The sequence below is a fragment of the Diadema antillarum genome, unplaced genomic scaffold (genome assembly GCF_040938485.1).
Source record: "Diadema antillarum isolate AM-2024a unplaced genomic scaffold, OU_Dant_1.0 seq00000891_RagTag, whole genome shotgun sequence".
In the NCBI taxonomy this organism is placed as follows: Eukaryota; Metazoa; Echinodermata; class Echinoidea; order Diadematoida; family Diadematidae; genus Diadema; species Diadema antillarum.
Genome location: NW_027271755.1, coordinates 594,831 through 708,070, shown reverse-complemented (window position 1 = coordinate 708,070; position 113,240 = coordinate 594,831). Strand labels below are relative to the sequence as shown.

The 113,240-nt window shown below is 38.8% G+C and overlaps 4 protein-coding genes across 4 annotated transcripts; 3 read left to right on the top strand and 1 right to left on the bottom strand.

The window, feature by feature from the left end:
* Positions 1-5,237: 5,237 nt before the first annotated feature.
* LOC139740948 (uncharacterized) lies at positions 5,238-26,632 on the top strand. The gene is made up of 26 exons (XM_071651534.1): positions 5,238-5,996; positions 6,357-6,603; positions 7,558-7,736; positions 8,414-8,525; positions 9,161-9,265; positions 10,055-10,152; positions 10,772-10,944; positions 11,626-11,789; positions 12,573-12,736; positions 13,751-13,833; positions 14,236-14,397; positions 14,898-15,009; positions 15,673-15,842; positions 16,266-16,413; positions 17,301-17,384; positions 18,978-19,048; positions 19,613-19,814; positions 20,604-20,711; positions 21,251-21,417; positions 22,048-22,108; positions 22,693-22,758; positions 23,405-23,587; positions 24,245-24,313; positions 25,034-25,150; positions 25,840-25,943; positions 26,452-26,632. Exons 1-26 carry the CDS (start codon positions 5,238-5,240, stop codon positions 26,630-26,632), a joined length of 4,089 nt encoding a protein of 1,362 aa, XP_071507635.1.
* A 14,431-nt stretch (positions 26,633-41,063) lies between these two features.
* LOC139740947 (uncharacterized) lies at positions 41,064-73,931 on the top strand. The gene is made up of 26 exons (XM_071651533.1): positions 41,064-41,807; positions 44,253-44,412; positions 44,853-45,031; positions 45,935-46,042; positions 47,696-47,804; positions 48,659-48,756; positions 49,030-49,202; positions 49,899-50,062; positions 50,981-51,144; positions 51,788-51,870; positions 52,633-52,794; positions 54,477-54,588; positions 55,045-55,214; positions 56,141-56,285; positions 56,834-56,917; positions 57,600-57,670; positions 59,005-59,215; positions 60,950-61,057; positions 67,466-67,632; positions 68,415-68,475; positions 69,605-69,673; positions 70,242-70,418; positions 71,330-71,398; positions 71,811-71,930; positions 73,016-73,116; positions 73,760-73,931. The coding sequence occupies exons 1-26, from the start codon at positions 41,064-41,066 to the stop codon at positions 73,929-73,931; spliced, it is 3,981 nt and encodes a 1,326-aa protein (XP_071507634.1).
* Positions 73,932-83,368: 9,437 nt separating this feature from the next.
* On the top strand, positions 83,369-89,561 carry LOC139740946 (5-hydroxytryptamine receptor 1A-beta-like). Its single transcript, XM_071651532.1, has 3 exons — positions 83,369-83,653; positions 86,305-86,959; positions 89,335-89,561. The coding sequence occupies exons 1-3, from the start codon at positions 83,369-83,371 to the stop codon at positions 89,559-89,561; spliced, it is 1,167 nt and encodes a 388-aa protein (XP_071507633.1).
* An 8,193-nt stretch (positions 89,562-97,754) lies between these two features.
* Positions 97,755-98,972, bottom strand: LOC139740945 (uncharacterized). The gene has a single exon (XM_071651530.1). The coding sequence runs from the start codon at positions 98,970-98,972 to the stop codon at positions 97,755-97,757; it is 1,218 nt and encodes a 405-aa protein (XP_071507631.1).
* Between the last annotated feature and the right edge of the window lie 14,268 nt (positions 98,973-113,240).

Here is a 113,240-nt window from a genome sequence, read left to right as displayed (position 1 = left end):
ACGCTACGAAAGCTCACCGGGTATATTTGTTCGTTTTTGTCCCTTTTATTCCTCTGTTTCCCTTTTCAGCTACATTTCACTGTCCTTTACCTGAGAGTTCGTACAAAAGGATAAGAGCTAATTGTGATTTGTGTGATGAAATCAAAATCCTTAATACTCTCATGACTAGGGTATACCTATAGAGAAGACTGACCCCAAGCACTATGAATGAAGTCGGTGTGTATATTTCTTTGTGTGAACTGCATTGATGACTAGTTCGTCTCGAGAGGGCGTTGTACTGTACAGTTTGAATCAGAGCAACTACATTAAAGGTAGAAAAATTACGTAACAGTTTCGAGTTTCTGTACAAGATCTTGATTTTCTGTGACTTAGCTCTTAAGGAGGAGATTTGTGTGTGTGTGTGTGTGTGTGTGTGTGTGTGTGTGTATGTTTGTTTGTGTGTGTAGCAAAACCTTGAACTTCATTATTTAAGTATAAAGGGCAAAGCACTTCCACCTGGGAATGACGACTGTAACGTGTAAGGGGTCATTTTAACAAGAAGCTGTAATATACTGGTTTTGAAAATTTCTATAGGTTTTCGTAATTATTTCTGCTCGATTTTAATTTTGCTCACTGATTTTTAACTTTATTAGATTATTATTTACAATAAAACGACGTTTCCCTCGAGAGCAAAATCACCTTTAACTCTAGGGGCGCTGCAGCTTCCCCCACCCCGACCCTCATTAAAAAAAAAAAAAGAAGAAGAAGAAGAAGAAGAAGAAGAAGAAGAATAAGACTCCGCATCCGGAGAGTATTCCCTCCAAATAAAGAGAAAAATCAGAAAAAAAATTAAGAAAAAAAAATATGAATGAGAATGGAGTTCAAAATATTGGACTGAATCTAGCATTCAAGATGCCCTCCCCTCCCCCTTCCTTCCGATACAGCTGTTTCTCGGAATGCTTCTACTTGTTGTCAAAAAAAAAAAAAAATTATTCATTATGGTCCAACGGCTTACGCAAATATTTGAGACGGCACATCCTCATAGCAATAATCAACATAAAATTCATACAGGAATGATGATAATACACAACATACAGGATTCAGCGGAGTATTTAGGCCTATCAATGTGCTCATTGCATTACAGTGCGATTCAAAACCAGTATTTAAAATTAAGGAAACGTTGGAATACAAGAAGCGTAATTTTCTCATCCCCTTCATTCATATTGTGTGCGGGCCCTATCTTTGATACTTTGATTCAATATAGTGAAATATAGCAAGCTAACTGCAGATTATGTTTCCGAATTTGAAATTACAGGGGCCAAAGCTTAAGATGAAAATTATGCACAGACCCAACCTCACTCCTCCCCCACCCCATCACAAAATCACAACGCAGCAACACTACAGAGTGATAATTCTAAGTTTTCTGCAAATTTCCTGCATACTCGTACACAAGAATAGTCAACTATCTGCATAATCATCAATTGCACTGGAAGAGATAAAAACGCACACACAAACAAACAATCGAAAAAAAAAATGAAGTAACGTTGTTACTCGCTCCACTGAACAAGCAAGAACGTCATAGCATAGTTTAACATAAAAAAATAGCATCTTTGTGAATATGAACAACCCTCAGAACTCCGAAGATAGGTGGGCTCTGACACCAAACTCCATGCTAATACCCGTCACTCTCTCTGCACAATAATAATAGGCCATTGTGGTCCTCGTGCCTCAACAAATATCCACGAGTAAAGCCCTATAGAGAAAGAACGACCTTTGCATTACTTTTTTTTTTTAAGGTGCCAAGTCCTTAGAAGTGGTCGGCGTTTCAATTTGTGTCTGTTTGGGTGTAGGTCTCCGGACTAGACGTGTATGCCTGGAATCCACTGCTTAGATTTAGAAGGAACCTCGCTGAATGCTGATGCCATACACATGCAAAAAGCTTGTGTGGGACAAGGACTAGGTCTGCCTCCTGTGCTGCAGCTCTGAGGACGAACTGGTTACTGTGTAGCAGCAGTGCGTGACTGAAATCACAGATAGCAGTTCCGATGGGGGATCATTATAGTAGTACTGGACATTGGCATTCGATTGTGTCTTTCTTACTCTGCTGAACAAGTGCAATAATTGAATTTTTCGTTGAACTCGCTTTACAGTATTAAAGGAATGGCCTAATTACAGCTGGACAGATCCACTCCCTGACGTCATAATCGGTGAGAGCTCTGCATATATATTTCCTTTTTTTTTTTGACAATCCTCTCAATATAAGCGCACATTTGGGAGAAACATCACCACCACAACGAGGGTATTTATAGAGACGAATGTAGTTTGGTTAATACCCATATTTTTCTTTGGGTGTTTTACCATGAATTTCCAACTTTAATACATGTACCTCATTCGTTGGAATCCGTTATTCGGCAAGGGAAGAGTTGTGTTGTTGGACATTAGAGCCAGCTTGAGTATGTGAATGCAATCTTTATCTAAAGGGACATACCTAAGCACATACCACCAATATTGTGTAACCATTACGCTTTCTGAATGCACCAGCGCTGCTGGACAATTGATAACTCACCTTACCCCATGAATGCAACATTTGAGGCAGTTAATGCACTGTTTATCACAGCCGTGTGAAACAAATGGAAAGTAGGATATGGGAGCATTTCATTTTTATTTTTTCGGCTGGAACGATTTATGGAAACAACTGCATCGTAACAACGTTGTCTCTAAAGAGGTGTATTTTGATGTTTAAAAAATCACACAAAGGAATGGGAAGACATGAGAATGAGAGTAGCTACAAGTATCTTTATGTTCCTCGTTTGACTTGATTTTTTACTTGGGTTAGGCATGATAATGTTTTGCATGGTAAATATCATTGAAATACTGTAAATTCAGCCCTTCAAAAATGTCATACATTTTACGATTTAATTTTTAAGGGTCTTTTAAGAGTATTAGAATTCTCAGTGTTACATAATGTACGGAGGGTATAGAGTGTCTGTTTAATTTAAGCTAACTCGCTTCTGTTTAGATTTTTGTGTGTGTGCATACATTCCATTCCTTCAAGCAACACACACATTCCATACTTCTACTATTTAATCTTAGTCAGACAAGTTGCATACTCGTAGATATGTGGAAAATGTGCTGTCAAAGTTAACAGCCATAGCTACGACGGCAGTTGTTGGACTCTAGAATGTCAAAATTTTCAAGCTCGCTCGCTTCGCTCGCTCGCATTGAATCTTTATGCCATTCTCCTAATGTTGCTGACAGTAATTGCCAGTAGTTGCGCCCGATGCCCCCACCCCTTAATTTCCATAGCGAAAGATAAATATTAGCTATAAATAAACGGGAGTTTGGGGACTGTAAAATGTCAAAATTTTCAAGCTCGCTCGCTTCGCTCGCTCGCATTGAATCGTTATGCCACTCTCCTAATGTTGCTGCCAGTAATTGCCAGCAGTTGCGCCCGATGCCCCCCCCCCCTTAATTTCCAAAGCGAAAGGTATAGTTACAAACGGGAGTTTTGGGACTGTAACATGTCAAAATTTTTCAAGCTCGCTCGCTTCGCTCGCTCGCATTGAATCGTTATGCCACTCTCCTAACGTTGCTGCCAGTAATTGCCAGAAGTTGCGCCCGATGCCCCCCCCCCCTTGATTTCCAAAGCGAAAGGTATAGCTACAAGCGGGAGTTTTTTAACTGTAACATGTCAAAATTTTCAAGCTCGCTCACTTTGCTCGCTCGCATTGAATCGTTATGCCATTCTCCTAATGTTGCTGCCAGTAATTGCCAGCAGTTGCGCCCGATGCGTCGCCCCATTAATTTCCAAAGTGAAAGATATAGCTGCAAACCCCAGTTTTGGGACTGTAGAATGTCAAAATTTTCAAGCTTGCTCGCTTCGCTCGCTCGCATTCAATCGTTATGCCGTTCTCCTTATGTTGCTGCCAGTAATTGCCAGCTGTTGCGCCCGATGCGCCCCCATTTATTTCCAAAGCGAAATATATAGCTATACAATTAAAACTCCAGTTTTGGAACTGTAGAATATCAAAATTTTCAAGCTCGCTCGCTTCGCTCGCTCGCATTTTTATTGTTATGCCATTCACCTTATGTTGCTGACAGTATATAATTTGTCGATCGTTTCACACCGTCATTTCATAATCCATGTAAGGAAAACTTACAATGTTCCTCAATGACTGCGTTGTTGAATGTATATCACATTCCGTAATGTATTGTAGTCCCATTATTGCTCACGCACACACGCACAAGCATATAAACAGACCGTCAAAATTACTTTGTGGTTCCCCCCATGTTTCGACCCACCGTACGCCACTTTCTATATATATATATATATATATATATATATATATATAATAGATGTGTGTGCGTGTGTGTGTGTGTGTGTGTATGTGTATATTGTGTAACATATGTATGGTCTAATCTTGAGCCCCCTCCAATGTTTGCCCCCCCCCCCAATCCAAAACTGCTTCCGGCGCGCCTGACAGCCATAGACTAAAACTTCCCGTTTCCCAACGTTTTTAGTCGACATCTTTCGGCGACAAGTAAAGTTTGTCAATCAGTTGCAGAGTAAAGTTGTTTTTTTTTTCCGTCAAAGATGTAAGGCCTCATATATAGATAGCCATTGCTTCTCTTGCTCAGTCCATACCATCATTTGCTGATCGATGGTGAAGAAATGAGCGCTAGAAATATTTACTGAGTTAAGGAGGTAGATATGAGTAGATAAAATATAACTGGAATTTAAAGGTGACCTCAAAAAGCAAAAACAAAAACAAACAAAATATTGGCAGCTAAGGGAGCAATGGATGCTTGTAAGTAAGCTATCACGTGACCAAATGCTCGAGGTTCCCTCAGACATCTAGGACCAGACATTGAGGATTGGTGTCTTGTCCAGGGACAAAAAAAAAACAAAAACTGTTACTACCATGAGACTCGAACCATGCAGGAATAATTCGTGTTCTTATCCACCCAGCCACATAGTGTAGTGGGATGAAAAAGCCCTGGTAACGTAGAAAAGACGAGAATACATGTGTATCACGTTTACAACGATATCATGTTAGATGTGTAGTTACTCTAAATTACTACTATCCTATGTTTTGTACAATTCTCATGTCACGGAATTCGAACACTCCTTGAATTTCTGCTGTTCACTCCCTCCCATCTCGTCTCTCCCTCCCCTTCCCCCTCTCTTTAGGCCTAACTTAATGTCATGGTGGAACTTAATCGCGTCGTCATAGAAAAAGTTTAGTTTGACTCCTGCAATGTGGAATCAAGACTCCTCATCCCGAGATCTCTTGGACAGCGACTCGATCAGCATGGCAAGTATCACGAGTGGTACTCTCGTGTCGTACGCGGACGACGGGGAGAGTTTGGCCGGAGAAGGTCTCCACGTCGATCCGCCGGTCATCGTCGAATTGTCAACGCTGTGGCCGTCGCGCGTGCTGCCAGCGATTTCCGAATCGGCAGGGGAGAGCTTCGGGGTGGAAGACGATGCGAGCATCTCCACGAGGGATACGGGAAAGACAGACAAGGTGATGAAGAAGCGGTTCAGCAAGGCGGGCCTCGTACTGCGCGGAGTGGAGGACAGGCCAAGCAATCCAGCGTGCAACGGGTACGTCCCATCCAACCTCGGCCTCGACAACCGGGGTTACAGTCCCGAGCAGAGCGAATCGGGTCGGCCTATGTCAGAATGCTCCGTCGAGACCCCTACCTCTGCTCGAAGCGCCACCCCAAGACGCTCCGATAGATCCCGGAAGTTGATCACCAACTCCAGATACGACTTCCGGAAGCACAACACACAAGGACATACCATAGACAGTAACAAGAATCCTAGCAACGGGGTGACTAGTGGTCAAGAACCTGGTACTCCACCGGCAGCGAGTCCTAGGAGCAAAGAGGCGAAGAGCAAGGCCTACTTGGGACACTCCAGGGACAAACTGTTCAAGGGCATGACGACTAAATTTAAGCAGACAAAACTAAGGAGGAAACGCTCGCCTCATCTCTTCGACAACTTGGTCGACGTAAGTAGAACCCCAGCTAAGTAATCATGTCTCCCTTCTTATGCAAATGGCATGGTTTATGTTTTTTGTTTTTGTTTTCGTTTTCGTTTTTGTTTTTGTTTTTGTTTTGTTTTATTCATTTGTTTGTTTGTTTGTTTGTTTTTTAAGAAATGTCATCTTCCCTTGCGCTGGTAGTAAATGCATTCAAAGTCATAGGGCCATTACGACAGATGCTTAAATGTCACTTTCGAATTCTTTTGATGATTATTAATAGCTAACAGATTAACAGGAATGAAAGCGGAATGAATACGGAAACTCTGCCATCTAGTTGGTACGTAGGCATCGAAATGCTTTTGTCTACTTGTATGCTGTCTCCTGTAGGATCGCAACCAATATAAATATGCGTATCGTAAATATTCAGTGGACTCGAGTAGTAAATGCCAAGTCTCTCTGCATGTCTTTGAAAAGGCCGTCCGGAGTGCTGACCTGGACGTCCTCAAGAATCTCCTGGAAGAGAATAGTTCGTTCAACCTGAACAAAAGAGACAGAGACCACCTGACACTTCTGCATCACGCAGCCATCAACAATCGGGACGCCATTGCTGGAGAACTCTTGCAGAGGGGAGCCGGTAAGAAGGGCCTACTTTTTTTTCCGTCCGTTTCTTTGTCTGCTTGTATGTTTGTTGGCCTAAGATGTCAAAATTCAAACATGAGACAAATGGAAATTTACAGATCACCATTGATAGCTTGTTTGCCAAGTCCGCAAATAAAAGATTCCAAAGTTGAAAATGATAATCATTATGTTTCCGAAATTTGAACAACTAACGGGTCGAAATCTTTGAAGGCTCCCGTTGTGGTAGAACGTTGGGTGGTAGAAGGCTTCACGGTGCACCACGTATTCTTTCTAGTGTGAGTGGCCCTGAAAAGGGCCTACCCAATCCCGACGTTTCGGCAAGCATGTTCTCGCCGTTCTCAAGGGAATGAGCAAGTGAGAGGAAAATCCGGCTTAAATACCCTCAGGAAGGATCAAAGGGACTTTGGGTTCCTGGAGGGAAAGTCTTTATGTAACTAACGAGTCGATAACAGCAACCAATATAGGCATCATCAATACATAATGAGCTGATAAGATGCACCAGTCATGCGATCACAAACGATAACATTCTTGATGCAATCGACAGTGTTAAATTTCGTATTCTTTGTATGTATCTTTGAAGAGATTTATGACGAGTTGAATTTATTTGCGCGAGTATAGCTTCGGCCAACTCATATCGTATAACAGCTTACAAGTTTTGTTGTCTGGAGTATGTAAAATTTTCAAACCTTATCCAGGGTTTGAACTGGTATATCACGAAAACTACAACCTGTTAAACTCAAAAGCATTTCAAACCCTTTGCCCACCATCTGTCGTCTTGAGTCTCGACGACGTAATCCCTATGGCAACAGTTGCAATGCTAGAGTGGGATGCGATAGCACCTACATCATGCTATTTATGGCTGATGAACAGCACTGAATGGAAATGGAAACCCATCACAGCAATAGGTAGCATAGTGAAATGATACCTTTTGCGTCTCTGATTCACCTAGACACACGTGTGCAGACGTTGGACACGAGGGCGACTCCTCTCCATGTAGCAGCCCGCCTGAACGGCGCCGAAGTTGCCCGCGTCCTGCTGCTGTGGGGAGCAAGCGTCGAGAGCACCACCTCCAAGGGCCTCACGCCACTCCACATCAGCGCTAGGCGGGGCCACGCAGCCGTCACCATGGTAATGGCAGTGATGTCCGCAGTATCGTATCACTATGATCATGATGATATTCTAGTATTTATCATAGAAGTCACTGGAGGTATTTGTGTCCTTAAACTATGGTGACCATGGTACTGTTCAAGGACACAGGGGTTCGTCGGATTGTCGGTGGTGAAGGGATCACATGGGCATACGCTCAACAGAACGATAGTATAATCATACAGAACTGCAGGATAACGAAAGTCACAAAGCGATTGAAATTTGTAAAGATTATTCAAATGTTCAGAAGAACTTTGCATTTCAAAAAGCAATCTTTTGAAAACAGAAATTGTGTACCTCCTGTGCAAAGCCTATTCGAGTGTGCGCATTGTTTGTGGATTACTTGTATTCCCATCGCTTTGGTTAACATGAAGTGCAAATCTTGTTTCCTCTATACCGGAAGTCGCACCAAGTAGCTTGCAGTAGGTTCTTCATCGGTCAGATAACAGTTATTACTAATGAATTATCTTTATGAAATCCACTATGATCATCAGTGATCATGGAAATATGGTATCAACATAATGTCACGAAGTGAAATTAATGTAAAAAAGCAACAACAACGGAAAAGGAAGTCCATCTCACTAAGAACAGAAATGTCATTACATGATAACAAAACTATATTATAGTTGATCACCACCTCCGTACCTTTCTACTTGCAGGAGCTGATATCATTGAGGAGAACAAACGTGAATGTAACTGACTATGAGGGCGCTACACCACTACATTATGGCGCCATGAGTGGAAACCTGAACGTCTGCAGACTTTTGGTAGGTAACGTGAAAGCTGAAATACTGGAATTCGTGGTGAAAAGACCCAAAAACAAAAACAAACAAAAAAGAAGACGACAAACATCTGTCGTAGCAACGAACGATACTGCATACTCTGTATCAGTTTGTATTGATTTGTCATTATACTGGGAGAAAGAACATGCAGAAATAAAGCCAAACCAAACCAACATAAAACCAAGAGTAAAGGTCCACTTACTACGAAAATAACTCCGATCTGCAAATCCGTAGAATTGCACAATTGATCAATAACGAAAAGGTTTACAAGAATACACCTGATCATGGTCTGGAACGAAATCCAAACAGATGAAAGCTTTCATTCCGTTTCTCCTTTTAAAGGGTGTTGGAGGTACTAAAAATAACAGGTCATGTATTAGACTAATGCTTTTACCTACATTGCACACGTTATACATGTTATATACCAACATTACACGCTAAAGGTATTACAGTTTGGTTTTAAAAAAGAAAACAAACAACGAAGCACACATAATATAATGATTATAGTTATATAAGAACCTGGTGTACCTGAACGCATGGGACATCAGACTTACGCTCATGTCAAACTCGTCGATTTCTTCTTTGCGATTTTGTTTTCCTTATCAATGTCATCAACGCAGATAGAAAACGGAGCAGATATTCGAGCGAAAGACGAAAACAACATGACCCCACTGATGAAGGCAATAATCAGTGGACACGATGATCTGGTGGATATCTTCTTGGAGAAAGGTGGTGACTTTCATGAATGCAATGTCATTAATTACTTTAACTACGATAAACAACATCAGGATCAATCGGAATCCGCGTGATATTACATTAGTAATACATTCCTGTCTTATTTTCATTTCCAAACAATATACATGGGTAACACAAACGTCAAACTTATGGTATTCTTGTAACATGATATCACATAATCAGTAAAGGAATTCATATTGTTTTGTTAAGGACTTGATGGAAATGAAAATTATTGCTTATAAATTAGTACACTTTCGCCACAAGTTTGCTGTAGACGGGAATAGTAGTGAAATGTTTCGCCCAATGTCGGGGGGAGGATATTGTATTTGATATTACATTGGTGCTGCATAATGTGTTTTGATCGCTTTTTTTTTTTTTTTGCTTCTTGAATAATTTCTCAAATTATCAGCTGAATCATCAATTGAATCATTTATTGAATAAGTTATTGAATATCTTATTTAATATCTTACTTCATCGTCTCTTGAATTGGTTATAGAATCAATAGCTGAATCATTTATTGAATCATTTATTGAATCATAATGATTATATAGAATTATTTCACCTAATCACATATTTTATCATTTATTGAATAATTGATTCAATCATGTTTTTGAATGGTCTATTAAATCATTTTCTCCATCATCTATTGATGATGAATCATAAATCATGCATTGAGTAATCTTTCTATCTTTATAATCGTATGTTTGTTTGTAGTTGTTTTTTTCAAACATATTTTTAAATTTCGATATAATCTAGAATCGTGTACCCTTGATATTCAAACAGCATCCAGGATCGGATTGAATTTCGCTGATTATCTGGCGGATACAGACAATGAGAGCAACACGTGTTTACACCTTGCTGTGTCCAAACGGCGGACAAGGGTATATGACCTCAGAATTTTTTTTTTTAATATCCTGTTAGGAAGCGTCTAGTTTCTGTAGTCAAAGAAGCATCTAGTTTCTGTAGTCACGTCATCCAATAACCGATTGAAGATGCAAGACATACATGTATACTCCAAGTTTATTTCTGCAATGAAATTCTGTGGTGGGTATAGGCCTACGTGCCACATTTGAGGCAGAAGACACTGCCAGGAATTATCTAGCCGATACCTATAAGGTTTCAGTCATAACATGAATGAAAACAACAACAAAGATCTTAGAGGCGGGTGAGATTCCGATTAACTTCCGAATAACTTTGAACTCAGCAGCAGGGAACAGTACTGCTAAATGAGTCGGAAATTTTAGCATTATTTCTCACGGTATTTGCATTATCATTGTTAAAATGATAGTCTAATGGTAGTATGGTGATATTGACTGACATGTGTTATTATGTTATCATCATCATAACAATAAAGAATTGATATTGAGAGTGTAGATGAATTGTGCAAAAATAGAAGTATATGACTGTGTGTGTCGTTCTCTTATATTACAATGCATTACTTTCCTGATGAAGAGGTGGAAATATCAAATCAGTCGATTTTTCTTTTTCTGTCGTTTGCAGGTGATTCAGACTCTGCTCGACAACGGCGTGAATGTCAATGACCAGAAGCAAAACGGGATGGCACCCCTTCACATCGCCGCCATCAACGGGTCCACCGACACAGTGAGTCAGCTGCTCGATAACAGTGCCGACATCGAGCTCATGGACGACGAAGGCATGACGCCACTTCACAGGTAGATAACACTGGCGAGTTTTCTCTAGAGTTTGGATTCTAACTTTCTAGAAACTCTCAGGTGGAGTTCGCTTGCACACAAAACACTCCGAGAGTCAAATTGTCAACACTGAACTTTACTGCGTATCCTCATTGAAGAAAGACTAAATGGGATTGAGCAGATTCGTTACATTTGCTCAGTACCAAAACACACACGCGCGCACACACACATACACACACACACACACACACACACACACACACACACACACACACACACACACACACATACACCAATGTCGACTTGTCGGATAAATAATCATGTTATCTTCTTTAAATGTGCTCACAATTATAGGGTCTGGTATGAATGTATCTATACACAGCCCTGTCGTTGTACACAAGTGCCGTGCTGACGCACGGGGACGCTGTGCTTCGCAGGCGTCTGGTCGGGCTAGCATGGATGTAGCTATACTTAGAGAATTATGGCAGCGCTGCAAAATGAACAATGTAGTATATGGCTCAAACAAAAAATAGTACACTGTATATTCAAAGTTGCTTCACGGATTACCAACAATGAACTATGAATATTATGATAGAATTATTTCGTAGTACCGAACCACAACGACGTGTAGTTTATGTATGTGTATTTTATATTTATATATGTGTGTGCACTTATTTATTTTTTTTTTCTTGGAACGAAAAGAGCGACTCTGTACAACAGGGTGGAAACCATGGCCCTGCTCATCCACGAGGGAGCCGTGATCGATGAAGTCGACAATAACGGCTTCACGCCCCTCCTCTGCGCCGCCTGGAAGGGGCACGTCCCGGCTGGAGATCTGCTGCTGACTCGAGGAGCCGACATAAACGGTAAAGATACCTCCCACCTGCCTCATCCAGTGATTTTCACGTGGACGAAATGATACTAGATGTTTTGAGATTGAAATGAAATAGAAAAAATGACTGAAACGCAAGAATTGGATTAGTGTTGACGAATATGATGATTCGCTTTGAACCAACTTTAAATTTCTAACTAGTGAACATCAACATTAAATCGGCAAGAAATCAAAGACGTACAAATATAGTATACTCTGCAAGGTACAAGACTAACAAAGAGTACGCAACAAAACGGACAATGATTGGTATCCCAGCTAGTTGACCTCCGTATATCTAATTTCGATATACTACTTTCCAAGTTATATTCGAACCTATGAATGTAAAAGAGTACAATTTCATCAGTAGATTTCCTAGTGTTGAGCAGTTACAAAACTACTATATATAACTCATCATAATCAGGTTATAGTCATTATTAGAACAAAACAATATCGTGTAATAACCCATGGAGACGCGAACAACTAATTTAAGCGTTTTTTGCGTTATCACCTTACTTTGTTAGCATTATTCAATTGCATGACTTATTTGACTATGTACAAAGATTTATTGATGATCCGTGCTTGAAGAATCATTGAATGAAATACCACATCTGAAAAACAAAACAAAACAAGACTTATCTCTCAGAACTGCATGCCTTCGTGATGTATAGTAAGTCTTCATCATAAATGGAAATCAAAGCTGAATGAAGTTAAATGAATTCGTTTAAACTATTTCAAAATGTGTTTAAACATGCTTGAACAATTTTCTTGGATCATTTAGTCTCCGATCAGCACAACAAGACCCCACTTCACTGGGCGGCTGAAATGGATCATGTAGACATTATGAAGTTCTTTCTTCAGAGTGGAGGAAATGAACACGTCAACAACCCCGACACATTCGAGCGAACGGCCCTGCACTACGCCGCTGAAAGAGGCAACAATACGGTACGGCCTGGTTCGGACATGGCTGTCTGATTTTCACATTATGGTGTTTTTCTAGAACTGACAACAAAATTGTACGTCCTTTCTTGGTTCTAATTTGACATGAAATGCAAAACGACGGAGTTGAATTGAACATTTAGAAGTAACCTGTTGTTAACAAGGCCGCACATTTTCAACCGTGAGCACTTTTGCCTCAAAACCATCTCAGTTTTGCGGCTATTACAAACACGGCACGGCTATAAGTGAGGGTTCTGAGGCAATACCACAAAGTTGAAAAAAAAAATTGCTGCTCCCTCTTGTGGTCATATATCACTAGCCGATAAAATAAATTTTGAATTGTCTCGAGGGGGGGGGGGCAATAAATTTGGTGTCAATTTTTTTGGTCTCTGGGGTATGGTTGCTGCGCTTCTTGAGGGATTCCACTAGAATTATTCTATGGCTTTAATAATGTTTGTATATATATTAGTGAGTTGTTATATTACATGTCTTAACTTGCCTTTTCAGGGGTCTTATTATACAAGCTTGCTTTTCTAAGACCCCTCCACTTTACATCTATACGCATCTACATGCATTGTCAATTCATATTCAAATATTCTGCAAATTGTTTTAATCGCATATATTCAACAATGTATTCCTTGTTACATATTATTGTTCTTATGTAATTTTTGTATTGTTTTGTGGAAACTTTGAATAAACTTGAAACTTGAAACTTGAAACTTGAAACAGCATGTCATCGAATGTCTTACCATTAGTCACTGCTTGCTCATGCATTTCAACAGAGAACCTTCATTGCTTGTTTCTCCAGTAAACCGGTAACAAACTAGCCAAGTCAGTTCGCAGAAAAATATGGAATGACTTGGTACATTAATGTTATAGTTCCCTTTATTCTGTCTTAGATAAAAATCCTTAGACCAAAACTACGGCCAAATACCGACGGACACATCACGATACACTGCTCCACATTACAATGTATGTTGATATTTTTTTTTTTCTCCGTCAATAACATTTGGCTTTTAGATGATCAGGTTGCTGCTGGAGCACAGCGCCGAGTGTGACGCCAAAGACGGGATGGAGAAAACGCCGGTTCACGTGGCTGCCCAGTAAGTCGGAGTTTTTACACTGCCGTCAATGTTGTCTGACCGTAGCTATAGTGTTGTCATATGGGAGTCCAACGCATCAGTAGTATAAAGAATGAAGTATCTCGCAATCTTGTTTTTTTTTTTACACTACAACCACCACCACCACCAACAACAACATCATCAATAGCAACGACAAAGCAAGACATAGAAGTAGTGGCTACTGACTCGCTGATAATGATTCTAATGTCACAATGGTTATATTACTTAGTATTGTCCCGAAGAGGAGACTGATAAGTTGCACATTGCAAATTCTATGAGCCTGGAAATACCAGTATGTATTGCATTCATTTCGTTCTCTCATTATCTCTGTGTTTCCATGTTTAATATCTCAAAATATTCCGGCTTCTAATACCCCACCTCCAGGGCTGGCTACGTCCACTGCGTGGAGGAACTCCTCAGGGACACACCCGATCTCCTCAACGAAGATGACCGGGACGGAATGACGCCCTTGCTAACAGCCTGTTACTATGGTAGCCATGTGGTTGTCATGGCACTGCTCAAGATGGGGGCTGATATTTCCAAAGTGTAAGTCCCAATATTGGACACGATCTCTAAAGATAACGTAAGTTTCCTGACCTCATTTGTATTGTAAAAAAAACAAAAAAAACAAGCTTTATATTTTTTCTCGTTCGTGTTATCTGTCTCTCTGTCGTATTAATTTCTTTGTTTATGTCTTCTTTTATTCAACTATCTGTTGTTTATTCTTAGCTCCACTTGACAAATTCTGTGTGAATCTGTCACTTAATAATTGATCAAATTATCTCTTTTCCAATTAATGTAATTTATTCAAATTTTCTCGAAGCATAACATAATACAAAAATAGATGAATCAATATGCATGACATAAAAATAATAAGAAGAATATATCAGCCAATTTATTACTGCGCACTCGAGCACGTATGTGCGTGTACCATAATGTTTCCAATTTTGCATTTTGTGATCATCTATTGTCAGTGCGTGAGGGGGAGGTAGGGAATTTATGCAACAAATACAGAGTTTGTTATAGAATTGTCCACCTCACAACAGGAATGACGAACATCGCACGGCACTGATCCTGGCTGCTGCCAACAATCACGTGATGACCATGAGTCTTCTGATTGAACACAACTGTGATATCAACGCTATCGACAAAACTAAGGTAAACAAACTAATCATGTATTGTAGTACATGTATTTAAATAAATTGATGAAATTCTCGAGTTGTTTTTGTTGCACCAGATTGACAAATTGCCTTATACATCGACGTAAATAAGCCTTGAGAATTGATCAATGTTTTGGTAGTAGCCCTGCCAAAAGGAATCAACCAGCACTGGCAGTGACGGGCTGCCGGCATGGTCATAGTCTGACAGAAGTTCGGTGGTCTAGTAGAAAGACCCCTGTTCGGTCATCAGGAGGTTGTAGGTTCGAATCCTGCTAGAGTATTATGATTTCTTTGTCATGGCTACTACTAAAACACTAATCAGTTCAGTGCTTATTTACGTTGATGAAGGACAATTTGTCAATCAGTTGAAAACCCTGTTGTCTTGAAAGGCTAACCTGGAAAAAATGAAATGACAATGGATCCTTCTTTCATAAATTTGATTTTTATGCTCAGTAACTTTAAAGTGGTCAGCAACTCGTGGAGTTCGTGGAGCCGTTGATCTCAGCAGCGATTAAAATATCTATTTGTGATAATTTAACATCTTGAGACGTTTTGAAAAAAAAAAGTGTTCATGAAAGTTCATGAAATTACCGTATATGCCACCAGCTGATTAAGAATTGAAGTGACATTTTGTTCCTCCCATGATGTCACCTGCCGTCAGAACACGGCCCTCCATCTGTGCTGCGACGCGGGTCACATCGCGGCGGCCAATCTCCTCATCCGAGCCGGAGCCGACCAGTCGTGCTCCAACGACCAGGGTTTCACACCGCTCGAGTTGGCCATCAAAAGGGAACAGGGCGAGATCGCAGCCGCTATCATCAAATCCAAAGAGTGAGAACGATGCCAAATACTTCTGTCTCTTTTGATAGCTCTGCTTTTGGTTGTGTTTATAGGCCTACTTACTGTACATGTGAGGTCCAAGAACTTGTGACTGGTTAACAGATGAGGTATTTAGTAGTTTAAGTATAGTGGTGACAAACCAGTCATCAAGATTTCTGAGTACTATTCCGCCAGCGACTGAATTGCTGCGTATGCTCAATTGTGTGAAATTAGTTGCAAAATTTGGAAAACCTTAAATATCTTTGAATAATTTGAAAGTTTCTCACTCTTATGCTAAATCTTTTACTCTTAATGATTGAATGTCAAGAGGTGATAAAACATCGGATAACGCAAAAGAGATAAGGAACCAGTCAACATTTTTGTCAAATTATAGGTAATCATATGGCTTATCATTTTTTCTTACTTCTTAAACAGCTGGCAGGTGGCCATGCAGAGCAGGGACGAACAGATGACCTCGCCCATGAAGGCTCTCATCGAGAAGCTGCCAGACGTCGCGCTCCTCGTCATGGATCGGTGCGTTCACCGGACGTCGACCACCGAATCTCACAACACTCCTTATAAAGTTAGTGACCTAGTTTCCGGTACAGATGAAAAAAAAATGAGCAAAGAGAAATGGGATTTCACCGGGATTTGAACCCGAGACCTTGGGTTTGCTACACCGGTGCTGACCTATTGATGAAAGCCCTAGTACAATGTTCATCGCAGAAGCCCCTTATTTCTCAATGCTCGTTTCCTGTAAGCAGTTCACTGTTTTTCCTCACTTAAACTGCTTTCTTGGGGATGAAATTGAGGCTTACACTGTTTCATCGACGAAAGCGTTATTACATCTCCCTGAATTCCCTGAATTTATTTTTCTTGTGGATCGAACACACACACACACACACACACACACATACACAATCCTTAGTGAATGCAAACTTAATCTTTGGAACATTTTATGAAAGCGTTGAATAAATACAAATTTAAACCAACTTTGAAAAGTAGATATTGCATGATACGTCAAAGTCTTTTAAAACATCAGGAAAACGTTTCGTAGGTTGTGAAGATTGAATGAGATTTTACATATAGAAATTACCGTCGGCAGTGATTCATACGAACAGGAAACTGTGATGGGCCAATTAAGAAAGCACAGGAGGAGATTGCATTCATCACTGAAAAGAATGCTGAGAAACTCTGAATTTTACAATGCATTTGTATTTCATAAAACTGAGGAATGTTGCAACAGAGATTGGCATCAAGAGCTGATCTCGACCACATTGAAGTGGTTGTGAGAGATCGGTCCGCTGTCATGGCTGCCAACCACTTCTGACAGTTTCGTATTTTTAATATCTATTTATCCAGAATAGACCTGCAATAAAACAAACATGAATTATTGTAGTGATATTTCATTCGTTCTCAATATATGAATATGTTTACAATGGCACGCGTTGTCTGTTTAATGCCTTTCAGGTAAAATTTGATTACCGATACATCGATCCGGGCCCTGACGATATATCGACAACTCACAACCACAGACGATACTTCGCGATACGGGTGAGTGTAGCATCATGTAATAACCCTAAACTTAATTTATGATGTAAGGAAATTGATAATCAAAAAACGAAATCTTAGACATTGTGTCTTTTCTGAAAAAAAAAGTGTAAAATAACATTCTGACATTTTTTAATAATGTTTCTCACTTTAAAGGTTGTAAGAGAGTGTGTCTTAGGTTTCACTTAACTTTCATATTTAGAGTACTATTATTTCAACAGTATAAGCAGGACAGTTGAAGTTTCCATTGGACAAATATGATAAAAATTTTGTTGTATCCTTCACCTCAGAGCAAGGTTAAAGTTTTATTAACACAATTACAGCTACCATGACTGTAAAGGGAAATCATGGTAAATTGCTGAAATTTTGTCGAATTGTGGACAGTTTTAATATTGAGGAAGAAAGATTTGCGGTGACACCATGTGTATGTAGTCCTTAATCGGATCGCTGTTTGGCAGAAGAGCCTAGAAAGAGGAGAAACGAAGAGGGAAGCGACATATGGGGGTTGTGAGGAGGGCAGAAAGTGAAGAGTGGGAGACAGTAATGGGCTAGAGGTTGAAGTTGCACTAGTGGAGACGGTAGAGAAAGGAACACAGAGAGTGGTAAGGAAGAATAGTGTGAGAATCAAGTAGGATGTTCGGACATCGTTAGAAGGGGAAAGATGAAATAGAAGGGAAGAGGAAGAGGAAGGAGTTGAATGTTGGAGAATCATGGAGATAGGAGAGAGCAGTAAAGATTCATCAAACCAAGAGAAGAAAAACGAAGTCGGCGAACAGTGTGACTATGGAATGCGGAATCAATGGAGAAAGGACGAATAATCCCTCGAAGGAAGGGTAAGTAGAGGAGAGATGAGAATATGTTGATAGAAGGGAGATAGAGAGAGAGAGAGAGAGAGAGAGAGGCGGGGGGGGGGGGACAAAGAAAAGAAGTAGAAAAGAACAAATTGAAATTCAATACGTAAATCAGAGGGAGCTAGTATGGATCCTAGAATGAAATGCTGCTGAGAGGGAGAAAAAAAAAATGGAAAGGAAAATTGATGACAGTTAAGTCCTGAAAAGGTTCCTGTGGGAGAAAAGCAAAAATAAGAAATCAAAATGAGGTTAAAGTGTAGACCTGAGGAGAGAAGACAAGAGAAATAACCTGTGGAGAAATGTGTAAATTAAGTAGTGGTCCTGAAAAGGACCGTTGGGTTGTATGGAAGGAAGAAATAAAACAAAAAGAAGAAAGAAGAGAAGAGAACAGAAAAGAAAAGAAAAGATAAGTAGTGTAGAAACAGACAAAAGTGTAAGAGAGAGAAAGAGAGGAAAGAGAAATGAAACACTGAGTAAAGGTGCTAGTGAAAGTAGCGCAAGAAATCTAGTTATAAGAATAACTAGGAGTTATCACCTAATCTAATCATACATAAAGATTGCTAGTATCTTATCAACTTTTGATATTCATAACTGTCTTTACTGTCTTTCTTTTCATCTGATTCTGATGAAACCTGTTTGGTCTGTGTGACTTTACTCTTCTGAGTCAACGCGATCAGTGGACTTTACTTCAAGATGTTGCATATTCACTTGAAGCTTATTTTTCTTTGCGTAATTACTTTGGCAGACGATGTGTCGGTCTGGGCGGGAAAAGCTGCTAGCTCATGAGTTGACACAGAGTATCCTGCACAGAAAATGGTGAGTTATCACTCGTTTGATTTGCGCATGACATGCCATCAAATTTCACGTGTAATGTGAAATGACGTACATGCATACTCGTGCCTTTTCCGTCATTTCTGTTTATATCTATACTTGGAGAAATATAACAAATCTTTGCATTGAAGATGGGAGGAACATGAAGAACTTCGCAGAGCCACGGAGCAAGTACCGGTAGTTACGATCATCAGAGCGACAAATTTATTTGAATGGGTTGCCTACGGAAAGCCAGGCAGTACGCCGACGTTTAACTTGTCACACTTCTTATTGTACACGCATAATTTCCTGTAAAAACTCGTCCGGTATGTGTGGGTAATCATTTTGTATAGCCTTCTTCTTCTTGGCATTGATTGTAAAACCCCAAACAAAAACAAACACAACAACAACAACAACAACAACAACAACAACAACAACAACAACACAACATCAACACCTCCAGGACCAATTATCTTTGTTGCAAATTCTAACAAGTTACTGTATATATGTCTATTAAAGCCTCTAAAAAAAGACTTATAACATTGTGTGTCTGTTCGTTTTTCCATGCAGGCGCCGTTTCGGACGAGTCTGGTACTATTCAGACCTCCTCACTTATGTGGCGTTCATATGTGCAATCACAGCGCTCAGCCTCCTGACCACTACTTTTCCCGATTTCCACTTTAATCCCGAAGCGGGAACTTGGGGCGCGTGTCCCTACTACAATTTCACCGTTCACCCAGGGTTAGCCAATTACGTTCGTCATGATGAAACGGTGAGTGGATGGTTGACATCAACTGGTCTCCGTAATCATTATAGACACTTTTTACTTACTTTCTGCTTCTCTGTCTTGCCCAACATAGCAACAACTGCTTCACTGCAAACTCTACCTTTTGGGTGCTTTTATTGCCGATTGGCACAGAAAACTATGCATAGCGGTACGTACTGTCTAAAGTCTCTGACACTGAATGGGTTAAGTTGAAGCATCGAAAAGCACGGAGTTTGCAAAGATGCCTGAAATAGCTTGATGATGTCTTCAGTCTTCATAGTTACAAGAATAAAAAAGTCCATGCTTTGAAAGAGATGGGGCTTCAGGTTTCCAACTTTTTTGTGAGATAATGAGATACCTCTCATGAAATAATATGAAAGAGCATACAATTCTAAGACGTATTCAAAGTTTAATTTTTGATGAAAATCGGTTTTGAAATGGTTAAAATATCCAAAACAAGGGATTTCTTATAACAGGTGGAACCCACCGTTGATTAGATTCGTTTTACTTTAATTTGTGTTTGGATATGTCAGCCGTGTCACAACAGATTTTCATCAAATAAACTTTGAATTCCTCTTAGACAATGTTAGAATTGTATGTTCTGTAACATTTGTCATTTTATTTCTTAGTATCTCGCAAAAAGTTAAAAGATCAATCCTCACCTCAACCAGTACTATAACATTCCTGTAATCAATGTTGACAGATAGATTAAAAAGAAACTTGATCTTCTATCTGCACATCTTTGCACTTGCTTCCCGCCTTTTTCTGATAAACTGATCTTTTTATCAACTTCAGAAAGGCGGGTACTTCCTCATCGATCCGACAATAGCGTACCTTGGTTACTTTGTCCTGATATACTGCCTGATGACTGCCGTTGGGGAACTAGTCGAGATTTGCAGCATGGTGAGTGATTAGATCGTATAGCGTTATTCTCATTTTAATCTTTTCCTCGAATGAGATTTTTATAACCTTTTAAAATCTTTTTACTTCTGTATGTCCATGAGTCTACATTGAAGAAGGAGCTATCTGATTATTAAACAGAAACTCAATCAGGCCCAAATCAAGGAAAGGATGGTTTGTTTGTTTTTTTTGGTAGTGTTATAACAACGTTTATTTTGAAAACACATGCGGATTATGCAACGATGGCTTCTCATATTCGTGGCATAAGATGTTTCTGTGAGGTGGTACATATAATCCATGATCAAAGTAGTATTGCTATTTTTGAAGTTTTTAAGTTTGACGGTACTGTACAAATCTTTATGAATTAATTAGATAGATGATACAAGATACAATACTATATATCTAATAATTGACAATTATCCCGTCAGATCATATAATGAGGGATATTTCTTGACAATATGATTCGATTTTATGATCAAAGGGAAACAAAACTGTAGAAGACATATTTCTTCTATCCAAACTTTAATGTCAATACCTCACAGGGTACGAGGTACTTCACTGAAGTAGGGAACATAGTGGACTGGCTGACGATTGTCACCGCCTCGGTCTTCGTCTCCCCACCCGGAAGTCCCCCGTGCTCCTACAACTGGAACGCCGGTATCATCGCTATCGGCTGTGCCTGGATACGATTCATTATTTACTTCCGGGAGTGAGTTTATCCATGTTAAAGTCCATTGTTTTCGCACGACATATAGCCCAAGGACATATAGCCCAAGGCCAATATGAACCTGGAGACGTAGAAATGTATCGTCTATTGATAATGACAAACATAGTATTACAGGGACACCGATCTTAATCAAGAATTTATATTAAATGAAAGAGGTCATACATTGCTTGATGTGTATATCCAAAAGAGAAATAGCGTAACTTTGCGAAATATGAAAATAGAAATGTTATTTGAAAATGAGAAAAGTTGAATGTGGAAGTAAAAAAGTTAATGTTATTACTCTGAAAAAGACATTTATACAAGATCTTTTACAGCATATAGGAAATGTACTTTAAATAGCAGACTAAAGACATTTCATCTTTTTCGTTGAGATACCGTCGAATTAAATCCACATATAAATTTCAACTCACTTCAAAGTGATTCAAAGTGTTTTGTAAACCCTGCAGATTTTGTAGTAGTAGTTGTTGTTGTTTTTGTTTTTGCTGAAAAGGAAAAGGGAAAAAGAAGGGAAAATTACAATGCAACAAATATTGCATATTATGATAAGACAGGATGTTGATGCATTGTACGTGCAATTTTGAACGAAGTGGCTCTGTTTAATTACTTCCCCAGATTCAAGTTAACTGGTCTCTATGTACAGATGTTCACGAAAACACTGGTCTCGATACTGAAGGTAAATCCAAAGTGTTTTGTATACTGTTGGAACACGGTTTTCAATGATAATGTCTATACATAGACTATCGAGCAAGTATAGATTCACAGAAGTTTTGTAGCACGGAGAGGTGCTGTGGTACAAGGAACTCTGAATCCACAAGTTATCATGGTTATCGTATCAGAGTTGTGGATTCCAGGCCTCGTCAAACCATACAGCGTTTTTGGTTTGTGTGAGTGCGTTTTTTTTTAAAGTGTGTACCTTCCGGGGTATTTCCCAAAATGCTGCTCACTTTAATATGATCAAATAATGATAATATTAGAAACGCTTATTTTATTAGTACGATAAATGGTAATACTCGGTTATATAGCAGTATTTGTATTAGTTCAACACTCCATGGATAGGAAGACTGGAAATTCCATTCTAAAGTATTGTCGTTCAGCCTCCTACTTTTCGTTCTAAAAAAAAGGATATTAAGAAAGTAAATCTGTATAACTTAGACCAATGTACAAATCCATGTATTCATCACAGCACATGTGTGCCTATCGGTTGATGTCTTGTGTGTGTGGTTTTTTTTATTCTCTTGTTTATTTTTCTACAAATAGGCAATTGCAGTGTTTGTAATCATCATCTTGGCATTCAGCTTCACTTTCAACATGTGGCTTGGGAACGTGGTAAGAATATCATCAGAAATTGCATCGTTCGTCTTTCGTCTCCGTCTATGCATTCATCTGTGATCCGCCTCACGAGCTCAAGTTATTCGCAATCTAAAGTAGATTAGAGGGTTCACTCTAAAAAAACAATCCGGGTCAGAACTGACTCGGAACCGGGTCCGCTGGGGTCACATCCCGTTCCGGGTCAAAAATGACTTGGAATTTGGTCATGAAGACCCGGAATGGGGTCACCCTGACCCAATTCATGACTCTGAATGGGGTCATATCTGACCCCATTCCTTATCATTTCTGACCCGGAACGGGGTGTGACCCCAACGGACCCTTTCCGGGTCAGTTCTGACCCGGATGTTTTAAGATTGTTGAATGGATATATCCCAACTTTCTTCTAAAAAGCATTTCATACGATTTGTTGGGTAGGCCCATAATTTGCACTTATGTCTCCGTCTAAGCTATACTGAGTATATCATAATACAATTGTGTGTGTATGTGTGTTTATGTGTGTTTGTATATATGTGTGCGTGAGTATGTGTACAGTAGAAGCGTTTTTCGTCTTTTTTATACTATTAATCGTACATATTATATTTCATTGCTCTATCGCTTTATAACAAATTTTGTTCCTCTGCACCTCTTTTCGCCATTATAGATGTACAGTTTCAGAGACGTTCCCACTTCCGCCCTCACTGTGTTCATTATGATGTTGGGGGAGATTGGTAAAGATGTTATCTTTACCCCGGAAGTAAATTTAAAGCCCTTCGCGTCAGCCGTCATCTACATCCTCTTTGTCGCCTTCTTATTCTTCGTGCCAGTCGTTCTCAATAATCTCGCGGTAATCACTTTTGTTTATTTAGTGATCATGTGCTAATTTGGTTCCATAGATTGGACCCCCACCAGCCTTTAAATGATTCATGAAAATCGAATATAAAAAAGCGTTTTTAAGAAAGTTTTTTGATTTTCTTTATTTTTCAAATATGTCATCTCTTATTTGACAAACACATCTCTATAATTCTGCAGACAGAATTGGGTATCAGGTTCATAAAAGATTCGGAAATGACTATCGATCAGTTTGAATATTAGCCGAGATGTTGAAAAGCAAAATTTTATCTTTTGTCCTTTTCTTATCACGGATTGTCATAATTTAGCCTGCGGAAGTTGATCTTTCGTGAGGCAAAATAAACAGTTAATAAAACATAATTTCAATCTTGCCACAGTCATGATTAAAGAATTGATATAACTGAAGGGAACTTGAAGTCAGTTCAGATGCATGCATGTTAACAGTGTTCAGAAAATACCCAGTATCATTACCATGAATATGAGTGTACGTGTACTCCTTGTTTGTTTCATTTTCATGTGATTTTGAAGAAAAAAACAACAACAACAAAATCATTAAACTAAATAATAACTGTTTTGATTTGAAATAGCGTGCAAATTGTTAAACGTTTTGCTTTGTGATTGTGATTTAACAAAGTGCAATTTCTTTCACTAGATCGGTATAGCTGTAAGTGACGTCGAAGAAATAAAGAGGAGAGCGTTCATCAAAAGGAACACAGTGCTTGTAAGTTACACGTGATGTAGACGTAGTAGTCACATTGTAATCTTAAATCTTCCTTGATGTCTTGTTTGAATTATTATAATGATTTATATGAAATAGGTGGCTTTTTTTTATCAGACACTAGAAACGAAAAAAGGGTTGGCAAGGGATGACAGCTTTGTTTTGTTGAGATTGGCTTTGGAAGAAACTATGATTTCATATTCATTAGATATATAAAAATTATGCATTTTCAATTGTTGTTTTTGTTGGGATGTGGATAAATACATATTTTGTTCATTCACTTTAAGTGTCGTAATTAATGTGCGCTGAGAAAAAAAAAAGAGGAAAAAAATCTGCATATTTGTAACAAGAGCATGAAATCATTTCATTGCAACACTGGAATAAAAACTAAAAGCTGTCAGTATTCTGGGGGGGGGGGTTCGTGAAGCATTTTGTCAGCCGATATTTACTCTCAGCCAATCAGATGCAAATATTTCAGCAGCTTATAACAGTTTGTCAGAATAATGAAATATTGGACCAAATGCTTCATGAAATATGCCCCCTGCAGCCGCTAGTAAGATCCCACAAACTTACTGTGGAAGCCCTGAAGGGACATTGGAAAACACACACACACACACACACACACACACACACACACACACACACAACCGCGTTCTCGTCGAGAAATATTTAGGGCTTCAATAGCAATCGCCCCCTATGTTCCCTTCACCCTTTGATACGCAGGCGGACTATGTGTATCGCGTGGAAAGCAAGTGTCCTCGGTGGCTGCAGAGATTGCTGCACCAATCCGAGCATGTCGTCACGGTGAAGCCCCGGGGACGGCGGAAGCTCCGGACGTGGGTAGGCCGCTTGCTTGATTCTTTTCGCGTGAACAAACACTTAAACAAAACCAAAGAATTCATGTGTCAGAGCTCAGCGTCAGAGTTAAGTGGTTGTTGGAGACAGTTTTACTCACACACATTATTAGAATTTATAGGTCGATATGCATTACTATGATAGGTGGGAGACGGTGATATAGCAATACCATGAAAATACACTGTATATACGTACCAGATGAATGATGAATGAAGAAAGAAAATACACATGTATTTAATACAATAATGGTTTTTAAAATCCTGGCAATTAAAGAAACATTAATTATATTAAAAGAAATTACATAAGCCAGCAAATATCCCACCTAATCATTGTGACATGGGACTTGATTATGCTGGCATTCTTGTATATATTGGCTGCTATATCTCAACTCAAGAACAACAGTTATCAGAGAAAGGGAGAGACAATTAAAGGAAGACAGAGAGATAGACATATAGACAGATAGATTGATTGATTGACAAAGAAAGGGAATAAGGAGAAATTGATAAGGATACCTTGGCAGATAGAAAATGACATCATAAAACAGGATTGACTTGGTTGTGATGTAAAATCATACCTTTGTATAGCCCTTTTGGTTTATTTTGGCAAGACATCAACAGTTCATTGTTTTTCCACTCACAAAGCGTAATTTTGCATCATGCTTTTGTGCCCTGCAGTTATTCCCCAGAGAAGGGGAAGCTTTAGTTGAGATGATGGATGAGAAGTCCGAAACAGGAACGGCCGAACACGTTATGGACGAATTAATGCGTCAGAGAAACACGTAAGAGCATCTGTATCTTCATTGTGCTTTTGCAGTCTAGCATGTCTGCGTCTGCACACTAACCAACGAACCGTGACCGTAGAAGCATTTTAGTTTGTGTTACGATCACTCTAGTAGTCATTAATGTGGTGACTGCAAATCGATTTATCCAACGGTGCGTGGGAAGACTCGGGCATCGTTCATAACAGGGAGGTGAGACCTCCCTGTTCATAACGAGTCAATACAGACCAGCACCCTGAAATATTTCTTTTCAACGACAAATCACAGATTGTTTCTTACTTACATTATTGTATTATGGGTAGTACCTAAAACATAGCATACATTCAAAGTAATTTGTCAAGTAAGGTATAACTGTGACAAAGACCTCTGAGCTATTATTGGCACTAGGGTAATTTGGATCAATTTTGTACTCCAAAATACTTGTGTGTTATTCAGTTTGAGGTGTGTTTTGATCGATTTGTTTCATATTGTCTTGTATTTGACTTGTTGTTCCTTTTGTTCTCACCAGACTGAACACAATGATGCTATTACTCAAGCAACAGGGCGAAGTTCTGCGAACGCTGGCGGACAAAGAGGGCGTGATAGCCCCCTCGCTGCAGCAGGGCGTGGCGACCTTGAGTGGACTGCACCACGACCTGCCTTACGTGGAGGTCGACGTCGATAACGACCCAACATCGTCGGTGGCTTAAGATGATGACTATTAACTGGCATATAATAGTCACAAAGTCTGTCAAATATCTTCAATACCAACCGATAAATACCGTACAGGCCTACTACGAATATGGCAATACTTTCCACATAATTTGCAAGGCAATTTTTTATGCATACATTTAGAACATTAGAGTATTTAGATATACGTGATCCCGAATCCCGAATTTGCATGTTCTGTTAGGTAGTTGATTATACTGACAGAATAATATGCGAAACGACGAAATCTGAAACATTCAGATTTTAGCCTGATCTTTATGAAACCATCACTGATTTTAACTAACAGTTTGTTTCAACACGACTTACACAATTTATCTTGGACCCCTTGAAAAATCGTGCGACGTAATAATGCGCAGTGCAGTGCCTGATGTAGAACACGCCATACGTATTAAACCCTCCCACTGTGATGCGTATTTTATGCTAATGCAATCGTGCAAAGTAGGTTGCATTTCCATTCCCCCACTGTGTATTGGTGAAGATTATTATATCCATTTTGCAGAGCTCGATAACAAATTCATACAGTACCACTTAAAGTCAGTGATATAAAGATCAATTCATTATCCATTGGTCTATTTTCCCTAACGCCATTGGCCGCTCCATGAATTGAACATATTAAATTGTATTATGTTCACGTGGAAGCGCATTAAGTTTTGAAACCTGATTCAGGGTGAAAAAAGGCGGAAACCTATCAACCCCCCCCCCCCCAATATTGTTCTAAATTCCTGTGTTAGGTTACATTTGCCAGAGTTTGAATATCGCCCACTCTATAATGCATTATTCACAGGCTTTTCCTCCAACAAATGTGCATTATTCTCATCAAAAATTACAATTCTATCCCAATCGGTTGAAAGCTTCAAAAGTACACACTAAATAATCATAATAGAAGGGAATAAAGCACAAAAGAAAACTCTTGTTGCGGGTTGATCGGTACGATTATCATGATTTTTTAACTAGATTGAATAACGGACTTGCAATATTTATATCTATTTGGCTTTAGCAAACACTACATATGTCTGCTGGTTTTATGTACACTGTACATCCAAGCATGACATGCAATCAAATTGAAAAGAAACCACAGACGTATATTCAAGCGTTGTCTCTTGCTCTTTCTGTACACACACGCGCGCCCACGCACTACATGTAATATAATACGTATATACACACAGATATATACATTTTATAAACGTATGTATACATACCTAAAACTTTTATATTTATACATGAATACACAATGGTATAGGCATGTAGTAAGTGGCACCACATGTTGCTGTTTTGGTACAATAATTATACATTAAGACTAGTGAGTGTATTACATGCTTTAAGCATGCGCTAGTATTTATAGTATACAAATGATGCACAGGATAGAGTGCGTTAGTGGAGATGTAGCGCACTCGAGGGTATTTACAATTGTGAAACATGCACGAGGCGAAGCCGACATTGTAAATACCCGAGAGTGAGCTGCATCTCCACTAACGCCACGAAATAATCCTGTGCATCATTTGTTTTATAAAATGGGTCGAAAACTAACAGCATTTTTCACGTACCTTTGTGGGTCAATACCAGTCAGCTACATGTAGCACTCGCTCAAGAATCGATGTCCGAAGATGTTCGTCCCAAACATTTACGCACGTCGCACTCGGAAATCCCGCACATATAAGTACTGTACGTATAAGGGTATACGTACGCCACACATGTTATGCACACAAGAAAGGCTGGCCGGCAGCCCGAACTAGAAGTTGTTTACAGGATTGACAGCGCGTATAGTAGCGCGCGACTCACTTGTAACAACTGATTGAGTGCGCTCTGCTAGTGTAAACATTGTGACGTCAGGCCGTGCATGTTAGTGAGAAATTAATACACACACACGTGACTCATTTCAGCGCTTCCAATTGGCTACATTCTTGAACCCATTTTATAATATTTAGATAATATAACATTGGCATTTTGTTTTTGCATTTCGCAGTAGATTTTGTAGATACTAGATCTGTATCTTGAATAACATCAATGATAAGCGACGAATTGTGAGACAGATTAACTTTATATACCATGTATATTACAGTAATGGCTAGAGTGTTTTGCTGTTGTTGTTTTTTAATATTGACGTTTAAGCGTTGACGTTTAAGCGTCGATCGTCCTTGTTCATAGCCAATCAAGGGATATCTTGTAGACATTATGATATTGAATAGAGAGGTGAGGATGTTGTTAATGACAATCATCACTGACATAAATAAGTATTATGCTCGGAGAGGATGGCGACTAATAGCTTTGCGACGGGTAAAGCTGGTGGGTATTGGAGGCGTGTATGGCAACACTCACACAAACCAAACTTCAGGAATGCAAATGTCCAAAGTTTTTACAATCAAGTGTAAGAGTGCAATAGGGTGATACATAAAAATAATGAGTATGTAGACGGGATAAGTGTGTGTATCATATAAATGTGTGTATTTGTGTGTGTGTGTGTGTGTGTGTGTGTGTGCGTGCATGTGTGTGTATGTGTGTGTGTGCGTGTGTGCGTTCATGTGGTTGTCGGCCATAGTTACAACTTATGTGAATCGGCGTCTGTAATAAAGTGAATCAAGGTGTCACGTTAAGAATTTGTTCTGTTGTAATAATATGTATGTTTGCGTGTTTTACATGTAGGCCTATGTATTTGTGGGTTGTGTGCGCGCGCATGCGTGTGTGTGTGTATGTGAATGTGCATGTTATTCAATGAAATTTCTTAATAACAATGAAGGAAAAAATAAAGATTGAAGTGTCAAATCTATTCTTTCGTTGATTTATCCAAACCGGGAGTAAACTCGGAACTACAGACCAAAGATCTGTGGCCTGTTTTATCAAAAGATATAATCGATTTTGAATTTCCTTAACACACAGGCTGCTATAGACTTATGATAGAAATCAAAATCAATTTTAACTCATCAAAAAATAGGACCCTGATATTCTAACCGTTATAGCCTATTCGTGAGCACAGTAATGCTCCAGCATACATGCGTACAACTGCATGCGTATCTACTGTCACTGCAAACTGTAATTAACTCTTTATATGCCATGGTGCAAACCCCTGAGTGTCACATTATTCTGAGACAGCAACGTAGTCATGGTTTAGGAATTCAAACGATTCTGTATTCAAATCTATGTAACTTTTCATAGATTTTCGTTACCCTGGACATTACAACTGGCAAAGTTGTTATAGAGAAAATGCCAAGCTTTGCTTTGATGTAAAAGCTTTGATGTAAATTGTACGACAAATCTATGATTGCTCCTCTTTGTTATGTTGAGTCGACGGTACGTACACTACACTTCTTGAAAGTGCAACACATTATCTGGTACAAAACAAGAGCAAAAGATTTATGGAGATGTAAGCGCACTTATCTGCATCATAGCTTGTCGCACAGCACGTTTCGCTGGTCATTGTTTTGCGTCGCAGTAAACAGAATACATGTATATCTAATTTCATTTCCTTGAGATTGTCTTGATGGCAACTGAAGAAAACGGGGATATATACTACGAGCTCGAAACCCACGAGTCATACGGCCCACGAGCTACTGAAAAAAAAAGTCCACGAGTCATACAGCCCCACGAGCTAGACACCAAGTAAAACAGGCCTTCGGCACTAGTAGCGTCTAGTGGGCTGTAAATTAATTATAGGCTGTATACACATGGGCTGTATGACTCGTAGGCTGTATGACTCGCAGGCTGTATAATTCGTGAGTTGTATGACTCGTAGGCTGTGTAACTCGTATAGGCTGTATGAATCGTGGGTGTCGAGCTCGTAACGCGCAACAGAGGAAACGGCCACCAAGCACACTGACATGGCATCGCAAAGAACTTTAAAATTGGTTCATGCGATTCATGCAAACGCTGCTTGATCATCATGATCTAGAAAACTAAACCCTCGGCTTTCTTTATCATATCTGACTTTTTTGTTATGAAGGTCAAAGTGTACAGAATGAGGATCAGGGGGTTTTAATGCGTGTCACCGAAGAACAATTCGTCCGCAAGGATGAAAACATTAATTCCATTGTGGTTACAATCGGATATTTTTGTATCATTGACACTGATTGCATATAAAATAAATAAGCGTCAGATAACTAACTACCTCTGTCTTCTTGTCATAATTTCTTGTCCTGCTACCCTACCCATCACTTAAGAGTATTCAAAACAATCAAGATTCATGAATTTTGCATAAAATGATAAATTTGTGGGTTTTTTGTTTATTCCTTACTGCTGACCGATCATCTTTGAGCAACGCAAACATTAAAACAATAGGTTTTTCGTGTGATACTCTAATTTTATCAAGCCAAACTTGCAGCCAGGTCTTTTGTTTTCAGATGAAATACTGGTTTCTGATGAAGTAGTGGTAAAATAGAATTCCAGTTAGCTTTTGTGAATAGAATCAAGTCAAAAAATCAGAATGGTAGAAGAAAATGTAAGAAAGTTACATTGCTGTTGCGTGTGTTTGTTTGTTTTATTTTGTTTTTGCTTGGGTTTACTGCATTAGTTTCTAGCATACAAACCACATAAGTATATAATATGCCATGAAGATGAGATGATGACGTAACAAGTGTCCCAAATGACCCACACACATTAATATCCATTAAATATCCCCTCTTGTGACACGAATTCAACACGAAAACCTCTCCTTATTCGCAATAAACGTACTCTCTAAAAAAAAATCGAGTGAAAATTTTCACTCTAAAAAGAGTGAATACAAAAAAGAGTGAATTTCGAGTGAAATTGGAGTGAATTTTGAGTGAAAATGCTCATTTTCACTCATTTTGGAGTGACGTCAGGGATCACTCGAAGATTTTGGAGTGATCCCTGACGTCACTCCAAAATGAGTGAAAATGAGCATTTTCACTCAAAATTCACTCCAATTTCACTCGAAATTCACTTTTTTGTATTCACTCTTTTTAGAGTGAAAATTTTCACTCGATTTTTTTTAGAGAGTATATGATATACTGCATCAATATAGCAATTGTGCCTCATAAGGGAAGAGAGTTGTATACAATTATGGAAAATAAAAGACGAAATGTTTAGAAAGGTCACTTTTTATGAGCACAAACCGATGGGAGTTGTGCGTTGGTGACATGATAATATGTGTCTCAATGATGTTGCAACCAAATTAATATTACAATTGAATGAAAATGTGTGAACAATAAATATTCCATTACCCTCTTAGTTTAAGTCTCTTTTGCTGAAACCTTTACCACTTTACTCGTCTGACATTGTTCGTTTTATTCTGCAACCAACTTAGACATTGTCTGAATTTGCACTTTAATCTGTTAGGCACACTTTGTTTTTTCTAGTTTATACGTATGGGGATGTCACTCTCTCACTGCTGGGTCTGCCAAGGAAAGCTTATACAAGTGTGCTACATAGGAAAGCGATGTTGCCCTGGCCTATTTAAAGTTTCCCTCGGTTTTGTTTGCTCAGACTTACAGCAAATATCTTTTTTTTTGGGGGGGGGATGCCTTCCTCTCATCTGGGCTTTTGGGAACTAGATCTTTTGGCGTTCACAAAGGCACCTGGTAACCTAGACAAAAGATTCACCCTCCTCCCATGTAAATAGTGCCAAATGTGGGCTTTAGCTGCTCTAATAAATATGCTGATTGGGCATGGGAACGAATAAGGTTTCGAGGTTACTGTATAATAGAGAGACAACATTACAGAAACGATGTAGAGTCACTTATAGGAGAGAAACATTCTTTTTATACACAAAGTACTTGGGTGGAAAGATCTGACTGATTACAATAGCGTCATCGCCTTGTTTTCTAGAAGGTTTCAAACACTAGTCTTCATCTATTCACCACATTTTCCATTTAAATGTTATAACCTGATGGCCATCTTTGACGAGTGTATGGACTCACGTAAGATGATTCATATGTTGACCTATGTATTCTCGCTCCCTAATTTCCCTTATACAACGTATAGTAATACCCCACAACAGCATAACATAGAGAAGAAGCCATATTGCAACTGCCTGGTCCTAATCCGTTCTTTGTCACTTCGAGACAGGACCACTTTTCAACAGCGTCTATTGACACATCTCCTATATTTAGGTGGACGAGAAACAGAAAATGAGAACTGGTGCAAATTGTTACCATTATAATGTGTGTTTGAAAGCCTCCTACAGCCTCGGTAATTGAATCAGCCATCATCATTCCTGAAACCTGTTTTGTAAATTGATATTCTGTTAGTGGAGACAGCGAAAGAATATTATGTTTGCACACCCACTAACATATACAATTTATCTTACACGCAATTAAGACCAATCAGCTTTCAGATTAATTGCTCGTTTACGATCCATTATCGACATATTTCACGAGCCCATTTCCGCCCCAATATGCTTTTAGATCCTTGTTTTAAAATCTTACTGTCATGGTCTCCGATATATCCCCCCCCCCCAAAAAAAAAGAAAGAAAAAAGAAACGAGAAAAAGAATGCTTAAGAATTTCAAAGTGTGCCGTCAAAATCAATATCTACCAACTACTGCTTGGATCGATTTTTATCGCTAAAATCGTATTGCGGCATTCAATGAAAATGTAAAGCTCTCGGTTTCGTTCGTAGTAATCGTAATATCATGATTATAGGAGGGCTCCACACTAACTTTTATTTTTGAAGGCCCAAAGGCAAACATCCGACCTTTTTTGGTGGCCCTATCTGGCCACCAAATTCTTCATTTTTGAAATTTTGGTGGCCCGACGTGCTTCTTTGTGGCCCCGGGCCACCGGGCCACCGTTAGTGTCGAGCCCTGATTATAGGCATGATAAAAAATGTCTGGCTTGATAAAAAAGGAAGATTACGTAAAGTTTCGATTGAATTAACAAAAGTAAAAATTCAGCTTGAAGAAAACTCACACTTAAGCTGTAAGTGAATAGAGACTGATTTTTTTTTTTGAGGGGGGGGGGGGGGCTATTGGGGAGTAATCGGGTGCTATAATCCCAAGATTGCAAAATAACATTTGAACTATGAACCAAACCGAAATGAATTTGGACCATAAATTATTATGTACCAACGTTTAGATACCGGTATGAAACAAAATATAGACTTTCTTATTCTGTCGGTCTTGTTTACAATTTCTCTACTTCAGATATTAGCCTTTGGACCTTTTCACACGTACCGCATTGCTTAATTACAAACTTAATTAGAAACTTGTTTGTAATCAAGTTTCAAATCACCCTTGTTATACGCGATTCCAGTCTCCATTCACACGGCTAATTTGTTTAATTAGAAAATTGATTTGCATTTGCTTAATTGAAAATTTATTTGAATTAAGTAAACTCGGTACGTGTCAAGACAACGTAGTAACTCTCCTAATAACACGAACTAGAAAAACAAAACAAAACAAAAACAAAACAATATTACAGCGTAGACACCATTTTTAAGGAAAGAATAGTACATCTCAAATTGAATTTGAAAAACAGCAACAAATATACAGCAAACAGGGCGACCTATGTGCAATATTTGTTGCAATATTGATCAGGTTATACATTTCCCCCTTAATTATGGTGATCATTGATTATTCTCTTGCTCGTTAAGGACGGGCTGATATTGCTACAACACACATTTCCCATTTATACTTTGCCCGAGTATACTCGGAACTCGACCTCAACGGGCTAAAATTATAATAGTTGTATCCCGATACATCTATTTATATCTGATAATATTGCCAAACATTTCATTCTGTGAAATTAGTGTAAGCATGGGTTTTTCAAATATTTTCATCTTTCAATTTTTGTCCGGAACTTAAAGAGGGAGTGCGCTCACGACACAATTCACTTGGAGATAAAAACAATTGGACACCTTGTATTTCCTCTGGGCAGTCAGGGAAAGTTCTACCACTGGACGCCATACTATGGAAGGCCATGTGTTGCAAAAGTCGGGGAAACCACTGATCAGAGGTTTTTCTTTGCGCGTGCAGAGTTAAAACTACTGATCAGCGGTTTTGAGCTGTGCGTGCAGAATTAAAACTACTGATCAGAGGTTTTTCTTTGCTCGTGCAGAGTTAGAAACCTCTGATCAGTAGTTTTTACCTTGCACGAGCAAAGAAAAACCACTGATCAGTGGTTTCCCTGACTTTTGCAGCACATGGCGTTCCATAGACGTCTCTACAGGGTGTTTCGAAAAACACTATACACTTTTGAAATGGCTGCCAAATAAGACATATATGATTCTGGGGGAAAAGGTTTATATGTATGGATAGCATATGGACTCAACTTTTATGTGACACCAAAAAGTCTTAAAATAATTCATGCTTGAAGGAGTACTGCTCACTTTTGTAAAGGGTATGAAAATTAGGCTGCGCAGGAATTAGCCTTTTAAATTTGCGACATGTGAGTCGGTTGGAGTTTACAAAGCTGAAGTTGATATGATAAATTTATGACCAATTGCGATCAAATTGGGTTTGCTGAGTGAATTTTATGGTTCATTAAACCAAACTTTTATGCATGAGTAAACCCCAGATGCATTTATTTTATTGTAGCATTGCAAATTTCCCTGGTAGACTCAATGGTGTGTTCATATGAGTCAGGATGAGGTGATAGTACATGATGCAATTTTCACGTTACACAGTCTTATTTTTTACATCTGTGACTTGAATGAAAACTTTCGCCCCACTGTGCAGTTATTTTCAGCTACTGGCCACTTATTATTCAGGTTACCCATTGACCTTAAGAATAAATAGCTGACATCTTTGACATTCTTTTTTTTTTTTGACAATTCAGAATTGAATATTCAATGTTACATAATCCCTACCTGGGTATTAAGTAAATCAATGAGATGTTCAATGTGGGGTGGAAGTTTTTATTCAAAGTCAGTGATGTTAAAACATCTAATAGTGCGTAAGAGTGTGTCACTTGATCATGATACATTAAGAATGAATTAAGAGCTGTAAGTTGTTACTCTGCCCTCATTCATCTTGGAGTCTTGGACTGACAACCAAAGATGGAGAGGCCTCAGTTCACACCGCAGCAGTGTTCTTTTATGGTAACAGTGTTGGTGTCATATGAAAGATGAAACCATATTGTAACTATCCTTGCAAATAAATCTTTTCCCACAGATTGCAATCGATCATGAATTTATCATATCATGGACCTACGTAGGCAGGTATAGGTCCATGATCATATCAACTTCAGTTTTGTAAGCTCCAACGTACTCACCTCTCCCAAAATTGGAAGGCTAATTCCTGCGCAGCCTAATTTTCATACCCTTTACAAAAGTGAGCAGTGCTCATCTAAGCATAATATTTTCAGACTTTTTGGTGTAGGGTTGAGTCCTTAAAGGGGAAGGCTAGTAACTGATCAGTGGGAATCAGTGGAAATGCTGGGAGATGATTGTTCCAATCCTTATGGGATTCATTCAAGAGTTCATTGTATATCTATTGTTGTGTGAAAATGATTTGCTTCAGAACGGTCTCATATTCAAGTAATGTGCAGATTAATGCTCCGTCACTGACCAGGGACGCTAACCTGGAAGCATTAAACTGCACATTACTTGGATATGAGACCATTCTGAAGCAAATCATTTTCACACAACAATAGATATACAATGAACTCTTGAATGAATCCCATAAGGATTGGAACAATCATCTCCCAGCATTTCCACTGATTCCCACTGATCAGTTACTAGCCTTCCCCTATCCATATACATATAAACCTTTCCGTCAGAATTGTATATTTTGTTATTCGGCGGGCATTTCAGAAGTGTATAGTTTTTTTTTTTTTTTTAGACACACGGTATAGCGCACATGAGAAAATAGGTAAACAATAGCTTTTGGCATGGTTGACGGGTTACAAAAAGAACACCAGCAACTGCGTCATTTGTACACCAGGGAGACTCGCTTACCCCACCTATTGTACACACAGATTACTCGACTGACCGTCAGAAATCGAGCGAGTGCGCGCTGATGTGCGTTCACTCTCTGCAGCTACAATAATGCATTATTGTAGTTCCATCTCTGCGTTTCGTAACAATGGGAACAGGAAGAGCGAGGGAGAGAGATTACGGGCGTGAGTGTGTTTGTGGGAATGACTGGGAAGTACATTGTAACAACGCACTGAGAAAGGTGCAGAACAGAAGCTAAAAGAGCTGAACGGCTCCTGTAGCCAGAACTCATCATCGGTAGAGTTCTTCCTCCATTTCACGTTCACTCTGGACAAAAAATGGTCGACCAGCTTTGAGCTAATCTGGATGTTTGTGGATTTACAACGGAACTGACATTGTCTCTACGTTTGAGATGAACACCATTCAACGGAATATCGCAACTGGTGGGTAAGAGTGAGGAAGTTAACTTTGTTTTGAAAAGCAGGCAAAACTGAGTGCAGATGACTGAGATTTGCTTCTTCATTTTGGTGTCCAGGAAGGTTAAGGGGGTAATGAAGGTATTTTTTGTTTTTCATCACGCACATATGACATCTTGTAACAAACATACAGTTTAAGAAATACGAAAATAACAAATAGCGATGATATACTATTTGATGAGAAGTGGAGTATTTCGCTGCGATAAAAGAACAGAACTTTGACGAAGTATAATGTCACCTGTTCCTCGGCTGTCACGGCTGTGTCACGGCTAGGATAGAATATTTCGTAAGACGAATAACTATGCGACTCACAGCCATGCACTATGCGGATTATAATCATGTGGCTCTAATATGATTTCAATTTGCAGTTCACAGGGGTCAAAGAGGTCTACACGTCGTAGATTTTTTTTCTGTTTTTATTAAAAACTTAAACATTTACCATGAAACAAAATACATATCATACATATGAAAGTACATGTATAATGCTCAACAGAGCATAAATGAACACACAACAAGACAACACAATACAATACAATACAACACAACACAACACAACACAACGAAAATGTCTCCCTGCATAATACATGCAGTGGAGTCCCACCATAACAAGAGCCAAGGAAATATATATTACGTTCTATAAATAACCATAAGCATGTGTTGAAATCACACAATAACAGGGAAGAGCATTCACAATAATTTGAGACATACTGGCTGGGTGCCACTTTTGAAAGAGAAAAGAATCAATACAGATTTGTCGACTGAAGTACAATGTAAGCTCCCTACCAATCTCTCTAACATAATAACAAGGGCAAGTGCCCCATCGTTCACTCCAAAAACACTAAACAACCTTGATTAGGTGGGGCTCCACATGCATATTACCCATGGCTACACAAAATTTGAATAAAATATCATTCCTTTACTGATTCATCACTGTGGTACATGTATTATTGAAAGGTATTTATTGAAAGGTATTTATTAAATAACATCTCTTGCAGCCTGGAGGCTGAATTGCGGACATTTTACAAGGATCATCATAGATACATTCAAATATACAAACATACATTAGAAATATTAACTATTGCACAATAAAATTGACCTTTACCATCAACAAAACAAAACAAAACAAAACAAAACAAAAATATATATACGTAGGGGGAAGAGGAATCAAACTATTATATAAATGAAAGCGTCCATTTCTTAAAGTGAGAGCCCAATTTACCCCTTTTCTCAGCTATTTTATATTCAATTTTTTGTTTCATTCGAACAAAAGACATAAAGGATTGAATATTTAAATCTACCTGCTGAAATTTGCAACGAATTATACTGTAATGACTTTCTTGTTAATCGTGTTGTCAATACAATCAGACAGCTTTTTCCAAATGTGAGCAACTACTGTACAATCCCAAAATATATGTTTCAAGGTTTCAGGAAGCTTCTTACAAAAATAACACAATGGAGAATCACTTCACCCAATTTTATACAAAAATGAGTTGAGGGCTATTGCGTTATGAAATATTTTAGAATAAAAAGACCCTAACTTGGTATCTAATGTACAATCAAAATTGTTTCTATGTATTGCGAGCCAATCAGTATCATTTCCATCCAAACCAAGACATTCTTCCCATTTGTTTTTAACCTTGTTCTGAGACAAATAGTCTGTATTTCGTAACAAAGAATATGTATGTTTAAGTACTTTGGATTTTCTAACCAACTCAGAAACAATTTTATCAAAGATGTTTTCATTGACGTCATGCTGATCTGTATACCAATCCAAAAACAAACCATTCATCAGGGAATTGTACTTGCGACGGTCCGTTATATGGATGTCATAATCTCATACTAAATCTTCAAAAGTCTTCATAAAATTGGCTCCCCTATACAAGTGAGAAACATACAAAATACCTCTTTCATACCAAGCATGATAGTAAAGATATGGTCTATGTCTTAAACTCACATGCTTATTATACTAAATGGAATCTTGCATATGAAACTTGGTTAAATTCATTTCTTTTTATATTAATGTCTATATTCATACCAAATCTTCAGAGTTTCAATCATTTGACAATTCTTTAATTTATTTAATACACATTGAGGAGCTTCTGTTTTCCATAACATGAAATAATCATTGTGAAACAATTTGAGCATTTCGATTTCTGATCCTTGTACTTATGCAAAATCACAGAAAATGGTCTGGGTGAAACACTTTTTGAATAATGATTATATGAGTACACGTCGTAGAAATTATTACTGTTAATCCACATTTGGTCAAGAATATAGAGTTATTAAGATATGTATGAAGTGGGACGTTCTATACACAACTTATTACAAAAATACTTGATCGTTTACTATACATTCGTCGATTTCTGTTTCTTACAAAAAGTTGAAGGCATTTTATAATTCCTGTGGTTGTGAAGTCAAAGTCAATTTTTGTCAGTTTTATCAGACTGCTGGTACAGTTACTGTACTCGTATGGAATTTGATGTCTGTACTAAAATTAGATGTCAAAAAACAAGCTCGAAGTTTACAGGTTTCCTTTGATAGTTATATGCGTTGTAGCTTACATGAGATACAGGTACGTATATCATCCAGCCATTCATCCGCCAATGAAGAAATGCCTACATACATGTAGCTCAACGTTCATTTATTTTTATCTGATTGTTTAGGGGGGGGGGGGGCGAAAGAGTCCGAAGATGACCCGTACGTTTGTGTCTATTTCTAAGGTCAAAGGTCAAAGCTTGCCAGCTGGGAAGTTCGTGATTTTGACTAACTCAGTACGTAGGACCCACTATAAAGGCATGTGGGGTAGAAAGTGATTCTACACATGGCAGTATAAGGTCCAGGAGTTAATTGCCTGACATACATTTGACCCATAATTCAGTTGACAGTGTACTCAATGCACTTGGTAAACACATACATGACATGCCGCATTTAAATGCTGTTTGTGTGACATCTCATGTACAAACTCAACGGATGGGTTTCTCTAGCAAGGTTTGGAAACTCATATTTAAATGAATATCAGAGTAGTACATGTAAGTCAATCAGAAAATGAGAGAGAGAGATCGGAGTTTCCGCGTCGCCGTTTGCGTAGAAATAATAATCGCTGCTATGTAGAGAGACTGTTGGATCGTTGTATTCATACAAAAGATCAAGTTCCATGTATTAAGGGAAGGTTCATGACATAACGTGGTTGGCAGGGTTGAGCAAAATCGTGAAGAAAATAGTATGGTACGTCTCTGATATACACTGCGAGAGCCTGGCAATAGATGTTATAAAACAAATAAAGTGTATTACGTAAGCGAGAAGCTTCTGACGTCACAGCCAAGTGGTCAAAATGAATCTGTCACGGTCTCCAATGAGCGCAATTAGATGACTTACCTACGTCCACATTACGGAGACATTCTAGCTCTACTTTTGATTTGCCTGCGACTTCTGTCAATATGTCTCCAAAATTTTTGATTCGTTAGCAAGATATAAATCTCTGCAGTTATATCATCTTCTAAACTCAGAACGAGATCATTGCGTACTTTCCATCACCCTATTCAAACCTTCTTTTTAAAAATGAGAATAGGTGGTTTTGTCTCAAATTGTGTTGCCCCTTATTTTCTATCAAGTGGATAATGCTGATTGTATCAAAATTCATTATGCAAAAGTCGATAATGATGAAAATTATTGTATAAAAAGACGATGATATCTATTATAACTTAGTGCAAAAACATTTTCCCCATCGTCATTGTCACAAAGACTAGTGCTGATGGTGGTGAGCAGTAGCTTTGTAACAGTGATTGAACTCCTTTCGGTATAATGACTCTTTTTCCTTGGTTACTTACTTGGCGTCCATCAGAACGAATCCTAACTATGATTTTAATGACAATTAATAGATATCGACTTTGTCATACTGCAATGACTTGATACTTTTGAAATTAACTGAACCAAGTTCTCTTATACTTGAGTCCGTCATTTGAATCTTCCATCATTTTCGTCAGTCCAGCACATGCTTTGAGACGATCCTAAACCAATGTAAACACTTTATTTTTTTAACAACGTATCCTTCTGTTTCGCTTCCACGATTAGGAAAAGCAAGTCATCGTAGCTGTTCAACGTGATAAACAAAATGTGGAACTCCGACAAATCGCAAATACTGCCAAAGGATATCGACATCAGACAGTCGAGCAGCTTCAGTGACAACAGCATCTCGAATTACGAGGAGGAACACGATGTCGCCGTCACGGATGTCGAACCTTCGGCTATCAATCTGTCTGTACTCTCCGCGTCACGGCGGGTGAGTTCGACAACGGAATCGTCTGGCGAGAGAAAGACGTCATATGCACACAGCACTGAAAGTCGAGAGATGGCGATGAAGCGACGCTTCAGCAAGAGAGGTCTGAAGATGAGGGAGGTCGAAGATTCTGAGAACGACCTCGGGCGGCAGAACCAAACGGACGACGAGGAAGACGACGAAGACCAGAGTCAGATCGGCACACAGACAGCGGGTGACCTCCGCCACACAGCACGATCAGAGTCGAAGACGACCACAACGGCCCCCTATCGACGACATCACGAGCGATCTCGCAGAGTCCTGACCAACTCCAAGTTCGACTTCCGACAGAAGTCCGTGGCCGATGTCCACCGCAATGTCCGGACGGAGGACCAGAAAAAGCCCGACTCCAAGTCCGCACATCCGTCGATATTCAGCAACATCCTCGAAGAAGTGGACGGTGACAAGGTGAAAGTGAAATCCAAAGGTCTGTCTTCCACGGAGTCCTTGTTTTCAGGGATGAAGGCAAAGTTGATAGCGACCAAGAAGAAGAACCTAGACAGAAACCATTCCCCGCATCTCCACGTCAAGCTAATGGAGGTAAGCCGTAAATTTCCTCTTTATTCTCATCAATAGAAAATTCGAGCTACGTACATATTGAAGGTCCAGTTTACCTTTGGGAGCTGTGATTTTAAAAAATTTCAAGATATCGCATATGATGAATATGTGCAGGTTTGTTGTATCACAAAACATCCTACCATATAAAACTTTCACAATAAAGCCTAGAATATCAGGAAATATTAGTATTTTTCTTAATAAACCATAACTGTAGACGGTTTAGTCTGGAACATTTCTATTATAACTATTGTTCACATTTTGTGTATTTAACAATACTTAACATCGATAATACGGATTCAAATCTTTACAGTGGTTGTTTCTATCCCTAACTCACAATTTAGAACTCTTTTAAAGCACTAATGCTGGGTTTTTGTTTCATCTGCAAATGGTGAATTATGCCTTTCAGCTCGTAAGGAGCGGGTAGGTGGGTTACTGTTGGGATACCGAAGTGGATGTACTGTATTGGCTATTCAGGCCGGTCTACGTTCCATACACAAGACACAAGTCATTCGTCAGTCTACTTTTGTATTTTTTACTTATAAGACATTTCCCGTTTCTATTAGCATACCCATGCACTCAATAAACCTTTTGTTGTTTTTTTGTATTGGTGCCTTACATGATCAAATGAGCCTGTATTGATGGACATTAACGGTTTATATTCGCAATCTATATTTGAAGTCTTGTATTAATGGATATAACAATAGTCATATTGATATTTTATCATGCTCGTGATTTATCAGTATGATGATGATTATGATTCAATCATTATCAACATCATTATAGTAATCATCACCATTCTAATTATCGCGACAACCATCACTTTAACATTCATTCATGATCATTTTCAGCAAGGAAAAGATGTAAGTGACATAATTTATCATTCTTATTATTGGTTTAAAGGTTAAATGAATAAATATTGTTAGGATACGTTGTGAAAACGTTGTTTAATTCCACTGTACCTACGATGAAGCTTTTCGATTTTTTTTTTAAATTAAACATCAAAGTTTGGTCGTAGACATGATCACACAAAAAGACAAACAACAACAACAACAAACAAACAAACAAACAAACACCCAAACCATCATTTAGATTAATATCTGCGATGAATAAAAGACGCATTGTTTGAAATATATAATTCATGGGTTAACAACGCACACAAACATGCACTCATATCATACATTTAAACATATACCAGCATAATATGTTGTGCAATGTCATATCATCTTTCCTATCCCGATAATAAACATTGATAGTGCTCTTGGACTCTTGGCTTAATGTAGATATATTGCTCGTCCATAGATCGGATAGTTCAAGGTAAGCTGCCGGATAAGTTCTAGGCCTGATTTCCTGAGTTACACTTTCTCGGCATCGTTCACATCCCGTCAATCTGGCTCTGTGGTTGAAATGGGGTCATTCCACAAGACCGACACTCACGAGTCATACAGCCCACGAGTTCGACACTAGGCAAATAAAGCCCATTCGACACTAGGTAAGAACAACCCAAGAGTTCGATAGATACAACACGGGGCTAAATGTGTCAGTCTCGTGGGCCTTGTTGATGTTGTTAGCTTAGCAGTGTCGAACTCATGGGCTGTCTGACTCGTGAGCTGTATACTAATAACTCATGGGCTGTATGACTCATGAGTTGTATGACTCGTGGGCTGTATGACTTGTGGGTGTCGGTCTCGTGACGTGCACCCGTTAAAATTTGGGTATATTCTTCCCATTATACAAATAATACACATCAATGAAGGCATTAGCGTACCCAATACAAGGTACCTTTTGAACAGTCTCAAACGTCCGAGACTATTATGGCCGAAGGTGTTTGGACTGTTTCCGAATGTAGCACCGCGCGTGGGTAATTATACTATATAATACCCGAACAAAATAATGTGTATTATTTCTTTTATAAAGTGATGAAGCACAACGCCTTGTCGTTGTTGAAAATATTTGTAATTTAGGCGTTTTAAATTTCCCGCAAGCCATATTCGTTAGTTCTTATATTTTGAAATGGAGAGTGTATTCCGCCTCTTCCTGTGTTTAATTCACTCAGTAACACGCATGACGAATTTGATTTTGTTGATTGAATGCCTGCGAAAAATGCAAATTATTTAATGTGTTAAATTTGACTTTCACATGTTTTCTCTTTTTTTTTCTAGACTGGTAAATTATGAAACTTTTTTTTTGTCTTTCTAATGGTCAGAAATGAGACAAGACCAACACATTTCATAAAACTTTGACGCAAATGACGAGATAAAAAAGGGAAGCAGAAAGACTCGTAACTTCGTTTCTGTTCATCTATAGGCAGTTAGAAATTGCCAGGATATTATAAACGAGACAACGCCCAATTCGAAGTTATTGCTGCAACCCTTTTTCGAGAGAAAAATACCAAATCTTGACCTTGTTTAGTTGTTTCTGTCTATCTAGGCGGTCAAAAGTGGCGACAAGGAGCGACTGACGAAACTCCTGGACCAAAATACTTCCTTTAACCTGAACAAGTTGGACAAGAGAAACATGGCCCTTCTCCACTATTCCGCACTGAGCAACACCGATTACATCGCGAGGGAGTTGCTCCAAAGAGGGGCTGGTAGGTCAAAGGTCAATTATAACCAATAGCAAATCTGGGGTAAATTTGTAAAAATATATTTGCAGTTGTACGTTACTGTATTTCGTTCGCAAGCCTTTGCACGTGGCGATTAAAAGGTATACACTTTATGTAAAACTATCTTTCTTTAGTCTATTTTATGTATGTTATGTTACGTTATGTTATGTTATGTTATGTTATGTTATGTTATGTTATGTTATGTTTCGTTACGTTGTGCTGTAAAATCTTTAATGTGGTGCGTTATGTCATGCAATATAATTTTTGTCATGTGATTTTATGCTATGAAGTGTTGGGCTGATTATACTCTATTGGTATTATACTCATAACCTCGTCAATGCTTACAGCAAAAGAGATATGAAATCATAAACATAATAACTTTCTGTATACCCGTGACGTCTGTTGATTGCTTCTGAACGATGCAGATTTGGAGGTGAAAAACTTGGACACACAGGCCACTCCTCTCCACGCGGCAGCACGTATGAACAGCGTCGACGTCGTTCACGTGCTGCTGGCCCGGTGTGCCAACGTCGAGAGCAGGACGATCACCGGCGCGACGCCGCTACATATCGGCGCGAGGAGGGGAAATATGAACGTCTCTCGGGTAACCAAATCAGTTGATGGGCGTGTCGTTGTTGTCAGGGAGGGTTTTATCAGTGAGAAGGTGAAACGGAAATTGTAACAAAAGTGAACCCGCGGCTGGAGGGAATTTACGTTGTATGTCGAATAAAAAAAATGAACGACAAACAACGACAAACTGACCACGCCCATTGACTTCAGTGTAAAGATTTGACTCAATGATATCGATCTCAAAAAAACAGTAATGAAATAAATATTATAAAAAAGAATAGTGTCCTAATATAACATTTAAAAAAAAATCAATCAAAGCAACAAAAAAAGCCAAACAATCAAAGAAGGAAAAAAATCGAAAGGACTACATTATTTAATATTATGTTTGCATCTTTGAATGTTTCTACAACAGATATATGACGCTATACAAATGCTGTGGATCATCATCATCATCATAGTGGGAGTGCAAGGACTTTTCATTATGTTCCGATTCTAACTGCAAACTTAAAATTATGTTAAGCGTATGAGTTTTTGACGTCATCATCATAGAGATTGAAATCAATTCGTATAATATCAACAATGCAGTAAAATTACTACAGGCAAAACAAGAGGCCAAGGCACAAGTTCATACTTCGTACTAGTATGTCATTTGTTTATGTTAGTGGGTTTTGTGTGTGTGTTTGGGAAGGTGGGTGAAGGAGAGGAGAGGGGGGGGGGGGGGGGGCGTGGAGGCTGACCGGCAGATGGAGACCAGCAAGGCCCCGGAGAGCATGCAATATTTATTATCAAAAGCAGTGTGTTTATTGATATATATCACCATGATCACACATCGTTATTGCGCCCTTTAAATCTGCATAATGGTGTCACATGACACCGATTCAGCCAATCAAAAAGTACTAGTCGAGCAACAAACATTAGTATTCATATTTACCTGAAGGTGCTGGTTACTCTGGGGAAGGCGAATGTCAACGCCAAAGATTCGGAGGAAGCCACGCCCATGCACTGTGCCGCCATGAGCGGCAACAGGGACCTCTGTAATCTGCTGGTGAGATGAACCTGTGCTTACGTGGTTTCGCCTAGTGTTTATATTATGATAAAGCGGCCAATCACGAGTTACCTCTCATATGATATCATAACAATAGCACATGTATATACGAACAAAAACACGACGAATAAGCTGAAGTATGTATCATATCTTCTTTTAATAAGCATTAAAAAAACTCCATTGCGCCGAGTTATATTTTACTTTAAAGTAGTTGTATTTTACCTTAAAATATAAAGAACATCTTCTTTCAGAAAGTAAGCTTAAGTGATTTAAAAAAAAATCATGTCAGCCGATATTTTTGTGGGGTTTGTGATGCAAGTTCAAAATATGATCATCTACTGGTGAGCGTATGTGATTACACAGTAGAGCATTAGTGTGTTATATTTGCCAAAGGCATGAGTGTGAAGGCAGAAATAAAGCTTCTTATATTTCTGTCATATACCACAGTGCTATTGTTGAGTAAAAAACCCTTGACTACATTTTGTGCTTCAGAACATCGTTGTCTTGTATCATGTTTGGTGATTCGATTTGATTCGATAAGATTGAATCTTAATTATATGGGTATTTCTGTTGCGTTTGCATGAATATTGTCATGCATAGCATTATCTTCAAATTGGTTAATGTATTATTTACATTCCTTCTGCTTCTGTACTTTTCTGTTCATGCTCAATTGTCTACTTTGCCACGAATGACTAAAACTAAAGATTTCACAGAGTGTCCCGGGCCCTGTTTCATAGTGCTGTTCGTAAAGTTGCGCATGACTTCACAAACTTTCCCCTTACATTATATATTTTATCACTTTATTGATATACAAATCGAACAAAGGAATACATAAGTACAAAACGTAAAAGCCCAGGCCCAGGACATAACTGGATAAACAGAATAAGCAGGGCATATACATAAATATCACACAATGTTACAGAAGATTTACGAATATAAATGCACATAACTTTGACAGAATCCTACACATATTCAAAGTGTGAAAAATATTGTACAAGCAGGCAAAAGGATAAGAAATGAGACCAGAAAGATTAAGAGTAGAGAAAATGGAAACTAAGAAAGAAAAAGGAGAAAAGTAATATAGCATGAAAAAGAAGAAGAAGAAGAAGAAGAAGAAAACTAGGACGAGTGTAGTACATACTTAAAAAATGATACACTTTTCTCTTGACGGCATTTAACATACCTATTGAATATTAACAAACATTTGCATTGATTTATATTCCAGTGAATCCAATATATGGTGGAGTGGGGCGATTCCGCGTGCATGAATTATTAAACTTAAAATAAACTACCAGTGTTTGTCAATATTTCATATACATGGGGGCAAAAATGCACTTTCAACTAAAATCGTGTGTTGAAATGTGAGAATAATCATTATCATATGCAAATTTCAACTTTAGCTATTGAAATTGATAATGATTTGGAAACCCACATGGCTTGCCATATCTAAGTCGTTCGTAAAGTCATGCGTAACTTTTTTGACAGCTTCATGAACATCAGGGCCCAGGAATCATCCATTTTAACATACTGGTTATCATTCATATCCCCTTCCCCCTAGTGATGGTGCGTATTTATTTTGTTTGTTTATCTTTGACGGAATATTTGAATTCACAAATAACTTATGGAAGTAATATTATTGTCCTTTTTTTTCAGGCCGATCACGGTGCCGATATAAGAGCTAAGGACGTGAACTACATGACACCATTGATGAAGGCAGTAACCAGCGGTCACGAAGACCTGATTGACCTGTTCCTGGAATGGGGTGAGATGATTAATCCTTTGTGGGCTTAGAGTGTCCGATGGCACAGTAACCCCCATGGCGTTGTATACACTGTCCAAAGTAGGGGGCTGCGGAACCACAGGGGATGGGGGAGGGGTACCTGTTCTGCTCTTTAAAATATCGGGGGAAAATCGGGGAAATCGGAAAAAGAAATCACAGCACCCATTACTTCCAGAAGAAGATTCCGCCCTTGAATTCTGCACGTCCAAGCGGAGGGGGTGGGGGGGGGGAGGATTGATAAACCATTGACTTTTGATCCTCCCCCCCCCCACACACACACACACACACGCACACAAACAAACAAACAAACAAACAAACAAACAAAAATGTTTCGCTGTCCCTACTCGAAAGTCCCTCCTTATCCAAACTTTGTTTTGCTGTCCATACTTCATGCATTCTATTGTGTATCCCTCGTAAAGAAAGGGTTATCAGTCTCTTATAGGTTTACTTTCTCCAAAGTTTGTTTTGTTTTCCATTCTTCATACATCTGTGTAGGCTATCACTGAAAACGGAAATAATGTCATCTGCGTACTGTTCATCTTCGATAGACATGAACAATGAATATGGGATATTGCGGTCTGATTATCATTATTCATTAATATACATGTATCACGCATGTCGTCAATTTCGTTAGCGGGGTTCCGGTTATTTGAGGCAAAGAAATTGTTGATAAGAGCAACCAAAAAAGAGTAGATAAAGCAAAAAACAACACAAGACATCATTGTAATTAGAAACAGGCCCAAGGAATAGACCTAGAAATTGCAATTAGGAACAGGCCTAACTGAGCGATATTAAATTCTAGATTTTTTGTTGGATCATTTTCTCTCCGAATACAGCTGATAGACTCGGCATCTCTCTCCAAGCCTACCTCTCAGACCAGGACAACGAAAGTAATTCGTGTCTTCATCTGGCGGTATCCAAGAGACGACCAACGGTAAAAACAACAACAATAACAACAAACAAATGAAAAAATAAACGAACTAACGAATGCAAGAAAATATTTATTCATTCGTTAGTTTGTTTGTTCGTTCGTTCGTTCGTTTTAGAATAGAATAAACACACATCTTGGTTTGGGAGCTGTACAATATTAGATTGTCCTTTTATATCGTACGAAGCGAATGCTGACAAGTTGGGAAGACCGTACTTTTCAGGTGCAATAAGCCTAAGTTACACCCTTGAAAATTACTCCCTCTCAAACAACTTACAGGTTATACAGCGGCTGCTCGATCACGGAGTGGACGTCAACGTCCAGAAGACGAATGGTATGAGCCCGCTCCACATTGCCGCCATCAACGGGTCTACGACCACGGCAGTGCTGCTGCTGGAAAACGGCGCCGACCTCGAGTTGAAGGACAACGAAGGCATGACACCGCTGCACAGGTAGTCCCACCTAGTCATCCTGGAGTTATTCCTATAAGGATGTTCTCACACAACCAGAGGCACATAGTTGACGATTACATTGTATTAAACGCTGTGAAATGACGGTCGTATGTGCAAAGGCAGATAAAAGTCTATTTTATTAAGTCGACTGATATGTTTGCTGTCATAAGTATGGCAAATCCAATGATTGATACGACATGATGCTGACGAACGTCCGTTCGGAAAAAGAGTTTTTTGTTTGTTTGTTTGTTTGTTTGTTTGTTTGTTTTCGATCTTCAGTGTTTGAGGGCGAAATGCGGATACGCAATCATTCAAATTATTCTGAATGAAAATACCCGAAAAAAGACATACAAACATGCAGATTTAAAACAATGGCTATCAAGACATAAACGACACTTTGTGGTACAGCCGCTCCGACATGAACAAGGATACAACATGGTATAGTCCACTGATACAGCATCCTATTCAGTAGGTGTTTCACAACGCCCATTCCACGTAGACGCTTGGTGGAGTTCAGAGGGATCACTACATTAAAGGTTTATAGCATAATAGACCTCCAGTTCTTGTCCTAGACTGAATGTTGCCTGGTGTAAAGTTAACTGGAGTACAATGAAATCTAATAAGTTTTTGACATTATAAGGAACTCGATCGAGTCCAATATTAACAACTCGTCTTCCCTTATTCTAATCAACCAAGGGCAACCCTTTACAATCGTGTGGAAACCATGGCGTTGTTTATCCACGAGGGAGCCGTGATCGACGAGGTCGACGACGACGGGTTTACACCTCTGCTGTGCGCCGCCTGGAAGGGTCACGTGTCCGCCGGCCAGCTGTTGCTAACCCGAGGGGCCGAGGTTAATTGTGAGTGACCAGTTAACAATCATAGGTTGTATTACTCCTCGGTGCAACTACCTTCCCTCCCTGTATAAAACCCTGTTTTGACAGACCTTACCCCGACAAGGTTAGGACAATGTCCAGAGAGCGAAATTTCCCGCTTCAGGCAATAAAACCGCAGGAGAGAGATAGCAGTACCATTTATACAGACACGCACCGAAAACCTCCGGGTAGGTTTCCATAACAACCTACCCTATCGTGCGCAAATTTGGTATAATTACGGTAACAATCCACGTGATCGGCGAGCGGTGTGTCATTCTGTTTGAACTATTCAGCGCATGCGCGTTAAGTGCATCAAAGAAATATTACCGCGAGGGCGTTTTAAAAGAAAGGTTGTCGGGGTGTTGTCGGGGTAATGTTGAAGTAATTACCTTAAATGGCTAGGGTAGAACATAGCAAAGGTTACTGCAAAAACGTCTGGGCAACATTTTGCGGGGACTGTTTTAACAGGCAGGGTAAAATTTTAGATATCCCGGAAGTTGTCGCTGCAACTCTGGTGTGAACGCTTTGCTAAAAACGGGGCTTTAGATGCAGACATTCCTGAAGCATGCAGAATTGCCAAGTCCCTGTGGCACTATACCGAACAGAGAGAGGGGGGGGGGGGGGGGAGGTTACAGGGTAACGCCGGGAAAATAGATGGGCAAATCTTGGAACGGAACAGCCGGAAAATCATGGGTTAGGAGTGAAATAGTATAAGGCCCCCCCCCCCTTCTTTTTTTTCTTTAAGTGTCTGGGGGGGGGGGGGAATTGTTGCTCTTGATTGAGATACGTAATAAGTAGCTTGCTCTGATGATTTGTGAGTTCGCATGAATTTTGAAAGATCAAAGTTTCTTTTTCTCGTTCCTTTTGTTTTGCATGTGTACGTTGGTTTTGGTTTTTTTCTAGTCTTCGACCAATATCACAAGTCGGCCGTTCATTGGGCAGCCGAGATGGACCACTTAGATTTCATGGAGTTTTTTCTGGACATTGCCGGGAAAAGCTTGATCAACGTAGCCGATGTCTACGAGCACACACCGCTGCATTACGCTGCGGAAATCGGCAACTGTGAGGTAAGACGGTCAAACCACTCGCGTCTACAAGTCTTTATCAAGACTAGTCGGACTGAGGTGACAAAGCATAGGCCTACAAGCGAAATTATCCGTTGCTCTAGCGGGAACCACTGGATTGACCAGACAGGCAACTTATGTGACTAATTACTTTGGTGTACGATATCTATCTATATTATATAGTCAGCCAGCGTTGACTATCAATTTCCCCCACCTTTACTTCTGCATGAACTTGTTTTTGTTTTGAATTGTATTTTGTGTTTGTTTTTACTCTTTATTCGGTTGAAATGGCAGAAGAATGGAAAAATTGCAATTCTTTGTGTGTTAGAACTGGAAAATAAAGCCCAAATTACGATATGAAATGAATAAGTGAGTTTTCTCCAGTGGGGTTCTCCTTGGCTATACATAAGGATAAAGTAAATCGCTGTTATAATTACAACGGTCAGGAGTGGAGAATATCTATAAATATATCACAAAACTCGGCTTTGAATGCCGCGAGTGTCTGGAAGGTCTGAATGGATTGTTCGGTCCATATCTTAACAATTTCGGTATGATAGTGAAGGGTCTTAGCTGCAGAAAGGAGGCGCACATTTTATTGAAGCGAATGTCTTTTGTTTTAGAGTCAGTCCCATGTTGTATCTTACAGATGATCCAGCTGCTTATTGATTACAAGGCTGAGGGGGAAGTCAGGGACATCCTGGAGAAGACGCCCATTCATGTGGCTGCTCAGTGAGTCCCTCTTCAACCCAACAAGTCCCGGGGAATTATATATCTCTTCCCGCAGAAATTACCACCTTATCATTTTGAACCTGGCGCCTCTAACTTTCATTGCATAATGTTAGATTGGAGCGAAATCATGGGTTAAGTTCAGGTGTCAGGTTTCCATTTGTTCAAAAATCAAACAATAATCACATTATTATTTTTAAGTCTAATTTCGTCAAAAAGGTGTTGCTTCTTTATAACGGAAATGACTCATGAATCAAATTTGATATTCGAGGAATCAAAATTCCGCGCACGTGTTTCCATGGCGTGAAGTTAGCTAAGCTAACAAGCATTGATTGCATAATACGAGAAATGTGATTACATTGATGTCGTGCCATTAAGTGCATACATACTCAATGCCCATACACACAAACACAAAAACGCAAAATTTTGCAAGAAAGCATATCGACCTTTAAGGATTAGCTACTGACGTGAAGCGTTAGGATATTAGGGCTAAGGCTACGTTTCGCCAACGCCATCATCATCATCATCATCATCTCCATCATCATCATCTTCATCTTCATCTACATCATCATCTTCATCATCACCGTCATCATCATCTTCATCTTCTTCATCATCACCATCATCATCATCATCTTCATCATCATCACCATCATCATAATCATCGTCATCGTCATCATTCTCATCATCATAATCGACATCTTCATCGTCATCATCATGATCACAGTTATCACTCCAATTATCAATGTCCTCCTGTTTTCCTGTCAGGTCCGGCTACGTGAACTGTGTGGAGGAGCTCCTCCGTCACACACCCGCCCTTCTCAACGAGGACGACCGCTATGGGATGACCCCGTTGCTAACGGCCTGTTTCTATGGAAACCATGGCGCCGTGAGGGCGTTGCTGAAGATGGGTGCCGACATCTCCAACGTGTAAGCATTTAACCCTGAATGTATCAATGAGTCTAATATACATAAATTTGTTGTTGTTGTTGTTGTTGTTGTTGTTCATTTTCCATCTAAAAATATGGCTGGATAGCCCATATTCAGCTACACTAAGCTGGTCTTCCATGGGGTCCAGTTGGATGTGGGGTGGGATCACTTCACCGGGTTAGACACCCTGCTCTTTGCGATGAATGAATGAAGCGGGATCTTTTACGTGCATGAGCTGTGACTCCCTCATACACGGGACCTCCATTTTATGTCCTATCCGAGGGACAGAGTGTTTTGCCTCTTGCTAGAGGGGACGGTATGTTTACACACAACATTGCTCAGTCCAGACTAGGGTTCGAACCCGGGCCGCGTGATCGTGAGGCAGACGCGCTACCGACTGAGCCAACTCACCGCACTCACAAACCTATTGACAGAAAATAAAGGTGGCACGCAGACGATTAACACATTTAAAACCAAATAGCGTGAGGAATATATGGGTGGTACGATTAAATCGATTATCATTTGCTTCCCTGACAATGGTTGCCAACGAACACGTATTTCGAAGGATGCACGTCACGAGACCGACACCCACGAGTCATACAGCCCACGAGTTGTACAGCTCACGAGTCATACGGCCCGTGAGTTCCACACTAAACTAACAAGGCTCACGAGACCGACACATTAAGCCCCGTGTTGTATCTGTCGAACTTGTAGGCTGTTTTCACCTAGTGTCGAACTCATGGGCTTTATTTGCCTATAGCGTCGAAGTCACGAGCTGTATGACTCGTGAGCTGCATGACTCATGGACATGCTTTTAATGTCGACCTCGTGGGCTGTATGACTCTTGGGTGTCGGTCTAGTGGGATGACCCCATTTCGATGCGTGCGCTCATCGGCACCCGTCGACACCAGTCGAGATTCTTCGGCTGTGAGTTCAGTGATAAAGGTGTACACAATAAATTGGTTACAAGGATTCTCGAATATCCGAGCCGGACAAGCCTTCCCACATCCATGAAGACCATTGTTACCCAACGCTACCAGGTGTTTGATATAAAACTTTGTGATCGCTCTCAGATGTTAGTAATGGATGACTATGGAGTTTCTTGTAAAGGATTTGCTCTCTTTCATTGAAAAAATTCTACAAGCGGTGGATAGGAGTAATGTGGTTTGTAACTAACTGCATGATGGATGGAGGAGTTATTTTAGTCATGCAGTCACTACAAAACTTTGCGATGGTTTGAGCATCCTCGGTGGGAAGTTACAGTTGTGTTACATTGTCTTTTGCAGCTTTAATCTAGAGCTCTATAATTTTGTTGTATACCATGCTTCAAAGTTTCTCGAAAAATACAAATAGGTAAAAGTTGAACGTTTTGTTCCCTTAAACAGAACCGTCACGACAATCTATTTTTTTTTTCCTGCAACACAGAGAACTTGACAATTATCAAGAACAGTATTTTTTCAACTACAATAACATTGTTCTTTCGATAGTTATACACGTGTATTGTTTTTTTTCGTGTTCGTTGTGTTACTGTGTGGCTGCCGCCATTACATGTATTGCCGATCTTATTCTTATCATTACCGGTGTTGTTGGTTCCGTTGCCGTTGTTGCAACTGCTTCCTTCTGCTACTAACTGTCACTGTTGGTTGCTGTTGATGTTGTTGTTGTTGTCGTTGTCTCTGTAGCAATGATGATCATCAGACGGCGCTGATGTTGGCTTCAGCCAATAACCACGTGGAGACAATGAGCATTCTTATCGAACACAACTGCGATATTTACGCCGTGGATAAGAACCTGGTAAGGTTTTCTTCCTCGGAATCACACTTAGCTGTCCATACACAGACTGATAAAGGCTGATTTTATTTCACTTTGTTATTGTTTTTTAATCAAGATTATACATAATATTTACAACGGAAAGAGTAAATAAGGCGTCAGTTGGTGATTTAAACGATTTATTTTTTTTTAAACATTCATACCGCATACATCTGGGGACTCATAATTACATGGATTTATTCATATAGGCTAAACTCAGGTACAATGACGTCAACTTGATTGAGTAGAGTTTTTTGCCACAAAAGGCAGTGACAAACCAAAGCAAAACATGAAGAGAGGAGATGGTATTTACCATTCTTCAATGGCTGGTTTAGGTAAAAATCATATGGATTTTCTGATTCTTATCGATGGTGTAATGTAGAAATTTGGCATTTGATCAACCTCTGAAGTCACGTTACATGATGCTGTAATATACTGCAGAACACGGCCCTCCATCTGTGCTGCGACGCGGGCCACATCGCGGGCGCTAATATCCTCATCCGAGCTGGAGCCGACCAGTCGTGTTCCAACGACCAGGGCTTCACACCCCTCGAGCTGGCCATTGAGAGGGAACAGGGCGAGATCGCCGCCGCTATCATCAAATCAAAAGAGTAAGTATGGTTCAATGATTTCATTTGCCACAATCATTTATGTAACATAATCATATAACCAAGCATGACACGGTTGCTCCCGTTTGCGCTACGTTTCGCCTACAGACGTTAATTTTGATTGCAACAGTGGATGCTAGCAGGTGTATAGATTTGTCTGTGTATATTACATCCACTTCTTTCAGTAAAGATCAAGTTTCTTCACCAATTTGAAAAGAAATGTGAAGAAATATCTAACCAAAATTTAGACTAGCTTAATTATAAATGAAACGTCCATTATAGATCTACTTTGAATCAAAGATTTCCTTTCTCTCAATACAAGATTCTGTGTAGAATCACTAGGTCAATATATAACTTGTTGCCACCGAAATCTCTAACACAGGTCACTGAACACTTTGTTCGAGCTCCACAGAAACAATTGCCCATTTTTGGGGGAATGTTATGTTACACAAAGATGTATTTCTTAAACAAACAAACACATACCAGATAAAGAACACAATTGTTCTGAAAATTATATGGATTGCAGTCATATAATCCTCATTGTGAGGAGAACAGATACACTTTAGGTTTGGATTTGAACATTTCTATAGATGACAGTTGGCGTAACTGAATAGGAAACAGTGGTGGATGGGGGGGGGGGGCGCACCGGTCGCGCGCTCCCTCCCCTTTATCTTTCTTTTAAAGAAATAAAAATGAAAAAACGGTGGAGGGGTGCGTGCGCTTCCCCCCTTTAATTTTGAAAAGGCGCCCCCTCTTTACGGGATTCCTGGATTCGCCCCAGGGTAACTATTCCACAGTTTTGGTCCCATAACGGAGAAAGTACGATCCCTCCATCCATGATGAACGTAGACTTCGTCCATATTAATAACGTGCCTCTGTGAAGTGAATTTGGATCGCTAATTTTGTGCCATATTTTTTTTTTTGATCAGCTGGAGGGTGGCCATGCAAAGTAAGGACGAGCAGATGATCTCGCCCATGAAGGCTCTCATCGAGAAGCTACCCGACGTCGCTCTCCTCGTCATGGACCGGTGCGTTCACCGGACCTCCAAAGATCCCGTCACCATGTCTTACAGCGTGAGTAATTGTGTCTCTTCACTGAATGTTTTTGACGTATTAAAGCTAGACGGAATCCATGTACTGTAAGTCTTAAAAGACTTGGCAAAGGTATAGCCAGGAGGAGGTCGCGTCTGGATTACATGTACCGCGATGCCCACTGTGCGACCTGAGCCTGCGAGCTGGTGCGAGCTATGTGGGGGTCCTCGCCAATTGTGTCGCATGGCCTATTTCATTACGAAATGACTGATTTCGTTACGAATTGCCATGCAACACTTGGCGCCCCATAGCACAACTCGCACCAGCTCGCAGGCTCAGGTCGCACAGTGAGCATTCGGCCTAAAACCAATCGTTTCTGTATGTATTCACATGAATAAAGGTTAGACAGACCAGTTATTGAAGAAAATGCTGACATCATAACTTCTAGGCAATTCGGTAAAGGTAATCAATGCAGCAAAATATATGCCGCTATCATGTTTATTAACGAAAAAATGTCCCGTTTATTATCAATAAATTTAGATGATTCATATTTAAATTGCATATTAATTATTTCCTTTTCTGATGTGTAGATGAAATTTGACTATCAATACATCGACCCTGGGCCAGATGACGTGTCGACTAAGGCAAACAACAGCCGGTATTTTGCCGTCAGGGTAGGTCCAGCTTCTGTTACATTAACGACTTTGCAAATGATGACACCAGCACAGAGTAGACACCTCTATTGAAGTATTATTCGTTGTCACTGATGTATTCCCGACAATTCTGCTGTGAGATTTAAAGTTTTGTCCAGGAACAATCAATGAATTTCCCCTTGGTGGTGTTCGCATCATTGATTACTCCGATAAAACATTCCATTTTTTATTTCGTTTTAAGTTTTTTTCAGGCCTATAGAGAGTAAAACTCAGTGAACTGTCGAAGCTCTCTCTATTTCTATCTTCTTCTTCTGTTTTATTTGGAAATGAAATTACCATGCTAGTCCTCGGAAGTCAATATAGATGAAAAAGTGTTTTGAAAACGAGTGTTTGATTCACTCATTCTGAACGGTAATCAACAATTATCAGTTGGTTTTCAGATGGTCTCCCTCGTGGGGCGAAAAGACAAGACAACAAAAACAATATATCGAAGCAGATATATGACAATGCAAAAAGCATAGAAAGGTTTCCAATAACCATACACAGCGTCATTACTGATTAACTTCTTTTCTGTTGCAGCGGTGATACATACATGACATAGGTATACGTATAATCATGACTTGAATGTAAATGATAGCATAATTTGAATAGGCAATTTCACTGACATTGTTTTTGCTTTTGGCTTCTGTCGTTGACGTTTCAGACGATGTGTCAATATGGGCGTGAGAAGCTGTTGGCCCATCCTCTATCACAGAGCATCTTGAAGCGAAAATGGTAAGTTCACATTCACTGACAATCTTACAAATTCCGACGTATCTATCCCTTTTGGTTTTTTATCATTGATGATTATTTTGTTTCCATCGTAACACACCGTAACAACAAGTCGGTGATGACCAGACGAAAACGAGTTCGTTCAATGCCTACACCATAATGAGCAAAAGAGAGTTTAGCCTTCAACCCATAAGGTTATAGGAAAAAAAAGATATTTTACCATCGTCCATTCGTAGATGTCGAACAAGCTAAAATGTCAAGTTTTCATGATAATTGCAGATGTTGTATACAGGGTTAACCAAATGACTTTACATCTTTTGTTGGCCGATTTTCTTGTCTTCACCACGCCGACACATACTGAAAATAAACTCTCTCATTCCTTGAATTTTCCAATTTGTGTTTTTGGCTAAAATTATACAACTCGTCTGAAGACAATGCCATGTGAAACTAAAAAGAGGAAACCCACTCCAAATATAATAAACTTCAAAGGGGAAAACATTTCGTGCAGAACGATACAAAAAATGACAAAAATCGGTTAAGAAATAGGAAGGTATGACATTATTTTTTTGAAATTTTACTCTTTTTTCTTTGGGGGGGGGGGGGACATTTCTTGACCAGTCCTTATGAATATTAAAATCAGCAAGTTGATTATGTCATGCCCTCACAAGTTCTTATACGTTTCTATACAGAAATGAAAACAAAAATGGAAAAAAATTTCATTTTCAGCGGTATAGATATGAAACTTGCCTGAAATCCACCTAAAATAAAAAAGAACAAATGCTAACTCGGATGTATCTTGGTATGGGAATATGCTTTTACATGTACTTGTATTGGCTAAAATTTACAATATTCAGAATTTCATACATTTCTACGTACATGAAAATTGGAGGGTAGACATCATTTGCTCGCTTATTTGAATATTGGTAAGGACTGCATGATCAAGAAAAGTTTTTCGAAAAAATGTGAAATTTCAAAATGTCAAATCTTCCTTATTTTTTTGATTTTTGTCATTTTTTTATCATTCTTTGAGGAATGCTTTGCTCTTTCTTTTAAAGTTTATTTTTGGTTGGATTTCTTCTTTAACATTCCCTTTAAGACTTTTAAAACTTTCTTAGAATAATAATGTTTCAGTTTCTATCATTTCGTTCTTCTCCGTCTACTCGATCTGCTACAAAGTCAACTTGGTGTTGAATCCCAAATTTTACTTTATGACCAATTTTTACATAATGTAATACCACGAGTAGTCTGTACAGTATTGTACGTCGTCAGCTCCTTGAAGGTATCTCTTCAGCCACTTAAATATCTGCCTTTGTTTCTCGATCTTTGTATTCATGCAGGCAGCGCTTTGGTCGGATCTTATACTACGTGGACATGACTCTGTACATAGCCTTCCTAACACTCCTCACAATATATAGCATGGTCTCCCCAGTTATCATCGGTCTTACGGCATCCTACGTTCATCCGGAAACAAACCAGGCCCTTTCCTGTCCGGTTTTCAATCTGACGGGGAACCCGGAACTGCATCACTACTTGCGGTATGACGAGGCGGTAAGTCATGATGCGATACATAAGCTGTTAATTTTGGCGAGGGTTTAATTTTCGCGAATCACAGTTGGACCGCGAATTAAGCCAGTTCGTAATTAGCTCATGTACACCTTGGTACAAATGACCTTTCTTTTTTCTCAGTTGGTTAGGCGCTTCACTCGTTTTCAAAGCGGTGTAATGCATAGCTTGCCTGACATAACAATTTATGGAATTCGTGTTCAAACAGAGCATGAAATTGTGTTTAGACTAGAAGACCAGAAAAGTCCGTCAGTTGACACTTTAGCAGGCATCTAATTCATTGTTTTGTATGGAATGCAATAACAACCTTATTCTTTTGATATTGCCAAATACCAGGCTTGCTGTCAGGTGGATGTGCTGGCAAGCACTATTTAGATAAGGATCACATGAATAATCATCACATCACAGATGCTCATCTCAGTGAATTAATAAACCAGAATGTCTTTTGGTACCAATGACCTTTTTCTGCTCATGCACAAAGTGAAATTACGAACTGGTCTATTAGACAACGCGCGAAAATGTCACCATGCGCTAAGGTAATAGAACACCTTTGAAGGCCTCGGTGTCAATTCGCGTAAAAAACATCTCGCGAAAATGTCCGTGACTTAATTACAGCGTATACAGTATTGTGGTATTAAGTTACGCTTGTATGTGTATTCTTATGCATAGAGCTGCAAGACAGACACATATTATTATAGATACAGACCAGAGACGAATAATATCAACATTTCCAGGTTCCAACAGATCATCATGTACACACAGTGTCTGAAATATAACCAAATTCAGCACCACCGATATTAAAATAAACACGAAATTCAATAAAATGACACATGCATATGCCAAAAAGGATTGGCTGACAATAAAGGCATAGATAAATGTTAAGTTTTCGAATTATATTATTTATTGTGTCTGTTTGTACGTTTGTTTCTTAACTTCTTTCTCACTATTCGATGATACATAAGCTGCCTCCGAAAATCACCAGTTTTCGCCTCTGTGACAAGGTAAAAAAAAAATCTTGCCTGTTGCGGCTTTCGAAACAAAAAAATCGTCAAAATACGTTATATCAATTTTGACTTATGTTCGCGAGATTACCCTTTGGCAAAGCCTTTTCTAATGCTGTCCTAACTTTCTTCTTCCAGTAAGATGAGAATCATTTAACATTGTCAACAGCTAACGACTTGGCGAAACAATGCAAAGCAAATAAGAAACAAGCAAAGATGGATGTAGCGTTCACATTCAGACAAATTACAAACAACATTCAATAAGGTGAGTTACAAAGAATTCACGGTAACTGTAATGAATGTTGGACGGAAATCTTATTGAAAGAATAAAATTCATCATCAGGTCTAACATTTTAGTGGATAGATATGCTATTTATGTAAGCTGACAAAACTCCGTTAGAAATCTTGGAAGATAATATTATTTGCCTGAATGTATACTAATTCAAGATCGAGCAATTGTGTGTTTGCCATAAATACATGAGCTCGAACCCGTGAAACCTGTCTTGCGTCACATTTCACATTTAGAGTTTTGACAGGCATACGATATAAGAGAAAGTCTTCATAATACACTTTTACACAGATTGTCAGAATTTCTTCAAAATTCCACTGCTGTGTTTTTAATGATCTCATCATTCACTACAAAGTTTTGGGAAAATTTCTTGTAAGAATGCACAGTCACGATCGCTCTCCACAATTTGTGCACCAATGAATTTTACAGAGTGATGGATTTTACTACGTGAACCCGACCACTGCTTACCTGGCTTACGGCATACTAGCCTATTGCATGTCCATCATCCTTGGGGAGCTGGTCGAAATGTACGTGGTGGTGAGTACCGGATTATCTTCCCTTGTCCTGTTCGTATTCTCGGAAAGCAGTAAACCTTTCCTTTTCCTTCTACTTAAACGCTGATCAATTCAGTGCTCATTTAAGTAGGGCTATAGTTGCTACTACCACCTCCCTTTACACGTGTAATACCAAAGAGTTACTAGTTTGTCAAACAATCTAATTTGAAGGACATAAAACCAATATTCTTCCACATGAGCTCATGTCAAAAGAGTTAATCCAAGGAGGTACCTAGTACCTCCTTGGTTAATCTAATGAAGAGTTTTGTGCATGCGATTAGAAAACGGTTGAGGTTTCTTATGACGTCATCACTTCATCCAATTTGAGGCTACGACTGTGGCCAATATCACTATGGGGGGGGGGGGGACATAGGAAAGTAATCCGCAGTGTTACATCCCATCAGTTTCGTATCTGTTTTTCATGTTTCGATATCACTCGATCATTAAATTGCATATATATATACAATGCCTAAGACTGAATACTCCCACTGAGAATAATCTAAATTCAGTGGGCAAAATGATTAGTGGCACATGGTAGCCATAATGTTGGGGTATCAAAGAAATTCAAAAATACGAAAGGGCCCAAGGTATTAAATGAGCAAGCTTGTTTTATTGCAGGTTCCAGTACTTGATTTGTACACGTAGAATAACGCCTTTGACATGGTTATCGTCTCTACATAGTTTATTCGAGATATTTCCTAATTTTGGTTGAAAATTATAACTTCATTTCATTTGAACTGATTATTCGATTATCTTCAAAGTTCCACCTAGTAATACATTGATCATGATGCGATCGATTACTGCACATCGTAAAGTTGTAATCAACTTTGATTTGTGTGTGTTTACTTGGGTCAACTGTGGGATTTGATTTCACCAGTCTTTATAACTAACTCTCAGGATACAACAGGACCTGTTTTGGTGAGATTTGTGGTGGACAAACACATGATTTAGGTGAAGCAAAACTGGTGGACATTCTGTGTTAGCCATGAATCTGTTGACATGGAAGCCATCATTCACGGTCACTATCACGGTCAGGCTCAGTGAAGCGTATGAGGCCTTGAATTGTTTGTCTCCATTGTAACCAATCTACCACAATGGCCGTTTTCAAGTTGACTGCCTTCATTTTCTTTATACTGACATGCCAGTCAATAGCCCTTGCCTGTCTACAGCAGTGCCATAGTGCTAATCATAAGTCTGCTGCACTACTTCAATACCACCATGGCAGACATATTGGGAGAAGGGTGCACTATTACGCCAACTCAACAGCCACTCTTCAATTTCAGGCCATTCATTCCAACTCCTACCATGGGGCATCACTTCCATTGGAATCCACCCTGAGGACAGCTTTCCAGCCCCTATCAATGCTTCTTTCGGGTGACATCGAATGTAATCCCGGGCCTGAAGACACGCAGAAGCGCAAACGAATTGTGTCTGGACTCCTTTTCAATGCCCGCTCCATCCGACGTAAAATGCCTGATCTTCTTGCATACCTGGCAAGTAACCCCATTGACATCCTTTGTGTTTGTGAGAGTTGGTTAAATCATACTTGTGATACAAGTGAACTTGAGTTTCCTGATGATTTTGAGGTATTTCGGCGAGACAGACAAGACCTTCATCTACCTCATAAAAAAGGAGGTGGGGGAATTCTCACTGCCGTAAACTGTGTCCTTCGTCCGAAACGGCTCCTTGCACTCGAACATCGTAGCCTGGAGTCTACTTGCATTGAATTAGCTATTGGTCAATCAAAATGGCTTCTTATCACGTTATATCGTCCACCTGATGCTAATGCCGACTTCTGGATCCATTTTCAAGAGTTTATTGACGACGTCCAACAATCAGCATCCATGTTCAATGGCATCATCGTCGCAGGTGACCTTAACGTCAACCTACAGGATCCTACCACTCATGAGTCCACTCAATTGCTCTCTGCTTTGAACACCTTAGATGCTACTCTACTCACTGACGCGATTACAAGGCCCTCCAGGGAAGACCCAACCTCAGGTACATTAATCGACCATGTCTTCACCAACAGACCCGATTTATTCCTTAGTACATCCACCTGTCCTAATCCAGTCCCAAGTGATCATCATGGTGTCCTTTTTCAGTTCAACTCCCCTAAGTCTCTCGCTCCAAAGAGTGTCATCCGTGAATTTCTTCTGGTCAAGAAAGGTGACTTTGCTCATCTTAACCGCCTCCTGCAGTTGATTCCTTGGAGTCTATACATGGAACCTGATGACGTCAACACTTCGTGGGAGAATTTCTTGGACATCTTTCATGCTGCTGTTCATGACTCTATCCCTAGGACCAAAGGGAGAGCGAATACGTTCAAACCGTGGATCACTAAAGAGATAAAACATCTGATTCATAAGAAGCAGAGGCTCTTCAAAAGAGCCAAAGTCAACAACTCAGTGGACACCTGGGAGGCCTTTCGTGAAGTGCGTAACCAAGTAAAATACCAAATTAGAAAATCTTACTGGCAGTATATCAATGACTTGTTTTCCCTTCCTGACAATCGCAAAAGGTTCTTTGCCTTCGTTAGATCCAAAAGGAATTCTTCGACTCCAGTTCTTGTCATTGATGGTCATGTGCTCACTAAGCCACAAGACATCGCCGCCCAATTCCTGTCATCCTTTCAGCAATCATTTACCGATTCTCTCGACTTGCCGTCATCTCCTCTTGAATGCCATTGTCCGATTCCTCCTCTGGAATCTGTGGAGATAACTGTCGGTGATGTCTACAAACGCCTCGTATCTCTAAACCCAAGCAAAGCGCCAGGTCCAGACGGCCTCTACCCGGTTCTGCTGAAGGAAACGGCCCTTGTCTCATGTGGTATTCTGCATCATATATTTTCCATGTCCCTTCGGCTGGGATCCGTTCCAAGTTCTTGGAAATGTGCCCACATAACTCCTATATTCAAAGCGGGAGACAGGTCTTCTCCGGAGAACTACCGCCCTGTAGCCTTGACTTCAATAGCCAGCAAGCTGTTGGAATCACTGGTGGTCAACTCCATTGACAGACACGTCGGTCTACATTGCCCGATCACTCCTCTTCAACACGGCTTCACCCGGGGAAAGTCATGTGTCACCCAGGTGCTACATCTAACCAACGAATGGCTTCACTCAATGGATGGCCCACATTCCTGTCCGGTGGATGCCCTGTTTTTAGATTTCAAGCGTGCATTCGACAAAATGCCCCATGATCGTCTTCTCAGGAAACTGTCGTTGCAGTACAACATCACTGGGAATCTGTGGTTGTGGATAAAATCGCTCATGTGTTGCCGTAAGCAGCGAGTGATGTATCGTGGAGTCTACTCTCACTGGGCTCCAGTGACCTCAGGAGTGCCACAGGGAAGTGTTCTCGGACCCACTTTGTTTAACATGTTCATAAATGACCTGCCCTCTTATTTGTCTTCAAAAAGCGCCCTATTTGCCGACGATGCTGTGATTTACAGACCCATATGTTCTCCCAGTGACTGCGACATCTTGCAGCGTGATCTTGATGCTGTTCAACAATGGTGTTTAACTAACTCAATAGTGCTTAGTGTCCGTAAATGTAATGTCATGCGTATTGCTGGTGTTAAAAGGAAAAATGTTGGAATCCCTACTTACTCCATTGACAATCAGCATATCCAAGTTGTATCTGAAGTTAAATACCTTGGAGTAATGTTTAATTCAAAGCTTAGCTGGGACACTCATGTGACGTACATAATTTCTCGCGCTAACAGGATGCTGGGTCTTATCTCTTCTCTGTCGAATGGCCTTGTCACTTCAGCTAAGCTAGCTCTTTATAAAAGCCTTGTGTTACCCATTTTGGAGTATGGCATACCTGCTTGGTACCCTGTAAACCGTAGTCTGAGTGACAGAATTGAAAGCATTCAACGACGTGCGACGAGAATGATACTCAAACAGCGTCGGCAGGAGATGCCTTACAGTGATCGTCTTAGCCTGCTAAATTGGCCAACCTTACAATCTAGGCGTAAATATTTATTGTTAAATTTTATTTGTAAAAGTTTATATAATTTGGTTTTGTGTGATGATGTCACCTCTGCAATTAACGTGGTGGCACGACGTGAAGACGATCTTAGATTCCAACATTTGAGAGCTCGCACCCAGAGGCTGGCAAACTCTGCTATTTACATGTTCCCGATATTATGGGACAGCCTGCCATTATCTCTACGTAATGATCTTATTCTGACCAGTTTTTGTTCATGGCAAAACCAACTTCGCTCATGTGTTTTATCTTTTGAATATGTATAACCTGCTCTGTTGTGAAAGTTCTTCGTCTGTATGGAGCAGTGCCTTACCACCATAGTAACGGTCAAGTTTCACACACACACATACACACACACACACACACACACAAAATCATGCACCGTTGTGGCTCGAACTGCTGTCTTAATCTTATTTTTGTTCTAGCAGTTTACCAAGAATTTGCCATGTGTGACTGTTACGATTACTATGAGTGGATGTGCAGGACATTTGTTGTTGTTGTTTTGTTTTTGTCAATATCCCATTATAGTTGTTGTGTGTATGGCAAATTTGCGTATGTGTTTGAATCCAGAGCATTTTTGTGTAGCTGAGACTTTGGGCTATCGTGAGTGTGTCCTTCATTTTTTCATACGATGTCGGGATTACGTTAAAAAGCTTGGTTGAAATTAAAGCTTATCTTTGATGTATTGAGATGTTTCTTTCTTTCTGCAACTTTCTTTGCAATAACTCAAGAAAAACAGCTTTTATCACCCCAAAATTTTGCACATGTTTAGTCTATGTTACGTACATTATTTTATAAGATAACCATTTGATCGGACACCATCTTGGGTATGTAAATTAGGGTCAAAGGTCATAAATGTTTCATCCTGTATTTTAGTGAATACATGTCCTATCTCTCCCATATTTTGCACACGCAAGACCATGCTACAAGAATCTTTTCACAAGATAACCACTTTTTGCTCAGATGCCATTATGTCTGCGCATAGTTGGGTCAATGGTGAAATATATTTCATTCTGTATCTTCGTTATGACGTGTTATTTCTATGGGAGTGCAGTTTTTCTGCAAATGAAAATTGATATGACTATGCACTAGCTCACTTCTGCTTCAATGAATTTCTCCCCGATTTTAATATGTTGTAGCTGTGACTTTGGGCTATCGTGAATGTACCCTTCCTTTTTTATACGATGTCGGGATTATGTTAAAAACTTGGTTGAATTTAAAGCTTATCTGTAATGTACTGAGATGTTTTTATTTTTCTGCAACTTTCTTTGCAATAACTCAAGAAAAACAGCCCCATCACCCCCAAATTTTGCACATGTTTAGTTCATGTCACGTACATTATTTTATAAGATAACAACTATTGATCGGACATCATTTTGGGTATGTAAATTAGGGTCAAAGGTCATAAATGTTTCATTCTGTATCTTAGTGAATCCATGTCTTATTTCTCCCATATTTTGCACACGCAAAGACTATGTTATAAGAATCTTTTCACAAGATAACCACTTTTTGCTCAGATGCCACCATGTCTGTGCAAAGTTGGGTCAATGGTCAAATATACATGTACTTCATTCTGTATCTTCGTTACGACGTGTTATCTCTATGGGAGTGCAGTTTTTCTGCAAATGAAAATTGACATGATTATCTTTTTCGAGCACTAGCTCATTTATGCTTCAATGAATTTCTCTCAGATTTTAATATGTTGTAGCTGAGATCTTGGACTATCGTGAATGTACCCTTCGTTTTTTTCATACGATGTCGGGATTACGTTAAAAAACTTGGTTGAATTTAAAGCTTATCTGCAATGTATTGAGATGTTTCTTTCTTTCTGCAACTTTCTTTGCAATAACTCAAGAAAAACAGTTTCTATCACCGTTAAATTTTGCACATGCTTAGTTCATGTCACATACATTAATTCATAAAATAACAACTTTTTGATCAGACACCATTTTGGGTATGTCAATTAGGGTCAAAGGTTATAAATGTTTCATTCCGTATCTCAGTGAATACATGTCCTATCTCTTCCATATGTTTTACATTGATATAGCTGATTCTGGGTGCATGCACTGGTCGGGGAGGAAGGTCTCGAGCCTCGGTGATTAAGTTTGCCTTTTCCTCCCCTGGCAACCAGCAGCATGCACCTGGAACCACCACAATTTTTATATCATGTATTTACGATTTTCTGTTTGTATTTTATATCAGCTTGTATTGTACATTGTATATTGAATTGCCGAATAAATAATAATAATAATAATAATAATGAAACCGCCACAGCAACGATGTAACTCTGTAAGTATTCAACTTGTCGCTAGAGCTCAGCGTTTACGACATAAACGATGCTTGTAATACATGTCATGAGCTAGAATGACTCGTGTTTGGTTGTCTGTCTATCACCTTACAGCGACTGAAGTATTTTACAGACCTGGGCAACTTCGTAGACTGGGGAACTTTGATCTCGGCGCTGATATTTGTATTCCCTCCTGGTAGGGTGCCTTGCAATCACAACTGGAACGCCGGTATCTGGGCTCTTTTCAGCTCTTGGATGAAATTCATCATGTATTTCAAAGGGTAGGCATGGAATCTCGTACCTATATTTGTATTTTAGCATGTACATATTCTAAAATGTATATAACTATATATGTACGAATGTGTGCATGATGGACGTATGTATGAATATGTAAGTCCGTATTATTTCGTGTATGTAAGTGTTCTACATGATAGTTATGGTGCGTGTATGCATATGCGTGCATGTATTGTGAAAGTTTGTATTTTGTGTTTGTTTACAATGTTTGTGTGCATGTGTGTGTAAATGTGCATGTCTGTATGATTGTGTGTCTCGCATTAAGACGCCTCTGTGATGTGACTTGCGAAGACGTATTATAAACATAAATATAATAAATGCCCCCCCCCCCCCCCACCGAAAGAAGGAACACAACAAAACGTTGATGAAAATCTTCATAAAGATAAAAGAAAAATAATCGAGAGCTTTTCTATCTTTGTGTGTGTGTGTGTGTGTGTGTGTTTGTGCCTGCGTGTGAATTTGATTCGAACGGGATAGTGTCTCCGCATGGTATGGCAATATTTCACTCTTGCAGTTGTATCGTTCCTCTATAGGTTTTTGTTCAGTTTCTGGAACTCCATCATACTGCTGCAGCCGCTGTTGATGAAGAGCGTGATATATTTATCTATCTATACATATAAATATATATATATATATATATATATATATATATATATATATATATTATATATATATATATATATATATATATATATATATATATATATATATTATATATATATATATAATTTCACTAGATTGAAATAAGATGTATATTTTTCCTGTGTAGGTTCAAGACCACGGGTCTCTACGTGCTCATGTTTGTTGAGACACTGATGTCAATCATCAAGGTAATGTTTCAACCCTTTTGTAACAATTCATTCATACATAGCATGCAAGCAATATTCATGAATTCGTTCGAGGAAAAAGATTGTCGGTATAAAAGTTACGGAAGAGAAAAGAAGATAAGACTTGACGCCCGAGAAATAAAATGTCATGAGTTCTTCATCGATTGCTCCTAATCCTTCGTGATGCAGCTTTATTGTCTGCTGTCACAGAAGTGTTGTTGATTATGACCATCCCACCCCCCATAACAATAATGTATCATATTATTCATTTAGTTCAAAGTTCATTTTCTTTTTCTCTTTTCAACAGAATATACATAGAACATGTATGATTATGATGATTATACTTGGACATGCGTTTGAATAATTCACTGCATGTCTATTGTCAATAAAATCAAGACCTCCTTATATAGACACACTATAATAATTTTATATTCCGGGGAAAAAACACCGGAGGTAACAACTGAAAAGAATCCATGCTTGTAATATGTGATCACCTCGTAAAAGGTTGAAGAAAAAGGAGGTGAAAAGCTTATAAACGAGAGCTTACAACTGACGTATATAGTATCTCTATGCAACTACAAAGAGTGCAGGAAAATTAGAAAAGAAGGAACTAAAATAGAGAGAAAACGAAAGTGCAAGAAACTGAAATACAACTGTAGGTAAACTATAGTTAATAATAAACTATACAGATACTAATTAGATTTTGTCACGTGCAGGTATTTTCCCTTCTAGGCAGTTAATGCGAATGCGTTACTTACTTCGGTATGATACACTGCTGTAGGTGCTTGTTCTTAATCGCTAATTGCTTTTAGGGTAGGATATAAGGTGTGTTGTTTAATGACCCAAAAAGGCAAATCTGCGTCTAACCTGCAAAAACATCATCATAATCTTCTTTTGGGTGAATTCATTTTTTATGAGTTGTTTTGTCAAAGTTGTTACACCGAGCTTGTTACATAGATATCACTATCATATTGAGAAAAAAAGCTAGAAGTATAAGTAACCTGGATCTTAAGTTCACTCGCGAACTGCTGTCGCAATGAAGTATAGGGCCAACGTATTTAGTACTACTAGTAAACTGGATTCCCCATGATATTCGTAAATAAGGATTTCAATGTCTCCCTCTTTTGTTCAGGCTATGTCAGTGTACATCATGTTCGTGTCGGCCTTTGCCAATGCATTCGGCATGTGCTTCTGGCAAATCGTAAGTACAGATTGTATGTATTTACTGCCTATGATAATACTTGAAATGGAAAAGTAGAGAAGAGCGTCACCCGTTCTCGTTGATTTACGTGTATGGACAATTATTACTGATTATAACATCTAATTTATTGAAAAGAAGAAGAACAAAATAAAGAAGAAGTAGAAACCCAACGAAGGAAGAGGAGGACGAGAGGAGGAGAAGAAGAAAGAAGGAAAGAAAGAATAGGAAATAAGAAGTGGTGAGGTAGAAAATTTGGAAGTAAAAATGTAGATGAAAATTCAAATGGATATTGTCATAAAGATGAAAAACAAGAGTCCGTTGGCCTCCTTCAAACTCAAACTCCTTTTTTTGAAACTATATATTCACCACCCAATCACATCCCTTACGAATGTGAAAAAAGTGTTCAACAACAACAACAACATCAACAACAGCAACAACAACAACAACAACAACAGCAGCAGCAGCAGCAACAACAACAGCAACACGTTAAACCCATAAAGAAAGAGAGAAAGAAAGAAACAAACCAAAACATCAATCTTATCTGTACTTTGTGTTTTGCTCTCCACAGTATCGCTTCTCATCTGCTGAACGTGGCATCATGAGCATCTTCACCATGATGTTGGGAGAGCTGAACAAGGACGACATCTTCGCACCAGATGTCTCCCTCGCACCTTTCGGGGCGTCCGCCTACGCCCTCTTTTTCATCTTCCTCTTCATCATGCCTATTGTGCTTAATAACCTGACGGTAGGCGGAGGGGGTTATGGAAGAGGGGTGGGGAGGGGGGATGGGGAGGAGGGGCGGATAGGGAGGGAAAGGGAGAAGGAAATGGGAGGGGGTGGGAAAGGGGTTCAAATGTAGTATCCGTGATGAGCATACAGATGAGGGCATACGCCTATCAGACGTATACGAATTTGTTTTCTAATTCACACGACTTACTGGCAGTTTGTTTATTTGTTTGTTTGTTTGTTTGTTTTTTGTTTGTGTGTTATTGGTATTTTCTCTCTTGCTTGCTTTCTTCATTGTCTTTGCTTTAGTTTGACTGTACTAAAGGTTATACAGACATCGAGAGTATGATGCACCGTTCTGCCAATGTCTGCATAGAAGAGACAAATTAATATTATGCTGATGTATTAGCCTTCAATAAATATCGAAGTAGTATGAAGATGGGGCCTGAGATCCTGAAAATGAAATTAATAAACTGCAACGCGAAATAACAAGATAAATCGAACAAAGAAACGTAATACTGGGAAAGTATATGATAAACATATTATTAAATGATGGAATCGATTAGGGAGATGTATTTATTCGTATCGTTCTACATATGCGAGGTGTAAAATCCATGTTTATGTTTTTATTTTACTAAAATTGCAAAATAATGGTTGTTCAACTTCTTAACTCAACTTGTCGGTTGACTAAATCTTACTTTGATCAAGCCAAAGTTTGTTCACACAACTAAGCCTCGTGATTACCTTTGAAATGTCCTTTGTCAAAAAAAAAAAATGGCAGTTTCAAAATGCGTAGCTGGATCGTACGATATGGTTTCAGAAAAGATGAAAGAAAACTTCAAACGGCTAATAATTTAGTGATTTTCTTCTCAATATAAACGAACAATCACAATTTCGACTGATTTTCGACTCTCTCCTCTTCCAATCAAGATTGGTATCGCTGTCGGGGACATTGATGGCATCAAGAAAAAGGCCTTCATTCGTAGGAATGCTGTTCAGGTAATGAGCATTCATTTTCTTCTGATTCTGATCTGTAATAATTATGTTTTGTGTATAACTATTTCAACTTGGCAGTAGAATACATCAGAACACGTAATGTTGGCTCATCCTGTTCAAATTTGATTATGTGGTGTGTCAGTCTTTTGACAGGCCCTCTCGCTGTATGATGGCTATAACCGGCGAACGAAGCGAGCCTCGCGCTGTCGCACTCAGCTGAACTCGCTTCGTTCGCCCCCATTTGCTCACCACCATACAGCGAGAGGGCCTTGGCAAAAGGCTAGTGGTGTTTTCGATGCGAAAATAAAGAAGCTCATCACAGATCAATATATTTTATATACATCCCCAGTGGTATTTCTTTTTTAAATAAAAAAAGGCAAATATACACATATTTCACTTGATCTACGACTTGCAGTCGGATTATGTATACCACTTGGAGGCTAAGTTCCCACTGTGGCTTCAGCGAATCATCTACCAGCCGGAGAACATCACCAAGGTGTCAAAAGGACTGCGAACCAACAAAATCATGGCGTTCGTAAGTCTCATTTGAAGGTGTACTGATAAGCTCTTTTTTTTCCAATCATTATTATTATTTGCGTTTGCGGGAGGGATATGCACACGTAAAAACAACAGCAACAAAACAAAATTGTCACTTTAAAAGTCAATGCGGAATGTGACACCTTGTATGCAATTATCAATATGTCTTTGTTGTGGGTATTGGTAATTGAAAACTGGATAATGTTTAATGACGTTTTAATGAAATCAAGTTGAGCTTGAATCCAACTGTAAATCAATTTACTTGTAATGAATAAAGTGACAGATTTTATAGCCTGGCAAACCATGGGATTTAAGGGAGCTCATGTTGAAAGCAGATTTAATTGTAAACCCACTGTGCAGAACCTCAAATGAGATTGTATTTTGTAAGATTTCTACAATGGGTATATTCATGTATCAAATAAGTTCGGACAAGCGCACCCAATAACTGCAATTTTTGCACCTGTTAACGCATGCAACCGCTTGATGTATGAAAGTGGTAATCTTCAGAATGTTTTTCTGTCGTTCATGCGCTTCCATCAGGATATTAAACCCAATATTTGTACAGAGATGTATTTAGTTTTATTTGTTTTCTCTCTTTGGATATGTTACAAAGGTCCGTATTGCATCCTTAAAAATCATTATCATTAGTGGTATTAACAATGATGATGATGATAATGATAATAATAATAATGACAATATAAATAATATTAAAAATAATAGTCATATCATCACCATGATGAAATAATAATAATAATAATAATAATAATAATAATAACAGTAATAATAACAATAACATTAATAAGAAATATGAAACTGAATGACCCTGGGGACATTATAGACAGTTTCAGCAGTTGGAGCTAGCTCTGGCCATCCTTACGAAGATTGGGCAGTGGGGAAGGGGAGCTCTTGGGTTACCACAAACAAATTTGATATACGTGCCTTACTTCGGGATACAATTTGCGCTTATGCTATTGTATGAACATCCTTACTCTGAATCATCTGCTCTAAGCTACGATCATGTGCGTAGATTTGCTGTATATACTGTATGTTTGACTCCGTTCTCCTTTGTTTTGTGGGATATAGTTTTTCCCTGCGGAGGACGACGCGTTCGTGGAGGCGGACGATAAATCCGAGCCGAGGACGGCTGAACACGTATTGGACGAGATGCAGGGTCTAAAAACCTCGTATGTATCATACTGTTGGATGGGCTTTGTGATAGACAAGAACATTGATTTCCTCGAACGAGAAACAACGATGAAGGGAGCTGCAGATGATATTTAGTCTGAAGTTGTTGTTTTTTACAACAATAGGAACAACTACTTCTACTACTAGGCCTCCTACTTTTAACTTGAATGTAGACCTATTATTTGGGTAAGGAATACACTATAGATGTAAACTACCCATTTGCACTTTCGAAGATCAAAGTCTCACGCTGTCTGTAATGGTACTACTACCCAAACTAGAGAATATCCGTAAAATTACAGACACTGTAGCACATTCAGTGCAAGAATCGTGACACTTTTGTTTTGATTTGGAGCCGACACTATGATTTTCTAGTCTAGCGTTTCTCCATCTCGAAAAATCATAAACTAATAAAGTACAGTGTTGCTAACAGAAAAAAAAAGGAAAAAAGAAACTTTGTAGAAGTATTGATTAATAAAGCGGGGGAGGGAGGCAAAAGAAACTCCCCGGGTTACTAGGTGACTTGCAAAGATATTAGTTCTTGTGCTGAAAATTTCCCCACGGTATGATTGTGATGGTAATTTAGAAATACTTAAATTTATATAGGGTAAATATTTCTTTTTTTTCTTCAAATCTTCCCTCCAGCTTGGCCTCTCTGAAGCTGATGGTCAAACAGCAAGGCGACCTGCTGAAGAGTCTCGCTGACAAAGAGGGCGTCAGCACCAAAGTTCAGGACATCGTCGCCCTGAGCGGGTTCGCTGACGACGTCGTCTTCAACGAGCACGACAACGAGAATGACCACGAGTCGAATGCATAGCATTTAGCAGCAGACGACAATCAAAACTTGTTTAGGTCAATATTTCAAATGACTATAACATTACGGACCAAGGACAATCTGGCCTATTTTGACATATATTATAAATTAAGGAGGCAAGCTAGTGACAAAAGCCTTGTATTTTTTTATTTCTTTTTTCTTGTCTGAAAATATATCTGAATTTCTATGATTTGTGACGTTGTGACAAAAATATATCTCTGTTCACTGCAAGAATGCCAAAAGCCCAAACCTGACAATCTATTAACATGCGAAGTCCAATCTCATTGGAGTCGAGGCTCAGATTTATTTTGAATTGATTCGATTTGATTTATTCGTTTCTACATTATCATTGCACATGTACCCATTGTTGACAATATACATTGCATAAAATGAGCACATAATTATACAAACGTTGTTTAAAATGTTGTACAACAAGTGTATACACAGTACAATGGATAATACAGAAGAGCTGCAGCTCAAGCGTAACTAGCCTTATTTGCTTGCAGCCCTTTTCATACAAAGTCATGACACACAATATATACAAGGAAAAATAGGGAGAAAGAGAGACTTGCGTAGTGAGATATATAGGAAAAAAGGAGGGAACGAGAGGTTTGACAGCTTTCAGAAAAGGTCTGCTTAATATTTCATTCACACAGAGTAGCATTTGGCTGAATTGTCACTTGCTTCCTTTTGCCATCATCATCATAGCGATAATGTAGCCGGCGGATTTACATGAATTGCATCATCGTTACCAGCTCTCGGTGTATTGAAGCTATTTTATTTCAGTGAAGTATTACAAGGCTTCGACACCCCCCCCCCCCTTCAAGTGGAATATTCCTCTCAAGGCAATACCAAATGCGATGGACAATCATCTCCAGTGTACGTGTTTATAATGTACTTCAGTTTTCGACAAGCATAATGTATTCTGTACTCGTCTTATGCCTCCCCTCATAATTATGGCGATGTTTATGAATTATAATCAAAGATTGTAATACATTTAATGAATATATATAGCTTTGTAATCATATGTGTTTTTGATGTCAAAATAATGTGTATATCCACCTCTATGTCTTTAATAATCCCTATATGCAATTTCCGTCAAAGGAATTATGCTTATATTGTCATAATGTTTGCCTATTTTTATCAATTTGGAAGAATAAAAATTAGAATATATAATGAGAATAAATGAGAATATAAATCGTTTTATATAGAAGATATATTGACTCGAAATAAATCAACGTCAATTGCTTCACAAAGTGTGATATTAGAGTCATCTAGTGATCTAATTTGATGTCTGCATTCGTTTTTCATGCAAGAATATAACACGAGGCCAGTTGAACAAAGTTATTGCGTTTGGATGTTTGAACAGAGGATATGAACGTGGATACAGGATTAATGATTGACTTTTACAGCATTGTTTTTTTCTTGAATGAAAATGAGCAAGTGTCATTTACGCATTGAAAGAAAGATATGATTCCATGTACATGCTGTTCAAGAGATAAATTAAGTAGATCTAAATGTAATACAAATACAAGAGACCATTATCATAAGCATATACTCGACGAGGGTAAAGCTACACATCATGCAATACAATCATAGAAAATCCAGTCACCATTCACGGAGCAGAACCAAAGTGGGAAAACTATATGCGCACTCATGGTGCATAATGCAAAAGTCACACTAGAGAGTTCGTGCAGCGAAGTGTTGTGCTTATGATAATCATTATGACGGAGGAAGTATCTCGATTTATTTCATTCGATATTTCGTCACCAGAATAAAATATTCAGTGTTGTAAATAATGTGATAATGGCGACTTTCTGGTGCATCAAGATACTGGAGTTGTAATTGCTTGATTACTATCACGGAATGTGCCTACTTGACATAAAGATAGAGGCCTTAAAATGTGTCTCCCTATAAAATAATAATGGAGAAAGAATCACCGAAATGGAATTGTGTTGTGTTCAGTCAGATAAAGATTGGCGAGTATATAGACTATTTATATCAACCCAATTTTCACTTGTGAATCCTCTACGTATGATGTTAGACTTATCAGATAAGTGCGTTTTAGAATAGGCCTACATTTTAGAAATGCGATGGTATTTACGAATACCGGTGAACATGTGTGTGTGCTTCTACGCATTCTTCAACCCGCCTCGTATGGTAACCTGGTAATATTCCAGTTAATGTTTATACTGTTAATATAAACGTTTACATAATAGACATTAACATAAACATTATAGGGAATAGCAAGTTTACACAGAAATATTGAAAATCTATATCCGGATGTTGATGTGTGTAGGCAAATCAGCATGGCGTATCACGTTAATTCAATTTTACTTTCTTGTGTTTTAAATTAACTCTTAACGTGCCATGGTCGCCGAACGGCGACCTTAGTGCTGACGTGCCATGGTCGCCGATCGGCGACAAAGAAGAGCGCGAAAAACATTGATTATTTAAGTTCTTATGGTACCATAATGTGTTACACCAAGAAACTGACAATGATATGTACTGGTAGCTGACTAGCATAGCCATCGTTTTCACCAAAAATATGAGTATGCTTACATTGGAAAATTTTGAGTAAATACGTGGTTTTTCGGCTAGATGTATTTTTTTCGCGTCGGGAAAATCCGCAGCGAGCGCACCCTCTGCGAGATGTGTATAGATCAAAAGTCTCATTGGTAAACCACGCGTGTGTATGCTATTTAATCTGCGTGTATTGCCTATGCGGTTCCAGTTGTATTGTTCCGCTTGGATGCTGTCCGGCGGGAAGCTGCTTTGATTTTGTCCCTCAAAGACGGTAAGCTTGCGTTCGTCGGTCAAGTCTTTCATCCTTTTATTTTGGTGAACTTCACTAATCGTCCCCACGCTAGCATACAAAAGAAGAAGACGCTTTTGTTCTTGTCTTATGCACGTGTGCAGTGAACGGAAAGTAGACCTGTAAACTATGCCGCTTGGTACCACACGTAGTTCGTAGTTTGTTTTGGCGTGATTACCTTCTCCTAGTTCGAAGCGAAATGAAATTCAAAGTAGAAATCTAGTGTTTCGGAATTTCAGACAAAATATAGATCGCAAAAGATGAACATTATTTTGCTTAGTTCAGTTTAAAAATTGTAGGCAGCGTTCGCAAAGAGCGAATAGAGCTGTTGTTTTGAGCGACGACATGCAAATAGTACAAATACTAATCAACACTGGTTTTGACCCAAAACCGATTTTTTTTTTCTCAAACTTACGAAAGTGACTGGAACTGTAATTTTAGCGCAAACTGGCTGTATTGGTTTTACTCCACCGATATGAAAGTACATTATAGAGCCTGATTTTCTATATGTATGTGACGATGTGCACGTGAAAATCAGTCAAACTATGTTGTTTTCCATGTACTGGTTTTTGTTTTTGTGCTTGCGTCCACGGTTGCATTTTTTTTTTTCTTTGAGGGTTTCTCTTCAATTGGTCTTCATACTGTACCTCTTTCGGCATGCCTTCTCTCTTATTATGTTGCTTCTTCTTTTCTCTATACATTTTGAAGAAAACTAGTTTTCACGCATTGAGCGTATCTCCGTATCCGTAAAATTTGTCATTGTCCTGCCGTATTTTGGAGGATGTTTTGGTTCTTGTAGCTTTCCGGCTATAAATAGCGTGTAAATAACATTGGCTATGGGAACAGTAAATGTCTCTAACTACGTACTCTCGAATTAGCGACCAGAATCGTTGCGAACGTCAAGAATATTTATCTTATTTCTTTTGGCCAAAAACAAAAACAAAATCAAAACAAACAAAAAAGAACCATCGACAGTCGATTGGTGTATTATAGAAATTGTTTACTCAACCACGCAAAATGATCAATAATTATTTATCATTTCATGATAACAAAAATCGAAGCTGTATCGTTTATCGCCAAGCAATGATGCAGACACAATCCCTACAGCACAGTCTCGATAAAGTAGAACAGAATTCGATCAGTAATTCGTAGACAGCCAATATCAAATTCGCAAACGGGTTTTCTTGTTTGATTTTGATTTCAACTGTTTAGGAAGCTCGAAACCTATAATTTGATAGGTTTCCAAACATTCATCGCTCAGTGAGACACAGAATTAAAGTATATTTACGCATTTATGTTATTTGTTGAGCTTTGCTTATCGTTTATCCTACCTCTTATAGAAACGTGTTATTTTCCCCGAGTCGCAGGTGAAGAGGAAAATGTTCAAACTCAAGCAAATCCATCAAAGTTATTATTACGTAGGACTTTAGATAAGAGAGAGAGGGAGAGAGAGAGAGAGAGAGGATGCAAAGTAACATCAAACTATTTGTTAGCATGCAGATTTTGAAAACTTCAAACTCAGATCCCGCTGTTCAGTCCTTGGAGTAAAACAGTGTTGGAGATCACACAAAAAAAGAAAGAAAGAAATGTCGGATGATGCTGCTTCATGAAAACTGTGTCACAACGCAATGAAGGTACGAATTCAAGTACGGAACTAACATCCATCGGCTATTATAAACCAATGAAGGAACTTCAACAGTAGAGTGATCGATGTTATGATTTCCATGAACGTTCAAAATAATTCTGATGGTTACAAATCGCTCGGTATGAAACCTATATTGGCAGGCGCTATAGAGATTTCTGACGCCATGTGAAAGTATGGAATGTGCCGTTGAATAATGTCATATTCAGATAATCAAATGTTTCACGGCGAATGAGACTAAAGACAATCAAAGACAGCAAACATTGAAAAAGCATACCAGCAATGTAAAACGTGATTTTATACTTGTCGGCACCTACAGTTTTGTCTTCTTGTCACCAATTTTGCTATGCAGATCAGGCCTACTGTCAGGGGGCTTTTGATTCTTTTTAAGTGTTATTTGTACCGTAATGATTTTGTTGAATGTAATTGCATTGTTCGCTCCTTCATCATGATATGTGTAAAGCTGCCTTTCCTTTCACTGTTTATCTGTGTCATGTTTTAGTGTCTTGTCTCAATTCGTTGTTATTTTCGCTGTTCTGATCGGGCTTTTGGAAATTTCAAATCTGACTGAATTCATTCGTTTGCAAGATTCAATTACTTCACAACTCTGGCCGCATAGTTCACAAGTACAGCGCTATTGAACTTTACTATTTCAAAGTGAGATGATCGTTTCGAGAATGAGAGGGCTCCTCCCAACGTAGCGCTATTTTACCGAATCATGAAATGAATGGTGAGCTTTTCAGTTGCACGCACATGGCTTCAAACACCAGCGCTGGGCTTACAAGCACGTGGTGTGCTGCTCCGAGCGACTGACCTCGTGGTGCTGAGATTGAACTGGTTTTCTAGCCAAACCCACTTTACTTTGATTTCTCTGGATTGGCAATAAACACAAAAGTGGTATACTACCGTGAATTAACTTTGTTATAATATTTTGGTAATGTTGTGATCGGATGGACAGTGGCTGGCAATAGGTTGATCGGATCAACATTCTTGATTGATACAGCGTTAGACAAATAAAAACCGGAAGGCGTGTGCACTTTTATCGGTCAGATCACGGCAGCATCTTCGCTTTCGATCAGGGGGGCGTTTCATCAACGAGTTCGTCGGAGGCTTTCACCGACGAATTTGCTATCAGCCAATCAGACGCAAGGATTTACACTGACAACTGTTAAAAGCTAATGAAATCCTTGGTCTGATTGGCTGATAGCAAATTTGTCGGTGAAAACTCCGACGAACTCGTTGATGAAACGCCCCCCAGGAGTCATGTTCATCCTTCAAGCTGCCCCTAGCAACCGCTAGTGTGTATTGTACTCAATCAGTACTCGGATGATCTCCGCCGTTACCAAGGAATTGCGCGCGCACAAATCCTCGCTGACAAAGGCCTGCCGATTTCAATAGAGTGCGCCCGCCCGTAGTCCGCATAGACAAAAGAAGGATTAGAGGGTGCTTCCTTCTCAAGTGGACAAAAGACACTTTCCAGGGCCCGGGACAATTAGTTTAGTTTCAAATACAGGATCTGGGACTAAAGGACTCAGATTTGGGAATGAATTACTGAGGCAGAAAGAGAAATTGCTAAGACAAAATAAACCGCTTGTATCTTTGGAATCATACAATTCTAGAAGACAATTTTGCTATCATTTGAAACGGGAGATGTAGCTCTAAAACTTTCTCACAGAGTCAAGGGAGCGTTGTATTGAAGAAAAACCACGACTGACTCTTTCTTTTCATACTACACAAAAAATTCCAATAATTTTTTGATGATATTATTCATTTCTGCAATATTTCAAGTTCAGATAGATATTACGGAAAACTGACTACATGGCACGAAAGAACAATCATTTCTTGATATTTGTTGTGTAGAACTCAATTCAAAACAGTCGATAGTTTGAAAGATATGGCAGTTTTAAATTACATTGTCAGTCCAGTTTCGATACATTCTGGCCTTAAGTAAAAACCTCTGGCACGTTAGGGGTTTTGGGCCTGGCACATTAAGAGTTAAGAGTTGGACCGCAATGATTATGAAATTATGAATGCATAACTTATGAAATATGATAATGCAGACATAGTATGCCTGATGCCTTCTTGTGTACTTTTATCATATATATTTGGATGTGAAGTAAAAGTATTGATGGTTATGATGATGATGATATTCATATTATGTTTGTGTATATGTATTGTCCGTCAATTTGAGATTCGTAAATATAGTTCACTTTGTCATTCATTTGTACTTTCTGTTTCATTCAGTCCACTGGACATCATTACCAGCATCTTTTTATCTCGCGAAAACCTCAAGGATTCTCCGAATGAGTACAAAACCAACCACAAACAAGACGATGAGAGTTCCCTGTCCTATGTAGGTTACGATTCGAGAGCGATCGAGAGTTCACAAAGTCGATGAGATTGAAGTGTGATCATCTTCAACTCGTGACCGTCGGGGGCGACATTTCACCCTTGGAGATTTTCAGACTATTATGCTTTTTTTTTTAAGTGAAATACGAATTAAGCAGCAGGAAATTGAAATGGAAAAGGTGAATACGGTTTTACACAGTGATATAACACAACATTATCCCGGAAATCATTTATATGCATTTACATTGTATATTTGTAACACAAACAAACATACATACAAACAAATAAACAAACAAACAAACAAACACAAATTAACAACAGCAATAACAAAGCAATACACAAACAAACGAACAAACAAAACATGTACACGTATGAAGCACATCTACAATTTATTATGGTTCGTAATTCCTATTTACTTTTTATGTCTGTTACACATGACAACTTGGAATCGAAGTGCAAATCTAGAATGTTGTACAATTTATCAGAAACAAATGGTAAAAGACCGGAAATCGATAAGTGGGAATATTATTCTATTTCGTATTGAAGGAAATTTTACCTTCTTACTTCAATGAACTCGTAAGAAAGCACTCACACCGGGCAAACTGCACGTTGATTAAAGACAAAACACAGATTGCTATATAAATAAATTTCGCAACATAATGCATGACATATGGGACCACTAATATATAAATTGAAGCCTATGTCTATCAGATGTTTTTTGGCATTCTCCAAATGTGCTGGTTTTTTTTTAATAATCTCTGATACATAATGGGGCCATTATGAGTCCGAAAAATTAACATACTTGAGTCTCATTTTTCTTACAATCTATTTTGCATACAGCATTAGATTTCTTACCACCTTTACCGTTCACGTTCAGATAAACTAAAATGAGTTTAACCCTCCCCGTTTTTTCCATGAAACAATTCTGAAATATACAGATCTTACATTTTTCTCACATTATTGGCGTCAAATAGCCCCCCTGCATCCGATTGGTCCCCTCTTAAAACAATGTCATATCATCTTAATGACAAGCACATGACAGATTCGTAACGTAGATTACATTCAATGTATGAATAGTTAACAACGTGTTGTAGATTTAACACATTCATACCATTTTTGATATGCTGTAGTATCGTGTGCAGATGATTAGGTAAGGTACAATTACCGTCGCAGTACTCAATTGTGATGCTTTCGTATCATTCTGGAAAACTGCTAAGCTATCTAATTTTAATCATTCTTTTGGGGATTGTTTGTAGGGAATTTCCCTTCTTCTTTACATGAGATGAATACTGCCAATAAAATTGATTGCGAATAATCACATTTCATTATGTATACTTGTTCATAGGTTAACTTTCTTAATGTTTTCTGCACATACCATAGAAAGTAAACAAGCAAGTCTGGTTCATAGGTCTTAATCCTTGCGCTTCACGCAATGCCATTAAATTAGAGGGGATACGTGCATATGGCAAGACTTGGGAATCGAACCCGGGTCCTTTTGTTCCGGAGGCAGACGCACTATATACTGATTCAAACCACAACCCAGTTGGAGAGCGCCAAAAGCGTTGCATTTTTTACGCCTTGATCGGATGGAACTCGTACAAAGCTCTTAACGAGAACTTAATGAGTATTCTTTGTGAGGTCGGTGCAAGTCGTACATTGGTCATCGCAACTCACACTAAGCTCAGTGTGAGTCGCATCGCGCTAGGTTCATCGTAGTAGATCACTCGCGTAACCCTCATAAAATATAAGCCGTTTTGACGAGAGTTCACTCGAGTTCAAGCTCGCACTAGCCCACTATCGCTCGGCTTCAATTACAACTCGGCCGAGTGGGAACACAATTTCACACAGCATTATATCGACAATCATTATCTAGACAATAAAAATGAATAACCCTTGACATGACTCCTCCACAAAGCACGGAGGGTAATATTTGTCATGACTTATCCCAGCGTTTGGAATAAATCAAAACCTTAGAAGTTAACAACTTTTGAACGGATTGTCCGATTTTTAAGAAAGAACTGCCAAAATGAGTGTCTCGTTATTCCTTTCTCAGTGGTGGAAACAGTGGCAATGTCGTCCTCTCATAAAATCATTATAGTGGGAACTACATAAAACCTAAAAAAGCTTTAAGAAGCCTTGTGCCCTAGCTTCTCCCCCTCTCCCCTCCCCTCCCCCCCCCCTCCTCCTCTTCTTCTTCCTCTTCTTCCTCCTCCGCCTCCTCCTCCCTTCTCCTAACCGTGTTCAATCTCCTTCACCAACAAAACGTAATTAAAAAAATCCCCTTCTTGAGGACATGGGAAATTATGTCTAGAAACTGAAATAATGACGGTTAAAACCACACAAAGATAAGAATGATTCCAATCCCAAGAAGAGGAAATGGATCCTGCTTTTAGAGTTAGAATTGTAAAGAAATGAAAGTGACGAAGTCTCCACAAGACTTTGTGTTAATACAAGCCAAGAAGTGCAGCTGCCCCCATTTGATTGTATTTAAGCCTAAAACTGTAAAGGCAAAGCCCAGTAGCCATAAACATCTTGGTCCTGAAAAGAACAAACTTCGTTCACTCATCATCAAACTTGAAGGAGTTTCAAACCACGGTGAGAATGCGGGTAACTACTGCATTCGCAAATGCAAGTATGACGACGTATCAATGGCCTCCGAACGACCACGGGCCGAGGTCGGCAGCGGCCGTCCTCGAAGGGCTGACGCTGGCCGTAATCATTGTAGTAGCCTTCGCAGCGAACTTGTTGGCGATGGCGATCATGGTGAGAGACAAGCGGTTGAGGTCGAACCTCCACAGCGCTCTCATTTTCACCTTGATCTGCATGGACCTCGGTGTGGTGGTCACCAGTATGACGTTTTCCATCTGGTCCGTGTACGACAACGGACACTTTCTCCGCAATAACAAGGTCATGTGTACGGTGAGCCAGAAGTTTGCCTTGGTAGTTCATGTATTTTCTTATCCATATATTTATTCTCTTTATTCATTTTTTTTTCCATTTTGCGATGTATTCGTTTCCTAGTATGGGTATACAGTGGGCTCGCGTTATTACGAAGTCCTCGGGACCGGCAGTTTTCTTTCGTTATATCGAAATTTCGTTGTAACCGAACAAACAAACACTAAAAGTAAAATAAAATAAAATAAAATAAAATAAAATAAAATAGAATATAAAGCCGATAATGCTGCGGCTTTAATTTCTTCTTTTTTTTAAAACCAGAATTTCGTTATAACCTTGTTCGTTATAAAGCGGGTGTACTGTATTATTTCCTTCATTTATTAGTCTACCTATCTATTTGTCTTGTTTGAAATCTGCGGGTTGGTGCAGACATTCTAGCAGTATAAATATGACATATTGTATCTAACTTAACATAAAAATAGAAATGGGTATGGCATTGTATGAGACGATGTAGGATAACGACAACGGCAGGCCCAATGAAGGAACAGGGATTAAGATCATTTTGAATAGACGATCCTTCCTAACTGAAGCAGTTTTGATTATCATTATCTCATTACTCCAACTGTTATTTCATTATTACTATCAGAGTGATCAGGAATGGATAAAGATCATACTATTACAATCTGGACCTTTCAGAGAAGAGAAGGGGATAATCTGTTGTGTTTAAATTCTGAAGTTATTTTTTGTCTCAATCCTTGGCATGATTTATTGCAGTATTAGGCCTATATGAAATCAATCCCAGAGAAATAAAGATGGAAAGAAATTCAACGATTACAATTTATTTGATTACACACTGGGATACCCAATGCTGATCTGTCCGATATTAGAATTGATTATCTTATTTCATGAATGCTAATGTAAATGCATGTATCTGGTTGAAATTGTACGATGAACAAATAATACTGCATTCAAAACCTGCCTACAGCGGCCATCTAAGGGTGACGAAAAAAGTGACCTTCATAAACAGGTGAACGCTATAGATAGGGTCATTAACATGCCGTTTTCTCTCAGAGGGATCTTTTTTTTTTTTTGTGGCCGTGTACAGCAGACGGCCGCTTTACACAGGTGGCTGTAAAGACATTTTTTTTTATATTCATGTCCCACATTCCACATTTCATACAAGTTTTATGTTCCATTTGATTAAAAAAAAATGTTGAACACAACAGTAAATTTGAAACAAAATTGCACAAATGTATAAAGGACATGTGAAGTGATGTGTAATATGAGGAACCTACTAAAAAGCAAAGCTTGTGTGATGTAATGTAGGTTCCAAATATAAGCATTTAGTACAATAATAAGTCAATGACGAAAAATGACGAAACATGCAAGAATGTCGAGAATATGATAAAGTTTACGGAATGTACAAAGTATTGTGTGGTGTTCATCGCATGATTATACTTAAAGTATATTAGTCCATGGGCCGGGCCAGATATTGGTATACCATCTGAGGTGGCAATACCTTTTTTGGTGTCATTTTCTTTGTCGGGCATAGATATGCTTATCAAGCTACGATAGCATTTCCAAATGAGTAGCTTAGTCATAATAAATGAATTTTAAACCAATTTGGTCTCGTTGTTATATCCCTGTACTTATGAATCGAGACCAACCGCTATACAAAAAAGAGCAATGTCTTCTGTATGTTCACAGGTGTTCTGTTGTAAACGCGGCGCGCTTAGTCTTTATTCAAGGCAGCGAAGGGAGTATCTAAGGGTTCTGATGTCCTCAGCGCTTAGTCTAGTATTCAAGACGGCGAAGGGAATATCCAAAGCTTATAATACAGTGTATATCCCTTTATCTAAAAACAACAACAACAACAAAGCAATTTCTCGTGAATTTTAGCGTATTTTTCAATTATTTATCATTTTCCGGTGAAAACGCTACGGTGAAAACGCTAATACCACGCCAATGTCGCTTTATTTCCATCCAACAATGAAAGATTATGCAAAAACAATGTACCGGTACACTACGATACATTATAATTAATAATGTTGTAAATGAACAGAGTGATTTTTGTTTAAAACTGATGTATTTGTTGAGAGGGTGGTATAAAAACAGTATAGATAATCCCTTTTATTAGGAACTTTAGATATGATAACGGTTCATTGTTCTAGATAAAGACTAAGCGCACCGCGTGACAGCTGTGGACATCATAACCCTTTGGATATTCCCTTCGCTGCCTTGAATAAAGACTAAGCGCACCGCGTTTACAACAGAACACCTGTGGACATACAGAAGGCAGTGCTCGTATTTGTATATAGCGGTTAGTTTCGATTCAGAAGTATAGGGATATAAAAACGTGACCAAATTGGTTAAAAATCAATTTGTTATGACTAAGCTACTCATTTGGAAATGCTATCATAGCTTGATAAGCGTATCTATGTCCGACAAACAAAATGACACCAAAAAGGTTTTGCCACCTCGGGTGGTACCAACAACCCATTTTTCGGGTCTTGGCCCATGGACTATACAGGTGTGACTGTAAAATCAGTAAGTACTAGTAACAGTAATGGTGATTAAATATCGTCGTTGTTATTGGTTAAAATCATCGGTATTCTAAGGCATGTCTTTAAACTATACTTGAGCTCTTCTGGAATGATCTTTTATATCTGTGACAGATTAACGGGTTCTGCGCCACTTTCTTCAAGTTTGGCAATTTCCTGACGATTCTGATGATATCGATCGATCGATACTTGACAATCGTGTGGTCGGTCAGATTCCCGCCGACTAGACTCCGAACAGTCGTCTTCCTCGTAGTTTGCTGGATAGTGCCCCTTTTCGTAGCCGTCCCTCCAGCCGCCCAGTCTCTATCCAAGTACGAGTATCTCTCCGACACGCACCACTGTTCTCCCAGATGGGACTGTCCCTATTACGTCATCATGTTCGTTTTCCTCTACGGCATCGTCCTTCCCGTCATGCTCATCTGTTACGTCGCCGTCTTCCGGACTATCAGACGACAAGAGCTCCTCATGAAGAGACCCCCTAAGATGGACAACGAGACAACTGTCGCTTGCGGCTTTGGCACCACCCTCGTTGCGGAGACACAATTCGGCAAGCTTGAAGGCGGGGAGAGTACAGTGTCGTGTCTTCAGGGTGATACGGATAGACGTGGAGTGTCTGCCAAGGACGATTCAAGCGATGGTACCCTGAGTTTACCCCTTGAAGAGCCGCCGGAGCAGGAGGCTGTCTGCAAACATCAGTCAAAGCGGAAGAAACGGCACTTGCAGCTGAGACGACGGAGGCTCAGAGCTGACAAAAGAGTCGCATTGACAGGTAGATGGGTGTGCTTGTGTGTGAGTGTGTGCTTATGGCAGAAAGGGTGCTGGACAGCAGTGGCGGTTCCAGGGGGGGGGGGGGGGGGGCGCAACCGGCTTACGCCCTCCTTTATTGTTCGTTAAAAACAAAAGAAATAATAGGAAAAGAATGACATGAAACCCCGAAGTGGCATCAGAAATATTAGTTAACCCCCCTTTTACAGAAGTCTTGGATCCGCCCTTGGGACAGTCTTCTCCAAGAGAGGTTGACCAGTCTTTACTGAAGTCAAGGAGTTATCATTATGTTACATCCTTTGTGACAACTCCTTGCTATGGTTGCTTATGTATTTGTGAAGATAGGCCTACACGATGATACATAACATGGGCAGATTTTTTTTCTCTCTCTCTCTTGAAGAAATGAGCTGTTAGCGTCGTAGACGATCTCATATACCATGTTCATAGCCTAAAAAACTTCTGAAGTACAAGTTGTTATTTTGTTTTGTCTCTGATTCGTGTTCTAGATGGAAATTGAAGTAAATTTAGCTTGGTTGCCACCTTGGCAACATTGGGCAACTTTTTATTAGGCTTATTTCAAACATAATCATACTATGAATCCAGGAAACCTGAAGACACGGATAACGTCACTTTTCAAGGGTTTGATATAACATGTATAATGAGGATTTATCTTAGGACACCTATTTCATATAAAAGGGTACTAGTGTCTTAAATAACATAGTAAAGCATAATGAGCTAATTGGTATATGCATGTGAAAGCATCCAAACACACCCAAATCCCTAAACGTTTGTAATATGTTTACAATGGTGTAGGCCTGGCACAAATGCACATCTAGTCATCTTTTATGTGTGTGTTTGCGTGCGTGTGTGTGTATGTGTTTGCATATTTGGGAGCGGAGATATCACCTATACCTTCCAGCTTTGGTGCACAGGAGAGTTCTGGGGAGCATTTCATGAAGCTTTTTGTCCGACAAAGTTGTCGGACAAATTTGCTCTAAGCCAATCAGATGCAAGGATTTCAGTAACTTGTAACAGTTTGTCAGAAAAATATCCGACCAAAACGGTTCATGAAATGCCCCCCTGAAGTAGGCCTATAGATTTTATAGCAGAGTGGACGCTCAATTCACAAGGACGTAGGAGCAAGTTGTCACTCACTGTAGGATATGTAGTTCTAAACATGTTAAAGGCCCACATACCCGGGACTCAAGAGGGCACTCTTTACGATTCATATTATGATAGCTGCCTGCCTGCTGGACTGATTTGATCACATTGATCTCGAAAAAAAAATGATCCAGCTATAGTTATCTTATCTATTCTGTAAATCATATCATCATGTGTGTGCTTTATTTAGATACTGTATATTACTTTGGGTTTACCCCTGATATTAGTATGTGTGTGCGTGGTTGGAGGTGTGTGTGTGTGTGTGTGTGCGTGTGTGTGTGTGTGCATGTGGGTGAGTAAGTGTGCGGTACACGGGCGCGTGTATTATGTAGTTATTTGAGTATGCTTGAAGAATATGAGGTATTCATCAATATCATAATAGTATGAGCTCCCTATACAGTGGAGACTTAATGAGCTCCTTTGTGGAGACGATATGAGCTCCCTCGTGGAGACGATATGAGCTCCCTCGTTGAGACTTGGTATATTTAATATTCTTGTTTATAATTTTATCTTTATAAAATTTATAATGTTTGTTTTATGTTAAGTGCTGTGTGGGGCAAATTATTTGTATAGGGCCCCATTTTTCTCTCTCTTCTTTCTTTCTTTAAATTAACAACAACAACATTGATCTCATGTAAATCGAAATTTTTAGTTTTAGATCAATCGACTACAGTAACAAGTAAAAATACATATAGGTAAACGTACTTACATGCCAATAATATTAAATCATTTCTGCGACTATAGCTATCAATGTAACCTGCAAAATTTTGAGGAGAATCGTTATGTAATAGTCCTAACCAGCCAGGATCAATTAACGAACATGCAATACTGCCCTCTTTGATCATAGATTGTTTCCCTTTAACATTTTCTCAAGCAATCATATGCGGCCTCTTAATGTCTTAAACGGAGTTCTCGGGTTCGAATTCCGTCATGTGCTTATACGTCCTGTGAAAAAAAAAAAAAAAAATGCTTTATTCACGATGACCCTTCGACCCAGATATTAGGCCTATATCATAAGTAGCCTCCCTAAACCTGACAATGCTATAGGGTAATTATATTGGCAGTTCCTCTGACAGATCTGTCAAAACACCGAAGGTGCTGCCCCGGAATAAACACACACCCACACACACTAACACACACACACACACACACACACACACACACACACACACACATTTAAACGGTTTTACTTTCTTCTCTTGTTGCGTAATCCTGCAGGAGTTCTACTTGTGCTGACCACCGTTGTTTGTTGGTGTCCTTACTTTGTTGTTCATTACTGCTTCAACCCCACAAACCCCGCCCACTGGGAGGGCGTGGTCAGCATGTGGTTCGGCTACTCCAACTCCTCCCTTGATCCCATCATTTACGCGTTCATGAATCGCCGCGTTCGCCAGAGACTGCGCTCGTTGATCCGTAGGACGATGGACAGGTACACCAATCGGTGAACAAAGTGAACACTTGGATTCAGCCAGCGAGAACATCATCCTCAACTCTTAAAGCAAGTTGTTATTGTTGAAGCTGTTATTGTTATCATTATTTTTTTTTTTGGGGGGGGGGGGTTAGTTATATGATAGTGTATAATTATTATAAGGTGGTACAATTATTGTATATACATTCTTTCATGTTATACTTTACGCACCTTAATTTCTGTTATCAAAAAAGTGATGTTCATATCTTTTTTTTTGTCGAAAAATGAAATAAAACATTGAATTGAATTGAATTGAATTGACGCTTCATTCATCATTTGAACGACTTAATGATATTCGCCTATACTCATTTATTGATAATAGTATATAGATACATTACCTAACTATGCATTTAACACTTTAAGTATTATCTATTCACTTGCATGATTAATTCACTTCACAATTATCAATAGATACATGATTTCCATACATTTATTACATAATCATCATGATAATCTTTCCAGACATTTCGAGGTAAATAAAATGTTTAATCTAAATGTTGAAGCTCTTAAAATGATTGCACAAAACGAAGAGATCCGACAGAGCCTGTCTCAAACTAGGCCAAAACTCATGACTCCCAATACCTACTTACCATGGTTAAAGGGATAGTCTAGTTTTGGTTGAGATAGGGATTCACGTTTTAACTTTTTGTGAGATAACTAGAAGCAACTCATATGAAATATTGAAGAGCGTACAATTCTATGAGGAATTAAAAGTTTGTTTGATGAAAATCGGGTTTGAAATGGCTGAGATAGCCCCCCCCCCCCTAAAAAAAAAGAGAGAAAAACCAGACAAACAAACAAAGTAAAGCAAAGAGGTTCTAATAAAAGGTGAGTCCCACCTTTCAGTAGGAGGATTTATTTTACTTTCAAAGGTAGTTAGCGCGTTGTCATCTGGTCATCATGAATTTGTTGGTGATGCGCACACGAAAGCTATCATTTCTGTAATGTCAAGGGGTGGTGAGTAGGGGTGCACGTCACGAGACCGACACCCACGAGTCATACAGCTCACGAGTCATATGACAGCCCATGAGTTATACAGTTCACGAGTCATACAGCTAATTTGTTCGACATTAAGCAAACAAGGCCCACGAGACCGACACATTAAGCCCCGTGTTGTATCTGTCGAACTCGTGGGCTGTTTTACCTATTATAGTGTCGAACTCACGGGCTGTGTGGTTCGTCAGCTGTATGACCCATGGACCTGTTTTCAATGTCGAACTCGTGGGCTGTATGACTCGTGGCTGTCGGTCTAGCGGGATGACCCTATAATATCAAGTGGTTAACGATGAAGAAGAAGTCGCTGTGGGTACATGATAACGCAATGCACAGGAGCTGGAGTCCCTTAAGTGAAAGTGATGCTGATGTTGTGTTAATCCATTGGAGAGTTAAGACCACTGATGTTGTGTAGATGTTTAGTTTCTAGGACAAATTACATTATTTTTGGAGAGCTGAATATTTTGTGTGTTTTCTGGGAATGGCATCTCTTGAGCAGGAAGTGGAAATAAAGATAATTTATTATACATTGTATAGTATACTGGCAAAGTAAATGTCTGTCTGTGTGTGCGTTATTTTGTTTTTCTTTTACACAGTAACCGCTGTATGTATACAGATCTTGCGATCACTCAGGTTGTTTTGATGTGTATGTGTGTGCTTGTGTCTGTTTGTGTGTGTGTGCGTGCGTGTGTCTGTATGTACAAAATGTAGATGTGTGCGTGTGAGTGCATGTTTTTGCAACATCCTGAAAAAAGTCATTTATTTGATGTTGTACTTGATGTAGATTTTTAATTAAATCATTTTCAAATGGGGGCTTCAAAATCTTTTGAACAACTGAGTATAAACACGTGACGTTTAAGGGAAATATTGACAGGTTAAAAATAAAGGGTATAAGATAACTATTTTCCGATTTATGTGCCACATTTCATGAAATAAAGTAAGTCTAATGAGCTATAATCATTATAAATAAATATATATATATATATATACTCTCTAAAAAATCGAGTGAAAATATTCACTCTTAAAGGAGTGATTACAAAAAAAAGAGTGAATTTAGAGTGAATTTGGTGTGAAATTTGAGTGAAATTGTTCATTTTCACTCAAAATTCACTCCAATTTCACTCTAAATTCACTTTTTTTCATATTCACTCCTTTAAGAGTGAATATTTTCACTCGATTTTTTCGAGAGTATTTTTTTATGATGTGTGTGTGTGTGTGTGTGTGCGCACGCGCGCATAGCATTGTATGATACATACATTTACATTTTAAAGGGATAATGTAGTATTGGTTAAGGTGAGAATTCTGCGTTTAACGTTTTGCGAGATATTATAGAAACCACTCGGTAAAAGAGCATACAATTCTAAGGGGAATAGAAAGATTATTTGATGTAAATCGCATTTGAAATGACTGAGATATCCCAAAAACAATGTAAAATAAAAATACCCTGATAAAATTAGTGGCCTGTCGCGTTTTATAAGGGTCACTTTGTTGGATATCTCAGCCATTCCAAGACCAATTTTCATAATTAAGAATTACATGTTCTTTCATATAACATAAGAAGTTTCTTATTATCCCAAAAACACACGCACAAAAAAGGTGGGAAAGCTGCAACCCTATCTAAACCAAAACTCTACTATACCCCTTGAAATTATGTTTACAAACTTATACATGTTTATCTATGATGTATAATCTACATGATATGATTTTTGTCACTGTAATTTAGATATGCTTTAATATTGTACACTAAACATTTCGAATTTTTGAATTCAATTATATTGCACAATACATGTATACATAATTATGTCTTTCGAAGCACAGTTTTGCTGAGTTTCAATAACCATGCACCACAGTGGTGACAAGGTTCGCTACATTACAAACCATAATATATGTACTTTGATTTTTTTTTAAAGATTATATCTCTGTTCTCTGTCACAACGATTTGCCTGCCTTTCATGTGCAAATCAGCCATGAATAATGATGAGCTCTGTGTATAAGTATGTCCGAATGTGATCATTGTTGATTACTTGTACCATGCAGAAACAATAAAATGAAATGAAACGAAATGAAATGAAATAATCATCGTTGTAAATTGTAATTACTTTGTTCGTATCCTTGTGGAAAAGTGTCGTTACTTGATCTTATAACTCTACTTTACTGTAATATAATCATACAGTCAACTTGAACATGAAATGATAGCAGAATATTTCCCTTGTGTCTAGAAGTTGTTCGTTTGTTTGTGTGTTTGTTTGTGTGTTTGTTTGTTTGTTTTCAGTGTTTAACACGATAGTTGTCCTAAAATGACTCTCGCGACAGGAAGAAATAGACAAGAGGAAAATTAGCAAAACCCAACTTTACACACTTTTAAAATCTTGAAATATTCTCTTTGAGACACTTGCAAGCATTTCATTATGATTTTTGTTTTATTTTGTTCTGAATTAAGTTATGCAAATTAGGTAGCGTTTTTATAAGTCAGATACTGAAATTCACAAATCAGCAAAGCTTAAGTTTACATTTGTCCAGCTTTCGTTGTCACATATGACAATGACATTATTCAAAATGCTATGGCTAAATATTTTTTTTCGAAAGTTAATTTGCATAAGTGTGAAGGGAGACCTGTCTGTATAGTGTATACAATGGTATAGAGTTCCGAGCAGCGTACAGTGCGTATCAAAAAAGGTAAACCAACTTTGGAGGGCTACCATTTCGTAATTGTCAGCTGTGAAGATCTCAATGTTGGTTGTCAGGAAAGAGGATTTTTTTCCTTTTTATTTATTGGTACCTAATTATGTTGACAAATGTCATGCATGACTGAGCGCATGAGCCTTGAAGACAACAATGAGAAGTTGCCCTTTTCCAAGTTTGAGTGTCAAGGAACAATGCATGTCTCACTATTAATGGAAGAGATCTGTCAATGAAAGTGGTCAAATTAACACGCCAGCCTGCATGACTGCAGGCTTACGTTTAGAGTTTCTTCTAACCTTTTATGGTCCATAACCTTCAACATGGCCATGTTATGGTCCATAACCTTCAACATGGCCATGTTGTTGTTAACTGGGTCGCTCCCACAAAGGTTAATCCATTATCCATTTTCTCCCTTCATTTTCAAAACATGGTTTGTCGCTACGAGCTATGCGTTGAATATGAACAGAGAAAATGGACAGTGTGGCTTGGCCTTGTGGGAGTCACCAAGTTATCGGACAGGTGACCGTGTTGCAGGTTTAATATGGACCATAAAACGTTAGAAGAAACCCTGAGCATAAACCTAGACACAAACGTACATTTGCACAGGTTGGCCTGTTTATTTGAACACTTTCATTGACAGATCTCATCCATTCAGTGAGACATTCATTGTTCCATCATGTGACACTCAAACTTGGAAAAAGGGCAATTTGTCATTATTGTCTTTAAAGTTCTTGTGCTCAGTCATACATGACATTTTGTCAACATAATTAGGTACCAATGGAAAGAGGAAGAGTTCCTCTTTCCTTGCAACTAACATTGTGCTCTCCATAGCTGACAACTAAGAAATGGTAGCCCTCCAAAGTTGGATTACCTTTCATACGCACTGTATATCAGTTTATTACGAAGAATATGAATTGCCTGATCGATATTGTGTCGAGATGATACAGCCAAAGGTGAAAACATTGTTTACCCATGCACACCACTTAAGCCTTTCCATAGCCAAATTCGAAGGAACAGTTCATTCCAAATAGCTAATGGAAGGTTGATCCAGTTTAATGTTCAACTGCTCGCTGCACATTTGACATGCTGAGTGACAGTGGCTGTTTGCTCATTTGTTCCGCTGTAGCTCCACGCGTATACTCTAACAATGGAGTTCGTGTGTGCCACATAGGCGTTTGTGTTTAAAGTACTCGATTTGCGTGTGATTTCCCTACACAACGCTGTTGGTGATATGAATAAGAAAATTAATATGCCTCATCAATTGACATAGCAGTTTGAAACGTTTCTCGTGTCAAATCAGTGGCAAGATTTCATTTCTTGGCGCTATACGTACCAAATTCATCACATAAATCAATTGAAAAAATAAAAATAAACACTAATGCGAACACCAAAATCTCTTCCCCTAACAATTTTCTTTCATCTACTTGTTCACATGAATGGTAATACAGCATTCGTCGGGCAAGGTACTGGGACAAAATAACAAAATATTCAATAGACAGTTTGTCTTTTCACACTGCACAATATCAAATGGACAGTTGTTGTTTGTTTTTTACACTGCAAAATATGCAATAGACGGGGTTTTTTTTTCACACTCCCGCATGTCAATTACACGCCCTGACATCAATATGATTTGCGATCATTGCACGCGGAAACTCTGCCAGTTACAATCATAATTGTGAGTAATGATTTCGTAGCTATAATCACTTGCATTCTCGGTCTTTTGTTTTATTGCAAATACTGGCATGATCTGGTTCAAACAAACAAACAAACAAACAAACACACACACAAAAGGGTCACATTTCTTCATACAGTAGCATGCCAATTAAAAAATGAAATTGTAAAAGCCAATTTATACGTTTTTCTTTACGTCACAGTCTTATTTATTGCAGATACTGGTAGAATCTGGTTCAAACAAACAAAGAAAAAAACATTGAATTTATTCAACACGATAACATGTCACTTAAACAACCGAATTATAAAGGGTAAATTCATATGGTTTTGATTAAGCAGATAAAAGATAGCGATAAAAACAAACAATGAAAAAAAAGTTGCAATGTAATTTACAGCATTTTTACAGAGAGAGAGAGGGAGAGAGAGAGAGAGGGGGAGATAGAGAGAGGCTTATAGACTACCAGTTTGGTTCATAAGTGATTAAGAGGAATAGATAGCACGACACAAACATACAAACATAAGCCATTAGCATAAGAGAAAGTTGGTAATATGAAAGCAATGAAACGTTAAAGTAAGCACGAAGCCGATAACAGTGAAAGTGACATCAAAATCACCTTACATGCGAGTCCCAATTGTTTGTTATTTTGCCATCGTCTTCATCTGCAACGTTCTGGTGATAAAAGTCAGCTGGAAATGGTATCAAAATGTCCTGAAGACATATATTTATGCTGCTGAGATTCTGTTCCCCCGATTAATTGGTATAGTTTAAGATATACAGTATACATATAATTATATAAATGTGTGTGTGTGTGTGTGTGTGTGCGTGTGTGCGTGTGTGCGTGTGTGTGTGTGTGTTGTGTGTGTATGTATGTATGTTTGCATATCAATTCTGTTATATTTTAGTAGACAAAGTAAACGAACCCCCTATTCAAGTTCCCCCATCATCTAAATGTTCAATGTTTTTCCTTATGACACACAGTGTACAAAATAGTAGAAAACAAATTACATTCAGTGTACACACTGTTATCGCTTGTGAAACACTTCTTTGCAACAGTGAACGCAGGTACTGTTGCTTCAAATGCCTCGTACCCAATACTCCATAAATAAAGCGATATACCTATTGTACACCCTCCGAAAGCTACGCATGATTTCAATGCATTAACACATTAATTGATTGAGATTGCGTTGGCATGACCTTGCAGCATACTGTCGATTGCACGATACGCAATTTCATGGTGAAAAGGTGTGAATAAAAGCATTTCAATAATCATTCTAATGGCGTTCTCCTAAACATAATAGCGCGACAATTTCACTAATTGTGTCCAACTCTAACATAGGTGGTAAACAACACTAATCAATTTGCATGTCAAATCGGGGAAAAATTATATTTGCATTTAGATAACTTAAGACTCAATTGAATAGCATACACTGCAAAAACATCGGTGTTAGATTTAACACCACGGGTGTTAAATCTAACACCGATCAAACTTCAATAAAGGACCACACCCACAGGTGTTAAAAATGCACTGTGATGGTGTTGAAAAGTGTTCACCTGACACTTCGTGGTGTTAATTTGACACTGTACCTGGTGTTATTTTGACACTGTACTGGTGTTAATTCAAAAATGACACCACATGGTGTTGATTTGATATTTGCTGGTGTTAATATCAATGGTTTAACACCCGTCCAGCTTCAATAAGGGACCACACCAGCTGGTGTTACTTTGGTGTAAATTTATTTTCCCATTTTTTCAAAAATCTAGTATTTTAATGTAAAATTCTTGATCGTCTTGTTTAAATTAAAAATCAACAGGAGGTGCAGTTACTAAGAAACTCTTCAAAAAACAGTTTAAAATTTGGAAATGACACCCTTTGGTGTTAATTTAACACCATAAATGAGCACCGAAAATTTAACACCAGCTCGGTGTTCACTATTTAACACCGGACTTTTTGCAGTGTACACTCACAAGACGAAGCGTCTATAGGGAGATGTGGTTGCATCAAGTTGGGTTTATTTTGATTCATTTCTTTGTGTTGTAGGTGCTAAAAATCACGTTTATCTGACAGTATATGTGACCCTGCACCTCAAAACAAACAGAAAGTCGCCAGACATAAATTGTTAATTAAGACCATATTCTGAAAGAGCAGACTTTAAGCTTTAAAATGATGTATAACTCAAATCAAATGGACTCTCCTAACCAATCTTAATATTGGAAAGAAAGCACAAACTCAGGAAAAGTGTGAACTGAGAAAAGAGGCTCTGAAGTACAGTGTCTATTCAAGCGCTTAATCTTTACCAAACCGTGCTGGCTGTGCGATGAATGGGACAAAAAACAGGAAGTAAACTACCAGAGTATCAACAATGAAGAGATTATCAGATTAAACTAAAATTAGGCATGCCTCATTAACACATTCTGTCCATAATCAATGCCAACTTTCAAAGCAGTAGCACTATCCTTTCAAAAGTTATTAGAGTTGAAAGCGAAGAGTGTGGACAAGGTTTTTCAGAAATGAAAAAGGGATTCTAAAGACACACCTAATCACACTATTCTACCATAAATGTTCGAGATAAACTGCTAAACAAAACACACTTTCCTGCCCGTTTTATGATACCAAATTTTAGTATAATGTAAAAGAAGACCCGCTCTTTCAGAAAATATGAAACAGTCAAGGTCGGCTAGGTTGACCCATATTTCACTTATGTTCAGTCCTCACGCAAAATCAGTGTGTGCGACTTTATGTTCGTTTTGAGGTGCACAGTCACATATGATAGTGAAGATCGAGTTTCGTAAGGGTCAGTATGGTATCATAATGATATGGTGCTTTTACCGACACTGTCTAATCTGTCTGAAAACTACCATGCACTCCTTCCTGAAGTTGGAACTCACAAAGCTGTAGACAAAAGGATTTACCACCTGGTTGAGGTTCACCGCGAAAAAAGACAGATAGAAGACATTGTAGACAGCAGGTTTGGTATATAGCAGCTTGAACCAGCCTTTGTAGTAATTTCCTACCAAGGATGGTAACCAGGAGATGAAGAAGATGACGGTGATGATGAAGATCATCACCGTGGTCTTGTTGTTGGTTCGAGGAGCGTTGGTTCCTCCGTTGGGCTTTGGGCGTGGAGCAGGTCTGGTTCCTGGCACCTGCAGGGTGTGGTTGGTAACGCCCCTGGGTGACGATACCGCATTGCCGCCGGGTAGACTTTCCTGAGGAGGGTTAGCGGCGTCTCCCCCCGCCGTGGTAGGGCCTGCTACAACCGGTGGCATATGATCACCATTCGTCGGCGGAGAGAACGAACCAGCGGACGTCATTTTGGTGTCGTCGATGCCGGGATCCTGCTCGTCGACCACCGGCTTGTAATCGGCAGAGCTTATCTCCGACTTCTGGCTCGGAGCTACGCTTTGGGACACCGTACTCACTCCGCCACACTTCGCCGCCATCACTCTGGCCTGCCTGCGAACGGCGAAGAAGATGAAGGCATACAGGGTGGCGACGATCACCAGGCAGAGGTAGAGGAGAGCGTCGTTGAAGTAGGTGACAGCCATGAAAAGGGTGGCAAATCGAGGAATGCGCAAATAGCTGCACCTAGACACCGGCGGGCTACCGGTGGTTGATATACCTGTGCCAATTACAGATGGGATGGCACACAGGGCAGACGCGAACGAGATCACCCCGACAATGATAGTCGCTTGCCTCGCAGACAGACGTCTCTTCAGAGGCTTGCAGACGGCGATGTAACGGTCAACCGTTATCACGGTGGTCAGAATCACGCCGATGTACGTGTTCCAGTAGATCATGAAGAACATTAGTTTGCAAAGGATATCGTTGGTAAAGGTGGTGGTCAGGTACGAGTAGCTTTTCATCGGGAAACTCAAGCATACGAGGAAATCGACGACCGCGAGCCCGAGAATAAACACATCCGTCCCCGTTTTTCGCTTCTTCTTCGCGTACACGATGATGATCAAAGCGTTCCCAGGGATGCCGATGGACATGAAAACGGTTCGAATGACAACGGCTAGAATGTATCTCAGAGCCGCCATTTTTAGTCGCAGAGGGACAGTTCACATCTTGGAGAGAAACTGATTAACATTTTGAATCAGACAATGATCCAACTGTGGTTCCATGTCAACCACCTTCAAGATATACAGCTACTTAATACCTCCTCTTTTTTTATTGTTTTGGTTAGCTGCAATACGAACAACGAATGTGCGCGCACAGCTATTTCAATCCGAAGCGGTGCAAAATGCTCTGAATTTGAATGTTTATAAACTCAATATGGATAGCTGTTATAACATGTAGCTGTTCGGAGGCGTATAGTTTGTGAACGTCGGCTAAGAAAATTCATTACGATAAGACAGACATGTCATTATTCCCTGAGTCCAAGGTTATAAGAAAATACACTTTGCTGGGAAAAAAATATCAGCATCGTCAAAACTAATTCGCAGCTGTAGATCAGATGGAGAATCGATATTCCCGCCAAGAAATGCGCACTTTTTTTCCTTCTAGGTATTGTCGTTGGTCTCGAACCGCCAGGTTACGGTAATCTTTGAAGACGGGGAACTCACTAGAGCTCACCTGCTGTGAGAGAGTGAACAGAAAGGAAACTAGAAGACTGCAAAACGACGTCGAGAATAGAAACTCGCTCCGGCACCTTGCTAGCAGACTGACTCTAACTGCCTCGAACAAAGGATACAATGACGCGGAGAAGTCGAGAGCCCGCACCTGATATCTAACACTGATTGCAGCAGGAGTGATGAAACTCTTTGCCCATACACCTTCCGAGATAGATGAAACCAGCATTCGGTGGTTATTAATCGACCACTGGAGACTTGTTGCATGGTATCGTGCCCGCGCGCGTGTGTGCACGTTGATGTGAGTGGCTATGTGAATGTATGGATTTATGTTGAAACGTAATGAGAGCCCGGGGGTCAAAGGTTGCGGGTGATACGTGAACGGTAGGCCTATATGAAATTAGCGCAATTTCTATAAATACCGCTGGGATCTCTAAGATTGTGAAAACAAAGCAACAGGAGTCAGTTGTCAAAACCATTACAGTTCAGACAATAAAATCAAGAGAATTTCCAGCGGGAACTGGGGGAGAATTTACGTATGCAGAACAGTCTATCAATACATCTTAGGAAAAACAAACAATAAAGCTTTCGCTACCAATCAAGTCACTTCTCTATCATACATGGAATGAAACGTCATTGCACTATAAAATACAACTCTATCACATTCGAAAGAGAGACTGAGAAAAAGTGAGATATGCACACCAAAGAAAAAAAAAACACTGTTAAGGAAAGGAGAGGGACGTGTTGATGATTGATTCTCTGAAGCATGAAATCGTTAAGAATCAAACAAAGAGTTCAAGGAGACTCGTGTTCAAATTGCAATTACAGGTTTATCAACGGGCACTTGGGGGTGTACATTGTAGTTGGGCTCTTGCAAAGGCAAGGCCATCGGCAAAGTATGTAGGTACCCTATATTATACACACACACACACACACACACACACACACACACACACACATACACCTATTTATTACGTGTGTGAGGGGGATGGTACTTATTGTATTATATATTATGATATGATATATTATGTTATATAATATATTAACTATTACTTCATTAATGAATTAATCTATTCATTTCGTTATATTTGTTTGTTTCTTTTTCAGTATACTTACATTATGAGAATAGTAGGATGCAAAGGATCCGTGCTGCTTATTCGAAGAAAAGTATCAAGGATAACAGCTTGTACATTTACGTCAATGTCTCTGTTTTCATGTATTGCCTCTGTTCCGATGTTATTCGATTGACTTTGTGTTATATCATTCTTGCATGAAAAAGGTATCCAGAAATGACATAAGATTAACTCAATCAAATCAAATTCACGCGAAAGTAGGTCCATGCATACGGATGGGGATACTTGCATTCGTGTAAAATCAGATGGAAAATGAAACAAACAGACAGACAGACACACACACACACACACACACACACACACACACACACACACACACACATGCATACACAAAACAAAACAAAAACCAATAACCGAACCTCCAAGGAGTTCTACCTGTGGACACACAAAGATTTTATGCAAAATTGCAGGCCAATAACCTGCCAGTAATCAAGACATGCTGAAATGGTATTGACAGCAAGAGACTACTTTTCGTCGTCTTCAAGAAATTCCTTGAATTTCTGCTTGCCTGGACCCGAAGAAAAGTCTCCTGTTCAGCATCATATGAAATGACGGCTAAGATGTTTATATTCCTTAAACTGCCATCACAGCCAGACAGCAGGAAGAAAAAAAAGGAAGAAAAGATGTAAAAGAAGAAGAAGAAGAAGAAGGAGGAGGAGGAGGAGGAGGAGGAAAGGAACAGGGAGAAGTTTTTATTTATTCAAGACGAATACTTTAGGACAGTATCACAGTAAATAATTCATTTCCAGTGCTTTTCACGGCAGAGAGGGAAAAAAAATGAGTTGATGGCTCGCGGGAGGGGAGGGGAGGGAGAGGGGGGAGGGGAGAAGACATGGAGAGAAACGGGTTGACTGAACAAATAGGGGAAAGGAGAGTGATCATACCAATTAAATCAAGCCGTATAATACCAATTAATATTTCATCTGTCCTCACAACTGGCACGTGACTGGATTACGAGAGCAATAAGGGCCTACATCGTTGGCCCGACGACGGATTCGCAGACTTGCAAAATACGAATTACCGAAGTGAAATGATTGGAATAATCCTCTCTACACTCCGAGGAGTTTGTGTCTTCTATGACGAGGTCATTTATTGCACGAATTTGCTCTTTTCGCCTCCTCGTCATTTATTGGGGTTATCCGCAAATTACATTCATGACTCATATATCTGCAGATCAAGCAATAGTAACAAAAAGTCAACTCCCCCCCCCCAAAAAAAAAACAACAACCCAACAACAACAACAACACACACCCATGTATACAAAATTGACTCCACATGATAACTCAATTGTTATAGGATACACATCATTGAAGCCTTTGAAGTATGTCATATTCAAAGTCGGAATTAAAATGACGTGTGGGCCGGGGGGAACCTACAGAAAAGCAGATACTTATGGGAGTTGATTCCCAGACAGGGATGCCAAAGCCACGAAATATTATTTGTTTACAGCTTTTGTTACATTTTTTTTCACTGTATAAGTACTATAATATTATCACTTATACTTTACACATCATCATTACGTACTTACATCCTGATGTCGAAAAGACCCCCCCCCCCCCAGAAAAAAAGAGGTTAAGAAAGAAGAAAATAATGAAAAGAATGACTCGTCATCATCCAAGTCGGAAGATAAATAAATAATTCGGAAAATAAATAAATAATTCCACCAGATATACAGCCATGCAGAGCCAACAGCATACCAGTGGGGGGAAAAACCCAATACTGTAGCAGTCTTTTTATCTGTTACATGCGGGGCGTGAATAGCAAAGACACGCTTCTGTGAATACGCTTCCGTGAACACGCTTTCTACGAGCTCCCTACCAATAATAATTTTACATGTACATGTATTTCGTGAAGACAGCTGGTAGAAAGAGAGAGAGAAAAAATCAAACAAACTGAAATAAGAGTGTGTGCAATTTGGTATTTTTTGTCTCTTAGTTTCTGTTGCCTTTCAGGAGGAATTTCGCCTCACGTCCTTCCTGTTAATTTCATAAACATTTAAAATGACATGAGAGAATCACCGCATTTCTTTTGACAACGCCCAACTTTGTGGCTGCAAGTCGATTACTAGTATTAGATTTTCTTCCCTTTCCAGTGCTAACGGCAAGTAACACGCATTTTATGTCGTGTAGCACTTTACCTATAAACTTATTTAGTGCTGCTCCATAAAAATCCCACAACAATTAGAGCTGTCGTTCTGTGTACGAGATTTGATCCTAATTTAGACGCATATCAGCTCATTTAGATTACAAAATTGGCAAAGCAACTGTCGTAGAATCAGTTTAACCAAGCAATAAGTGATTGCAGAGCAGAACGCAGAAATCACACAGCGTTGCACTGCGAAGCATCCACCGCTTAAATGTCAGAACATTATAAAGAATTGAGCTGCCGCTACTTTACACTTCTTTTATAGTCTTCTGGTAGCCTTGTAGTCCAGACAATACGACGATATTATAGAGCATATCATTATCACCATGCAGAATTTCTAAATAATTCTATTGACTTCTGCCCATAATGTGAGGAGAGGTAACCGCTCGTAGATTTCTCCATTTTGTCAGACGGTAACTGAGCGTGCGCACGGAGAAAAAAGAAAATCCCACAATACCATTTAAAATCAATATGCTAGCACATTGACTTTTGCCGCGTAGTAAAATCGATATTCAATTTCAATAGTTTATTTATTTCCATCATCACAAAGAAAAGAAAAGAAAAAGTTGACATAATCCAAAGTGATACAATTTTTTTTTCATTTCTCTTACACTCGTCCGATAAGGGATTTTTTTTTTCAATTCAATATAAATTATACACGAATGATGTCGTAAAAAAGAAACAATGCACTTTGTCATGGCAACAAAAATAGTAAATAATCACAATGATGGAAAACAGTGTTCCACTAAAAAAGCCACGCTTGTAAAACGTGGAACACTGGAACAAAACAACAACAGCACCAATTTGTTATACCAATAAGACATATTCATTTTAAATTCTTCTATATACTATTGTACATTTTACTCATTGATATAATGATGTTGATGCTATGAACAATACTTACTAGGATTTTAGGATGCAAACGTATAAACTATATAACATATCACATTTGTGGCACAGACACTATGGGGCCAGGTGTGCCAGGAAAATTGAACTGAAAGGAAGATATGCAATCGGCCACAAAAAAAAAAAACATAACGACGACAACAACAACAACAATAACACAATACACAGAAACAACAGAATTTGAGGAAATGCACTCAGACGGATACTGGACAACGAAGAACGAGGAAAAAGGAGCAGGGAAGAATAGAGAAGGAAAAGGAGAGGGATGGAAAAGGTCTGTGGACACACTACAAAATCTCAAGGAAAAGTGAAACATGACGGGTTTTTTCATTGCACAGAATTAACTGGTATATTTAGAAAACAAATATTTTTTGAGTTTATACCTAAATGTCGCGAGTATAATATCCATAATCCCTCGTGTTTTTTCTTTCCATTGATTGAGTACGATATATGCAGAGGGTAGGTTTCACCGATTCCATAAATGGAATCATTTCCAAATAACTGATAATTGATTTTATTAAGTCTCGTTGCCAAAGTCAATGATTTTGATGATACACTGGAGTACACTAACCAGTCCACAGCTAACAGAATGATACAAAGTACACAATATGACATCTGCACAAAGAAAGACTATTTTTTCACCACAAATTAGAATCTAAAGTGGCATTTAGTATCCTACATTAAAATAATGTACTGCGCTGCACTGCTGTTAACTCAGTGCAATGAGCGGCAGGGGTTATGATATTTTTCATAATCATTATTTATGTTGTAATTTTACCTGCGGGGTCATCTCCCAACGGTCTAGCTCGACTTACAGAGTGCATGACATCCCCAGCATTTCAAATGATTTTTTTTTTCTCTTCAAAACTTTCTTTGTTAAATGTTTCCCTCTACGTTCTTTATCACATTGCTGTATAGTAATGTCTTAACAATCTATGTTGGTTTTGTACGATTGTCCTATAGTCATGTATAGGGCCTACATTGATCCATATATTTCATATCATTATGCCGACACGTTTAAAATCTTGTTCTGTATTGAAATGGAAATGTAAGAACTTAACTGATAATGAATATCCATATCCTCCCCTGCCCCCATTAAAAGCCCCAATATAACTATAACTTTTACAAAAAGTTTCCTTTGGTGAGGACTTGAGTAGAGGTCGATGTGAAACCATGCGAAGCGACGACATCATCATAATATACCAATATACCAATATACCAATATACCAATAAACCAATATACCAATATACCAATATACCAATATACCAATATACCAACATACCATTATACAATATACCAATATACCAATATACCATTATACCAATATACCAATATACCAATTTACCAAATAATATACCAGTCATGAGGTTGGTGTATAAAAATCGTGGTTGCTTGCGTTCATCCATTCGTCAATTCTTTTTTGAAGAGTCACGTGATACAGGTAAAACAACTATGACAAAACCGCCATTTTCATGAGACCGTGTCTCTACTATTTTCCCACAGCCTGTTGCTTCTACTCAAATTTTACTGAAAATTCTGTCGTTTTGTTTGCTTGATACCACTCTTGGATTTCAATACGGATAATTTGAATAATTATGTTTTACATATAATTATAGTCGTTCGTTGCAGCGTTGTATTTTTTTGTTGTTGCTGTTGTTGTTGTTATTATTGTTGTTTTCTATCTTACATGTCCCTTTGTTAAGTTTATTAACCTCCTGATAAACTAATGGTGTGTATGGTATTATGTTGTAGTTCACTCAAGGCCATAAAGAATACTATAGATCGCAAAGAGTCTGAGACACTACTCCACCGTGTCTGATTTTAATTAGTACAGTACTCTCCGCGTAATCGGGTATCTCTTAAACGGGTATACTCCGTATACTCTTGGGTAGTAATGTCTCAGTCAGTTTCAACGCACATTAAAATAACCTGATAATCGGATTGCCTCTCCGCATATTAAAAATGGGTAAATAATTTTCTTCTAATCTAATTTCTACCCACATTTTATCGCAATTATAACACTTTAAGAAATCATGCATGTCAAATTTTCCACGGCAAATCGAATTCTCTGCTTTTATTTGCAATGAAGACCGATCATTTGGGGAGTAATTGAACACGTCATGAAAACACATGTACCCGTACCAACTTGCCACCTGAAAAACGAATATTACAATGCAGCTGGCACTCACAATTGCATATAGACAGACAGGAGTTGAACACACTTGCGCTCCTCCCTTGCTCCGCAACAACATTCACAATACGAGAAGTTTGCAACGAAAGTCAGGCCATGCACCAGCTCCATAATTTTGATTTTCCCAAGTCACTTCTCGAAAAGTAACCCGACGTTCTACGTGCTATAGTGCACGCAAAGAGACGTCATAGTGTGGTCATTTCAGAAAACGCCAGCGTGTTAGCGAGGAGTCTATAAAGTCAAACGACAAAGTTTTCTGAAGACATATTTGTCCATAGAGTGCCAATTATTGCCCGTGACTGAGCAAGTGTAAGGTATGTATTATGTGCCGTGCAAGCACGCATATTATTATAAAGCATACGGTGGATGTGTTTGGTGCAGTGTACAATGCATGTAGATACACATTGCGTGTGTCTATTGTGAATGAGACGTGTTCATCTGTTAATCGGGTACTCCGCTTAATCAGGTAAGAAACGCTCTGCCCGAGCCTACCCGATTATGCGGAGAGTACTGTAGTCGATTAGGCAAAGTGTGTCCGTGGAACAGACATTATGGCACCTCTGAAGGCCACTAGATAGAAGTCAAGCGCCTCTAGAGTTTAACTTCTATGCTTATTGTACATGGATTAAAAGTATCTCATTAATGTGCTCATTCACTGAAACAAGCAGTAGAGAAATACATTGCTACGACGCACTAACGCTACATGCACAAAAAAAAAGAGAGAAGAAAATAGAGAGAGAGAAAAAAAATAAAGATAAAGAAAACGAAAGAGAGGCGAAACCATTTCCCGGGAGGGAAAATTATTTTTTAGCATTAAAGGCTTCGACTGATGGAGTGATGAAACCTTGAAAAAGAATTGAAAAAAAAAGTGCACAAAAAAGGGGAAAAAAGACAAAACAACACGACCATTCAATTTTGATTAAATTGTATAATGAGGTGCCTCATACGCCTTTATAGCAGTAAATGGACATTGCAATTTGTTGCCTCTGTAGCAGTAAACGGGCATTGCAATTATTTCACCGCTTCTACATTTGATTTTAAGGAATTATCATTTCTGTGCATGGTATCCATCTCCCGATAAATGTTACAGTGCTGTAATAACTGAGTCGTAGAGGAACTTGATCTGCACTTCCATACGCAGAAAAGAATGCCTGCGCTATATTGGTGTCCATTATGACTTATGAGCAGCTAGTGCATCACCAGTACTCAAACAATTAGGCCTACATTGGTTGCCTGTTGGCTAGAAAGTCAAATACAGGATAATGCTTGTTGGTTTTTCATTGCCTCCACAATATTCTGCTAAATATTTTTCATAACTTTTGCACTCTCCCCTCAGCTTAAATTGTGCTCTGCCATGGATATTACAATACTCCAGATACCATATTTGTGTAAATCCTAAGGCTGATGAGTGTAGTTTCTCATTTTGTGGACCAAAGGCATGGAATACCTTGCCAAATTATGAACTTCGTCTATCACCTTTAGTTTCAATGTTCAAAAGGAATTTGAACATTTTGTATTTTCACTTTGAATATCAATGTAAAGCGCATTGATCAGCTTGCTAGAAATGCGCTATAGAAAAGATTATATTTTATCATTATTATATTGTCAGTTTTAATAGAGAATACAGCACTCTCTTTGTGTGCGTGTGTGAGTGTGTGTGTGTGTGTGTGTGTGTGTGTGTGATGACGTAGGCCTCAGATTATGATGTAATTTATGATATAATGAAACACAAAAAGAAAGCTGAATGCAAGTTTACTCATTCATTACCCTCATTACCATAACTAATGTATACAGTTGTTGTATTACTTTATTTATACTTGATGCATTCTGATATTCGATTGTTCAAAGCGTTAAAATTCGTTCCCGATCATAATATCATGCCGATTAAGCTGCAATTTACATCATTGTGTCAAGTTTAGATTTCAAGCTTGTTTAGCCGGTGGGCTTTTTTTTTTTTTTTTTTTTGATTTACCTATATGGAAAAAAAAAAACACCTTTAATAAATGAGACCGTTACGAATCATTGATCTGCAGCGGACTTTAATTAATTAGAAAGAAAAGGCTCAGTCGGCTGGGAAGCTTTTAACGTATACGTGTAATTGAAGTTCCATTATGCTTCTTGCATTATCTACTAAAAAGCAACAACACAATGTAAAAAACAAACAAAGTCACTTATATCGCTCTCTATACAAACATAACACTGGAGTCATAATTATATGCAGCTGATGAGGGTGACCTTCCCCTGTTCACTCCCCTCACTCCCTTTCAGTTTCCCTCCTTTCTCCGCCAATCCCTTTCCGTCCCCTTTCTTTCTTTATTTCTCTTTCTTTCATCTTTGTCTGTCAGTCTGTCTATCGGTCTGTCTGTCTGTCTGTCTCTACTTTTTTTCTCTCTCCGCTGTATCTTTTTGTCTGTCTGCATATCAGTCTGTCCGTCCGTCTCTCCCTCTCTCCCTTTTCCACCATCATTCCCCTTTTCTCTGTCTCTCTTTTTATCTTTGTCGCGGTCCGTCTGTCTGTTTAATTGTCCACCCCACCCCCCCTCTCTCTCTCGCTCTCTCTCTCCGCATTCCTCTTAATTCTCCTCTCCTCTTCTTTCTTCTTCTTCTGTCTCTTTTTTCCTCGTTGATGTCCGTCTGTCTGTCTGTCTGTCTGTCTGTCTATCTGTCGGTCTCTTCCTGTATCTCTCAGTTCGTTTGTTCATGTCTCCCTCTCTCTTTCTCAGCCTCTCTATTCCCTTTCAGTTTCATAAAATTGCTCTGAATCTATCGATTTGTGTGTGTGAAAAATGAAAAAGTAATTTAGTGACGTAAACCTACGATGGGGAATATTTGCGCTGATATGTTCAAAGGGGAAACGGGTGAATACTGGGTATCTGAAAAATGTTAATCTATTTTTCATTTTTAGAAGGAAGGATTGAAGGTCAAAAATTTTCGCATCAATTTATTTTGTTATGCAAGCGACTGTCATGATTATGCATAAGATACGTTCCCCCCCCCCCCCCCACTCCCGCGTTACGACTATATAAGGCCTGCTCTGTGCATAGCCTGTTTCGATTTTGCATCAATACAATGTCATATCTTTATGCTGACCCCTTACTCACGCAATCACCATAAAAAAAAGGGGGGAGTCGTGTTTTTTATGAAATGAAAACTTTTTTTCCCAATGAAATTTGAAATATCATGCGCAATCTGTTAAATAAAATGTGATTATGCCTTCTAATTATTCTTGATTTGGTAATCATCAGTATGATGATCTCTTTTTTTTTCACACGTAGGCCCTTTGTTTTTGCCCCTGCAATTATTCTGGATCCAGCTGTACTGATATTTCCTGATAATAGTCCTAGAGCATTAGGTCAAAATAGGCTTAAACCTGGACATTTCTGGTAACAAGCTGATTTTTTTTTCAGGATATAGGTCCAGAAATATGTCTAGAATAACGTACTAAACGTCCTCATAAATCCTCCTTGAGAGTTTTCCGCGATCCAAGATGGCGTTCAAAATGGCCGCCATTTCCTAAATATCCTTAATACCTTTCAAACAGGCAACCAAATACAAAATTGAAGTGTCTAAATCATGTGTTGAAACATGAAGAACTCAATAAAAATACGTATCAAGAGATGCTGACTCACACAAGTTCCGTAATCTAAGACCGTACGGCGTCAAAAATGGCAGCCATTTCTTGAATATCTTTATTACCTTTGAACCATCACCCAAATACAAAATTTAAATGTCTAAATATATGTTTTGAAGCATGTCTAGAAATATGTCTAGAATAACGTACTAACAGTCCTCATAAATCCTCCTTGAGAGTTTTCCGCAATCCAAGATGGCGTCCAATTATATTACAAGTTCCGTAATCCAAGACCATACGGCGTCAAAATGGCAGCCATTTCTTGAATATCTTTATTACCTTTGAACCATCACCCAAATACAAAATTTAAATGTCTAAATATATGTTTAGAAGCATGTCTAGAAATATGTCTAGAATAACGTACTAAAAGTCGTCATAAATCCTCCTGAGATCTAGAGTTTTCCGCAATCCAAGATGGCGTCCAAAATGGCCGCCATTTCCTAAATGTCTTTGCTTTTACCTTTCAAACAGGCAACCCAACACAAAATTTAAGTGTCTTGATATATCATGTTTTGAAACATGAAGAACTCAATAAAATACATATTAAGAGATGTTGACTCACACAAGTTACGTAATCCAAGACGGCGTCAAAAATGGCAGCCATTTTTTGAGTATCTTTATTACCTTTCAACTAGATAACCCAAATACAAAATTTGAATGTCTACTTCATGTTTTGAAGCATGGGGAACACAATATAATTACACATTAAGAGACTTTTAAGCACGCAAGTACCGATACAACTGCTCGAACTTTTCCTAGTATGCAAAATGGCGTGTAAAATGGCCGGTAATAACAATTTTATCTCACAATATTATGTAGCATATAAGTATAATTATGACTAACATGTGATTTTTCATCCGAAAAATATTCAAAAACCTTTTTATTGAATATAATTCTTATGTGTAAAGTATACAAATTAAAAGATTCTAATGTTAAAATCAAGGAGTGTGTCCTTGTCACGAGAAAAACATTTCACCATTAGTTTTGTTGCTAAACAGACAACCTATATACTACAAGGCGATATTTTTTACCGCCTGGTCTATTTTCGTTACCCTAAGCACATGAGATGAACATTTAGTGCTAGCCTCTTTCTTTTTTTCAACCAACGCATTTGATGTCTACCATAAGATGAGTTCCATTTGAAACTAACTGTTATCACATAGGAAGTAAAAACAATTCTTTTTGGTATCTGTACTACATACATGTTCAAAATAAGTGTCTACATGTGCTACAAAATAATGTGCAATTTATCACATGACAGTGAATTTCTGTGTATGTAGTCTATTACTCCACCTAAAATCATAGTGATTAAATTATTTCATTCATTTCATGTAGATGAGATAAATAATAGATAGAAATCAGAGAATATGACACTCGTAGCTATTTGATTGGTATACATAGAGAAGGGATACTCTCCTCCCACACTAGGGATTTTTCTTTTCGACTTGGAGATGAAACATGGTAGTGCACACGTTTGGTAATAATGTTTCCAACAAAGAGTAAGAAAAAAAAAGAAAGTGATATTCAGAGAAACGGGCAGCGGGAGGGCATGGAAGGGGCATCACCCCCCCCCCCCACACACACACACACACACACACACATGAGGGAGATTTTGCATTTTCAGATTTGATATTCAGACATCTGATGCACCCTATTGGTGAAATATTAGATTTTTGTTTCCATCAGAAAGGAACAAAAAGATATATATTAATGGAAATGTGCGGTGGTATATTGCCCCCTCCCACACAAGGGAAATTTTTTCGTATTTTCAAACTTGAAATTCAGAGATCTGGTGCACCCCTTTGGTGAAATATTCGATATTTGTTCTCTGTTCAAAAAAAAAATAGGAAAAATATATATTCAGGATAGTGTCGGGGAGGGGGAGTGTAGGAGGAGAATATTCCTTCCTATGCGATGGAGATTTTGGCATTTTCCAACTTGAAACTCAGAGATTTAGCGCACTCTTTTGGTGAATTATTTGTTTTTTGTTTATATCATAAAAGTAAGAAAATATATTTATGGAAATATGCGGGGGAGGTGATGCACCCTCCCACAAGAGGGAGATTTTTTTTTTCAGACCTGAAAACCTCAGGTTTTATGGTGAACATTGTTGATGAAATACTAGATTTTTGTTTCTATTAAAAGTGTAAGTAGAATTAAAGACTAGTATTTTCAAGGCAATAAGCTGGTGGAAGATGTGGGAGGGGGAACCCCTTTACACTGGAGGGAGTTCTTGCATTTTTATGATCGTCATTAAACGGCCTGGTGCACCCTTGGTGTTAGATTGAGAAACTTGTCCATCCTCAAAAGGCGTTTTCACATCAGCCCGATGTTTCAAAATAGCGCGCTATTTTCTGACTTGGGAAATTTGAAAATATCTCGAGCTTGGACTTTTATCGGGCTGATGTGAAAACCCCTAAAGAGTAAATAATTCATAGTCTCAGTATCCCCAACCCCTCTAACACGAGGGAGCTTTACATTTGAATTGAAATAAAAATGATTACATAATTTTCACATATTTGATGGAATATTTGGGAATTGTTAATCAAAGGGGTACTTACTTGTATCGGGGAACTGAGCAGCGAAAGGGTTAGGAAGGGCATATTACCCTCCCAGTATGACATATGAGGGAACTTCAGCATTTTGTAAGTGAAAGATCTGGTGCACACTTTTTAATGACATATTTCGAAACTTTGTCAATCTCAAAAGTGAACAAAGTCTGTGGAAAGGGGCCGAGCGAGACACGTTTTATACATTTTTATGATTGCAATTCAACGATAAAGTGTATATACTTCAGATTGAATATTTGGACGATAATGATTGTACAGACCACCCCCTCCCTTCCCTAAGAGCGGGGTGGGGGTGGGGGTGGGGGATAAATCCAACTCAACCCACACCCATGTTGTGCGCATCAACGTAAAGATTCCGCTGGACCTTCTGAGTTTTTGAATCTCTAACATTATATTGAATTTATTTGTCTTAAACAGGCTAAAAACAGCAATGTGTTGATAAAACAAAATGGCGGCCATTTTGGAAACTATTTGGTTTTCGGGAAGAACTCGCGTGGTTTTATTGGTACTTACGTGCTTCGTGAGCTCTGAATAAGTATTTTATTGGGTTCCTTAATGTCTCAAAATATAATTAGACATCTAAGTGAGTATCATGGTTACTTTAGTTGCAGGGTTAGGAGAAAAAAGGAAATGGCGGCCATTTAGGACACCATTTTGGATTTCTGAAAGTGCTTATGCTCTTTATGTGTGTTTCAGAATCTCTGAAAATGTATTCTATTTGGTTCCTTGTTACTCAAAACGTATATTTCAACATCTGAAGAGTGTACACGTGAAATCTACTTGCAAAGTTCTGAGATTTAAAAAAAAAAGGAAATGGCGGCCATTTTTTTACGCCATCTTGGATTGTGGTACTTACGCGCTTCAACAACTATTAATATGTATTTTATCGACCCCATGCTTCAAAACATATATTTATCATAGACATTTGAATTTTGTATTTCGGGGACACCTGATTGAAAAGTTATAAGAATTTCAAGAAATGGCGGCCATTTTGAACGCCATCTTGGATTGCAGAAAGCGCTCAAAGAGGATTTATGAGAACTTTTAGTAAGTTATTCTAGACACATTCCTGGAGCTATCGTGAAAAAAAAGAAAAATCAACTTGTTACCAGACATGTCCATGTTAAAACTACTCTTAGCCTATAAAGGCAGCACTTTTA

What these genes read in the sequence shown, in the direction of transcription:
- LOC139740945 (XM_071651530.1), bottom strand. Translation starts at nt 98,972, where the DNA reads ATGGCGGCTCTGAGATACATTCTAGCCGTTGTCATTCGAACCGTTTTC.
- LOC139740946 (XM_071651532.1), top strand. Translation starts at nt 83,369, where the DNA reads ATGACGACGTATCAATGGCCTCCGAACGACCACGGGCCGAGGTCGGCA. An exon ending in ATAACAAGGTCATGTGTACG is followed by an intron (nt 83,654 to 86,304) that starts GTGAGCCAGAAG and finishes TATCTGTGACAG; the next exon opens with ATTAACGGGTTCTGCGCCAC. An exon ending in CAAAAGAGTCGCATTGACAG is followed by an intron (nt 86,960 to 89,334) that starts GTAGATGGGTGT and finishes GTAATCCTGCAG; the next exon opens with GAGTTCTACTTGTGCTGACC.
- LOC139740947 (XM_071651533.1), top strand. Translation starts at nt 41,064, where the DNA reads ATGTGGAACTCCGACAAATCGCAAATACTGCCAAAGGATATCGACATC. An exon ending in CGGAAATCGGCAACTGTGAG is followed by an intron (nt 51,145 to 51,787) that starts GTAAGACGGTCA and finishes TGTATCTTACAG; the next exon opens with ATGATCCAGCTGCTTATTGA. An exon ending in CCAACAAAATCATGGCGTTC is followed by an intron (nt 71,931 to 73,015) that starts GTAAGTCTCATT and finishes TGTGGGATATAG; the next exon opens with TTTTTCCCTGCGGAGGACGA.
- LOC139740948 (XM_071651534.1), top strand. Translation starts at nt 5,238, where the DNA reads ATGTGGAATCAAGACTCCTCATCCCGAGATCTCTTGGACAGCGACTCG. An exon ending in TAGTCGAGATTTGCAGCATG is followed by an intron (nt 20,712 to 21,250) that starts GTGAGTGATTAG and finishes AATACCTCACAG; the next exon opens with GGTACGAGGTACTTCACTGA. An exon ending in TTAATGCGTCAGAGAAACAC is followed by an intron (nt 25,944 to 26,451) that starts GTAAGAGCATCT and finishes TGTTCTCACCAG; the next exon opens with ACTGAACACAATGATGCTAT.